This window comes from Muscardinus avellanarius (assembly GCF_963383645.1).
Source record: "Muscardinus avellanarius genome assembly, chromosome: 10".
Classification (NCBI taxonomy): domain Eukaryota; kingdom Metazoa; phylum Chordata; class Mammalia; order Rodentia; family Gliridae; genus Muscardinus; species Muscardinus avellanarius.
Window position 1 is genome coordinate 66,043,984 of NC_137796.1, and position 137,419 is coordinate 66,181,402.

Below are 137,419 nucleotides of genomic sequence, written 5' to 3' on the forward strand. Positions count from 1 at the left end.
ATGCCCAGTAAGAAATTTTTTATCTCATGGACACCTAACACATATAACTGATTTGATTCTCTTATTCTTTTGGCTACCAGGAAGCTCAGAGGCAACCTTGCATTCTGACCATTAAAAAAATGTGTGTATTTATGTCTACACAGCTTTTTTTTACCCCATTATGATATATAAATACAATGCACCAATAAAAAAATTTTTAAAAATACATGGAAATACTTTGTGCCCCATTTTCCATTCAACCTGCTGTTCAGAGAGCTCCCTTGCCAAATGTCAGAAGCCATTGTCTGTCCTCCCAAATCCTGCCTGGAATTAGATTAGAGAAAAGCTAAGGAAGCAATCACTTCCCTGGAAACAAACTGGGGAGCTGCATTTTTTTTTAAAGCATGCGCCACTACCCTCAGCTTAGAGTGATTCTGAAATTGGAGCCATCTGGATCTTACATTCCTAAATGTTTCAATATATATCTCCTAACATTGACCTTCCTGTATAACCCAGTGTCATAATTCCACCTGAAAATATACATAAATATAAAATGCATATATATATGTGTATATATATATATATGTATAATTTGTGGGGGGGGGTACTGGGGATGGGGAAGCTGGATTTATTCAAAGAATAAGATTGGCTTTCCCTGAATAACTGTCCTTTCTCCTAGTCTCTGGAGATTTCTTTTTCTTTTCTTGTATTCAGGATTGAAGCCAGGGGCATTCTACCTCTGAGCTACACCCTCAGCCCTGTTTTTTTTTTTTTTTCTTTTGAAACAGGGTCTCACTACATTGCACAGGGCTTTGTGAAGTTGCTGGGGCTGGCTACAAACCTGCGATCCTCCTGTCTCAGCCTCCCAATTACTTGGGTTTACAGGCGTGCGCCACCATGCCCAGCTGTCTCTGGAGATTTCAGCCGGAGATTCTAGTGTCAGCTTTGTTTCCTGGATGAGAATAGTGGTTCGGGGAGTAAGGCCTGGGTTTACATCTGTTCTGGGTCCACAGCTTTCAGTGGAAGAAGAAGACCTCAGGGGACAGGGAATGGGTGGACGATGGAAGGAAGGAAGGAAGGCTGGACAGAAGACAGGGTGTAAGGGAGGAAGGGATGCAAAACTGAGTATGAGCTGAACATGGTGATACATGCCTTGTAACCCCAGTACTTGGGAGGCTGAGACAGGAGGATCACAGATTCACGATCAGCCTCAGCAAAGGAACAAGACTCAGCAACCTAGTTAGGCCATTTCAAAACAAACAATATAAAGGGGCCAGGGCGGATGCGGGGTGTGTGTGTGTGTGTGTGTGTGTGTGTGTGTGTGTGTGTGTGCGTGTGTGATAGAGCATTAATGAGTTCAACCCACAGAATCAAAACAAAGCAAACAAACAAAAAAACCCCACCTGGGTATGAAAACTGATGTGTATCCTGAGCAAGGGAGTGGACAATTTCTGAATAAGTAAAGGAGTCCTCATTGACTCCTCGCAGCAAACACAGTAAATGTTATTAAAATCGTGATTTTTTTTCCAGACGAGGAAACCAAGGCAGGGGGAGGTGAGTGAATAGATGAATGTGGAGAGGATGAGTGCTGGATGAGGCCCATCCCACCCACCTGGCAGGTGGGCGGTGCGGGCCATATTAGCACTGTCCCACGTGCTCCCCCTCCTGCAGAAGAAGATCCTTCTGGGGCCCCAGCCCCTGCCCCCCTTTAAGGCGCATGGGGTCAGGCCGCCAGAGCTGCTGAGTATTTATTTGGCCCGGGGAGCAGTGCACAAACCAAGCTATATGGGGAGAGGGGCGTTAGGAGCTAAGGAAACATACCAGGAAGGCTGATTGTCAAAGCAGAGGGTGGGACCTGGGGCAGGGGAGGCTGGACCACTCTCCCTCTCGCAGGGTTCCTGGGGCTTCTGGAGATGCTTGTGGGGTGGGGGAGCATGTTAGGAAGTTGTCTTGGGGGAGCGTGAGGAGGGATGAATGGATGAGATGGCTGGGCCATAGGGAGAGGCTGGAGGTAAGGGGCCTAAAGTAAGACTGGGTTGGGGTTTGGCCAGGCTCAGGAATCCGGGGTCAGGTGCCAGAAACCAGGCTCAGCCAGGGCTGGGGATCAGGGCACAGGTAGCAGCCTCACTCGGTCAGGGGGCCGCAGCGAGTGCCACTGGGCGATGGGCCGCCGGGGGTTGGCGAGCATGTCCGCCCAGTGCCGAAGGCCAGCCCCGCCCGTTGCCGTGCCCACTGCCACCCTTCCAATGGCCTCGTTCTTCCCCAGCTTGTCATAGTCCAGCACCGTCAGCTCCACCTGGACCTTCTGGGGTGGATGAGAAGAAAGAGGATACAGGAGGGTGAGTGAAGGAGGCACAGGAGGGGCTCGGGGCTCAGCTATCACTGCTAAAGACATCTTCTCCCTGTGCCCACAGTGAAGAGCCTTGCTAGAGGAGCTGGGGACCAAGAGGAGTGGCAGGTGGAAGGGATGGAGCCCTGGGGCAACAGATGCTCTAGAGTCTACTATTCCCTTCAAACAAAGTTGGTTTTTTTTTTTTTTTTTTTTTTTGCCGGTCTGGGGATGGAACCCAGAGGCATTTGACCTCAGAGCTATACCCCCTGCCCTATTTTTTATTCTTTATTTGAAACAGGGTCTCACTAAATTGCAGAGAGCCCCATTAAGTAGCTGAGACTGTCCGCAAAATGCAATCCTCCAGTCTCAGCCTCCTAAATGTTGGGTGTTTCTTTTGTTTTGTTTTTTGGTACTGGGAATTGAACCCAGGGACCTTCTACCTCCAAGCTACACTCTCAGCCCTACTTTTTTCTTTCTTTTTTCTTTTTTTTTCTTTCTTTCTTTTTTTTTCTTTTTATTTTTTTGCAGTACCGGGGATGGAACCCAGGGGCATTCTACCTCCGAGTTACGTCCCCCCTAGCCCTATTTTTTATTTTTATTTTGAAATAGGGTCTCACTGAGTTGCAAAGTGCCTCACTAGGTAGCTGAAGCTGTCTGTGAACCAGGATCCTCTGGTCTCAGTCTCCCAAATGCTGGGATTACAAGCATGCACCACCACGCCCAGGTGTGTGTGTGTGTGTGTGTGTGTGTGTGTGTGTGTGTGTGTGTGTGCTGAGGATTGAACCCAGGGGCATTCTACCTTCGAGCTACACCCCCAGCCCTATTTTTTATTCTTTATTTTGAAACAGGATCTCACTGAGTTGCAAAGGGCCTCACTAAGTAGCTGAGGCTGTTGAAGAACCAAGATCCTTCCATCTCAGCCTCCCAAATGCTGGGATTACAAGCGTGCGCCACCATGCCAGGCTCAGTCCTATTTTTATTTTTTATTTTTGAAATAGGGTTTGTGGAGGGCCTAAGTATCTGAGGCTGGCCACGCACCTGCAATCCTCTTGTCTCAGCCTCCCAAGTACTGGGATTACAAGCATATGCCACCACACCCGGCTCCAAACACCAATTTCTAAGGGGATAAGCCCTCAGGTTTCTGGTGACTCTTTGCAAAGGGGTCATCAGGAGCCTCCTTAGGGTGCAGCCTCCAGACAGGCAAACTTTAAGACTGTGACAGGCTCACAGGGGTTAGCTCCCAAGTCTTGGGATTACAGGCACGTGCCACCATATCCGTCTTAAATTTCTTTTTCTTAGTAATAGTTTTCCTGGGAATGGGAGAAGTGAATATTCTGAGTTTGCTAGGGGTGCGGGGCCTTGTTTATGGGAGAGGATGTCCAAGTTCAATTACTTTCTTAAGTGGGCTGCACCTCCTGATCCTCACAAGGAGAAAACTGAAATCGAGAAAGATTTCAGATCCTCCAGGGCCTGGATCCTAGGGCATGCTAAATCTCTCCCTTCCTCTGGCAGCAGGGACTACAGAGTCCGGGCCCTTGGGGAAGGACTTCCAGCAGAGGTAACCGGCAGGTCTCAGCTCACCTGGACTTGGTCACAGGGCACCTCGAAGCTGAAGGCCTCATTATAATAGGGATTCAGAGTGTTCTTCTTGATGGTGGTTTTCTTCTTCCGAACCTTTTTGCCGCCCTGAAGCAGGTGGACCTTGACATAGGGATCTGGGGAGAGGGAGGAGGAGTCTTAGAGACACCACTGCTGTGTTCAAGGATTTCCAGGAATGAGGACCCTTCTTTGGACCACCGTACAGATACCCATGCACCCCATGGGGTTTACTCGCTGCCAAATCAAGTCTTTATCCTCTCATGGCATCCTGGGCTCCATCTCCCCCGACAGACCCTCAGGACCCCGAATCTGCAAGGCCCCTAGCCCCCTCCTCCATGCCTCTGCACACTATTTCTGTGCTTCCCGCTACCTGATAGTCCTCCTACGTCCATCTTCTTCAGGTTTTTAGCTTCCAAGACGATGACGGTGAGCTTCCCAGCCGTGGGGACATACCGGAGAGAGAAGCAGATGTCCCCTAGTTTCTCCTGCTAAAAGGAGGAGAGGGACCCATCGCCAGAGTCCCAGCTCCACATCCATTCTTTCCCACTTTTCCTCCCCCATGCCTAGTGGGATGGCACAGAGTAAAGCTCCCAGGTGTCAGTGCTTCTAGGATCAAGTCTCAGAAGGCTGCAGCCCCAGGTGCCTGAGGGGGCATGGCCGCACCAGCTCACCTCTTCCTTTGGAGCTGCCTGCAGCTCCTTCCAGGCCTGCACCGGCCGGCCCAAGTCCACGGAGCTCATGGGAACCCGCACCTCCCCGATGGCATCATTGCGGGAGAAGCGGTCGAAGTCATACACTGCCATGACCAGCACTCTGCCCCCCAGCTCCACATAGGGAACCTGGGTCAGTGGAGTCACCAGGAGGACACAAGGTGGAGAAAGGAAACCCAGAGAGAGACAGAGAGGCAGAGAGAGAGACAGAGAGAAAGTAGGTTGCAGTGGGAATGGTGAGGGGGATATTGGTTTTGGTACTGGGGATTGAATCCAGGGGCATTCTACCTCCGAGCCACACCCCCACCTCTTTTATTTGTTTATTTATTTATTTGTACTGGGAATTGAACCAGGGGTTTTCTCTCTCTGAGCTACACCCCCAGCTCATTTATTTATTTACTTATTTTATTTTCTCTTTTGCAGTACTGGGGATTGAACCCAGGGGCACTCTACCTCCGAGCTACATCCCCCAGCCCTGTTTTTTTATTCTTTATTTTGAAACAGGGTCTCATTAAGTTGTGGAGGGCCTCACTAAGTAGCTGAGGCTGGTCGTGAACCTGTGATCCTCCGGTCTCAGTCTCCCATGTACTGGGATTACAAGTGTGTACAGCTTTATTTATTGAATTGCTTATTTATTTGTTTGTTGGGAACAAGGTCTCACTAAATTGCGGAAACTGGCCTCACCTCCCGAGTACTGGGGTAATAGGCAGGGGCCACTGTGCTGGGCTAGAGGAAGTACAGAGCTTCACAGGAACACAATCACAGGTCTGTGGAGCCCCAAAAGGAGGACCCAAGGTCCAAACAACAACCCAGCTGCCTCCAGGCCTGTGGCTGCCTCCAGAAAAAGCTAAATGGGTGCCCCCCCACATTCCAGGAACTGGGGACAGGCTGTGGAGCGGGGTCACAGAAGCACACCTTGAAAGCAAAGGTCTCCCCAAAGTGTGGGTTCAGTGTCTGCCGATGCACTTTGGTCTCATGTCGCCTCCGCTTGTCCGGCAGCAGGTAGACCCGCACGTAGGGGTCCGAGGAACCTCCCAGGTCCAAGGCTGCCAATCCTTCAGCTTGCAGGACGCCCACGAGCAGCTGCAGGTGCCAGGCACAGTAGAGGGGACTCTAAGCCTTCCTTCTGGGGCCTCCTGTGGGAAGGGGCTGAGATCCTCCCCTCTGAAGCATCCTCCTCCTCCACACCCACCTGTCCGCTCTGGAAGTCATAATCCAGTGAGTACTGCAGTCGTCCTAGCTCATGCTTCTCTGCTATCTGCTGCCCTGGTCTGGGTGGTGCTGGCTCCAGCTCCTCCACTTCTGGCTGCACCTTAGGGAGCCAGGGGCAAGGGCAGGTGAAGTCTTCCCTTGGTAGCGGTATCCTCCAGGATCAGAAGCCACAGGAGGCTTACAGATCCCCAGGGCTATCCTGATTGCTTCTTGGCTAAGCAGATTCTGTGCTCAATTAGTAATGTCTGTCATGGGCAGAAACATAGTCTCCTCTGACCCTGTAGGCTGTCAGGGACTTTCTCCATGATACTGGAATGCCCTATTCTGCTTTGCATGTGACACATACCACCCGGGATTGTGAGTGTCTGACTCCCCCACCAGGCTGGAAAGTTCTTGTGAACAGCGACTAGATCTGATCCATCTCCAGGTCCCCAGAGTCCAGTTGAGAGCTAGACACACAGGGAAGATGGGTGGATACCGCAGGTTTAGGAGGGAAGGGAGAGGGACAGAGACTGGCTGGGATGCTGAGAGGAGCAGGGGTGTGCGTGGTTAGGGCGGAGGGGCTGGGCCAGGCCACACCTTGTCTATGTAACTCCGGCCCAGCTCTTTTACTTCCTGAAGGTAGACCTGGGCCTGGGCCTGGCTCTTCTTCCCAGTGCGTCTCCAACAGCGCTTCCGGTATAGGCAGAAACAGCAGCTGAAGATGATGAGGCCTGAGACCAGCCCGATGGTGGCCAGGGCCCAGGGGGGCACTGTAGAGGGGCAGAGACAACATGCAGTGGCAACCACCCAGCAAGCTGGCTGAATCAGCCAGACTCCATATGGAAGTATATGTGATCCAGGCCCCATTTTCCTTCCAGCTATTTCCATTCCATTTTGTTCCCGTGATTTCCTCCCAACTGATCTCACCTATAAAGGTAGCTGACCCCTTTACCTAGACTGACACCACCCAGATTTGCTTGCTTTCTAGTCCCACCTCCTTTTCCAACTCATTCTAACTTCTCCTCAAGCCCTGATGCTTTTAGAAGAAGCCTCGAGCGGGGCATGGTGACACCCGCCTGGAAGGCTGAGACAGGAGGATGGCAGGTTAGAGACTAGCCTCAGCATCTGAGCGGGACCCTCAGTAACCTAGCAAGATCCTGTTTCAAAATAAAAAGACCAGGGGTGTAGCTCAGAGGTAGAATGCCCCTGGGCTCAATCCCAAGAAGAAGAAGGACAAGGAGAAGCAGCAGCCTTGAATCTTTCCAGGCCTCAGTTTCCCTATCTGTAACATAATGGAGAATTGGATCTTCCCACTCACCAATCTAAGATCTTATTACATGCCACACACCTTGCTTGATCAGCTTCTAGTTTTTCTTGCAAACCCGCTAGTCACCCATCCCCAGGACCAGATTTACAATCCCAGCCAGATGTTCCCAGTCCCACCCCGGGGAGTCCTGGGAGACTTTCCATTCTCTCTGGCCCAGGGTCTTCTCACCTGAGCTCTGGCTTATACGGCTGGAGTCTGGAGGTTCTTCTGGCACGACAGGCCCTGGAGTCAGGGGCTCTGGGAACATGGCGGCTGAATCCTACGATCCTTGCTGCAGAAGCACCCAAGTGCCCTTGCCCCCCACTCCCACCCCAGGCATCCATTGAGTCCTTCGCACCACAAAGAACTCCCGCCATCGTGGCTGTCTGTGCATGCTGGGAATTGTAGTCCCGGTCTCCCCCGCGACGAAGGGCGGGCCTTGGAGGACCTAGTTCCATTCCTCCAAGGCACCCAGAGGCACCCCGCCGACTTCTGCCCTTCTTCGCCCCTCCCCAGGGCCTGAACCGGATGTGAGTGATCGCTGGCGTGGGAACCAGCGCACCGCGTTGCCCAGAGCAACGGCCTGGCTCCGGCTCGGGTGTGGTGGGAACAACACTGGCTACCCGGCAACGGCCGGTTGCCAGGGCAACGGGCGGGGCTGACGCACGGAAGCCGAGTCCCGGCGGGGTACGCCAGTTCCTGACGCGGTTGGTTTCTGGGACCCGGGACCAGGATTGCCGGCCCGGCAAGAGTGCCGAGAGGTGCCCAGTGGTCTGTGCGCCCACAGTGGCTCCTCCCGCTGCATCTGGCCTTCCCCCTGCCCCGGTGCCTCTGCTAGACCCCGGGTCCCTCTCGGCCTGTGGGTGTCTCCCGCGCATGCCAAGCTCTGTCTTCACACCTGTTCTCACGATTCACTGGTCTCTTGGTACCCCCAGATAGAAGATTCGCAGTGCGTCTTCCCGGCCCCCTCTCCCTGTGTCTCCTGCCCTCTGCCTGTTGTGTAGCCTGTTGTGTAGCCTGTTGTGTAGCCTGTTGTGTATCCTATCTCCCGGGATCACCTCCTCCTCTGCTCCCCCCTCCACACACACCCGTTCTTTGTCTCCACACCTGTCTTAAATCCCAGCCTCCCTGTTTCAGGCTCCAACCTCCCATTCTCCAAATGATCCTTTCCGGGCTTCCTTCCACCCACCGCCCACCCGACCCCTCCCACAATCCCTCTAGGGACGGGACTGAGGATGAGGCTCAGAAAAGGGTCTCAGCAGATCCTACCTGCTGGGCGGCTGGACCTGCCTTCCCTGTTGGCACTGAGGCGCCCCTGGCCAGGACCCCGCCCAGCACGTGGGCGAGCGGCGCTGTCCCGGGTGCTGATCGCAGGGCTCGGCGGGCGGGGGCGCGGCTGAGCAGAGCCGGCCCTGCGCGGCAGTGTGTGAGTGTGCCTGCCTGTTCCTTTGCTCCTGGGAAGCGAGAACGCCCCGCCCCTCGGCCCGCCCCACCCGGGGAACTATGATGGCGCTCACAGATGTTGATTCTGGTGTCCCAGAGTTTTCTGCCTTCTGGCCCAGCCTTCTAACACTCCTACGGTTCCCAGATCTCACAATACACACATACGTACACACACAAACAGTCCACAGCTTAGAGCACTGGATGCCTGGACCTGGGATCCTAGATCCCAAGAAAACCCACTCTGGAGACCCAAGTGTTCAGATATCCAGACCCTTTTGGAAAGTTGGCACCAAAGTCCCCAACCCACTGGCCACTAAACATCACCTTCCTCTAAACCAAGTTGAGGAGGCGAGTCCCCACACTCTGGGCTCCAGCCAACCACATCCACGCTACTCAGATCTTGGACACAGGTCTGGGTTTCTCGGCTTTTCTGAGAGACTCAATGACCCAATCTTACTTTCAGGTGCAAAATTATGGATCCAAGTTGGGCGTGGTGGTGGCCCATGCTTTTAATCCTAGCATTTGGGAGGCTGAGAGCAGAGGATCACCATTTGCGGACAGCCTCAGCTATTTAGTGAGGCCCTTTGCAACTCAGTGAGACCCTGTTTCAAAATACAGAATAAAAATAGGGCAGAGGGTGTAGCTCAGAGGTCAACTGTCCCTGGGTTCCATCCCCAGACCCGAAAAAAAAAAAAGGATCCATTGAGGCCCCCCCCCAAGGAAATCTGCTCAGCACCTAATATCAGGAGCCCACCCTCACTCCCATGCTTATATTAATTTCTGGACCCAGAAACCCACTGGAACAATATCTGGGAAGAATAAGTGTTTTAATAAAACATAGAATAGAAGGAAAATATATGCAGACAGTGGAGTGCCGGGAGATCTCAGGCAGAGGGATTTCTCTGGCCCCAGATCACAGAAGACTGATTTTTTTATTTTATTGATGCATTGTAGCCATATATCTTAATGGGGTACAAGATGGGAGAGGCACACATGCACACATCGCTCATTTAGCCCTTCCCCAATTCCCACCCCATTCCCTCCCCCCACCCTCCTCCTCATGTTTGGCTTAGTGATTGGCTTTGATATGCTTGTGAATGTGTCTCATGTACATTAGGGCATTTACACCCCCCCCCCATACACACACACTGATTTGGTTTCTGAAGTAAAAACGGTAGGATTCTGCTTGCCCTTGCCCCTTAGGTCTTTGGAAGTACAGGCTCTGATTCCTTTCTTCCCCAGAATCCAGGTTCTAGCCTGTTTCTTGAGATTCTGCACCCCAGGGCCACAGCCTCCTCCTCCATCTAGAAAATCTAAGCCTGTGAGGGGGTACATGCTTGTAATCTCAGATACTTGGGAGGCTGAGACAGGAGGATAGCAAATTTGAGGCCAGCCTAGACAATTTAGTGAGACTCTGACTCAAAATAAAGTAAAAGGGCTGGAGTGTAGCTCAGTGGTAGAGGGTGCCTATTTGCCTATATGAGGCCCTAAATTTAATCCCCAGCACCCAGAAAAATAAAAATAAAAATGGGAGTCAGGTGTGGTGGCACACACTTGTAATCCCAGTATTTTGGAGGCTGAGACAGGAGGATCACAGGTTTGTGGCCAGCCTCAGCTACTTACTTAGAGAAGCCCTCTGCAACTTAGTGAGACCCTGTTTCAAAATAAAGAATAGAAAAATGGGACTAGGGGTGTATCTTGGAGGTAAAATGCCCTTGAGTTCAATCCCCAGTTCCGCAAAATCAAAACTAAAAATAAAAACTAGGAAATCCACCGACCATCCTTCTCCTCCTAAAAGAAACCAGGAATCTAAGTCCTGACTCCCATAGGACTCATCAGGTGAAACCCAGCAAACTCCTCTACTCTTGGAAACCAGGAGTGGGGGTCCTGAGCCCCTCTGCCCTCACAAGGGTCCAGGAATACAGGCTCTAGTGGGGATTCAGAACTTGAGCGTAAGCTGGGCATCATGGCACATGCTTGTGATCCCAGCATTCAGAAGGCTGAGACAGAGCCAGGCATGGTGGCACAGGCTTGTAATCCCAGTGCTTGGGAGGCTGAGACAGGAGGATCGCACAGGTTTGAAACCAGCCTCAGCTACTTAGTGAGACCCTGTTTCCAAATAAAGTATAAAAAATAGGGCTGGGAGTGTAGCCTGGAGGTAGAAAGCCCTTGGGTTCCACCCCCTAGTACCACACACACAGACACACACAGACTGAGACAGGAAGATAGTGGTTCAAGGACAGCTTCAGCTACATAGTGAGGCCCTCTGCAATTCAGTGAGACCCTGTTTCAAAAAAAAAAAAAGAATTAAAAATAGGGCTGTGGGTGCAACTTGGAGGTAGAATGCCCCTAGGTTCCATCCCCAGTAACACACACACCAGAATTTGAGTGTAGGTGGGCTACTGGCTCCAGACCCCTGAACCTTACACCTCTAGATCGTAGTAGGCCATATTGTCGTAGGTGAGATCTGCCACACTCTCATAGGCAAAATCTATCACAGTCTCATAGGTGAGGTCTGCCACACTCTCATAGATGGGCTCCTCCTGGGTTGGTGCTGAGGCTGACTGTTGGAGGAACCGCAGGATGCACTGGTGCAGGAATACATACTGGGCCTGGGGAGGGGGCAAGGAGCATGAGGGATGCTTCCCCCAGGGCCTCACACCGCCCCGCCCGCCCCGAGCCCCTCAGTAGCCCCATCACCTCTGTCTGCACCATCAGTGGCCGGCTCCCTCTCATCCTCCTCACGAAGTTGAAGGGCCCCACGACTCCTTCACTCTGCAGCTGCCGGAGCAGGACATCCAGGGCGATGAAGGTGCCGGTGCGGCCCACGCCAGCACTAGGCAGGAGCGAGGCAAGGGTCAGGCCGTGGAAGGGGAGGGAAGTGGGGAGTCGGGGCTGGCTGGAGGGGTGTGTTTTTGGAACAGCCAGCGATCAAGGTGTGTGACAAGATACAGCTGAAGTGGGAATTGCTGAATTAAGTATAAAGTACAAATAATGACTGTCCTAGAATTCTTTCTGTTAGGCTCCAGTCCAGCTGCCAGTGCTGGAGAACCCTTTGCACTCCTTCTAAGCCGACGCAGTAGGCTCTATTAGCACGCAGGTGTGTGCGTACGTGTGTGTTACTGAAGATTGAACCCCAGGGCATTCTACCTCTGAGCTAGACTCCAGCCCTGTTTTATTATTATCATTATTATTTTGTACTGAGGATTGAATCCAGGGGCATTCTGCCTCAGAGCTATGCCCCCAGCTCTTTTGATTTATTTTGAAACGGGATCTACTAAGTTATTAAGGGCCTTATTAAGTTGCTGAGGCTGATCTTGAACCTGCAATTCTGAGCCTTCCAAATACTGGGATTATAAGCATGCGCCACCACACCCAGCTTTTTCTTTTTCTTCTTTCTTTCTTTCTTCTTTCTTTCTTTCTTTCTTTCTTTCTTTCTTTCTTTCTTTCTTTCTTTCTTTTTTGGTACTAAGAGTTAAACCCAGGCCTTCCTCATCTTGAGGTGGCTCACATTCTCTCTTGAATGTGTATTTTCTCCCCTTTCCCCAAATAAACCTCTGTCCATGTCTCTGACCGACACATGCTGAAATTCTTTTCTGTCACGTTAGCCAAGGACCTTGAGGATCCTGAGTTCCTGAACTGAGGGCTCACCCCAACATCTTTAGTGACCACGACAGGACAACAGGTCAGAGACACTAATTTTGGATATCAAAGAGTAATTGTTCTACAACCAGCAAACCCTGGCCTTCCTATGTTTTTTAAATCAGTTAGGAAGAGACTTTCGATCCTGGCTAGGCAGGGACAATGACCCTTATAAGCTTGAAGCAGCTATAGAAGTCGAACCTTCGACCTTCTGCACCCCTTAGGATTAAGGGATCAAAGTCTCAGGGGGGCCGGGGCGTAGTGGTGCAGCAGCTGGGCGTGGCGGCGCACGCTTGTAATCCCCGCACTTGAGAGGTGGAGACAGGAGGATCACGCAGGTTTGAACTCAGCCTTGCTGGCTTAAGAGACCCTGTTTCCAAATAAAAATATAATTTAGGTCTGGGAGTGTAGCCCAGAGGTAGAAGGGTTTCCGGGAACCTCAGTACCACCAAAAGATAAAAAAAAGTCTCAGGGGGGAAATTCTGTAGGATAGAAGAAATAAGTAGCTAAATAGAAGGCAGGAAGGAAAAGTAAAACATACCTTTTTTTTTTTTGGTGGTACTGGGGTTCCTGGAAGCCCTTCTACCTCCGGGCTACACTCCCAGACCTATTTTTACATTTTTATTTGGAAACAGGGTCTCCTAAGCCAGCACGTGCGGCTGGCTTCGAACCTGTGCGATCCTCCTGTCTCTGCCTCCCAAGCGCGGGGATTACAAGCGTGCACCACCACGCCCGGCAAAATGTAACTTTAATATAAGAACCTGGAGCTGAAGTGCTTCAGTCTCTAGTCCACAAACCAGCTCTCCTTCCCAGGCCTAACTCTCCCAGATTCCTGGGAAACCTATAGATCCTACAGTTAGCTAAAAGAAGCTGTAATTGCCCCATGCATTAATAACAAGACAGATACAGTATTTTCAGAAACCTATAATTAGGACACTCAAGCTTATCTGTTAATCAGCTAATGAGGCCCCCAATCAGCCTGAAGACCCTAAGGCTGACCAGACCACTGGACCACCAGGAAGTGCCTCGGGCCTACTGGACTGAGATCATCCACCCTGCAGCTGACCGGGCTATCAGAACACCATAAACTGCCTTGGGGACTACCAGACTGAAATCATCCTCACACCTCCTCTAGCCCACCCCTCATGAAAGTGCCCTATAGGAGGAGAACCCTGAACTCCCCAATATGCCTTCCTCATCTTGAGGTAGCCCACATTCTCTCCTGAATGTGTATTTCCTCCCCTTTCCCAAAATAAACCTCTGTCCATGTCTCTGAAAAAAAAAAAAAAAGAATTAAACCCAGAGGCATTCTACCTCTGAGTTATGTCCCTGGTCCTTTTTATTTTTATATTTATTTATTTATTTGTTTATTTATTTATTTATTGCGGGTCTGGGGGTGGAACCCAGGGGCATTCGACCTCCGAGCTACACTTCCTACCCTAGTTTTTATTCTTTATTTTGAAACAGGGTCTCACTGAGTTGCAGAGGGCCTCACTAAGTAGCTGAAGCTGTCCGTGATCCCGGATCCTCCGGTCTCAGCCTCCTGAATGCTGGGATTACAAGTGTGTGCCACCACGCCCAGCTCTCAGCCTTACTTTTTCATTCTTAATTTTTTTTTTTTTTTTTGGCACTGGAGGCTGAACCCAGGGGCATTCTACCTCTGACCTAGACCTCCAGCCTGATTTATTATTATTATTTTTTAATTTTGAAATAGGGTCTCACTAAATTGCAGAGGGCCTCACTAAGTAGCTGAGGCTGGCTGCAAACCCTGATCCTCCTGTCTCAGCCTCCCAAGTACTAGGATTACAAGTGTGTGCCACCAGGCCTGGCTTATTATTTTTGAAATAGGGTCTCCCTAAGTTGCTGAGGCTGGCTGCAAACCTGCGATACCCCTGTCTCAGCCTCCAAAGTACTGGGATTACAAGCATGAGCAAAGCACACCCAGCTCTTTTTTTTTAATTTTAAAAAATTTATTTTTTAGGTACCGGGAATGGAACCCAGGGGCATTTTACCTTCCAGCTACACCTCCAGCCCTATTTTTATTCTTTACTTTGAAACAGGGTCTCACTGAGTTGCAAAGGGCCTCACTAAGTAGCTGAGGCTGTCTTCGACCCATAATCCTCCTCTTTCAGTTTCCCAAATGCTGGGATTACAAGCATGCACCACCAGGCCTGGATTAATTTGTGTGTGTGTGTGTATGGGGGGTACTGGGGATGAAATTCAGGGGCATTCTACTCCTGAGCTACACCCCCACTCCCATTAATTTTTATTCTTTACTTTGAAACAAAGTCTCACTGAGTTGCACAAGGCTTCACTAAGTAGTAGCTGAGGCTGTTGGCAAACCATGATCCTCCTATCTCAGCTTCTCAAATGTTGGGATTACAAGCGTGCGCCACCACGCCCGGCTTCCCCTGCTCTTTTGAATCTGTTTTTTTTAGCCAGGCGTGGTGGCGCACGTTTGTAATCCAAGCGCTTGGGAGGCTGAGACAGGAGGATCGCACAGGTTCGAAGCCAGCCTCAGCTACTTAGTGAGGCTCTCAGCAACTTAGTGAGACCCTGTCTCCAAATAAAGTATAAAATAGGTCTGGGAGTATAGCCCGGAGGTAGAAATTCTCCTGGGTTCCACCTTCAGTACCACCAAAATAAATAAATAAATAAATAAATAAATAAATAAATAAATCTGCTTTCTAGCTGGAAGTGGTGGTGCATGCTTGTAATCCCAGTATTTTGGAGGCTAAGACAGGAAGATCACAGGTTTGTGGCTAGCCTCAGCAACATGAGGCCCACTGCAACCAAATGAGACCCTGTTTCAAAGTAATAAAATAAAATAGGGTTGGAGGTGTAACTTTTTTTTTTTTTTTTTGGTGGTACTGGGGTTCCTGGAAGTCCTTCTGCCTCCGGGCTACACTCCCAGACCTATTTTATACTTTTTTATTTTTGGAAATGGTCTCTTAAGCCAACGTGGCTGGCTTTGAACTTGTGCGATCCTCCTGTCTCCGCCTCCCAAGCATGGGGATTACAAGCGTGCACCACCACGCCTGGCATTGGAGGTGTAACTCTGAGGTAGAATGTCCCTGGGTTCCATTCCCAATGATATACATATTAAATAAATAAATAAATAAATAAATAAATAAATAAATGTCTGCTTTCTAGCCCTTCTTGATCTCCTGCAGTCCCTCTTCTGCTTCCTTCTTTTCTACCTTTTCTAAGTTCCTGGGGATCCATCTAACACCATCTTGTGAATTGAGGGAGGGGTTCCAAGGGAGAGGGATTGCGGCCATCCTCACCTGCAATGCACAATGGGTGGTCCTCCCTCCGTGTTCTGGTCCAGCCACTTGCGGAGCATCCTCCAGAAAGCCAGGAAAGGGTCTGGAGAGCGGGGTACGCCAATGTCCGTCCAGGCCAGGTAGTGGAACTGACGCACAGATAGGGTCTCCTGCTCCTCCATCTGGAAGGAGGGAGGGTTGGGAGGAGAGTGCACAGGATCTAGGGATGCGGCTCCTGGACCCCAAGGGAGACCCCGAGTGGGGGTGGAGGGACTCACGTGGAGGAGCTGCAGGTCCCTCACTGCCCAGTGCTCCATCGTCTCCTCTTTCACCAAGGTCACATACAGGTCCCCGTGCATGCGGGGATGAGCGTCCAGAGGCCAATAATGCTCACACTTCACCTGGGGAGGATGCGGGTACTTGAAGATCAGGAGGTGGCTGGGTTGGTGGGACATGCCTATAATATCAGTACTCAGGAGGATGAGACAGGAGGGTTGCAGGTTGGAGGACATTCTTGGGAATTTAGCAAGACCCTCAGCAACCTAGTGAGACCCTTTTCCAAAATTAAAAAAAAAAATAGAATAGGACTGGGGGTGTGGCTCAAAGGTAGAATGCCCCTGAGTTCAATCCCAAGTACTGGAAAGAGAGAAGGAGGAAGGGAGGGAGGGAGGGAGGGAGGGAGGGAGGGAGGGAGGGAGGGAGAGAGAGAGAGAGAGAGAGAGAGAGAGAGAGAAGAGAAAGAGAATAGAAAAAGGAAAAAAATCAGGAGTCCCTTCTTCTGTGGCTCTTCTGTTCAAGATGGGGTGAACCCCTTTCCTGGCAACGAAGCAGGACCATGGCCAGCAAGGATACATTCACACATCAGGAGGACCTCTGCATGCCAGGGCCAGTGGGATCAGCTCAACTCACTCCCATAGTTTGAATGTGTCACCCTAAAACTTCAAGTGTTGGAAACATCATACCTAATCATATGTTACCCCCCACACACAGCCCTTTTTATTTTTACTTTGAAAAAGGGTCTCACTACAGCCTCACTAATTAGCTGAAACAGGCCACCAACATGTCTCAGCCTCCCAAATACTGGGATTACATACAAATGTGCGTTACCAGGCCCAGCTCCATTCATTTATTTATTTATTTATTTATTTATTTATTTATTTATTTGCAGTACTGGGGATGAAACTCAAGGGAATCCTACCTCTGAGCTACACCCCCAGTCATAGTTTTTATTCTTTATTTTGAAACAGGGTCTCACTGAGTTGCAAAGGGCCTCACTAAGTAGCTGAGGCTGTTCGCAAACCATGACCCTCCTGTCTCGGCCTCCCAAATGCTGGGATTACAAGTGTGCATCACCAAACCCAGCTTCCCATTTTTAAAATTTTTGAAACAGGGTCTCACTAAGTTGCTGAGGTGGGCCTTGGACCCGCAATCCTCCTATCTCAGCCTCTCATCCCCTAGGATTACAGGCATGTGCCATCACACCTGGCTATGTTAGTGCTACTTAGAGTTGGAGCCTCTGGGAGGTTACTATGATTGTGTGAGGGTGGGGTGTCACAGTCACATTTATGACCTTATGAGAAGAGGAAGAGCCGGGCATGGCGGCACACACTCTTGTAATCCCAGTACTTGGGAGGCTGAGACAGGAGGATCCAGATTTGTGGCGAGCCCCAGCTACTTAGTGAGACCCTGTTTCAAAATAAAGAATAAAAAATAGGGAAGGGGGTGTAGCTCAGAAGTAGAATGGCCCTGGGTTCCATTCCCAGTATGGCAAGAGAGAGAGAGAGAGAGAGAGAGAGAGAGAGAGAGAGAGAGAGAGAGAGAGGAAGAGAAAGAGACCCAAGCTCACACACTTGCTGTGTTACCAATATGATGCCATCCACCATGTCCTGACTCAGAGAAAAGGCCCCCACATGAGGCCAGTTTCTGGTTCTTAGACTTCCCAGCCTGCAGGACTGTGAGCAAAATAAATCTCTATTCTTTCTTTCCTTCTTTTTTCCCCCAGTACTGGGGATGGAACACAGGGGCATTCTAAGCTCTGAGCTACACCCCAGCCCTAATTTTTGTTTTTGTTTTTGTTTTTGTTTTGTTTTGTTTTGTTTTGTTTTGTGTGCAGGTCTGGGGATGGAACCCAGGGGCATTCGACCTCAGAGCTACACCACCTGCACTATTTTTTATTATTTTTATTTTGAAACCAGGTCTCACTGAGTTGCAGAGGGCCTCACTAAGTAGCTGAGGCTGTCCGCAAACTGTGATCCTCTGGTCTCAGCCTCCTGAATGCTGGGATTACAAGCGTGCACCACCACGCCTGGCCAGCCCTATTTTTTCTCTATTTTTTCTCACCAGTGAGCAGCCTCGGGTGGAGGGGAGGGGTCTATGTTAAAGATGTGGGGTCATATCAGAGGAGTCTGAGAGGTGGTGGGGGTCTGCATTGGGCCCAGGCAGGACTGTGGTTGGGCTCAGGGGTCAGCACCAGCACAGAGGTCTCCTCTCACCCGGCCAGACTCCACGCAGTTAGTCAGCATGACCAGGGTGCGGCTCTGCTGCTCCCACACCAGGCGCCAGAAGTCACCCACCGTCTGGGGCAGGGGACCCTGGGCTGCAATGAACTCCTGGGAGCTCCAGAGACCCTGGTGAGGAAAGCAGGTACATGAGGGCCTCACCAGACGCTCCCCTCCAGATTTCACCCCTGCAGGCTCACCGAGCATCCCACCAGCCCCGACCCCGGCCTTACAGGCACAAAGCTGGCATTGATATAGTCAGAGCCTGGCTCCTCGTGCAGGGGCTGCAGGGGCACCCGCGACCAGTCATCTGGGAAAAGAGCCCAGCATTAGCGGTGCAGAGAGAGTGGAGAGATGCAGGCAGACCAGAGAGGCTGAGCCAAGCCCAGGCCCAGGGACAGAGGCCACACCCACACAGCCACAGGCCCTGGGAGCTCTGTAGGGACTGAGAGCAGCGCAGCCTCAGCTGAGGAAGAGACCAGCAAGGCTCCAGGCGGAGGAGCTCTGAGAGCAGGGGTGGAAGACAAAAGCAGCCGAAATCCAAGACTCACAGGGTAGCACGTTTCTGTAGCGGTTCTTGGCCATGTTCTCAGGAGCTAAAGCCACCGTCTGAGACTGTCCGTATCCCTCCAGGGACAGTTGCTAGGGCAGAGGCAGAGGGAGTGCGTGCTGTTGGGTTTCCTCCATTTTCCCCAATAATATTCTTTGGCGTTCCCCCTTCCCTCTCCACCATCTCCTTCGGTTTGGGGTGTGTAGGGCTGAGCTCACCCCCTTCTGCCCTCAACTCACCTGGTACTCCTCTGCAAACCCATAGTTGCCGTCTTTCGCATTTTCCCTGACATGGTTAGCAAAGTTTGGAGCCGAGATGTCCCCTGGAAAGCTGTGGTGGGAAGAAAAGGAGAAAAAATTTAGCCTCCTATAATTCTGGAGTCTTGAGATAAAAGAAAAGGTGATTTTGCTAGGCGTGGCGGCGCACTCCTGTAATACCAGCATGTGGGAAGCTGAGACGGGAGGATCGCAGTTTGCAGCCAGCCTCAGCTACTTAGTGAGGCGCTTTGCAACTCAGTGAGACCCTGTTTCAAAACAAAAAATAAAAAATAGAGCTGTTAGTATCACTCGGACATAGAATGGCCCTGGGTTCCATCCCAGTACCGCAAAAGAAAGGAAGGGAGGGAGGGAGAGAGGGAGGGAGGGAGGAAGGGAGGAAGGAAGGAAGGAAGGAAGGAAGGAACCCTCCCTGGAGTTGTTCCTGAGTCCTCTGGGAATTTCATCCCACCCACCATTCTCTTACCCAGGTATGTTGTTTAAATTCTAAAATATTTCTAGAATCTGACTTCCTGGTGTAAACTTGACTGGATTATTACAAATTTCTTCCTGGGTCTCACTGGATCTCACTACTTGTGTCTCTCTGTGTGTGTTTGTGTGTTACTAAGGATTGAACCCAGGGGCATTCTACCTCTGAGTCCCACCTTCAGCCCTATTTTTTTCTTTATTTTGAAACAGGGTCTCACTCAGTTGCAGAGGGTCTCACTAAGTATCCGAGCCTGGTGTGTAACCTGCAATCCTCCTGTCTCAGCCTCCCACGTACTGGGACTACAGGCCACGCCACCATGCCTGCTCTGCTTTTGCTTCTTAGACATGTTGGATTCTGTCACAGTCTATTCAAACCCTCCCCAAACTCCCTTTTCAGAAAGAATCCCAAAGCCCTTACTTTCATCTGCAAGGCTTTACCTGGTCTAGGCCTTCCTGACACCTCTCTGAACTCATTTCCTAACCCCTCCTCCCAATCCCTGTGCAGGCTCAGAGAGGCACAGCGTCCCAACACCCAGCTACAGAGGCCACTGCTTCAGGCCTCCCGCGTGCTGGTCCCTCTGCCTGAGTGATTTCCCCAGAGTGGTGGCCCTTCCTTCCTTCCTTCCTTCCTTCCTTCCTTCCTTCCTTCCTTCCTTCTTTCCCTTCTTCCCTCCAACCTCTCCCTCTCTCCCTCCTTTCTGTATTCATATGAGTATTTTTTCTTTGGTACTGGGTTTCATTTGGGATTAAACCCAGAGGTTTCTACTCCTGAGCTACACCTCCAATCCTATTTTTTTTATTTCAAAAAGGTTCTCACTAAGTTGGTGAGGGTCTTGCTGCCTTTCTTGGGCTGTCCTTGAAACTGCAATCCTCCTGTCTCAGTCTCCCAAGTACCGGGACTGCAGGCATACACCGCCACACCCGGCTCAGCAAACACCCCTTGACTTGAGCTGACAGTGACCCTCTCAGATGCCCCCACCCAGCCCTCTACTCACCTGAACACCAGGTCCTTGGGCGCTGCCTTCGTCTGGTTCCTATTCCTGGGGAAAGGACATTGGGGTGTAAGGCTCAGAGCACCAGGCTGGAACCAGGGCTCCCCACCTCTCCTTGTCTGGCCCCACCCTCCAGGTGGTCAGTCCTGCAGGGAGTCTCACCTCTTCTTCAGGGAGAAAATCAGCAGGGCCACCAGGATGAGGAGCAGGAGGACACCCATAACAGCTCCGGCAATGACCCCTGGGAAAAGCCATTGGGAGCCCCTAGATCCCCGGTCTTGTTGAGCATGTCCCGTCTCTGTCCCCACCTCATGGTGCTCAGAGCCCACAGTGAAGATGCTAGGCAGCGAACAGGAAGGACGACCTTCCCAGCTAAGGCCCAGCCCACCAGCCACTTTCCCTCCCATGGCCTCAGGATCTGACCCTATGCATCTTTTTTTTCTCCCTCTCTCTTTCCTTCCTTCCTTCCTTTAAACTTTTTTTATTCTAAGGAACCCATAGAGCAACCCCAGCCCTTTTTATTTATTTTTAAATTTTGAAACAGGGCCTCACTAACTTGCTGAGACTCACCCCAACCCTGCAATCTTCCTGTCTCAGCCTCCCAGGTACCAATATGTCATTTCTCCTCCTCTTCCTCCTCCTCCTCCTCCTCTTCCTCCTCCTCCTCCTTTTCCTCCTTCTCCTCCTCCACTTCCTCCTTCTGTTCTTCTTCTTCATGAGGATTGAACTCAGGAGCATTCTCCTGAGTTCCCTCCAAGTCTTTTTTATTTTTTATTTTGAAACAAGTTCTCACTGAGTTGCTGAGGCTGGTCTCCAACCTGTGATCCTCCTGTCTCAGCCTCCTAAGTACTAGGATAACAGGTATGTGCCAGGACACCCAGTACAATGCAACATTTTTTTCTTTTTTTCTTTTTCCTTTGGTACTGAGGATTGAAAACAGTGGTATTCTGCCTCTGAGCTACATCCCAACCTATTTTATTTATTATTTTGAAACAAGTGCTTACTAAGCTGCAGAGAGCCTCACTAAGCAGCTGAGGCTGAGTTGAACCTGTGATCCTCCTGTCTCAGCCTCCCAAACTCTGGGATTATAAATGTGCGTCACTACGCCCGGCTGCAAGCATCATTTTCTAAGATGATCTGGTAGCTCTACTCAGTGTCACCCCATTACTTGGCTCACACAGTGGTCCTCACAAGGACAGTGTTGCCTCCTAGAGGACACTGCACTAAGTTTGGAGATGTTTTAATACCTTTTTTTTTTTTTTTTTGAACTAGAGATTGAACCCAGGAGTGTTTTATCTCTGAGCTACATCCACCAGCCTCATTCATTCATTCATTCATTTTTGTGGTACTGGATATTGAACCCAGGGGCATTCTACCTCCAAGCTACATCCCCAGCCATATTTTTATTCTTTTTTTTTTCGTCTGTGTGTGTGGTACCGGAGTTCCTGGAAACCCTTCTACTTCCAGGCTACACTCCCAGACCTATTTTTATACTTTTTTACTTGGAAACAGGGTCTCTTAAGCCCAGTGTGGCTGGCTTCGAACCTGCGCGATCCTCCTGTCTCCGCCTCCCAAGCACGGATATTAAAAGTGTGCACCACCATGACAGGCTATTTTTATTCTTTCTTTGAAACAGAGTCTCACTAGTTGCGGAGGGCCTTACTAAGTAGCTGGGGCTGGCTGAGAACATGCCATCCTCCTGTCTCAGCCTCCCAAGTACTGGGATTACAAGTGTGTGCCGCCTTGCCTGGCCCCTATTTTATTTTGAAACAGGCTTTCACTAAGTTGCTGGGGGTCTCACTAAATTGCTGATTTCAAACCTGTGATCCTGCACTAGGCGTGGTGGCGCACGCTTGTAATCCCCGCCCTTGGGAGGCGGAGACAGGAGGATCTCACAAGCTTCGAACCTGTTTCCAAATAAAAATAATATAAAATAGGCCTGAGAGTGTAGCCCGGAGGTAGAAGGGCTTCCAGAAACCCCAGTACCACAAACAAAACAAAACAAACAAACCTGTGATCCTCCTGTCTCAGCCTCCCAAGTCCTGAGATTATAGGCATATACCACAATGCCTAGCTGATTTCATTTGTAATGAAATGGCCAGGACAGACAAATCTAGACTCGAGATAGAAAGTAGATTAGAAATAGAAATCTACAGAGATGGAAATTACAAGTTGTCTAGGGCAGACAGTAGAGAATGGAGAATTAAGGATAACTAAGGAAACGCCGAGTGTGGTAGTGCACGCTTGTAATCCCTGGGCTTGGGAGGCAGACAGGAGGATCACACAGGTTCAAAGCCAATCTCAATGGCTTAAGAGATCCTGTGTGGAGCCCGGAGGTAGAAGGGTTCCATCCCCAGTACCACCAAAAAAAAAAAAAAAAAAAAAAAAAAAAACTAAAAGAGTGAATTTTCTTTTCTTTCTCAGGTAATGAAAATGTTCTAAGATAGATCATGATAGCTGGGCATGATGGTGCAGGCCTGTAATCCCAGTACTTAGGAGGCTGAAACAGGAGGATTGTAGACTTGATGACAGCCTCAGCAAGTAGTGAGACTCCCATTAACCTAGTGAGAACCTGTTTCAAATAAAAAATTAAATTAAATAAGATGGTCTGGGAGTGTAGCTCAGAAGTAGAATGCCCCTGGCTCAATAGCTCAGTACCCAGTTACACACACACGTGCGCGCGTGCGCACACACACACACAACTAAATTTTAAAACAAGGGCTGAGTATGTAGCTCAGCAGTAAAATGCCCCTGAGTTCAATCCCCAATAACAAAAAGAAAAAAAAAAAAGAGGGGGAGACGAGGGAAGGAAAAGAGGAAAAGAGGAAGGAAGGAAAGAAACAGGAAAAATAGAAAAATGGAAGACAGAAGAAAGAAAAGAAGAAAGGAAGGAGAAATCAAGAGGCAAAAGACAAGGAGCCCAGGGCCTCCCTCTCCACACAGTCTGGTGGGTCACCTCCTCTCTGCACATGGTCCCACTCGCCTGCACTCTCCGTGTGGCAGGTCACAGAGGCAGGCTGGGCCTTCAATCCATTGCAAACAGTTGTGACGGTGGCTGGGTAGGACCCAGCAGGCCCCAGTCCAGACACAGACACGCCCTTCCCACAGGAAGAACTGTCCTGGGAGCTCCGCTGCCCTCCCACCTCCATCTCAAAGGCCTCATAGCCCCCGGAGGGGCAGGACCAGGTCAGGAGGACCCCGTAGCCTGCTGAGATGCTGACACAGGAGATGATGGAGGCAGAGTCTGGAGCTGGTAAAGGGAACAAAAGAAGTCAGCAAGAACCACCCATGGCGGCTTTCACTCCCAAACCCACCTTGTCATGTTGGTTCTCTGAAAACTGGCCCATAGCTTCCCCCTAGACTCAAAAACTCATCTTCTCTCATTGTCTTTCTTCTCAAATGGACACATTCTCAAATATCATGAGGCCTTGAACTCTGCATTGCTGCAGCTTATGACCTCTTGACCCCATGGCATGATGGGATCTGTAGCCCTCTCACCTCTCCCGGCCCTAGAGGATGATCCATGCCCAACCCACCAAGTAGAGGGAGGAGGGACATCTCACCTGTGGACGCTGTAAGGATCTGTGTGGAACTGGATACATCATTCATCTCTGCCCACACGCTGAAGTTATATAAAGTGCCAGGTTCAAGGGCCCCCACGATGTACCACGTCTCACTGGTCTTGTCTGTTGAGTTGGCCCAGCCTCCTGTGGGGTCTTCCTCGCTCTGGCCATGTTCCTCACTGGCCCACTGGACCCAGTAGGTGTAGAGCTGAGAGTGGGGGTCTGCAGGGGCCTCCCAGCTCAGGGTGACAAAGTTGTTGGTTTGATTTTCCTTCTTTAGCTGTCTGACCTCACTGGGAGCTGAGAAGGGAGGACAGAGCCCTAAGGGAGTGGGTCCTCAAGGAACAGCCTCCCTGGGCTGCTCACCTCCCTCTGTAGCTAAGCTGAACTGTGCCACTTACTATGACTCTATGTCTGAGGAGGGTGGCCCACAGCAAAAGCCTAGAAGTCAAGTCCTGGGGAGAATCTAGACTCCTCCTGTATCCTGGTTACAGACCTGGGTCTCACCCATCACCTTCCTGTTCCCCACAAATAGACCCAAATCCCCTCAAACTACAATTCCCATGAGGCCTTGGACCCTCTACATTGCTACAGCTTATGACCTCTTGACCCCATGGCATGATGGGATCTGTAGCCCTCTCACCTCTCCAGGCCCTAGAGATCTGACCCATGTCCAACCCACCAAGTAGAGGGAGGAGGGACATCTCACCTGTGGACGCTGTAAGGATCTGTGTGGAGCTGGATACATCATTCATCTCTGCCCACACGCTGAAGTTATATAAAGTGCCAGGTTCAAGGGCCCCCACGATGTACCACGTCTCACTGGTACTGCCTGTCGAGTTGGCCCAGCCTCCTGTGGGGTCTTCCTCGCTCTGGCCATGTTCCTCGCTGTCCCTCTGGACCCAGTAGGTGTAGAGCTGAGAGTGGGGGTCTGCAGGGGCCTCCCAGCTGAGGGTGACAGAGTTGTTGGTTTGATTTTCCTTCTTTAGCTGTCTGACCTCACTGGGAGCTGAGAAGGGAGGACAGAGCCCTAAGGGAGTGGGTCCTCAAGGAACAGCCTCCCTGGGCTGCTCACCTCCCTCTGTAGCCAGCTGAACTGTGCCAGTTACCATGACTCTATGTCTGAGGGGGGTGGCCCACAGCAAAAAGCCTAGGGGCCAAGTCCTGGGGGAAGCTGTACACACCCTGTATCCTGGTTACAGACCTGGGTCTCACCCATCAACATCCTGTTCCCCACAGATGGACCCAAATCCCCTCAAACTACAATTCCCATGGGGCCTTGGACTCTGCATTGCTGCAGCTTATGGAATCCCCCGGGATGGTGGGATTGGAGGTCCACTCACCTCTCATGGCCCTCAAAATCGGACCCTCTCTAACTGCTTCTCCTATGGCCATCCAGGGGCAGGTCCTTTCTCACTCCTAGACATTCCAAGATTTTAGAGAATTCTGCCAACTTTAGTCATCTTAGGCCATAGGGCCAAGAATTAAAGGCTCCCAAGTTGCACTCAACAAGTGTGAACCAAATCTCTGGTGGGTGATTTTGTTTTTGTTTTTGTAGCACTAGGGATTGAACTCACAGGAATTATACCTCTGATCTACGTCTCCAGCCCTATTTTATTTTTTATTTTGAACAAAACTGAGATCCTAGCCGGGCGTGGTGGCGCACGCTTGTAATCCCCGCACTTGGGAGGCTGAGACAGGAGGATCGCATGGGTTCGAAGCCAGCCTTAGCTACTTAGTGAGGCTTTTAGCAACTTAGTGAGACCCTGTTTCCAAATAAAATATTTAAAAAAAGGTCTGGGAGTATAGCCTGGAGGTAGAAAGCCTCTGGGTTCCACCCCCAGTACCACACACACACACACACACACACACACACACACACACACACACAAAACTGAGACCCTGACATCTCAGTCTCCCAAGTGCTGGGATGGCAGGTGGGTACCACCACATCCGGCTTCTGGAGAAATTTTCCTTCTCTTCATACTTGAGACTCACTATGGGTCCCCTGAGAGGGGAGATCCCACAGCAATTCATGGAAACACTTGACCAATCCAGGAAGGCTCCAGGAAGCAGATATTTAATCTGATCTTGAAGAATACACCCAAGCAGAGTGTGATAGCATATGCCTGTGATCCCAGCACTTGAGAGGCTGAGACAAGAAGATTGGAGGTTCAAGGCCAGCCTCCACAATTTAGCAAGACCCTGTTTCAAAATCAAATATAGGCCGGGCGTGGTGGGGCACGCTTGTAATCCCCACGCTTGGGAGGCGGAGACAGGAGGATCGCGCAGGTTCGAAGCCAGCCACACTGGCATAAGAGACCCTGTTTCAAAAATATAAAATAGGTCTGGGAGTGTAGCCCGGAGGAAGAAGGGCTTCCAGGAACCCCAGTACCACCAAAAAAAAAAAAAATCAAATATAGGCCAGGTGTGCTGGCACAGGCTTATAATCTCAGTGTTTGGGAGGCTGAGACAGGAGGGTCCCAGGTCAAGGCCAGTCTTGGCAACTTAGGGAGGTTCTCAGCAACATAGTGAGATCCTGTGTCCAATAAGAATTTAAATCAGGCTGCGGTATAGTTTAGAATTAGAATGCCTCTGGGTTTACTACTCAGTACCAAAAGAAAGTAAAAATAAAAAATAGAAACACCTGGAGGTATAGATCAAAGGTAAAGATTCCCTGTGTTCAACCCCCAACACCAAGCACACATAAAAAAGTAAAAATAAAAAATATAAAGACCTAGAGTTATATCGTGAAGGGAGAATTCCCCCAGGCTCAATCCTCGGTACTACAAAAAAAGGTGGAGGAGGAAAAGGAAGAAGAAGAGAAGGAGGGGAAAAAAGAAGGAAGAAGCCGGGCGTGGTGGCGCACGCTTGTAATCCCCGCGCTTGGGAGGCAAAGACAGGAGGATCGCGCAGGTTCGAAGCCAGCCGTGCGCGTTGGCTTAGGAGACCCTGTTTCTAAACAAAAATGTAAAAATAGGTCTGGGAGTGTAGCCCGGAGGTAGAAGGGCTTCCAGGAACCCCAGTACCACCAAAAAAAAAAAAAAAAAAAGGAAGGAAGAAGAGCAAGAGGAGGAGAATAAAAAAGGAGAAAAGGGAGGAGGAGGGAGGAAAAGGAGAAAGAGGAGGGAAGGGCAGGTAGAAAGGAGGCCAAAGAGGGCCCCACTCACCTGTGGCAGCGCTCAGAGTCTCTGGGGAGCTGTGAACCCCATTCTTCTCCACCCACACCCAAAAGTCATACAAGGATCCTGGCTTCAGTCCATCCACAGTGATGCTGGTGTCTGCCGTGCTTAGGGTCTCATTTTTCCCATCCCCTGTGTACTGGACCCAGTAGGTGAGGGTCTGTGCGTCTGCGTCCTGGGGGGCCTCCCAGCGCAGGGTGATGGAGCTGGTGTTCTGAGCTTCCACTCTCAGGTTTGTGACTGGGTTGGGAGCTGAAAATAGGGTCAGGAGGGGAAATCAGTTACAGATTCTGCTGTATTCTTCCCCTTTTTTTTCTTTTTTTTTTGTTGCAGTAATAAGGATGGAACCCAGAGGTATTTTACCTCCAAGCTACACCCCCAACCCTATATTTGAACTCTTATTTTGTATCAGGGTCTCACTGAGTGACAAGGGGCCTCACTAAATGGCTAACGCTGTCCTTCAACCTGAGATCCTCCTGTCTCAGATTCCAAACGCTGGAATTACAAGTGTGCTCCCCGGCGCCCAGCTTTACATCTTTTGTTTTTTACATTTTTTCTTGGTACTGAAGGTAGAACCCAGAGGCATTTTTATCTCCAAGAAGCGCCCCAGCCCTATTTTATTTTTATTGGAAACAATGTCTCACTAGGTTGATGACAGTCTCACCCATTGGTTGCTGAGGATGTTAGCCTTCTGTGTCAGCCTCCCGAGTACTGGGGTTACAAGCACGTGCCACCTCACTCAGCCCTGATCTTTTTTATTTAGAAACAGCGTCTCAGCCAGGTATGGTGGCACAGAAGTGTACTTGATTTGGGAGGCTGAGACAGGTGGATCACAGGTTAAAGGACAGACTCAGCAACTTAGCGAGGCCCTCGACACCTTAGCGAAACCCTGATTCAAAACAATAAAATGAAAATAGGACCTGGAGAATGTTATGCTAAGTGAGATTATGTGAGAATACCACTGCCAATCTCCAACCAAGTATGGAGGGGGCCGTGGGAGAACTCACCAAGTGCTGCGTGCACATAGAACCCTTCACTCTGCACCAATTACTGCTTGAGACGACAGTGCACCAATAAATTACACGTGTGTGTGTGTGTGGTGAGGGTAGAACCCAGGGGCTTTTCTCCCTCCAGGCTATACTCCCACACTTATTTTATACTTTATTTGGAAACAGGGTCTCACTAAGCTGCTGAGAGCCTCACTAAGTAGCTGCGGCTGGCTTCGAACCTGTGCATCCTCCATCTCAGCTTCCCAAGTGCTGGGATCACAAGCGTGTGCCACCACGCCTGGCTTAAAAGTAGATTTTTTAAAAAGAGAGAGAAGCTGGGCGTGGTGGCACATGCTTGTAATCCCAGCATTTGGGAGGCTGAGACAGGAGGATCGCACAGGTTCAAAGCCAGCCGCAGCTACTTAGTGAGGCCCTTTGCAACTTAGTGAGACCCTGTTTCAAAATAAAGAATAAAAAATAGGGCTGGAGGTATAGCTCAGAGAAACAATGCCCCTTGGACCATCCCCAGTACTGAATAAGTAAATAAATAAATAAGTAAATAAATAAATAAGTAAATAAATAAATATCTAAAAAAAGAGAGAGACAGAGGTATAGAGAATGTGCTGGTATTTTAGGACACAGAAGTATAACACAGTCAATCCAGGAAGGCTCCAGAAAGCAGATAGTTCATCTGATTTTGAAGAATACACCCAAGCAGAGTATGGTAGCATATGCCTGTAATCTCAAACTTGGGATGCTGAGACAGTAAGATCGCAAGTTCAAGGCCAGCCTCCACAACTTAGACCCTGTTTCAAAATAAGAATAGGCCTGGTATGCTGGCACATCCTTATAATCTCAGTACTTGGGAGGCTGAAACAGGAGGATCGCAGGTTCAAAGCCAGTGTTGGCAACTTAGTGAGGCTCTCAGCGACTTAGTGAGACCCTGTTTACAAATAAAAACCAAAATCAAGCTGGGTGTAGTTTAGAAGTAGAATGCCTCTGGGTTCAATACTCAGCATGAAAAATAAAGTCAAAATGAAAAACAAAATTGCCTGGAGGCATAGATTAAAAGTCTAGTGTCCTGGGTTTAATCTCTAGTACTAAACACACATAAAAGAGAGTAGAAATAAAAAATAAAAAGAATTAGGTTATAGTTTCAGGGTAGAATGCCTTCAGGCTCAATCTTTAGTACCACAAAAAAGAGGTAGAGGAGGGAAAGGAAGAGGAGGAGGAGATGAGAAGGAAGAAGAAGGAGAATGAGGAAGAGGAGGATGGAGAAAAGGAAGAGGAAAAGACAGATAGGAGGGAGGACAACGAGGGCCCCACTCACCTGTGGCAGCGCTCAGAGTCTCTGGGGAGCTGTGAACCCCATTCTTCTCCACCCACACCCAAAAGTCATACAAGGATCCTGGCTTCAGTCCATCCACAGTGATGCTGGTGTCTGCCGTGCTTAGGGTCTCATTTTTCCCATCCCCTGTGTACTGGACCCAGTAGGTGAGGGTCTGTGCGTCTGCGTCCTGGGGGGCCTCCCAGCGCAGGGTGATGGAGCTGGTGTTCTGAGCTTCCACTCTCAGGTTTGTGACTGGGTTGGGGGCTAAAAGTAGGGTCAGGAGGAGAAATCAGTTACAGATTCTACTGTTGATATACTTTTTTTTCTTTTTTTCTTTTTTTTTTTTTTTTTCAGTAATAAGGATGGAACCCAGAGGTATTCTAAAACCAAGCTACACCCCCAGCTCTATATTTTAACTCTTTATTTGAAGCAGGGTCTCACTGCGTGGCAAGGGGCCTCACTAAGTAGCTGACGCTGTCCTTCAACCTGAGATCTTCCTGTCTCAGATTTTCAAACCCTGGGATTACAAGCATGGGCCCCGACGTCCAGCCTTACATCTTTTGGTTTTTTTTACTTTTTTTTTTTTTTGTTACTGAAGAGATTGAACCCCAGAGGCATTTTTATCTCCAAGAAGCGCCCCAGCCCTATTTTATTTTTATTGGAAACAATGTCTCACTAGGTTGATGACAGTCTCACTCATTGGTTGCTGAGGATGTTAGCCTTCTGTGTCAGCCTCCCGAGTACTGGGGTTACAAGCGCGTGCCACCTCACTCAGCCCTGATCTTTTTTATTTAGAAACAGCGTCTCAGCCAGGTATGGTGGCACAGAAGTGTACTTGATTTGGGAGGCTGAGACAGGTGGATCACAGGTTAAAGGACAGACTCAGCAACTTAGGAGGCCCTCGACAACTTAGTGAGACCCCGATTCAAAACAATAAAATGAAAATAGGACCTGGAGAATGTTATGCTAAGTGAGATTATGTGAGAATATCACTGCCAATCTCCAACCAATATGGAGGTGGCTGTGGGGAGCTTGCCAAGTGCTGTGTGAATATATATGGTTCACTGTGTACTAATTACTGCCTGTGACAACAGTGCACCAATAAAATAATACATATTTTTTTACAGTACTGGTGATGGGACCCAGAAGCATTCTACCTTCGAGCTCCACCCCCAGCCCTACTATTTATTCTTTATTTTGAAACAGGGTCTCACAAAGTTGCAGAGGACCTCACTAAGTGCTTATGCTGGCCGCAAACCCAGATCCTCCCTTCTCAGCCTCCCAAGCACTGGGATTACAAGCATGGGCCACCAAGCCCTACTATAAAAGTAGATTTTTTTTTGTGTGTGTGTGGTACTGGGGGTGGAACCCAGAGGCTTTCTACCTCCAGGCTATACTCCTGGACCTTTTTTATACATTATTTGGAAACAGGGTCTCACTACGTTGCTGAGAGCCTCACTAAGTAGCTGAGGCTGGCCTCGAACCTGTGCAATCCTCCTGTCTCAGCCTTGCAAGCGCGGGGATTACAAGTGTGCACCACCACGCCCGGCTAAAAAGTAGATTTTTAAATAAAAAGAGTGTGGGAGAGGAAGAGGAAGAGAAAATATTCTGGGATTTAAGGACACAGAAGTATAATTCAGAGCAGAGCCAATCCAGGAAGGCTTCAGAAAGCAAATATTTAATCAATCTGACCTTGAAGAATACACCCAAGCAGAGTACGGTGGCACATGCCTGTAATCTCAACACTTTGGAGGCTGAGACAGGAAGATTGGAAGATCAAGGCCAGCCTCCACAATGTAGCACGATCATGTTTCATAGTAAAATAGAGGTCAGGTGTGGTGGCACACGCTTATAATCCCAGTACTTGGAAGACTGAGACAGGAGGACCCCAGGTTCAAAGCCAGCCTTGGCAACCTAGTAGGCTCTCAGCAGCATAGTAAGAGGCTGTTTTCAATAAGAAATAAAATCAAGCTGGGGTGCAGCTTAGAAGTAAAATGTCTCAGCCAGGCATGTTGGCACACACCTGTAATCCCAGTACTTGGGAGGCTGAGACAGGAGGATCGTGTGTGCAGGTTCTAAGCCAGCTTCAGATACTTAGTGAGGCTCTCAGAAACATAGTGAGGCCCTGTTTCCAAATAAAATATATAATTGGTCTGGAAGTGTAGCTCAGCTCAGAGGTAGAAAGCCCCTTGGGTCCATCCCTAGTACCACGAAGAAAAGAAAAAAAAAAGAAGTAAATTGTCTTGAGTTTCAATCCTCAGTAACAAAAATGTAAAAAAAAAATATATATATAGAAAGGCCTGGAGGTGTAGATCAAAGGCATTATCCCTGCATTCAATCCCCAGTAACACACACACACACACACACACACACACACAAATGTAAAAATATAAAGGCCTGATCCAGGTGTGATGGCCCACACTTGTAATCCCAGTACTTGGGAGGCTGAGACAGGAGGATCACAGGTTTGAGGACAGCCTCAGCACCTATAAGATTCTCATCAACCTAGTGAGACCTTGTTTCAATTTAAAATATAAGACCGGTGTGATGGCGCACACTTGTACTCCCAGCATTCAGGAGGCTGAGACCAGGGGATCGCAGTTCACAGACAGCCTCAGCTACTTAGTGAGGCCCTCTGTAACTCAGTGAGACCGTGTTTCAAAATAAAGAATAAAAAGTATGGTAGGAGGCATAGCTCAGAGGTCAAATGCCCCTAGATTCCATTCCCAGGCCCGAAAAAAAAAATTTTTTTTTTTAAATAAGGGCTGGGGTAGGTGTAGTACAGAGGTAGAATACCCCTGTGCTCAATCCCCAGTACCATAAAAACAAACAAACAAACAAACAAACAAACAAAAATAAAATATAAATATCTGGGCTGTAGCTTTGAAGTAGAATGTACCCAGGTTCAATCCTCATTATCATGAGGAGGAGGGAAGAGGAGAAAAGAGGAAGGAGGAGGAGGAAGGAAGAAGGTAGAAGGAGGAGGAGGAAAAGGAAGAGTAAGAGGGAAGGGCGGGTAGGGGAGGACAATGAGGGCCCCGCTCACCTGTGGCAGCGCTCAGAGTCTCTGGGGAGCTGTGAACCCCATTCTTCTCCACCCACACCCAAAAGTCATACAAGGATCCTGGCTTCAGTCCATCCACAGTGACGCTGGTGTCTGCCGTGCTTAGGGTCTCATTGATCCCATCCCCTGTGCACTGGACCCAGTAGGTGAGGTTCTGTGAGTTTGCGTCCAGGGGGGCCTCCCAGCGCAGGGTGATGGAGCTGGTGTTCTGAGCTTCCGCTCTCAGGTTTGTGACTGGGTTGGGGGCTGAAAATAGGGTCAGGAGGAGAAATCAGTTGTAGTTTCTGGTGCCCATATTTTCCAGCCTTCCTCAACCCCAGGACCTGGCAGGTGGAGGTAGGGCTATTCAAGCCTATGTTTGCAATACAGCAGCACAGTTCCATGCAACTGTTGAGCTCAGCTCCTATAACGTGTATTTCCAATTCAGAAGAGAGTGAGATACCCACTGAGGGTGAAGCATCGGTGTGAGATTAAGGGTGCCGAGCCTCATGGATCCTCTGATATGGGCTGAAGCTGAAGATGACCCTGTTTTTTTCTGTTAAGCTACATAAAACATCTCATGTTGGTTGATTTCGCTTGCATCTTTTTTCCCGTTATTTTGATGTGGCTCATAGATAATGTGCGCTGGTACTGGGAAATGACTTCAAACTGTATTTGAAAATAGCTTTAGTATTAATTTCCAAAATATAGACAGCAGACAGGCTAATTCCCCAAAGATGTGGGAGGATGGCACAGGCCTTCAAAGAGGGCAGATACCATGAGATCCCTGACTTCGATAATCAAGTAACACATTTTGGGGTCTTAAAGATTTGAGCTTACACCTACAGGAAGAAGACATTTGGTCAGATGGGATGTAAGATAGTGAGCCCTCACATCAAAAGGCTTGCCCCAGAGAAGGGCAGATCTAGTCAGGTCAGGAGGACTATTGGTTAAGCAAAGATGGGAGGTAAAATACTTTATAAAAACTGTTCTATATCCAAAAACTTCAGTGACTTATTTTCAAGCCACTCCACTATCACCTCTCTCTCTCTCTCTCTCTCCCTCTCTCTCTCTCTCTCTCCCTCCCTCTCTCTCTCCTATCTCTCTCTCTTCCTCTCTCTCTCTCTCTCTCTCTCCCTCTCTCTCTCTCTCTCTGTTTCTCTCTCTCTCTCTCTCTCTCTCTCTCTCTCTCTCTCTCTCGGATGTAGTGCTTTAATGGTCTGTCCCTTATTTCTGCCTTTGTAATAATAAAATCACTTAAGCTTACAGCAGAAGAGTTTTGGCTATTCTTTTCTAAAATAACTAAGAACAAGAACCCACGGCTACATCTCACACCGTAACCTAATGGAAATGTACATATGTGGCTTCCATTATATTTCTGTTAGATCACAGAACCTACCACATTCTCCAATAAGTTTTCCACATTTCCACCTTCCTTTAATAAAGAGAGAAAACAGTGTCTGCCTCTCACCTACTGTGACATTGAGAGTCTCCCTGAGCTGTACTGCCTCCATCTTTCTCTACCCACACAAAAAAATTTATATGAATATCCAGGATCAAGACCATCAACTATGACCCGGTGCCTGTTGTGGTGTGTGTGTGTGTGTGTGTGTGTGTGTGTGTGTGTGTGTGTGCGCGAGCACACATGATGTTGGGGATTGAACCAGGGGCAATCAACCTATAAGCTACAACCCCAGCCTGATTTTATTTTTTTCTTTGGAAACAGGATCTTGCTAGGTTGCTGAGAGCCTTACTAAGTTGCTGAGGCTGATTTGAACCTGTGATGCTCCTGTCTCCTCCTCCCATGTACTGAGATTTCAGGCTAGTTCTCATTTTCCCCACCATCTGCAGCCCCCTGGACCCAGTAGGCAAAGTTCTGTGCATCTGGGCCCCTGGGGACCGCCTAACACAGGGTGATGGAGCTGCTGGTCTGAGCAATCACTCTGAGGCTTATCACTGAGAATTGGATGGAAGGCCCTGTGTAAACACAGAATAGATCATTATTGTCCCTCTCACTACCCTGACCTCTTGTCTAAGTCCAGGAACAACCCCTGTTCATAGGCCCTCCCAAGGACAGCCAAAGCCTCCCTGATTGAGGTCCCATCCTGTGTGGACACGAGTGCAGGGGAATCACTTACCAGCTGTGCTGGGCCCTATCCAGCTGCACAGGATCTGCAGAGAGCCAGGGAAGCAGCAATTAGACCCAGCCACCCCTGCCGGGACCCAGGTGAGAGACTGCAGGGCCAGTGGGGAGCTCAGTAAACTCCCTCTCTCCTCCCACCCCCATGAGTCACCTTTCTTTATTTTTTATCTTTTCTTTCTTTCTTTCTTTCTTTCTTTCTTTCTTTCTTTCTTTCTTTCTTTCATACTGGGTCTACACCCCCAGCCCTATCTTTTTTTTTTTTTTTTGGTACTGGGGTTCTTGGAAGCCCTTCTACTGCTGGGCTACACTCCCAGACCTCCAGAAAAAATTTTTTGTAAAAAATACAAAAAATTTTATATTTTTAAATTTGGAAACAGGGTCTCTTAAGCCAGCGAGGCTGACTCCAAACCAGCGTGATCCAGGTTCGAAGCCAGCCAAGCTGGCTTAAGAAACCCTGTTTCCAAAAATAAAATATAAAATAGGTCTGGGAGTGTAGCCCGGAGGTAGAAGGGCTTCCAGGAACCCCAGTACCACCAAAAGAAAAACAACAACAACAACAACAAAAAAACTAACCAGTGCGATCCTCCTGTCTCCACCTCCCAAACGCGGGGATTACAAGCGTGTGCCACCACACCTGGCCCCAGCCCTATCTTTTTATTCTTTATTTTGAAACAGGGTCTCACTGAGTTGCAAAGGGCCTCACTAAGTAACCGAGGCTGTCCTCGAACCACAATTCTCCTGTCTCAGTCTCCCAAATGCAGGAATGACAAGCCTGTGTCATCATGCCTGGCTCATGAGTCACTTTTCTGACAGAGAAGTGCAGGAGTAAATTTTTAAGAGGTTACCCCGACATCCTTGTTTTTCAGGCAGGGTGAAGATATACTACGGCAGGGCGGGGCTCCACAGACATGGAGCTGAGGTTAGTTCTACCATAGGTCAGGAGATAAACCCAATGGTTTCACTTTCTAGAAAATACAGCCTTGGAAGACTGGGGGCAGGGAAGCGATCAACTAACTAGGGAGATAAAGAAGAAGGGACACTGGAATCTGGAGACCACACAGCACGGTCTGAGGGAGGAGGGCTGGGCCTGGACCCCTGTGTCTGAGCGAGGGAGGGGCTGGGCCTGGACCCCTGGGTCTGAGCGAGGGAGGGGCTGGGCCTGGACCCCTGGGTCTGAGTGAGGGAGGGGCTGGGCCTGGACCCCTGGGTCTGAGGGAGGAGGGCTGGACCCTGTGGTCTGAGGAGCAGCAGCCTGATCTTGGGTCCGTCTTAGCCCATCTGTGCTTCTTCTAGGCCAGCGTCCATGGTCCCTGCAGTCTGGATTTCTCCCCAGTTTTCTGGTCCTGGAAGCCTCCTTCACCAGGTGGTAGTCAGCCCCTGTTTCCTCTCCTCCTGGCTCAGGGGCCCAGCTCCCTGGCCCTCCAAAAGTGGGGCTGACCTGTGCCTCCCTTGGGACCCGCCTCTTCCTGGGTAGTGAGGACTTACCAGTAGCAGCAAGCTGCCCCAGGCCCCACGGCCCCCGTCAGCCCTGGCCATTTGTTCACACACGGGAAGGACACAGGAGTCCCAGGCTTGCTCTTCCACCTGCTGGACTTTCAACTTGAGAATTTCCCCTTTCCCAGCCCATTGGTGAGGCCAGAGACTGGGCAGGGAGGGAGGAGGAGGAAGCAGAGGCCAGAGCACAGGAGCTCAGCTCTCTGCCCTGCCCTGTGTCACACCTCCTACCTCACCTCTGCTCTGGGCCTGACTCAGGACACTCCTGGCCTCTCTCCCACCCCGCCTGGAGCCCTGAGCCCCCAGGTCAGCACACTGGGTCCCACGAAATCTCCCCTTCCACACAGCTGCAGTAACCGTAATAGGCACTGCTTCTGGCTGTCCTACAGATGCACCAAGCAGAACCCCGGGCTCAGGGCAGAGAGAGCTGAGAGGAAGATTGATTCCCAGTGGGAAGTGGGGTGCACCTGTAATCCCAGTATGTGGGAGGCTGAAATAGGAAGATCATAGGTTCACTGCCAGCCTCAGCAACTTAGACCCTGTTTCAAAAAATTAATTAATTAAAATAGGGCTGGTGTAGCTCAGAGACAGAATGACCCTGAATTCAATCCCCAGTGCTATAAACAATATTTTGCAGTTCTGTGGATTGAACACAGAAGCTTGTGCATGCTAGGCACATCATGAACATTTTGTGTGAGGAAGGGGGGGAGAATACTGAGAACGGAATGGAAGCCCTGGGCATTCTACCTCCAAACTATGCCCTCAGCACTATTTTAATTGTGTGTGTGTGTGTGTGTGTGTGTGTGTGTGTGTGTGTGTGTGTGTGTTACTGGGTATTGAACCTGGGCATTTTACCTCCAAGCTATACTCCAGCTCTATTTTCTTTTTATTTTGAAACAGGGTCTCACTAGGTTGATGAGAGTCTCACTACTTGCTGAGACTGTCCTTGAATCTGCAGTCTTCCTGACCCAGACTCCCAAGTACTGGGATGAGGGTTACCATACCCAGCTTGAATATTTTTTAAGTGTATAGTTTGGTGACATTAACGATAGTCACATTGTTGTGTAATCATTACCAACATCCATCTCCAGAACTTTCTCATCTTGTAAAACTGAAACACCCTGCACCCATTAAACAATAGCCCCCTCTTCTCCCTGCCTTCCAACTCCTGGCCACCACCATTTGTCTGTCTCTATGACTTTTCGTTTGTTTGTTTCTCTAATTTTTGACTATTCTAGGTACCTGGCACAAGTGTCAATCATCTAATATTCGCCTTTATATCATGGGTTTATTTCATTTCATATGATGTCCTCAGGGTTCATCCATGTTATGGCTTGTGTCATAATTCTGGCCTTGTCGTAAACCTATGTTACATCAATAGATGTTTGGGTTACTTCCCTCTGTAGGCTACTGTAAATACTCTGAAAACAGGGTGCATCAACAGCCTTTCTGGCCCGAGCCTGGGTGGAATGACTTTCTGGTGCCTGGAAAGAATCCTGCCAGGCTTTCACCTGAGTCTCCTGGATGAGGTGCACCTCACAAGTCAGAGCCTTCTGCTGAACACTGGGGCAGGGGGGGTATCAAGGGAGTCAGAGGACAGGAAAGGGACACATGGGACGGCACCTGTCTGGACACTCTATCTCCCAGATGTGCACATCCCATGGGGGGCAAACGCCCCTGCCCTCTTTTTAGCCAAGGGACAGCCAGTAACCAGGTTCTGCTGACTGAACCCCACGTGCACTCCTGTACAAAGTCCAGTGTGGTAGAGTTGTGTCAGCAGATGCCTTGGAATTAGGGGGCAGAGGTCCTCAAGCTGCATCAGCCCCAGCCAGGCAGCTGAAGGCCTTTCTATAGAACCACTGACCTCTGCTCCTGATCCTTCAAGCCAATATCCCCCGACCACCATGTCCTTCCTTGACCTCCTCATCCCACAGAAGAGCAGTGTGGGCCCCTGAGAAGCTGATGCCAACTAGGGGCAATTTCTGCAGAAAACCCCAGGATATCTGAAAGTTCACAGACCATTTGAAGGCCACTCTTATACCCCCCAGGTCTGCACACTACAGGTAAAGACCCAAAGAGTCAGCCCCAAAGATCACCGTGATCATGACTTCTCTCAAAGGTAAGAGAATTCCTTTATAGTAGAGCCAACTAGCAGACATCCCCTGAACTAGGTTCAGGGTTAACATCAGTCAGGAGCTGGGCGTGGTGGCGCACGCTTGTAATCCCGGTACTTGGGAGGCTGAGACAGGAGGATGGCGCAGGTTCGAAGCCAGCCTCAGCTACTTAGTGAGGCTCTCAGCAACTTAGTGAGACCTTGTTTCCAAATAAAATATAAAATAGGTCTGGGAGTACAGCCTGGAGGTAGAAAGCCCCTGGGTTCCATCTCCAGTATCACAAAAAATAATTTTAAAAAAAGCTAATATGGGATTTGTTAAAAAAAAAAAAAGCTACTAAGTAACAGGTCAGACTGAGAGCGCCTGTCTCCTGTGTGGTGATTCCCTGAAAGTTCTTGCCAAAAGTGCAGAGCTGGGGCTGGGGTGCAACTCAGTAGCAGAATGCTGACCTAGCATTCATGAAGCCCTAGGTTCAACCCCCAGCACTTCAAAGTCATTATTATTGTTTTAAAGATTCAGAAAACGGGGCCGGGATGTAGCTCAGTGGCAAAGTGCCTGCTTTGCAGGTGTGGTGCTCTGGGTTCGATCCCCGGTTCCAAAAAAGACAAAAAAAGAACCCCTTTAAATATTCAGAAAATTTTATTTTAATTCTACTTCTGAGCTGCACCTTCAGCCCCCCCCCTTTTTTTTTCAAACTCCTTATTTTAAAAGCAGAGCTGAATCATATCATCATATCATGAAGAAAACATCCAGGTCCAGGCTCAGGGATGCTCTGTAATAGCAGAGACTGGGAGGTTTCAAAACTGTCAGCATGTTGTTGGAAACTGTGGTGCACGCCTGTAATCTCAGTACTTGGGAGACTGAGACAGGAGGATCTTGGGTTCAAGGCCATTCTCAATAACTTAGCAAGGCCAGCCACAGCTATTTATTTATTTATGTGTGTGGTACTGGGGATAGAACATTCTACCTCTGAGCTACATCTCCAGCTCTATTTTTTCTTTATTTCAAAACAGGTTCTCACTAAACTGCAGAGGGCCTCACTAAGTAGCCGAGGCTGGCTGTGAACCCATGATCTTCCTGTTTGAACCTGAAATGTTACATCCCTGCAGAGGGCAGCGGCAGGAGGTCCCTGTTGAAGGAGATTCATGCTGAGTATCACCAGATAAGTTAGTGTCTCCCACAGAGTCTTAAAGTGGCTCAGGAATGGGAGGGAGGGGAAAATAGTAGAAAAGAGGGGAGAGGGGAAAAGGGAAAAAATAAGTATGTTTACATTTGTATGTTGTAATATTGGGAACTATTACGGGGCACCTGTTGGGCTCTGGAACTGTAACGGTGAGATGTAGCCACACGTTCTTATTCTGAGCTATTTGTAGAAAAGAACAGCTCAAACTCTATTACTGTAAGCTTAAGCGATTTTATTATTACAAAGACGGAAAGATAAAAACAGATAGTACACCCCAAAAGGGGGGAGTGTAGGTGAGTGACTTGAAAATAAATCACTAAAGTCTTTTGGATACAGAACAGTTTTATACCAAGTCTTCTGACCCAACTCCTGTCGCCACCCAAACCTCTGCCCGGGGCCACAGCCACTGGCACCGGCCGGCACCAACCCACTCCGCGCTTTGGCACTAGGTAAGCTCCCTCTTCCCTTGGTCAGCGTGTTCCGGCTTTCTGCCTCCAGACTTGGGTCCTACCGGTCCTTTGGGACCCAATACCAAGCGCTTGGGGACCCTTGTCTTCCAGTCCACTGGGACCACTTGTTCGTTAAGATCCCGGTGATGGCTGGGTCTTTGATTCGAGCACCCCCGTTCTCAGACGTTGAACAGGATTATCGGGGACGCCTGTGTCCTGTTGTTCATTCTTGCCTGCAGACCATTTATGGGGAGCCAAACCTCCAAAATAGATTCCCAGTCCCCACTGGCTCGTCTTCTCACTAATCTCCAAACTCTGGTTTGGTGGGGGAGTTATGCCCAGAATGGTCAGTTTTCCATGGCACGAAACTCTGGCCTAATTACGAGATAGATAATGGGCCGCGGTGGCCTGACCGTGGCAGATTAGATTTTAAGATCTTGACTGATCTCAACAACTTCTGTAAGTGGTCTGGTGAATGGTTGGAAGTCCTTTATATACAGGCTTTTTTTTTTTTTTTTTAATGTGTCCCGACTTTCCCTTCCCACCCTCCCACACCATTCTATTGCCCAAGTCAAGCTGGCTGGGGATTCCCGCCAGTTGCAGTTGCCATTTTGGTCTCCACGTAGCAGCGTACAGATGCCACCTGGTGGTCTTTCTGGGTTACAGGCTAACAGGCACAGTTGCCATTTTGTGATGACACGTGGATGCCAGAGTCTGACCCGGCTGGGTTGCAGGCTCCATTTCCTAGGACCTTGATCCAAAGGATCTCTCCTCACCCCGGTCGGCATCCTATTCCAGGACAGCCTCCCACTCTAACCCACTCCTTTCCTCCCTGCCGTGCTCCCTTAAGGGGCCAACCCTTACCTCCCCCTCACCTTCCCCTGTAGGACCAGGGACCCCCTTCTCTCTTGGCCCCGCTCCATGAGGTGGCCGGTGTTCTATGTCCCTTTGTCCGCGTCCATGTTCCTTTTTCCCTCCCTAATCTTGCTCAATAAAAAAAAAAAAAAAAAAAAAACCAGACCACCTACTTTTTTTGTTTTTGTTTTTGGTGGTACTGGGGTTCCTGGAAGCCCTTCTACTTCCAGGCTACACTCCCAGACCTATTTTTATATTTTTATTTGGAAACAGGGTCTCCTAAGCCAGCATGCGGGGCTGGCTTCGAACCTGCACTATCCTCCTGTCTCTGCCTCCCAAGCGCGGGGATTACAAGCGTGCGCCACCACGCCTGGCCAGACCACCTAGTTTTATTAAAGAATTCCAACACATCATACCAGCATATGCTCTAACATGGCGGGATCTTCATGTTATTTTAACTTCCGCCTTAACTCCATATGAATGTGATCATATTGTATAGGCTGCCTGGGAATGGGCCCACCAGGCTCATTTAACCAGCCCAGCACTCTCTACAGAAGCAGCTGCAGTTCCTTCTGAGGATCCCCACTGGGATTATTAGCCAGCACCTAACAGTAGGGGTGAGGGAATAAGAAAAAGAGAGACCATATGATACTATGCCTTCTTGATGGCATAGAGGATGCTTCCCATAAAGTGGTTAATTATGATCAACTTAAGGAAATCACCCAGGGTCCAGATGAAAACCCACATGTTTTTCTTAGTCGGTTACAGGAGGTTTTTACCTTCTATACCCGCTTAGATCCATCTTCTGAGGCAGGATGTGTGGTACTGGCAACTTATTTTATTGGGCAATCAGCCCCTGATATTCCCCCCAAAATTAAGAAATGCTGGGGACGGTCCTCAAACTCCTACCTGAGATTTGGTGAACATAGCATTTAAAGTTTATAATTCCAGAGAAAAACAGGCGGAGGTGGAGTGTACACTCTGACTTCACCAGAAAGTAAATTTGCGAGCCCGAGCCCTGATAGCTGCCCTGCCACCAGTGGAGGAAGCTCAGCCCTTGGAGCAATGAGCGCCACCTAGGGGTGGATAACAGCAATGACAACTACCTCCAGGAGCCTGTTTTTAAATATGGACTCAAGCCGGGTGTGGTAGCACACGCTTGTAATCCCCGCACTTGGGAGGTGGAGACAGGAGGATTGCGCAGGTTCAAAGCCAGCCTTGCTGGCTTAAGAGACCCTGTTTCCGAATAAAATATATATTAAAAAAATAGGTCTGGGAGTGTTACCTGGAGGTAGAAGAGTTTCCAGGAACCCCAGTACCACCAAAAAATAAATAAATACATAAATAAATATGGACTCAATGGTCACTGGACCCATAGCTCCTCTCAGCCGTGTCCACCAACCAGTCCATGTCCGGCGTGTGGCCATGAGGGACATTGGAAAAGTGAGTGCCCTTAGAAAAGCAGTGGGTCTCAGGTGCCTCAACACAGGGGAATCACCCTTCCAGACCAGGCCCCGCCATTAGCCCTACTCAACCTGGCAGAAGACTGACACTTCCCTGACTCGGCCACCCACATTACTCAAGCTGAGCCCAGGGTAACTCTCCAGGTAGCGGGTAAGCCAATCTCCTTGATTGATACAGATGCTGCCCATTCTATTCTCCCCTCTTTCTCAGGCCCCAGTTTTCCTTCCCAAATCTTGGTTCAGGAAATTGATGGCAAGCCCTCTTTCCCATGTACTACAGGTCCCCTTTGGTGCCATTTGGAAAATTTTATGGTTGCCCATCCATTCCTGATTATCCCATCATGTTCTACCCCCCTTTTAGGTAGAGACTTTTAACCAAAATTGGGACTGAACTTTCACTTAATTCCCCACAGCTACCATTGCCCCTACTTTTTTTTTTTTTTGGTGGTACTGGGGTTCCTGGAAACCCTTCTACCTGTGGGCTACACTCCCAGACACACACACACACACACACACACACACACACACACACACACACATATTTTTAATTTGGAAACAGGGTCTCTTAAGCCACCAAGGCTGTCTTCGAACCTGCTCAATCCTGTCTCCGCTTCCCAAATGGGGGGATTACAAGCATGCATCACCACGTCTGGTGCTTCTCCTAATATACTTTTAATGGCTGTTGCTACAGACGATGACCAGGTAGCCAAACCTCCCCTCGCTATAGATTTGGTTGACCCTATAGTATGGAACACCACTACCCCAGTTGTGGCAACCCACCACACCCCAGTTAGGATTGTCCTCCGTGACCCCACTATTTTCCCTGCCCTCTTCCAGTTTCCCATATCTCTCCTTCACCGCTGTGGGCTTAAACCCATTATTTCTCATCTCCTGGCCCAGGGATTGCTCGTTCCTATCAATTCCTCTTATAATACCCCCACTCTCCCAGTTAAAAAGCCTAATGGGACTTAACATTTAGTCCAGAATCTCTGTTTAATTAATGAAGTGGTGGTCCCAATCCACCCAGTTGTTCCTAATCCTTATACCCTCTTATCTCAGATTCTCCCCAATACCACTCATTTTTTCATTATCGATTTGAAGGACGTCTTTTACACAATTCCTCTGCATCCTGAGTCATATCTCCTTTTTGCCTTTACTTGGGAGGAACCTGATACCCAGGTTGCTCAACAATTAACTTGGATCGTCCTCCCCCAGGGTTTTTGAGATAGCCCACCCCTCTTTGAACAGGCTTTATCACAGAACCTCCTCCAGTGCTCCTTGGAGCCTAGTTCTCTGTTACAATATGCAGATGCTCTTTTACTTTGTAGTGTCCAGATGGCACACTGTCCTTCTTAATTTTCTTGGAAGCAGGGGTTACATGGTGGCAGCGCATAAAGCCTAGTTATCAGTGCCTGAGGTGCGGTATCTAGGCCTACATCTCACCCCAAACACTTGAAGACTAACTGTTGACTGGGTCAAGGCCTTACGAAAGACTTGCAGTCGTCAACCTCAGCTGATCAAATCCAGTCTTTCTCGGGTTTTGTAGGATTTTTCCAGCATTGGATCCCCAACTTTGCCATTTTAGCTAAGCCACTACATGAGGCAATCAAGGAAACCCCGGTTGACCCCCTCACTTCACCCTCAGTTATTCACCGAGCCTTCCTGGCTCTCCAGGAAGCCCTCCTTAAATCCCCTCCCCTAGAACTCCCCAATCCCACTAAGGCCTTCTTGCTATATACTGATGAGAGGCAAGGGATAGCCACAGGAGTGCTCACTCAACCCCTGGGACCAACCCAGGTGCCAGTGGTCTACTTATCAAAACAGCTTGACCCCACCACTCGTGGGTGGCCACCTTGCCTTAGGGCTCTGGCGGCAACAGCCACGCTCACAAAAGAGGCTCTCAAAATGTGTCTCTGGCTGCCCCTGCAGATTTTTCCCCCCACATAGGCTCCAGGATTTGCTCTCTCCTCAAGCACTCCCTCTTCTGTCACCTTCTCACATCCAGGAACTTTATTTGTTGTTCATGGAAAATCCGGATATTAAACTATCTCACTCTCCAGCCCTGAACCCGGCCACTCTTTTACCAGTGGGCCAGGGTTCAGGCCCTGATTTGTATTCACCTAATGATTTTCACTCTTGTGTAGATATGACTGAAGCCTTAGCTAAACTCGGACGGACCTTCAGGATACCCCCCCCCCTTCTTAATCCAGATGTTATTTATTTTGTTGATGGCAGTTCTGTTCCTGATGCCAGAGTTAAGAGAAGAGCAGCCTACGCAATAGTTACCTTAACTCAGTTCAAGGTACCACCCTTGCCAAGTGATAGTTAAACTGAGATTTGAGGACTTGGGGAAACATATCTGTGCAGGGCGCCGGTGCTTTGAACCTGCCCCAGTGAGGATTCAGAAGAGAAAATACAGCCGCAGGTGAGGAAACCAGTTGAAATTATGGAATCACAATATATAGTAACTAATCTTACTTTTTTGGGACATAGGGTTACCTGGGTTTTGAAATTCTCAGGGCTACAATCAAGCCTGTCCCAGCCAAGCAGCATAAGCTGGTCATCTCACATTCAGACCTGATCAAACCCCAACTCTATCGCTTGCTGGCCACATGAGCTGAGGCAGGAATTTCCCCTCCCATAACTTCAGATTGCCCCAGTCCTTCAGGCCTCCTGTGAAGCCCTGGAGAGGGGGCTTACAAAGGGACCACCACAGAGGGAAGAAATGCCTGCCTGAAGCTGGGTGTGGTAGCCCATGCTTGTAATTACAGCATTTGGGAGGCTGAGACAGGAGGATAGAGATTTGCAGCCAGCCTCAGCTACTTAATGAGGCTGTTTGCAACTCAGTGAGACCTGTTTCAAAATAAAGAATAAGAAATAGGGCTAGGGGTGTATCTCAGAGGTAGAATGCCCCTGGGTTCCATCCCCTATACCCCCCCCACACACACACACACAAGGAATGCCTGCCTGAGACGCTGCCTGGCAAGCAAAGATAGGGTGGCCTCCTACAAGGTCCAAGTAAAGGAGGCGGTCTGGGGCCTCTGGGGATGTGGAGGAAGAGGGCTCACCTGAACAGCAGGATCAGGGCCCCCAGAGGGAAGGAAGCTCCAGGAGGGTCCAAGGCATAGGTGATGCAAAAGGAAGGGGGCCACCAAAGCCTGATCCCTTCCTCCTGAGTTGGTAAAGGCCTCGAACCAAAGCAGAGCCTCAGGGAAGTGGGACACTACCCTGGGTGGAAGACAGTGTCACACATACCACCAGGACCTCTGCAGGGAAGAAAGTGGCCATATCTCCCCAGCAATCACCTGTGATGCCTCAGGCGCGGGAAGGGAGCTTTCCCCACCTCCCCTCCCTCTTCCACCAGAGCCCTGCTGGGGAGGGACTGAGTACTGTCCCATTCCACAGAAAGAAAACTGAGACACAAAGGGACTGAGATCAGAACTCAGGACAGACCGATTCTATTGTTCCTCCAGTCAGATCTGGGCCTCATCAAGCGCCCTGCCCTTCCAGTCCCCGGTGTCCCATCTTCACCCCCAGCCACGCTTTCCTATCCAGGGTCCTCTCTGCTGTCACCAGTAACCAAACTATAAGGGTTTTAGCATGGGGAGAAGGGAGGGGGCTCCAGGAGAAGTGGGTTTGCCACCAGAGTAGGAGGCTGCTTGCAAGGAGATGAGCATTAGACCACCATCAGGAGACTAGGAGGGAGAAGGCCTGGGAGGGAGGCTCCTCTGTGGCTAATCCTGTCCCAAGTGGGCCTAGTGGGGAGTAGATCAAAGCGTCCAGAACCAGAAAGAACCCCGGGAACATGAAGTAGATCTGGGTCTGAACACAGGATCATTGAAAGCAGCAATCAGGATGTCTTGAAGGGATCACGGAGTTGCGAAGGGGGCCGGTATGTGTGGGGGTGACATGACCAGGAGCTAAGACACAGTACACGGTCTATGAGAGCCCCCACACTCTGGGCTCCAGCCAAACACGTCCACACTACTCAGATCTCAGACACAAGCCTGGTGCTCTAGGCTTCTCTGAGAGACTTAATTATCCAATCCAACTACCTGGTGCAAAATTATGGATCCCTAGAGTTTCCTCCTCACCCCAAAGACAATCTGTTCAGCACCTAATATCAGGAGCCCACTCCCACTCAAACACTTTTAGGTTAATTTCTGGACCCAGAAAACCACTGGAGCAATGTCTGGAAAGAAAAAGTGATTTGATAAAACATGAATAGGAGGAAAATATATGCAGACAGTGGGTGCAGGGAGATCCCAGGCAGTGGGATTCCTCTGACCCTAGGTCACAGAAGACTGATTTGGATTCTTTTTTATTTTATCAGTGCATTTTAATAATACACCCTCATGGGGTACAAGATGGTAGAGGCTTACATGCACACATCACTCATTTAGCCCTTCCCCAATTCCCACCCGATCCCCTCCCCCCACCCTCCTCCTCATGTTTGCTTAGTGATTGACTTTGATATGTTTGTGAATGTGTGTCATGTACATTAGGGAATTTCCCTCTTAATTGGGTTCTGAAGTAAAAACAGGGCAGTATCCTGCCTGTCCATGCCGCTTAGGTCTTTCGAATTATAGACTCTGATTCTTTTTTCCCCCAGAATCCAGGTTCTAGCCTGTTTCCTTAAGACCCTGCACCCCTAGGAAATCTAAGCCTGTGAGGGGGCACTTGCCTGTAATTTCAGATACTTGGGAGGCTGAGACAGAAGGATAGCAAGTTTGAGGCCAGCCTAGACAATTTAGCGAGACCCTGACTCGAAATAAAGTAAAAGGGCTGGGGATGTAGCTCAGTGGTAGAGAATGCCTACTTTCTTATGTGAGGTCCTAAATTCAATCCCAACTACCTAGAAAAATAAAAACTAGGACTTGGGAGGCTGAGACAGGAAGATCGCAGGTTCGTGGCCAGCCTCAGCTACTTACTTAGTGAGGCCCTCTGTAACTTAGTGAGACCCTGTTTCAAAATAAAGAATTCAAAAAAATGAAACTGGGGGGTGTAGCTTGGAGGTAAAATGCCCTTGAGTTCAATCCCCATTTCCACAAAAAATCAAAACTAAAAATAAAACTAGGAAATCCACCTACCATCCTTCTTCTTCTTGAAGAAACCAGGGATCTAAGTCCTGACTCCCATAGGACTCATGAGTTAAGACCCAGCAAACTCCTCTCCCCTCAGAAACCAGGAGTTGGGGTCCTGAGCCCCTCTGCTTTCACAAGGGTCCAGGAATACAGGCTCCAGTGTAGATTCAAAACTTGAGTGTAGGTGGGCTGCAGGCTCCGGCACCCTGAAACTTAGACCTCCAGATCGTGGGCATGGATGGCAGCCACATTCTCATAGATGAGATCTGCCACACTGTCATAGATGGGCTCCTCCTGGGTCGGTGCTGAGGCTGACTGTTGGAGGAACCGCAGGATGCACTGGTGCAGGAATACATACTGGGCCTGGGGAGGGGGCAAGGAGCATGAGGGATGCTTCCCCCAGGGCCTCACACCGCCCCGCCCACCCCGAGCCCCTCAGCAGCCCCATCACCTCTGTCTGCACCATCAGTGGCCGGCTCTCTCTCATCCTCCTCACGAAGTTAAAGGGCCCCACGACTCCTTCACTCTGCAGCTGCCGGAGCAGGACATCCAGGGCGATGAAGGTGCCGGTGCGGCCCACGCCAGCGCTAGGCAGGAGCGAGGCAAGGGTCAGGCCGTGGAAGGGGAGGGAAGTGGGGAGTCGGGGCTGGCTGGAGGGGTGTGTTTTTGGAACAGCCAGCGATCAAGGTCTGTGATCAGGTCTGTGATCGCAGAAATAAGTACAAGTGCCAACTATGACTCTTGTTCTTTCCAGCTGTTAGGCTCCATTCCAGCTGCCAGAAGGCCCTTTGCACTCCTTCCAGGCCTAGACAGTAGTCTCCATTAGCAGGCAGGGGTGTGTGTGTGTGTGTGTGTGTGTGTGTGTGTGTGTGTGTGAATGAAGATTCAGTATCAGGGCATTCTACCTCTGAGTTAAACCCTAGTACTATTACTATTATTATTTATTTATCTACTTGTTTATTTATTTATTTTGGTTCTGAGGATTAAATCCAGGGGCATTCTGCCTCAGAGCTATATCCCTAGCACTTTTAATTTTTTTATTCTGAAATATAGTCTACTAAGTTATTAATGGTCCTATTAAGTTGCTGAGGCTGGCCTTGAATCCTTGATCCTCCTATTTCAGCCCTCCAAATACTGGGATTATAAAATCTAGGTGCCATCACACCTAGATTTTTCTTTTTCTCTTTCTTTCTTTCTTTCTTTCTTTCTTTTTTTTTTTTTTTTTTTTTGGTGGTACTGAGGGTGGAACCCAAGGGCTTTCTACCTCTGGGCTATACTCCCAGACCTATTTTATATTTTATTTGGAAACAGGGTCTCACTAAGTTGCTGAGAGCCTCACTAAGTAGCTGAGGCTGGCTTCAGACCTGTGCGATCCTCCTGTCTCCGCCTCCCAAGCATGGGGATTACAAGCGTGCGCCACCATGCCCGGCTTTTATTTTTATTTTTAAACAGGGCATTGCTTCATTGCTGAGTGTATTGCTAACTTGCTGAAACTAGCTTTGAACCTGTAATTCTCCTGTCTCAGCATTCCAAGTACTTGAATTACAAATATGTACCATCACACTCAGCTCCCCTCCTCCTCCTCCTCCTCCTCCTCCTCCTCCTCCTCTTCTTCCTCCTCCTCCTTCTTCTCCTCCTCCTCCTCTTCTTCCTCCTCCTTCTCCTCCTACTCTTCTTCCTCCTCCTTCTTCTCCTCCTCCTCCTCTTCTTCCTCCTCCTCCTCCTCCTCTTCTTCCTCCTCCTTCTCCTCCTCCTCCTCCTCCTCCTCTCCTTCTTCTTCTTTTTCATACTGAGCAATGAACCCAGGAGTACTCTTATCTCTAAGCTAGATCCCCAGACCTTTTTTGATTTATTTGTTCAAAACAGGGTCTTTCCCATTAAGATGTTTGACTACAATGTACCAATAAAAAAAAATTTAAAACTCACCTAGAATATATCTATAAAAAAAAAAACACAGGGTCTTTCTAAATTGCTGAGACTGGCTTAAACCTGTAATTCTCCTGTCTCTGTTCCCAAATACTGGGATTATAGGTAGGTGCCAACATGCCCAGCTTCACCCTTTTAAAATCTGCTTTCTAGTTGGGCATGGTGGAGCATGCTTGTAATCCCAGCACTGAGGAGGATCACAGGTGTGTGGGCAGTCTCTGCAAAATGAGGCCCTCTGAGCCGGGCGTGGTGGCGCACGCTTGTAATCCCCGCGCTTGGGAGGCGGAGACAGGAGGATCACGCAGGTTCCAAGCCAGCCACACTGGCTTTAGAGACCCTGTTTTAAAAAAATGTGTGTGTGTGTGTGTGTGTGTGTGTGTGTGTGTGTGTGTGTGTGTGTGAACCCCAGTACCACCACCAAAAAAAAAAAAAATGAGGCCCTCTGCAACTTGGTGAGACCCTGTTTCAAAGTAATAAAATAAAATAGGACTGAGGTATAACTCAGAGGTAGAATGCCCCCCAATGATGCACAAAATAAATAAATAAACAAATAAAGTCTGCTTTCTAGCCCTTCTTGATCGCCTGCAGTCATTCTTCCACTTCCTTCTTTTCTACCTTTTCTAAGTTCCTGGGGACCCATCTAACACCATTTTGTGAATTCAGGGAAGGGTCCCAAGGGAGAGGGATTGCAGCTATCCTCACCTGCAATGCACAATGGGTGGTCCTCCCTCCATGGTCTGGTCCAGCCAATTGCGGAGCATCCTCCAGAAAGCCAGTAAAGGGTTTGGAGAGTGGGGGGCCCCGTGGTCCGGCCAGGCCAGGTAGTGGAACTGACGCACAGATAGGGTCTCCTGCTCCTTCATCTGGAAGGAGGGAGGGTTGGGAGGAGAGTGCACAGGATCTAGGGATGCGGCTTTTGGACCCTAAGGGAGACCCTGAGTGGGGGTGGAGGGACTCACGTGGAGGAGCTGCAGGTCCCTCACTGCCCAGTGCTCCATCGCCTCCTCTTTCACCAGGGTCACGTGCAGGTCCCCGTGTGTGCAGGGATGAGCGTCCAGAGGCCAATAATGCTCACACTTCACCTGGGGAGGATGCGGGTACTTGAAGATCAGGAAGTGGCTGGGTTGGTGGGACATGCCTATAATATCAGTACTCAGGAGGATGAGACAGGAGGGTTGCAGGTTGGAGAACATCCTTAGAAACTTAGCAAGACTCTTAGCAACTTAGTGAGACCCTGTTTCAAAAAAAAAAAAAAAAGCCAGGCATGGTGGCAGCACACTTGTAATCTTAGTACTTAGAAGGCTGAGACAGGAGGATCACAGGTTAATAGCCAGCCTCAGCTACTTAGTGAGGCCCTTAACAACTTAGTAAGACCCTGTTTCAAAATAAAGAATAAAAACTAGGGCAGGGGATGTAGCTCATGGTAGAATGTCCCCAGGTTCCCAATTGTCAGCACCAAAATTAATTAATTAGTTAAGTAGGGCTGGGGTAGAGATCAGAGGTACAATGTCCCTGGGTTCAATTTCAAACACATGTATATGTATACGTAACCCAATCTTTGGTATTCAGTCATTGCAACAGAAAATGGACCAAGACACCCCACGAAGAGACCAGTGGGCAGCCTTAGTGGAGGGGAGGGGTCCATGTTGAAGATGTGGAGTCATATCAGAGGAATCTGAGAGGTGGTGGGGGTCTGCATTGGGCCCAGGCAGGACTGTGGTTGGGCTCAGGGGTTAGCACCAGCACAGAGGTCTCCTCTCACCCGGCCAGACTCCACACAGCTAGTCAGCATGACCAGGGTGCGGCTCTGCTGCTCCCACACCAGGCGCCAGAAGTCACCCACCGTCTGGGGCAGGGGACCCTGGGCTGCAATGAACTCCTGGGAGCTCCAGAGACCCTGGTGAGGAAAGCAGGTACATGAGGGCCTCACCAGACGCTCCCCTCCAGATTTCACCCCTACACGCCCACCGAGCATCCCACCAGCCCCGACCCCGGCCTTACAGGCACAAAGCTGGCATTGATGTAGTCAGAGCCTGGCTCCTCATACAGGGGCTGCAGGGGCACCCGCGACCAGTCATCTGGGAAAAGAGCCCAGCATTAGCGGTGCAGAGAGAGTGGAGAGATGCAGGCAGACCAGAGAGGCTGAGCCAAGCCCAGGCCCAGGGACAGAGGCCACACCCACACAGCCACAGGCCCTGGGAGCTCTGTAGGGACTGAGAGCAGCGCAGCCTCAGCTGAGGAAGAGACCAGCAAGGCTCCAGGCGGAGGAGCTCTGAGAGCAGGGGTGGAAGACAAAAGCAGCCGAAATCCAAAACTCACAGGGTAGCACGTTTCTGTAGCGGTTCTTGGCCATGTTCTCAGGAGCTAAAGCCACCATCTGAGACTGTCCGTATCCCTCCAGGGACAGTTGCTAGGGCAGAGGCAGAGGGAGTGCGCGCTGTTGGGTTTTCTCCACCTTTCCCAAAATAATCTCCAGAGCTCCCCTCTCCTCTCCACCATCTCCTTCGGTTTCCCTTATACCCTGGGTTCTGTGACACCCACAAATAAAGAAGAGGGGTGCTACCCACCCTGTGGGGATTTTAAGATTTAGGGAGGCTAGAGGCAGGCAGAAAAGCAGGTGACAGGGGAAACAGGCCAAAGGGGCAGATGGAGAAGTCACGGAAAGATCGCTCACATACCCATCATTGTTTTAAGATTTCAACGCATACTTAACAAGATATGCATTGCTGCTTTAGCTTAATCCTAAAGGGTGTAGGAAGGTCTGGAGTGGGTTTGGGGTGTGTAGGGCTGAGCTCACCCACTCCTGCCCTCGACTCACCTGGTACTCCTCTGCAAACCCATAGTTGCTGTCTTTCGCATTTTCCCTGACATGGTTAGCAAAGTTTCGGGCCGGGATGTCTTCTGGAAAGCTGTGGCGGGAAGAAAAGGAGAAAAAAATTATCCTCCTATAATTCTGTGCTCTTGAGATAGAAAAGATGATTTTGACCCAGCAATGGCACTTCTAGGCACCTGGCCCAAGAAATGAAAGCAAGGACTGGGCACAGTGGTGACGTCTGTAGTCCCAGTTCATGGGAGGCTGAGACAGGAGGGTCAAGGTCTGCCTCAGCAACTTAGCAAGACCCTCGGCAGCTTAATAAGACCCTCAACAATTTAGCTGACACTGTTTTATTTTATTTTATTTTATTTTTTATTTTATTTTATTTTTTGGTGGTACTGGGGTTCCAGGAAACCCTTCTACCTCTGGGCTACACTCCCAGACCTATTTTTATATTTTTATTTGGAAATAGGGTCTCTTAAGCCAGTGAGGCTGGTTTCGAACCTGCGTGATCCTCCTGTCTCCGCCTCCCAAGCGCGGGGGTTACAAGCGTGCGCCACCACGCCCGGCCTAGCTGGCACTGTTTTAAAATCAAAAATAAAAATAAATTGGGCTGGGGTTAACTCAGAGGTAAAATGCCCCTTGCTCAATCTCTAGTACCATAGGAGAGGAAGGAAGGAAGGAAGGAAGGAAGGAAGGAAGGAAGGAAGGAAGGAAGGAAGGAAGGAAGGGAGGGGAAGGAAAGAGGGAAGGAGAAAGGGAGGAAGAAGAAGGGATATTTGTCTACCCATGATCATGTTAGTATTATTCACAATAGCCCAAGGTAAAAGCAACCCAAGCGTCTACTGGTAGATGAATGGCTTCTATCCACACAATGGAATATTATCTGGCCTTGAAAAGGAAAGGGAACAAGCTGGGCGCGGTGGCACAGGCTTGTTATCACAGTACTTGGGAGGCTGACAGGAGGATCATGCAGGTTTCGAAGCCAGCCTCAGCTACTTAGTGAGGCTCTCAGCAACTTAGTGAGACCCTGTTTTCAAATAAAATATAAAATAGGTCAGGGGTATAGCCAGGAGGTAGAGGCCCCTGGGTTCCATCCTCAGTACCATAAAAAATAAAATAAAATAAAGGGAATCCAGGCATGGTGGGCCATGCTTGAAATCCCAGAACTTGGTAGGCTGAGATCAGAGGATAGCAGGTTTGCTCTCAGAGGCCACTGTCCCCTGGTACTGGGAATGGAATTCAGGGCTTTCTACCTCTGGGCTACACTCCCAGATCTATATTTTATATTTTATTTGGAAACAGGGTCTAAGCTGCTGAGAGCCTCACTAGGTAGCTGAGGCTGGCTTTGAACCTGCAGATCCTCCTGTCTCAGCCTCCCAAGTACTGGGATTACAAGCCTGTGCCACCACACCTGGCTTGTCTTTTATTTTGAAGCAGGATCTGAGTTGCTGAGGGCTTCGGTAAATTGCTGGGACTAACCTCAAGCCTGCAATCCTCCTGTCTCAGCCTCCAGACTACAGGCCGCGCCACCATGCCTGCTCTGCCTTTGCTTCTTAGACATGTTGGATTCTGTCACAGTCTATTCAAACCCTCCCCAAACTCCCTTTTCAGAAAGGATCCCAAAGCCCTTACTTTCATCTGCAAGGCTTTACCTGGTCTAGGCCTTCCTGACACCTCTCTGAACTCATTTCCTAACCCCTCCTCCCAATCCCTGTGCAGGCTCAGAGAGGCACAGCGTCCCAACACCCAGCTACAGAGGCCGCTGCTTCAGGCCTCCCGCGTGCTGGTCCCTCTGCCTGAGTGATTTCCCCAGAGTGGTGGCCCTTCCTTCCTTCCTTCCTTCCTTCCTTCCTTCCTTCCTTCCTTCCTTCCTTCCTTCTTTCCCTTCTTCCCTCCAACCTCTCCCTCTCTCCCTCCTTTCTGTATTCATATGAGTATTTTTTCTTTGGTACTGGGTTTCATTTGGGATTAAACCCAGAGGTTTCTACTTCTGAGCTACACCTCCAATCCTATTTTTTTTTATTTCAAAAAGGTTCTCACTAAGTTGGTGAGGGTCTTGCTGCCTTTCTTGGGCTGTCCTTGAAACTGCAATCCTCCTGTCTCAGTCTCCCAAGTACCGGGATTGCAGGCATACACCGCCACACCCGGCTCAGCAAACACCCCTTGACTTGAGCTGACAGTGACCCTCTCAGATGCCCCCACCCAGCCCTCTACTCACCTGAACACCAGGTCCTTGGGCGCTGCCTTCGTCTGGTTCCTATTCCTGGGGAAAGGACATTGGGGTGTAAGGCTCAGAGCACCAGGCTGGAACCAGGGCTCCTCGCCTCTCCTTGTCTGGCCCCACCCTCCAGGTGGTCAGTCCTGCAGGGAGTCTCACCTCTTCTTCAGGAAGAAAATCAGCAGGGCCACCAGGATGAGGAACAGGAGGACGCCCATAACAGCTCCGGCAATGACCCCTGGGAAAAGCCATCGGGAGCCCCTAGATCCCCGGTCTTGACAGCCCTCTCCCCTGTCTGTCTCCACCTCACGGTGCTCAGAACCCACAGTGAAGATGTGAAGGCAGCGAACAGGAAGGACGACCTCCTTCCCTCCCATGTCCTCAGGTCCTGACCCAAAGCATCTTTTATATCTCTTTCCTACCTTCCTTCCTTTTTACTTTTTTCTATTCTAAGGAACCCAGAGAGCAATCCCAGCCCTTTTTATTATTTATTTTTAAATTTTGAAACAGGGACTCACTAACTTGCTGAGACTCACCCCAACCCTGCAATCTTCCTGTCTCAGCTTCCCAGGTACTGATTTCAAACCTGTGATCCTCCTGTCTCAGCCTGCCAAGTCCTGAAATTATAGGTATGTACCACAATGCTTTGCTGATTTCATTTTTAATGAAATAGCCAGGACAGAAAAATCTAGACTCAAGATAGAAAGTAGATTAGAAATAAAAATCTACTGAGATAGAAATTACAAGTTGTCTAGGGCAGGCAGTAGAGAATGGAGAATTAAAGATAACTAAGGGAGTGAGTTTTCTTTCTCAGGTAATGAAAATGTTCTAAGATAGATAATGATAGCTGGGCATGGTGGTGCAGGCCTGTAATCCCAGTACTTAGGGGGCTGAGACAGGAGGATTGTAGATATATTTGATGATAGCCTCAGCAAGTAGTGAGACTCCCATCAACCTAGTGAGACCCTGTTTGAAATAAAAAATTAAATTAAATTAAATTAAATAAGATGGTCTGGAGGTGTAGCTCAGAGGTAGAATGCCCCTGGGTTCAATGCCGTTACACACACACACACACACACACACACACACACACACACACACACCTACCTAAATAAAAAATAAAAAGGGCTGAGTATGTAGCTCAGTAGTAGAATGCCCCTGAGTTCAATCGCCAGTACCAAAAAGAAAAAAAGGGGGGGAAACAGGAGAGGGAGGAAGAGAGGGGGAAGGAAGGAAGGAAGGAAGGAAGGAAGGAAGGAAGGAAGGAAGGAAGGAGAAATCAAGAGGCAAAAGACCAAGGAACCCAGGGCCTCCCTCTCCACAGTCTGGTGGGTCACCTCCTCTCTGCACTGGGTCCCGCTCACCTGCACTCTCCGTGTGGCAGGTCACAGACGCAGGCTGGGCCTTCAATCCATTGCAAACAGTTGTGACAGTGGCTGGGTAGGACCCAGCAGGCCCCAGTCCAGACACAGACACGCCCTTCCCACAGGAAGAACTGTCCTGGGAGCTCCGCTGCCCTCCCACCTCCATCTCAAAGGCCTCATAGCCCCCGGAGGGGCAGGACCAGGTCAGGAGGACCCCGTAGCCTGCTGAGATGCTGACACAGGAGATGATGGAGGCAGAGTCTGGAGCTGGTAAAGGGAACAAAAGAAGTCAGCAAGAACCACCCATGGCGGCTTTCACTCCCAAACCCACCTTGTCATGTTGGTTCTCTGAAAACTGGCCCATAGCTTCCCCCTAGACTCAAAAACTCATCTTCTCTCATTGTCTTTCTTCTCAAATGGACACATTCTCAGATATCATGAGGCCTTGAACTCTGCATTGCTGCAGCTTATGACCTCTTGACCCCATGGCATGATGGGATCTGTAGCCCTCTCACCTCTCCCGGCCCTAGAGGATGATCCATGCCCAACCCACCAAGTAGAGGGAGGAGGACATCTCACCTGTGGACGCTGTAAGGATCTGTGTGGAACTGGATACATCATTCATCTCTGCCCACACGCTGAAGTTATATAAAGTGCCAGGTTCAAGGGCCCCCACGATGTACCACGTCTCACTGGTCTTGTCTGTTGAGTTGGCCCAGCCTCCTGTGGGGTCTTCCTCGCTCTGGCCATGTTCCTCACTGGCCCACTGGACCCAGTAGGTGTAGAGCTGAGAGTGGGGGTCTGCAGGGGCCTCCCACCTCAGGGTGACAGAGTTGTTGGTTTGATTTTCCTTCTTTAGCTGTCTGACCTCACTGGGAGCTGAGAAGGGAGGACAGAGCCCTAAGGGAGTGGGTCCTCAAGGAACAACCTCCCTGGGCTGCTCACCTCCCTCTGTAGCTAAGCTGAACTGTGCCACTTACTATGACTCTATGTCTGAGGAGGGTGGCCCACAGCAAAAGCCTAGAAGTCAAGTCCTGGGGAGAATCTAGACTCCTCCTGTATCCTGGTTACAGACCTGGGTCTCACCCATCACCTTCCTCTTCCCCACAAATAGACCCAAATCCCCTCAAACTATAATTCCCATGAGGCCTTGGACCCTCTACATTGCTACAGCTTATGACCTCTTGACCCCATGGCATGATGGGATCTGTAGCCCTCTCACCTCTCCAGGCCCTAGAGATCTGACCCATGTCCAACCCACCAAGTAGAGGGAGGAGGACATCTCACCTGTGGACGCTGTAAGGATCTGTGTGGAGCTGGATACATCATTCATCTCTGCCCACACGCTGAAGTTATATAAAGTGCCAGGTTCAAGGGCCCCCACGATGTACCACGTCTCATTGGTCTTGTCTGTTGAGTTGGCCCAGCCTCCTGTGGGGTCTTCCTCGCTCTGGCCATGTTCCTCACTGGCCCACTGGACCCAGTAGGTGTAGAGCTGAGAGTGGGGGTCTGCAGGGGCCTCCCACCTCAGGGTGACAGAGTTGTTGGTTTGATTTTCCTTCTTTAGCTGTCTGACCTCACTGGGAGCTGAGAAGGGAGGACAGAGCCCTAAGGGAGTGGGTCCTCAAGGAACAACCTCCCTGGGCTGCTCACCTCCCTCTGTAGCTAAGCTGAACTGTGCCACTTACTATGACTCTATGTCTGAGGAGGGTGGCCCACAGCAAAAGCCTAGAAGTCAAGTCCTGGGGAGAATCTAGACTCCTCCTGTATCCTGGTTACAGACCTGGGTCTCACCCATCACCTTCCTGTTCCCCACAAATAGACCCAAATCCCCTCAAACTATAATTCCCATGAGGCCTTGGACCCTCTACATTGCTACAGCTTATGACCCCTTGACCCCATGGCATGATGGGATCTGTAGTCCTCTCACCTCTCCAGGCCCTAGAGATCTGACCCATGTCCAACCCACCAAGTAGAGGGAGGAGGACATCTCACCTGTGGACGCTGTAAGGATCTGTGTGGAGCTGGATACATCATTCATCTCTGCCCACACGCTGAAGTTATATAAAGTGCCAGGTTCAAGGGCCCCCACGATGTACCACGTCTCATTGGTCTTGTCTGTTGAGTTGGCCCAGCCTCCTGTGGGGTCTTCCTCGCTCTGGCCATGTTCCTCACTGGCCCACTGAACCCAGTAGGTGTAGAGCTGAGAGTGGGGGTCTGCAGGGGCCTCCCACCTCAGGGTGACAGAGTTGTTGGTTTGATTTTCCTTCTTTAGCTGTCTGACCTCACTGGGAGCTGAGAAGGGAGGACAGAGCCCTAAGGGAGTGGGTCCTCAAGGAACAGCCTCCCTGGGCTGCTCACCTCCCTCTGTAGCTAAGCTGAACTGTGCCACTTACTATGACTCTATGTCTGAGGAGGGTGGCCCACAGCAAAAGCCTAGAAGTCAAGTCCTGGGGAGAATCTAGACTCCTCCTGTATCCTGGTTACAGACCTGGGTCTCACCCATCACCTTCCTGTTCCCCACAAATAGACCCAAATCCCCTCAAACTACAATTCCCATGAGGCCTTGGACCCTCTACATTGCTACAGCTTATGACCTCTTGACCCCATGGCATGATGGGATCTGTAGCCCTCTCACCTCTCCAGGCCCTAGAGATCTGACCCATGTCCAACCCACCAAGTAGAGGGAGGAGGGACATCTCACCTGTGGACGCTGTAAGGATCTGTGTGGAGCTGGATACATCATTCATCTCTGCCCACACACTGAAGTTATATAAAGTGCCAGGTTCAAGGGCCCCCACGATGTACCACGTCTCACTGGTACTGCCTGTCGAGTTGGCCCAGCCTCCTGTGGGGTCTTCCTCCCTCTGGCCATGTTCCTCACTGTCCCTCTGGACCCAGTAGGTGTAGAGCTGAGAGTGGGGGTCTGCAGGGGCCTCCCAGCTCAGGGTGACAGAGTTGTTGGTTTGATTTTCCTTCTTTAGCTGTCTGACCTCACTGGGAGCTGGGAAGGGAGGACAGAGCCCTAAGGGAGTGGGTCCTCAAGGAACAGCCTCCCTGGGCTGCTCACCTCCCTCTGTAGCCAGCTGAACTGTGCCAGTTACCATGACTCTATGTCTGAGGGGGGTGGCCCACAGCAAAAAGCCTAGGGGCCAAGTCCTGGGGGAAGCTGTACACACCCTGTATCCTGGTTACAGACCTGGGTCTCACCCATCAACTTCCTGTTCCCCACAGATGGACCCAAATCCCCTCAAACTACAATTCCCATGAGGCCTTGGACTCTGCATTGCTGCAGCTTATGGAATCCCCCGGGATGGTGGGATTGGAGGTCCACTCACCTCTCATGGCCCTCAAAATCGGACCCTCTCTAACTGCTTCTCCTATGGCCATCCAGGGGCAGGTCCTTTCTCACTCCTAGACATTCCAAGATTTTAGAGAATTCTGCCAACTTTAGTCATCTTAGGCCATAGGGCCAAGAATTAAAGGCTCCCAAGTTTCACTCAACAAGTGTGAACCAAATCTCTGGTGGGTGATTTTGTTTTTGTTTTTGTAGCACTAGGGATTGAACTCACAGGAATTATACCTCTGATCTACGTCTCCAGCCCTATTTTATTTCTTATTTTGAACAAAACTGAGATCCTAGCCGGGCGTGGTGGCGCACGCTTGTAATCCCCGCACTTGGGAGGCTGAGACAGGAGGATCGCACGGGTTCGAAGCCAGCCTTAGCTACTTAGTGAGGCTTTTAGCAACTTAGTGAGACCCTGTTTCCAAATAAAATATTTAAAAAAAGGTCTGGGAGTATAGCCTGGAGGTAGAAAGCCTCTGGGTTCCACCCCCAGTACCACACACACACACACACACACACACACACACACACACACAAAACTGAGACCCTGACATCTCAGTCTCCCAAGTGCTGGGATGGCAGGTGGGTACCACCACATCCGGCTTCTGGAGAAATTTTCCTTCTCTTCATACTTGAGACTCACTATGGGTCCCCTGAGAGGGGAGATCCCACAGCAATTCATGGAAACACTTGACCAATCCAGGAAGGCTCCAGGAAGCAGATATTTAATCTGATCTTGAAGAATACACCCAAGCAGAGTGTGATAGCATATGCCTGTGATCCCAGCACTTGAGAGGCTGAGACAAGAAGATTGGAGGTTCAAGGCCAGCCTCCACAATTTAGCAAGACCCTGTTTCAAAATCAAATATAGGCCGGGCGTGGTGGCGCACGCTTGTAATCCCCGCGCTTGGGAGGCGGAGACAGGAGGATCGCGCAGGTTCGAAGCCAGCCGCACTGGCATAAGAGACCCTGTTTCAAAAATATAAAATAGGTCTGGGAGTGTAGCCCGGAGGAAGAAGGGCTTCCAGGAACCCCAGTACCACCAAAAAAAAAAAAAAAATCAAATATAGGCCAGGTGTGCTGGCACAGGCTTATAATCTCAGTGTTTGGGAGGCTGAGACAGGAGGGTCCCAGGTCAAGGCCAGTCTTGGCAACTTAGGGAGGTTCTCAGCAACATAGTGAGATCCTGTGTCCAATAAGAATTTAAATCAGGCTGCGGTATAGTTTAGAATTAGAATGCCTCTGGGTTTACTACTCAGTACCAAAAGAAAGTAAAAATAAAAAATAGAAACACCTGGAGGTATAGATCAAAGGTAAAGATTCCCTGTGTTCAACCCCCAACACCAAGCACACATAAAAAAGTAAAAATAAAAAATATAAAGACCTAGAGTTATATCGTGAAGGGAGAATTCCCCCAGGCTCAATCCTCGGTACTACAAAAAAAGGTGGAGGAGGAAAAGGAAGAAGAAGAGAAGGAGGGGAAAAAAGAAGGAAGAAGCCGGGCGTGGTGGCGCACGCTTGTAATCCCCGCGCTTGGGAGGCAAAGACAGGAGGATCGCGCAGGTTCGAAGCCAGCCGTGCGCGTTGGCTTAGGAGACCCTGTTTCTAAACAAAAATGTAAAAATAGGTCTGGGAGTGTAGCCCGGAGGTAGAAGGGCTTCCAGGAACCCCAGTACCACCAAAAAAAAAAAAAAAAAAAGGGAAGGAAGAAGAGCAAGAGGAGGAGAATAAAAAAGGAGAAAAGGGAGGAGGAGGGAGGAAAAGGAGAAAGAGGAGGGAAGGGCAGGTAGAAAGGAGGCCAAAGAGGGCCCCACTCACCTGTGGCAGCGCTCAGAGTCTCTGGGGAGCTGTGAACCCCATTCTTCTCCACCCACACCCAAAAGTCATACAAGGATCCTGGCTTCAGTCCATCCACAGTGATGCTGGTGTCTGCCGTGCTTAGGGTCTCATTTTTCCCATCCCCTGTGTACTGGACCCAGTAGGTGAGGGTCTGTGCGTCTGCGTCCTGGGGGGCCTCCCAGCGCAGGGTGATGGAGCTGGTGTTCTGAGCTTCTGCTCTCAGGTTTGTGACTGGGTTGGGGGCTGAAAATAGGGTCAGGAGGAGAAATCAGTTACAGATTCTGCTGTTGATATTCTACCTTTTTTTTCTTTTTTTTTTTTTTTTTTGCAGTAATAAGGATGGAACCCAGAGGTATTTTACCTCCAAGCTACACCCCTAGCCCTATATTTTAACTCTTATTTTGTATCAGGGTCTCACTGAGTGACAAGGGGCCTCACTAAGTAGCTGACACTGTCCTTCAACCTGAGATCCTCCTGTCTCAGATTCCAAACGCTGGAATTACAAGTGTGCTCCCCGGCGCCCAGCTTTACATCTTTTGTTTTTTACATTTTTTCTTGGTACTGAAGGTAGAACCCAGAGGCATTTTTATCTCCAAGAAGCGCCCCAGCCCTATTTTATTTTTATTGGAAACAATGTCTCACTAGGTTGATGACAGTCTCACCCATTGGTTGCTGAGGATGTTAGCCTTCTGTGTCAGCCTCCCGAGTACTGGGGTTACAAGCGCGTGCCACCTCACTCATCCCTGATCTTTTTTATTTAGAAACAGCATCTCAGCTGGGTATGGTGGCACAGAAGTGTACTTGATTTGGGAGGCTGAGACAGGTGGATCACAGGTTAAAGGACAGACTCAGCAACTTAGCGAGGCCCTCGACACCTTAGCGAAACCCTGATTCAAAACAATAAAATGAAAATAGGACCTGGAGAATGTTATGCTAAGTGAGATTATGTGAGAATACCACTGCCAATCTCCAACCAAGTATGGAGGGGGCCGTGGGAGAACTCACCAAGTGCTGCGTGCACATAGAACCCTTCACTCTGCACCAATTACTGCCTGAGACGACAGTGCACCAATAAATTACACGTGTGTGTGTGTGTGTGTGTGTGTGTGTGTGTGTGTGGTGAGGGTAGAACCCAGGGGCTTTTCTCCCTCCAGGCTATACTCCCACACTTATTTTATACTTTATTTGGAAACAGGGTCTCACTAAGCTGCTGAGAGCCTCACTAAGTAGCTGAGGCTGGCTTCGAACCTGTGCATCCTCCATCTCAGCTTCCCAAGTGCTGGGATCACAAGCGTGTGCCACCACGCCTGGCTTAAAAGTAGATTTTTTAAAAAGAGAGAGAAGCTGGGCATGGTGGCACATGCTTGTAATCCCAGCATTTGGGAGGCTGAGACAGGAGGATCGCACAGGTTCAAAGCCAGCCGCAGCTACTTAGTGAGGCCCTTTGCAACTTAGTGAGACCCTGTTTCAAAATAAAGAATAAAAAATAGGGCTGGAGGTATAGCTCAGAGAAACAATGCCCCTTGGACCATCCCCAGTACTGAATAAGTAAATAAATAAATAAGTAAATAAATAAATAAGCAAACAAATAAATAAATATCTAAAAAAAAAGAGAGACAGAGGTATAGAGAATGTGCTGGTATTTTAGGACACAGAAGTATAACACAGTCAATCCAGGAAGGCTCCAGAAAGCAGATAGTTCATCTGATTTTGAAGAATACACCCAAGCAGAGTATGGTAGCATATGCCTGTAATCTCACACTTGGGAGGCTGAGACAGAAAGATCGCAAGTTCAAGGCCAGCCTCCACAACTTAGACCCTGTTTCAAAATAAGAATAGGCCTGGTATGCTGGCACATCCTTATAATCTCAGTACTTGGGAGGCTGAAACAGGAGGATCGCAGGTTCAAAGCCAGTGTTGGCAACTTAGTGAGGCTCTCAGCGACTTAGTGAGACCCTGTTTACAAATAAAAACCAAAATCAAGCTGGGTGTAGTTTAGAAGTAGAATGCCTCTGGGTTCAATACTCAGCATGAAAAATAAAGTCAAAATGAAAAACAAAATTGCCTGGAGGCATAGATTAAAAGTCTAGTGTCCTTGGTTCAATCTCTAGTACTAAACACACATAAAAAAGAGTAGAAATAAAAAATAAAAAGAATTAGGTTATAGTTTCAGTGTAGAATGCCTTCAGGCTCAATCTTTAGTACCACAAAAAAGAGGTAGAGGAGGGAAAGGAAGAGGAGGAGGAGATGAGAAGGAAGAAGAAGGAGAATGAGGAAGAGGAGGATGGAGAAAAGGAAGAGGAAAAGACAGATAGGAGGGAGGACAACGAGGGCCCCACTCACCTGTGGCAGCGCTCAGAGTCTCTGGGGAGCTGTGAACCCCATTCTTCTCCACCCACACCCAAAAGTCATACAAGGATCCTGGCTTCAGTCCATCCACAGTGATGCTGGTGTCTGCCGTGCTTAGGGTCTCATTTTTCCCATCCCCTGTGTACTGGACCCAGTAGGTGAGGGTCTGTGCGTCTGCGTCCTGGGGGGCCTTCCAGCGCAGGGTGATGGAGCTGGTGTTCTGAGCCTCCACTCTCAGGTTTGTGACTGGGTTGGGGGCTAAAAGTAGGGTCAGGAGGAGAAATCAGTTACAGATTCTACTGTTGATATACTTTTTTTTCGTTTTTTCTTTTTTTTTTTGCAGTAATAAGGATGGAACCCAGAGGTATTTTACCTCCAAGCTACACCCCGAGCTCTCTATTTTAACTCTTTATTTGAAGCAGGGTCTCACTGCGTGGCAAGGGGCCTCACTAAGTAGCTGACGCTGTCCTTCAACCTGAGATCTTCCTGTCTCAGATTTTCAAACCCTGGGATTACAAGCATGGGCCCCGACGTCCAGCCTTACATCTTTTGGTTTTTTTATATATTTTTTTTTGTTACTGAAGAGATTGAACCCCAGAGGCATTTTTATCTCCAAGAAGCGCCCCAGCCCTATTTTATTTTTATTGGAAACAATGTCTCACTAGGTTGATGACAGTCTCACTCATTGGTTGCTGAGGATGTTAGCCTTCTGTGTCAGCCTCCCGAGTACTGGGGTTACAAGCGCATGCCACCTCACTCAGCCCTGATCTTTTTTATTTAGAAACAGCGTCTCAGCCAGGTATGGTGGCACAGAAGTGTACTTGATTTGGGAGGCTGAGACAGGTGGATCACAGGTTAAAGGACAGACTCAGCAACTTAGGAGGCCCTCGACAACTTAGTGAGACCCCGATTCAAAACAATAAAATGAAAATAGGACCTGGAGAATGTTATGCTAAGTGAGATTATGTGAGAATACCACTGCCAATCTCCAACCAATATGGAGGTGGCTGTGGGGAGCTTGCCAAGTGCTGTGTGAATATATATGGTTCACTGTGTACTAATTACTGCCTGTGACAACAGTGCACCAATAAAATAATACATATTTTTTTACAGTACTGGTGATGGGACCCAGAAGCATTCTACCTTCGAGCTCCACCCCCAGCCCTATTATTTATTCTTTATTTTTAAACAGGGTCTCACAAAGTTGCAGAGGACCTCACTAAGTGCTTATGCTGGCCGCAAACCCAGATCCTCCCTTCTCAGCCTCCCAAGCACTGGGATTACAAGCATGGGCCACCAAGCCCTACTATAAAAGTAGATTTTTTTTGTGTGTGTGTGGTACTGGGGGTGGAACCCAGAGGCTTTCTACCTCCAGGCTATACTCCTGGACCTTTTTTATACATTATTTGGAAACAGGGTCTCACTACATTGCTGAGAGCCTCACTAAGTAGCTGAGGCTGGCCTCGAACCTGTGCAATCCTCCTGTCTCAGCCTTGCAAGCGCGGGGATTACAAGTGTGCACCACCACGCCCGGCTAAAAAGTAGATTTTTAAATAAAAAGAGTGTGGGAGAGGAAGAGGAAGAGAAAATATGCTGGGATTTAAGGACACAGAAGTATAATTCAGAGCAGAGCCAATCCAGGAAGGCTTCAGAAAGCAAATATTTAATCAATCTGACCTTGAAGAATACACCCAAGCAGAGTACGGTGGCACATGCCTGTAATCTCAACACTTTGGAGGCTGAGACAGGAAGATTGGAAGATCAAGGCCAGCCTCCACAACATAGCACGATCATGTTTCATAGTAAAATAGAGGTCAGGTGTGGTGGCACACGCTTATAATCCCAGTACTTAGAAGACTGAGACAGGAGGACCCCAGGTTCAAAGCCAGCCTTGGCAACCTAGTAGGCTCTCAGCAGCATAGTAAGAGGCTGTTTTCAATAAGAAATAAAATCAAGCTGGGGTGCAGCTTAGAAGTAAAATGTCTCAGCCAGGCATGTTGGCACACACCTGTAATCCCAGTACTTGGGAGGCTGAGACAGGAGGATCGTGTGTGCAGATTCTAAGCCAGCTTCAGATACTTAGTGAGGCTCTCAGAAACATAGTGAGGCCCTGTTTCCAAATAAAATATATAATTGGTCTGGAAGTGTAGCTCAGCCCAGAGGTAGAAAGCCCCTTGGGTCCATCCCTAGTACCACGAAGAAAAGAAAAAAAAAAGAAGTAAATTGTCTTGAGTTTCAATCCTCAGTAACAAAAATGTAAAAAAAAATATATATATAGAAAGGCCTGGAGGTGTAGATCAAAGGCATTATCCCTGCATTCAATCCCCAGTAACACACACACACACACACACACACACACACACACACACAAACACACACACACACACACACACACACACACAAATGTAAAAATATAAAGGCCTGATCCAGGTGTGATGGCCCACACTTGTAATCCCAGTACTTGGGAGGCTGAGACAGGAGGATCACAGGTTTGAGGACAGCCTCAGCACCTATAAGATTCTCATCAACCTAGTGAGACCCTGTTTCAATTTAAAATATAAGACCGGTGTGATGGCGCACACTTGTACTCCCAGCATTCAGGAGGCTGAGACCAGGGGATCGCAGTTCACAGACAGCCTCAGCTACTTAGTGAGGGCCTCTGTAACTCAGTGAGACCGTGTTTCAAAATAAAGAATAAAAAGTATGGCAGGAGGCATAGCTCAGAGGTCAAATGCCCCTAGATTCCATTCCCAGGCCCGAAAAAAAAAAAATTTTTTTTTAAATAAGGGCTGGGGTAGGTGTAGTACAGAGGTAGAATACCCCTGTGCTCAATCCCCAGTACCATAAAAACAAACAAACAAACAAACAAAAATAAAATATAAAGATCTGGGCTATAGCTTTGAAGTAGAATGTACCCAGGTTCAATCCTCATTATCATGAGGAGGAGGGAAGAGGAGAAAAGAGGAAGGAGGAGGAGGAAGGAAGAAGGTAGAAGGAGGAGGAGAAAAGGAAGAGTAAGAGGGAAGGGCGGGTAGGGGGAGGACAATGAGGGCCCCGCTCACCTGTGGCAGCGCTCAGAGTCTCTGGGGAGCTGTGAACCCCATTCTTCTCCACCCACACCCAAAAGTCATACAAGGATCCTGGCTTCAGTCCATCCACAGTGACGCTGGTGTCTGCCGTGCTTAGGGTCTCATTGATCCCATCCCCTGTGCACTGGACCCAGTAGGTGAGGTTCTGTGAGTTTGCGTCCAGGGGGGCCTCCCAGCGCAGGGTGATGGAGCTGGTGTTCTGAGCTTCTGCTCTCAGGTTTCTGACTGGGTTGGGGTCTGAAAATAGGGTCAGGAGGAGAAATCAGTTGTAGTTTCTGGTGCCCATATTTTCCAGCCTTCCTCAACCCCAGGACCTGGCAGGTGGAGGTAGGGCGGCTCAGGCCTGTGTTTGCAATACAGCAGCACAGTTCCATGTGACTGTTGACCTCCTATAACGTGTATTTCCAATTGAGATGAGAGTGAGATACCCACTGTGTGTGTGTGTGTGTGTGTGTGTGTGTGTGTGTGTGTGTGTGTGGTGTTGGGGATTGAACTAGGGGCCTTCTACCTATAAACTACAGCCCCAGCCTGCTTTTATTTTGTTATTCAAAACAGGCTCTTGCTAGGTTGCTGAGAGCCTTACTAAGTTGCTGAGGCTGGCTATGAACCTGTGATGCTCCTGTCTCCGCCTCCCAAGTACTGAGATTTCAGGCTAGTTCTCATTTCCCCCACCATCTTTAGCCCACTGGACCCAATAGGTGAGGTTCTGTGTGTTTGGTCCCCTAGGGACCGCTTAGCACAGGGTGATGGAGCTGCTGGTCTGAGCAATCACTCTGAGTTTTCTCCTTGACAACTGGATTGAGGGCCCAGTGTAAACACAGAATAGATCATCACCGTCCCTCCCACCACCCTGACCTCTTGTCTGAGTCCATGAACAACCATGTTCATAGGCCCTCCCAAGGACAGCCAAAGCCTCCCTGATTGAGGTCCCATCCTGTGTGGACGTGAGTGCAGGGGAATCACTTACCAGCTGTGCTGGGCCCTATCCAGCTGCACAGGATCTGCAGAGAGCCAGGGAAGTGGCGATTAGACCCAGCCACACCTGCCAGGACCCAGGTGAGACTGCAGGGCCAGTGGGGAGCTCAGTAAACTCCCTCTCTCCTCCCATCCATGAGTCACCTTTCTGAGAAGTGCAGGGGTAAATTGTTTCGAGGTCACCCCGACATCCTTGTTTTCCAGGCAGGGTGGAGATATACTACGGCAGGGCGGGGCCCCACGGACACCGAGCTGAGGTTGGTTCTACCATAGGTCAGGAGATAAACCCAATGGTTTCACTTTCTCGAAAATACAGCCTTGGAAGACTGGGGGCAGGGAAGCGATCAACAAACCAGGGAGACATAGAAGGGAAACTGGAATCTGGAGACCACACAGCACGGTCTGAGGGAGGAGGGCTGGGCCTGGACCCCTGGGTCTGAGGGAGGGAGGGGCTGGGCCTGGACCCCTGGGTCTGAGAGAGTAGGGCTGGTGTCTGGACCCGGTGTCTGAGCGAGGGAGGGGCTGGGCCTGGACCCCTGGGTCTGAGGGAGGAGGGCTGGACCCTGGGGTCTGAGGAGCAGCAGCCTGATCTTGGGTCCGTCTTAGCACAGCTGTGCTTCTTCTAGGCCAGCGTCCATGGTCCCTGCAGTCTGGATTTCTCCCGTCTTCCTGGCGCTGGAAGCCTCCTTCGCCAGGCGGTAGCCAACCCGTTTCCTCACCTCCCAGCTCAGGGGCCCAGCTCCCTGGCCCTCCAAAAGTGGGGCTGACCTGTGCCTCCCTTGGGACCCGCCTCTTCCTGGGTAGTGAGGACTTACCAGTAGCAGCAAGCTGCCCCAGGCCCCACGGCCCCCGCCAGCCCTGGCCATGTGTCCAGACACGGGAAGGACACAGGAGTCCCAGGCTTGCTCTTCCACCTGCTGGACTTTCAACTTGAGAATTTCCCCTTTCCCAGCCCATTGGTGAGGCCAGAGACTGGGCAGGGAGGGAGGAGGAGGAAGCAGAGGCCAGAGCACAGGAGCTCACAGGAGCTCAGCAATCAGCCCTGCCCTGTGTCACACCTCCTACCTTACCTCTGCTCTGGGCCTGACTCAGGACACTCCTGGTCTCTCTCCCACCCTGCCTGGAGCCCTGAGCCCCCAGGTCAGCACACTGGGTCCCACGAAATCTCCCCTTCCACACAGCTGCAGTAACCGTAATAGGCACTGCTTCTGGCTGTCCTACAGATGCACCAAGCAGAACCCCGGGCTCAGGACAGAGAGAGCTGAGAGGAAGATTGATTCCCAGTGGGAAGTGGGGTGCACCTGTAATCCCAGTACTTGGGATGCTGAGACAGGAAGATCGCAAGTTCACTGCCAGCCTCAGCAACTTGGTAAGATCCCATTTCAAAATAAAAAATAAATCCAGGCGTGGTAGCATATACTTATAATCCCAGTACTTGAGAGGCTGAGACAGGAACATCACAGGTTTTAGGACAGCCTCAGCAAGTAGGGAGACTTTCATCAAACTAGTGAGACCCCGTATCAAAACCAACATAAAGCCGCGCGTGGTGGCGCACACTTGTAATCCCAGTACTTGGGAGTCTGAGACAGGAGGATCGTGCAGGTTCAAAGCCAGCCTCAGCTACTTAGTGAGGCTCTCAGAACCTTAGTGAGACCCTGTTTCCAAATAAAATATTTAAAAAATAGGTCTGGGAGTATATCCCGGAGATAGAAAGCCCCTGAGTTCCACCCAGTACCACCACCACCCCAAAAAAACCCCATAAAAGTAGGGTCGGAGGTGTAGCTCAGAGGTAAAATGCCACTGGGCTCAATCCCTAGTACCACCAAAAAGAGAAAAAGAAAATAAAAAATAAAAAATTCTGGGTCGTATAGGTCAGAGGTAGAATACCCCTGAGTTTATTCCCTCCCAGTAACAATAAACAAACAAACAAACTTTATCTTCTCTCAGGAGATGCCAGTGCATGGAGATCAGCCTGGGATTTCTTTTTTTTTTTTTTTTTTTTTTTTTCTTGGCGGGTCTGGGGATGGAACCCAGGGGCATTTGACCTCCAAGCTACACCCCCTCCCCTATTTTTTTTTTATTCTTTATTTTGAAACAGGGTCTCACTAAATTGCGGAGGGCCTCACTAAGTAGCTGAGGCTGTCCACGAACCGCGATCCTCCGGTCTCAGCCTCCCAAATGCTGGGGTCACAAGCGTGCGCCACCACGCCCGGCAGCCTGGGATTTCTTATGTCCGTCCAGCAGGCTCTTCTGTCTGGTACAGGCTTTGGCCCCTTTCTCTCTCCTTGCTCCCACAAGCCCAGATAAGCTGAGGGAGAGGTGGGCTCCACCTTTGGGCCTTTGCACCTGTCTTCTCTCCAACCAGGTACATCTCCCACTGTATTCCACTATCTCATTTCTCTTCCCTGAATTTAGTTCAGAAATCACCCACGTTGGTTAGCTGGTTTCTTAGCTCCTCATTGGGATCTCAGTGTTTGAAACCCTGTTTCAAAATAAAAATCAAGGTGCGTGGGGGCACACCTTTGTAATTCCAGTACTTGGGAGGCTGATACAGGAAGATCATGGGTTCACGACCACCCTCGGCTACATAAGTGAGGCCCTCCACAATATAGTGAGATCTTGTTTCAAAAATAAAGAATAAAAAATAGGGCTGGGAGTGTAGCTCAGAGTAGAATGCCCCTGCCAGCCTCAGCTACTTAGTGAGACCCTGTTTCCAAATAAAATATAAAAGAGGTCTGAGAGTATAGCCCGGAGGTAGAAAGCCTCTGGGTTCCACCCCTAGTACCACCACCAAAAAAAAAAAAAAAAGTAAGTAAATAAACAAGTAAGTAAATAAGTAAAAAATAAAAAAGGGAGCCAGGTGTGGTGGCACACGCTTGTAATCCCAGTACTTGGGAGGCTGAGACAAGAGGACTGCAGGTTCAAGGACAACCTTGACAATGTAGCAAGACTCTCAATAACCCAGTGAGATCCTGTTTCAGACTAAGAAATAAAATAGGGATGGGGCTGTGGCTCAGAGGTAGAATCCCCTGTATTCAATCCCCAGTATCACACAAACAATAAAATAAAATAAAAATAAAAATAAAAATAAAAAGGGTTGGCGGCCAGTCACAACAACTTATTGAGGACCTCTGAAAATTAGTGAGACCCTGTTTCAAAATAAAAAATAAAGGCCGGGCGTGGTGGCGCACGCTTGTAATCCCCGCGCTTGGGAGGCAGAGACAGGAGGATCGCGCAGGTTTGAAGCCAGCCGCGCTGGCATAAGAGACCCTGTTTCAGAAATATAAAATAGGTCTGGGAGTGTAGCCCGGAGGTAGAAGGTCTTCCAGGAACCCCAGTACCACCAAAAAAATAAATAAAAATAAAAAATAAAAAATAAAAAATAAGTAGGTCAGAGGTAGAATGCCCCCAGATTCCATCCCAGTACAAAAAAAAAAAAAGGAATTAAAAAGGGTTGGGGGCACTTAGATGTAGAATGCCCCTGGGTTCAATCCCTAGCACGTAAAACAAATACTACCTACTGTGTATGTGTGTGTGTATGCGGGTGTGTGTGTGTGTGTATGTGTATGTGTGTTACTTGGGATTGAACTCAGGGGCATTATATCTTGTAGCTACACTCCAACCCTATTTTTATTCTTTATTTTGAAACAGGGTTGCTAAATTACTGAGGGCCTTGATAAATTGCTGAGGCTGGCTTCAGACCTGTGATCCTCCTGTCTCAGCCTCCCAAGTACTGGGATCACAAGCGTGTGCCACCACGCTTGGCAATACTACCTAAATTCTGACCAGTTCCAAACCATAACTATGGCTCTGACTTGACTAAAGGGCCACCCATTTGTGATCTCAGCAGAGACGGACGGACGAGGTGGATTATTTCTAGAGTTCTTCATTACTGTGCATCTAAACTTTTACAGGATACTGGTTGACCTGGAAACCTTTTATTAATTACTATTAATACTCTCTTACTTGTCCTAGAAGGTCGTTTGGTAAATTACACATGTAGCATTAATAAAACTAAAATGAAAAAGAGGAAAAATTTTTATCTACCCGAAAAAGTTGTGGCGAGTTATATGGAAGCAGTATGTGTGTATCTGTTTTATTGCCATTGTTTATTGCTGTGTAATCCATGGTGGCCTCGGCAATAATAAACATTATGACCTCCCAGGTTCTCAGTGCCAGGAATCCAGAGGTGGCCTGGCTGTTTTGGCCCAAACTTCCTTCTACGGCTGCTGTCAAGATGTGGGCTGGGGCCAGGCGTGGTGGCCCCCACCTGTAATCCCAGGAGCTGGAAGTCTGAGACAGGAGGATCACAGGCTCGAGGCCAGTCTCAGGCACGCAGAGACACCCTCAGCAACTTACTGAGACCCTGTTGGTTGGGGCTGCACTCAGCTCCAGCTTCCACCAGGGCTGGCAGAGCTCCCACCATGGTTACAGCATGGTTACATGGCTCTCGGCTTCAGGATCACTGGGGACCATCTTAGATGGAGTCAGTTACCAGGACGTGTCGGGGCAGAGCAGTCATTCAGTATTCGCTTGCATTCTTTACCACGTTCTGTAATACCAGCCCCCATTTGTCAAGTGATGTTCAAAGGGGAAGGAAGGAGAGGGAACTAAGTCTTACTGCAGGACTCCTGGAGGCTTTCTGATCAGTGACACTGTCCCCAAGTCAGAGGAAAAAGCAGAACCCAGCGGGGATGTGACCTGAGGATTCATTTTCTCCTCCAGAGTTGGACTTTGCTCTCCCCTCACACACACCCCGGTGAAGTGTGGGTTCACTGATCTTCATACTATACCCCCAGGGCATTCCTGAATACTGTAATTGGAAAAACAGAAGTCTTTCCGGGTGTGGTGGCGCACGCTTGTAATCCCCGCGCTTGGGAGGCTGAGACAGGAGGATCGCGCAGGTTCAAAGCCAGCCTCCGATACTGAGTGAGGCTCTCAGCAACTTAGAGAGATCCTGTTTTCAATAAAATATAAAATAGGTCTGGGAGTGTAGCCCAGAGGTAGAAAACTTCTGAGTTCCATCCCCAGTACCACACACCAAAAAAAAAAAAAGGCAGGAATTTTATTTTTTTTCCTTACATCTTTGTCCGATATAAATTTTCACATAAGCACTTTTTATTATTTTCTTTATTGTGTGTATGTGTGTGTGGTACCAGGAATTTAACCCAAGGCATTTTACCACATCTATCAAGCTATACCCCAGCCCTTTTTATATTTTTAGGTTGTTTTATGTTTTTGGTGTGTGTGTGTATGTGTGTGTGTGTGTGTGTGTGTGCGTGTGCGCGCGTGCACACACACGCATGCTAGGGATTGAAACCAGGGGCATTCTACCTCAGAGCTACACCACAAGCGCTATTTTTTTTATTCTTTATTTTGAAACAGGATCTCACTAAGTTGTAGAGGGCCTCACGATGTAGCTGAGGCTGGCCATGAAACTGTGATCCTCCTGTCTCAGCCTCCCAAGTACTGGGATTACAAGCGTGCACCACCATACCTGGCTGGCATTCGACCTTTGAGCTACACCTCCAGACCAATATTATTTTTTATTTGTTAACAGGGTCTTGCTAGGTTGCTGAGAGCCTCACTAAACTGCTCAGGCTGGCCACAACAAACCTGTGCTCCTCCTGTCTCAGCCTCCAAGGACTGAAATTATAAGGTGTGCACCATCATACCTGACATCATTTTTTTGTTGTTTTGTTTTTTGTTTTGGTACTGGGGATGAAACCCAGGGCCTTCTACCTTCAAGCTACCTCCCCCCCCAATTTTTTTAATAGTGTCTTGCTGAGTTCCTGAGAGCCTAAGTTGTTGTGACTGGCTTCAAACCTGTGAGTCTCCTGTCTTATCAGATTCCCAACTACTGGATTACAAGCATGTACCACCACACCTGGAATATTTTTTTATTTTTTCATGGTACTGGGAATGGAACCCAGTGGCTTTCTACCTTGAGGCTACACTCCCAGACCTATTTTATATTTTATTTGGAAGCAAGGTCTCACTAAGTTGCTGAGAGCCTAAGTAGCTGATGTTGGCTTTGAACCTGTGCAATCCTCCTGTCTCAACCTCCCAAGTACTGGGATTACAAACGTGCACCACCATGCTCGGCTGATATTTTTTCTTTTGAAACAGAAAAACTTGGTAACTGAGAGTCTCACTAAGTTGCTGAGGCTAGTCTTGAACCTGCAATCCTCCTGTCTTGTCCTCCTAAGTACTAGGATGACAGGCGTGTGCCACTACGCCTGGCTACATAAGCACTTGTTATAGTCATAAAACATATGTTGTTTAAATAGACATCCCATTGTAGGTTCATAATTCAATTCTCAGTGGTGTGTGTGTGTTTGTGTGTGTGTGATGGTACTGAGCATTGAGCCCAGGGGTATTCTACTGCTGAGCTACATGCCCACCCCTTTTTTTCATATTTATTTTTTCTCACAATTTTTTTTATATGCACATAGAGTTTTGAAATTTGGTATATGCCCATTTTTAATAAAATTAAATATCAGTAGTTCCATAGGTAAAGACTTAAAGAAGATTTATTTTTATTACTCCTGTAACCGTTGGTTACATAATTATTATGAATGCCCACCACTTTTTTGTTTTTTATTTTGAAGCAGAGTTTCTCTCAGCCCTTTTTTTTTTTTTTTTCTGGTACTGGGGATAGAACCCAGGGGCATTCTGCCTCCAAACGACACCCCCAGTCTTATTTTTTATTCTTTATTTTGAAACCAGGTCTCACTGAGTTGCAAAGGGCCTAAGTAGTAGCTGAGGCTGTCCGTGAACCGCGATCCTCCTGTCTCAGCCTCCCAAATGCTGGGATTACAAATGTGCGCCACCACAACCAGCTCTCTCAGCCCCTCTTAACCAGCCTGATAAGAAGCATGGAAAACATGGTACTTGTACGTGTTCATTGTACAATGAACATTTCTGTCTGGTGAGGAGGGACCCAACTTCAGTGGCCACAAGGAGGCACCACAGCGCATTGGCCTGTGTTCCCTGGGAGCAGAGCCTGAGAGTTCTCAGAAGCTCTGGGTTTTGGAGGACTTGCTTTTAGGAGAAAGGGTGTGAGGGAAAGGACATGGGGGAGGAGCTAAGTGAGGATGTGACCTCCAAGGATCCCATCATCCAAGCCCTGGACCCTGTACCCCATATCTTGGGTATGGCTTCCCCCAGGGTCTCAGAATCTCCTGGATAGGACATTTTTCTGTTTGATCAAGGGCAGTTCTGAGTCGGGCGCCATGGCCCACAGCTATAATCCCAGTACTTGGGAAGCTGAGGCAGGAAGATTGCAAGTTCAAACCCAGGCTCAGCAACTTAGTGAGGTTCACATCAATTAGCAAGACCTTGTTTCAAAATAAAAATATAAGCTGGGCGTGGTGGCACACGCTTGTAATCCCAGCATTTGGGAAGCTGAGACAGGAGGATTGTGGTTTACAGACAGCCTCAGCTACTTAGGGAGGCCCTTTGCAATTCAGTGAGACCCTGTTTCAAAACAAAGAATAAAAAATAGGACTAGGCATGGTGGCGCACGCTTGTAATCCCAGTGCTTGGGAGGCTGAGACAGGAAGATCACACAGGTTCAAAGCCAGCCTCAGCTACTTAATGAGGCTCTCAGTAACTTAGTGAGACCCTGTTTCCAAATAAAATATAAAATAGGTCTGGGAGTATAGCCCCTGGGTTCCCCCCCTAATAGCCCCACACACACGCGTGCTCACACACACACACACACACACACACACGAATAAAAAATAGGGCTGGGGGTGTAGCTTGGAGGTAGAATGCCCCTGGGTTCCATCTCCAGTACTGAAAAAAAATCAAAATAAAAATATAAAGTCAGAAGCCATGTATCATGTTGCACACTTTTAATTCCAGTACTTGGGAAGATGAGACAAGGGGGTCACAGGCTCAAATCCAGACTCAACAACTTAGCAAGACCCTATTTCAAAATAAAATAGAACTGGAGGCCAGGTGTGGTGGTGCATGCTTGTAATTCCAGCAATCAGGAGGCTTAGACCCAAGGATTGCATCTCGCAGGCAGCCTCAGCTACTTAGCAAGGCCCTGGCAACTCAGTGAGATCCTATTTCAAAAATAAAAAGACTAGGCCGGGCATGATGGCTTATGTTTGCAATCCCTGCGCTTGGGAGGCGGAGACAGGAGGATCATGCAGGTTCAAAGCCAGCCTCACTTAAGAGACCCTGTTTCCAAATAGAAATATAAAAAAATAGGTCTGGGAGTACAGCCCGGAGGTAGAAGGATTTCCAGAAACCCCAGTACCACCAAAAATAAATAAATAAATAAATAAATAGACTAAAAACTAGAGCTGGGGATGTAGCTCAGAGATACAATGCCCCTGGGGTTCCATCCCCAGTACTGCAAAAATAAATAAATAAATAAATAAATAAATAAATAAATAAATAAAAATAAAATAGGCTGAAGGGTGTAGCTTGGAGGTATAATGCCCCTGGGTTCAGTTCTCAGCACCACTAAATAAAGCTGAGCATAGTGGTATAGTTCCACTACTTGGAAGGCTAAGACAGAAGGATAGCAGATTTGAGGCCAGCCTTAGCAATTTAGTGGACTCTTAGCAACCTAGTAAGACTCTGTTTCAAAACAAAAAATAAGAGCCGGGCATGGTGGCGCACGCTTGTAATCCCAGCATTTGGGAGGCTGAGACAGGAGGATCACGGTTCGAGGACAGCCTCAGCTACTACTTAGTGAGGTCCTTTGCAACTCAGTGAGACCCTGTTTCAAAATAAAGAACAAAAGCCGGGCGTGGTGGCGCACGCTTGTAATTCCTGCGCTTGGGAGGCAGAGGCAGGAGGATCGAGGCCAGCCGCGCTGGTTTAAGAGACCCTGTTTCAAAAATACAGAAAATAGGTCTGGGAGTGTAGCCCAGAGGTAGAAGGGCTTCCAGGAACCCCAGTACCACCAAAAAAAAAATATATATATATATATATATATATATATATATATATATAAATATAAATATATATATATATATAAATAAAGAACAAAAAAGCCAGGCGTGGTGGTGCACGCTTTTAATCCCCGCGCTTGGGAGGCGGAGACAGGAGGATCACACAGGTTCAAAGCCAGCCTCAGCTACTTAGTGAGGCTCTCAGCAACTTAGTAAAACCTTGTTTCCAAATAAAATAGAAAATAAGTCTGGGAGTATAACCTGGAGGTAGAAAGCCCCTGGGTTCCACCCCTAGTACCACACACAAAAAAAGAATAAAAAATAGGGTTGGGGGTATATCTTGGATGTAGAATCATCCCCAGTACTGCTAAATAAATAAATAAATAAATACTGGGGGAGCCATGCATGGTGCCCATGCTTGTAATCCCAGAATTTGGGAGGCTGAGACAGGAGGATTGTGGTTCATGGAAAGCCTTAGCTACTAAGTGAGGCCTTTTGCAACTCAGTGAGACCCTGTTTCAAAATAAAGAATAAAAAATAGGACTGGAGGTGTAGCTCAGAGGTAAAATGCCCTTGGGTTCCATCTTCAGTACAGCAGAAAAAAAAAAAAAAAGGACTGGGGTTAGAGTTCAGAGGTAGAATGACCCTGGGTTCAATGTTCAATCCCTAGTACACACACACACACACACACACACACACACACACACACACGTATATATATATATTTGGACATGGTGGCACATGCCTGTAATCCAGTACTTGGGAGGCTGAGACAGGGGGATTGCAGCAAGTAGTGAGATTCTCATCAACCTAGTGAGACCCTGATTCAAAATAAAACTAAGGTTGGAGTGTAGCTCAGAGGTAGAATACCCTTGGGTTCAATCTCCAGTAACACCCCCACACACACACACACACATATACACACACACACATACCCACACACAATTCTTTCAGGAATGGGGAATCTCTGGGCAGTTAACACTCCAACGAGCTGGGCAGGTGTTTCGTGTCTGTAAAAAAGCTGTGTGGGCAGCAACACATTACCCTGACAGCCTCACACCGGTTATCAACTCTGAGCCCGTTCTCAGACGTGGAAGCCCCTTCAAAGTAGAGGATGTAGTTCTTCAGGAAGGGCTCACTGTTACTCAGCAAATCCAGACTGTAAACCTTTCTCTTAGTTTTCCTAGGGACCAATCTCCAAGGTGACAGGGGGAGGAAAGAAAAAAATAGAATTACCGGCCCCTGGTTCTGAATCAATAATACTTTCTAAGGATACACAAAATCGTTATGGAGTAAGGTAAGGTGACACATACCTGCAATCCAAGTACTTGGGAGGCTGAGACAGGAGGATTGCAGGTTTGAGATCAGACTCAGCAGCTTAGTGAGACCCTGTTTCAAAATAAGAAAATAGGCCAAGCATTGTGGTGCATACTTCTGATTACAAGCATAATCTTAGGAAGTTGAGGCAGGAGGCTTGAAGGATCGAGGACAGCCTCCGCAAGTAGTGAGGCTTTCATCAACCTCGTGAGACCCTGTTTCAAAACAAAAATAAAGTAGGGTTGGGGGTGTGACTTGGAGGTAGAATGTCTCCGGGCTCAATCCCCAGTACCACAAAAAGAATAAATAAACAATAAAACAGAGCTGGGCATGTAGCTCAGATGTAGAACTCCCTCTTACAGTGGATCTTTGGCTGACTGGTGCTTAGAGATGTCAGGTAACAAATGAAGAACACAGTAGGTTGTGTGGTCCTGTTCATTTTGTTTTTTTGTTTCTTTGCTTGTTTTTGTTGGGTTTTTGTTGTTGTTGTTGTTTTGTTTGGTGGTGCTGAGGTTCCTGGAAGCCCTTCTACCTCCGGGCTACACTCCCAGACCTATTTTATATTTTTGAAACAGGGTCTCTTACGCCAGAGCGGCTGGCTTCGAACCTGCGCGATCCTCCTGTCTCCGCCTCCCGAGCGCGGGGATTACAAGCGTGCGCCACCATGCCCGGCTCATTTTGTTTTTTGGTACTAAGAATCCAACCTAAAGGGAGCCTCCTCCTGGTAGGCTAACCAAAATATGCTTGAAGAATGATTTTCCTTTGTCTGTTGGAGGACGCATGCATTCACAAGTGTGATAGGAAGGATGCTGCAGTCTTTGATCCTGGGCGCGAGGATGACCAGCCCATGCCTGGAGGCTGCTGCCCTCTGATTTGGTATCTCAATGGCTTTGCAGGCATTCTAACCATCTCAGCCCTCCATCTGACACAATGCTCCCTGGGCATCCAGGGAAGAATCTGGGGATCAGAGTGTAAGCAAGGAAGTGGCTGTCCCTGGCGACCCAGCATGAAGACTGCCCAGCCTTTTCTCCTTCTCAGTCACATCTGAGACTTGATCCCAGCAGCAGAGTCCCCCAGAGCTGTCCTTGGTACTGATACAGCTCTAGAGCCAGGTTCTAGGATAGCTGGCATTGCTCCTGAAAGAAAAGCCCAGCCAAACCCATCAAGCTACTTGGGAGGCTGAGGCAGGAGATTTGCAGGTTTGAGGCCAGCCTGGACAACTTGGTGAGATTCTGTTTCAAACTAAAAAGGGTTGAAGCAGAGCACGGTGCCACAAAAACAGCTTTAGCAACTTAGAAAGGGCCTAATACCCTGGATCAAAATAAAAAATAAAAGGGGCTAGAAATATAGATCAGACATAGAATGCCCCCCAGTTCAATCCTCAGTTCAAAAAAATAAGCGTGGTGGCACATGCTTGTAATCCCTGCGCTTGGGAGGCTGAGACAGGAGGATCGCGCAGGTTCGAAGCTAGCCTCAGCTACTTAGTGAGGCTCTCAGCAACTTAGTGAGACCCTGTTTCCAAATAAAATATAAAAAATAGGGCTGGGAGTATAGCTTGAAGGTAAAAAGCCTCTGGGTTCCACCCCCAGTACCACAAAAAAAATTAATTAAAAATAAAAAATAAAACAAATAAAACAAATGAACCAGGCCTGGTGATTCAGGTCAGTAATCTGAGTACTCATAAAAGATAAAACAGAGTTGGAGGCTTAGCCCAGAGATAGAATGCCCCTGGGTTCCATCCCCAGTGCCAAAAAATGAAACAAACTAAAATACAAATTATACTTTGGATCTTAAATGTCCCCCAAAAAGTCCATGTGTTAAAGGCTTGGTCATAAGGGTGGTACTGTTGGGAGTTGGCAGAGCCTTTGAGAGATGGGACCTAGTATGAAGTTTTTAGGTCACTGGGGGAATGTCCTTGAAAGGCATTGTGGGATCTGCTCCTGTCTATTTTTCTTCGAAGACATTAGTTTTTGCTCTGCTAAACCAAGCCCACCATGCTGTGCTGCCTGCCACAGGCCTGAAAGCAACAGGAACCCCAATCATGAACTGGAACCTCCAAATTATTTTGTGAGCCCAAATAAGCCTGTTCTCTTTATAAGTTGATTATCTCAGGTTATAGTGATGGAAAGCTGACCGATACAGATGGCTACAATCAAAATGACAGATAACAAGAAGTGTGAACAGAGCCGGGTGTAGTGGCGCACGCTTGTAATCCCAGCATTCGCTTGTAATCCCGGCATTCGCTTGTAATCCCGGCATTCGGGAGGCTGAGATTGGAGGATCTCGGTTCGCGGACAGCCTCAGCTACTTAGTGAGGCCCTCTGCAACTCAGTGAGACCCTGTTTCAAAATAAAGAATAAATAATAGGGCTGGGGGTGTAGCTCGGAGGGCAAATGCCTCTGGGTTCCACCTGCAAAAAAAAAAAAAAAAGAAGTGTGAACAGGAGGTGGAGAAACTGGAACCCTCATACTGTTGATGGGAATGGACACTTGTTCAGCCGCTTTGAAAAACAGTCTGGGAATTCCTCCATAGGGTAAACAGAGGGCTCACATGACACAGAAAAACTCCTAAGTATATACTCAAGAGAAATAAAAAAAAATGTCTTCTCATAAGAATCCCGTGCCAGGACTCACAGCAGCATTATCCCTAACAACCACACAGTGCAAACAATTCAAAGGTTCCTCACCTGACAAGCGGATAAACAAAATGTGGTACTTTCACACCAGCTGGATTGTCACACAAAAACCCCAAATGAATCTCAACCTCGTGTCACAAAAATTAGCCTAAAAAAGATCATAGAGCTAAATATAAAAGCTGCATATGGCTTCTAGGAGAACACATGTGAAGATATGTTCATAATCTTGGAATAGGCAAAGATTTCTTAGGCAAGACACAAAAAGCACCAATCCTAAGAGAAAAAAAGTCAATTCTACCAACTTGAAAGTTATACTAAGCCAGGTGTGATGGTGCACGCGTGTAGTCCCAGCATTTGGGAGGTTGAGACAAGAGGATTGCAGTTTGAGGACAGCCTCAGCTATTTAGTGAGAACCTCTGCAACTCAGTGAGACCCTGTTTCAAAATAAAGAATAAAAGCCAGGCATGGTAGCACACACTTATAATCCCAGCATTTGGGAGGCTGAGACAGGAGGATCAAGGTTTGCAGACAGCATCAGCTACTTAGTGAGGTCCTTTGCAAATTAGTGAGACCCTGTTTCAAAGAAAAGAATAAAAAATAGGGGCCAGACTTGGTGGCACATGCTTCTAATCCCACTTGGGAGGCAGAGACAGGAGGATCAGGCAGGTTCGAAGCCAGCCTCGCTGGCTTAAGAAACCCTGTTTCCAAATTTTAAAAATATATAAAAAATAGGTCTGGAAGTGTAGTCCAGAGGTAGAAGGGTTTCCAGGAACCCCAGTACCATCAGAAAAAAAAAATAGGGCAGGGGGTGTAGCTCGGAGGTAGAATGCCCCTGGGTTCCATACCCAGACCTGCAAAAAAAAGAAAAAGAATGAAAAATAGGAGCTGGGCGTGGTGGCACATGCTTGTAATCCCAGCATTTGGGAGACTGAGACAAGAGGATCGCAGTTTGAGGACAGCCTCAGCTACTTAGTGAGGCCCTCCGCAACTTAGTGAGACCCTGTTTCAAAATAAAGAATAAAAAATTGGGCTCGGAGGTCAAATGCCTCTGGGTTCAATCCCCAGATCTGCAGAAAGAAAGAAAGAAAGAAAGAAAGAAAGAAAGAAAGAAAGAAAGAAAGAAAGAAAGAAAGAAAGAAGGAGGGAGGGAGGGAAAAGTAGGGCTGGGGGACATAGCTCTAAGGTAGAAAGCCCAGTACCACACACACACACAAAAAGAGAAAGTTATATTGATCAGCTGGGCATGGTGGTGCATACCTGTAATTCCAGTACTTGGGAGGCTAAAATAGGATTGAAGGTTTGAAGAAAAACACAGCAATTTAGCAAGACCCTCAGCAACTTAGTGAGACCCTGTGTCAAAAATAAAAAAATAAAAATAAAAAGGGTTGGTGCTTTAGCCCAGAGGTAGAATACCTCTGAGTTCAATCTCCAGTACCTAAAAAAATAAAAAAGACAAAACTACACCAATTTTTTTTTTTTTTGGATCCTGGGGATAGAACCCAGGGGCACTCTACCTCCAAGCTACACCCCCAGCCCTATTTTTTGTTTGTTTGTTTTTTAAATTAATGCTTCATGTATCTTTTTATTCTTGTGTGTCACCCCTAGAGATCTCTGCACCATGGCAGGGTTGTTTGTTTGTTTGTTTGTTTGTTTGTTGCAGTACTAGGGATGGAACCCGGGGGCATTCTATCTCTGAGCTACACTCCCAGCCCTATTTTTAACTCTTTATTTTGAAAGAGTCCCATCGAGTTGCAAAGAGCCTCACTGAGTAGCTGAGGCTGTCTGCAAACTGCCTGTACTTCATCCTCCTGTCTCAGCTTCCGGAATGCTGGGATTACAGTCTTGCACCACCACCATGCCCAGCACCACAGCAATTTTTTTTATCTCTTGTGCATGTGTGTGGTACTGGAGATTGAACCTTCTGGGATACAACCTGTAAGAGTACTGGGAATGGCCTAGGAAGATTTGAGAAAGCTATGATTAATAATATATTTCAAAAAATGGATGAGGGGCAAATCCGTGCAAGGACTTGGTTTCTGCCTAAAAGCAGGCAACTATTCCAATGTATATTAACCTAGCTAAAGGTGATTAACAAGTCCATAGGAGAAGAGAACTAGCCTTTTCTCTATCTAAAGACAGATCTTAAGAGAGAACTAGGCCTTTATCTAAAGACAGATCTACATGATGATCTAGGGAGGATGGAGCAGGGTTTGACCTTGCCCTTCATGAAAGACACCTTGCCACACCTTGCTGGGGGAGGTACCTTACAGGGACGTTCACTACGTCAGGATTACGTGAACAAGATGGAGGTCATGGGTATAAAAGGCCGAGTCCACGTGTAAGCCTTTTCGTGTATTCATTTTTGAGTCACCCCTCCATGCCATCTTGGGATGGGGCTGTATTTCTATTTTCTGTATTTCTATCTTTCTAATAAACTTCTTTAAATCTTCAGCAACTGTCCGAGATATGCATATTTATTCTTATCTTAGGACAAGAACCCGCGGGTTTTTTTGTTTTTGGTCATTTTGGGGTTTGTTGTTATGGGTTGGGGGAAAGTGTGTCTGCGACCCTAGCAGGGGTCCCCGGGAAACAGTTTTCCAAACCATATTCTCCCAATCCGTAACACAACCCTAGTCCTTTTTATTATTATTTTTTAAACAGGGTCTCACTAAATTACCATGCACTAATCTCAATCCTGCTGTCTTCCAGTCTGAGCTTTCCAAGTACTGAGATCACACAGTAGGCTTGTGTCACTGCATCTGGCCCTCTCACCTTTTTAAAAGACCTATGAGCCCAGTGTGGTGGCGCACGCTTGTAATCCCAGCACTTGGGAGGCTGAGGCAGGAGGATCGCACAGGTTCGAAGCCAGCCTCAGGTACTTAGTGAGGCTATCAGCAACTTAGTGAGACCCTGTTTCCAAATAAAGTATAAAATAGGTCTGGGGGGTATAGCCCGGAGGTAGCAAAGCCCCTGGGTTCTGTTACGGTTTTGAGAGAAGATGTTACAGTTTGGGAAACTGTTCCCAGGGACCCCTGTTAGGCTCCCACACACAATTTCCCTCAAAACACACACACACACACACACACACACACACAAAAAGATAAAAAGCGTGGGTTCTTGTCCTGAGCTAAGGATAAATATGCAATAGCCTGGACTTTTGAAGATTTACAATAGTTTATTAAAAAGACAGAAATACAGAAGACAGTTACAGCCTCATGTTGGTAACATGAGGGGGTGCTTCGAACGAAATCACCAAAGTACAAAACACGCAACAGACTTTTTATAGACATGACCTTCATCATGTTTCACATAATTCTGACATAGTAAAAACTCCCTGTAAAGCTCCTCCCCTTACTTGCCAAGGTGTCTCCTTTCATGAAGGTCGACCCCTCCTCCTACTCAAAACTAGATCATCCAACTATTATGTAGATCTGTCTTTAGAAAGAGGAAGTCCTAGCTCCCCTCTCCTATCAACTTGCTAATTACTTTTAGCTAAGTCAATTTAAGTTTCAATAGTTGTTTGCTTCCTGACGGAAACCGAAACCGAGTCTTTCCCCAGGTCTGCCATTTTTACACAATTATTTTTAAAATATATCTATTAATAATCAGAGCTTTCTCAAATCTTCCTAGGCCATTCCCAATACTAGTACAGGTTCTACTCCCAGTACTACAAAGAAAAAAAGAGACCTGTGATAACATGGGGCCTGCCCAGATAATTCAGGACAATCTATCCATCTGTCTTCAGGCCAGCTGATTAGCAACCTTGATTCCAATAGCAACCTTTAACCACCTTAGCCACAGTAGGAAATGTATTCACAGGTTCTAGAGACCAGGACTGGGACATTTTGAGGGCTGTCCTGCCTACTGCAGATGTCAAAGCCATATGTAGGCCATGTGTGGTGGCGCACGCTTATAATCCCAGTACTCAGGAGGCTGAGACAGGGGGATCTCAGGTTTGCAGCCAGCCTCAGCTACTTAGTGAGACCATGCTTCAAAATAAAAAATAAAAAACAAGGCTGAGGGTGTAGCTCACAGGTAGAATGTCCCCGGGTTCAATCCCTAGTACCTCAAAAAAAAAAAAAAAAAAAAAAAAAAGTCAGACAGGCGTGGTGGTGCACGTTTGTAATCCCAGAGTTTGGGAGGCTGACAGGAGGATCACACAGGTTTGAAGCCAGCCTCAGCTACTTAGTGAGGCTCTCAGCAACTTAGTTGAGACCCTGTTTCCAAATAAAGTATAAATAGGTCTGGGAGTATAGCCTGGAGGTAGAAAAGCCCCTGGATTCCACCCCCAGTACCACCAAAAATTTTTCAAAAAGTCATATGTAAAGCTGGGCACAGTGACATATACCTAAGAAGGTTCAAGGACAGCCCCGGCAAATTAACGAGGTCCCTCAACAACTTAGCCTGACCCTGTTTCAAAATAAAAAATAAGGCCAGGTGTGGTGGCACACCCTTGTAATCCTAGTACTTGCAATCCTAGTACTTGCAAGGCTGAGCAGGAGGATCCAAGTTTGTGGCCAACCTCAGCTACATAGTGAGGCCCTTTGGAACTTAGTGAGACCTTGTTTCAAAATAAAGAATAAAAAATAGGGCTGGGGGTGTAGCTCAGAGGTAGAATGCCTTTGGGTTCAATACCCAGTACCAAAACCAGAAAAAAATAGTGCTGGGAGTATAGCTTATCCCCTGGGTTCAATCTCCCAGAACACACACACACACACAGCTGTATGCAGCCCTGGTGGCTAAGGAAGAACATTCCTCAACCAAAGTTCAGGGCCAAAGGGATCCAACTAAAGAATCCAGGACTTCTTGCACATGTGCAAACATACACACAATAGATGGGCGCACAATAGATGGGCGGCCCCTCTCACCTCAGATACACTAGGTCATCCTGACACCCCCTCCCATCCTTCTCCCTCATGGAGAAGGTGTAGCGTCCCAGGCCGTAGCATCTCCATCCTGAGTCACAGTCTGAGGTGCCTGTGCTCCTGCTGATCACACCTGTCTATGCGCTGGGCCCTGCTGGAGTAGAGCAAGGCATCCGGGCCCTCAGGGGCTCCCAGCTCAGGGTGATGGAGATGGTAGCCTGAGCCTCTGTGTTCAGCATTCTCACCAGGTTGGGGCTGAGAAATAGGGAGGAGGATCTGGTAAGCACGTGGAAGGAAACCCATGTCTCTTTCCAGACATCCAGCAGAGTGAGGATGTTGGGGTCTCTCCTGAGCTGTCATGACTTCTGCACTGGTCCAGAGAGTCTGGGGAGAGTCCACATGGGGAATCAGGCCCAGAGGTAGTCTGGACCACAGGACCCACCAAGACTGATGGCTGCCTGCTGACATGCCTGCCTCCTCATCCCAGACAGCTACTCCAGGCTGAACAGAGGAGAAGGACCTGGTGTTCTGCTGCTTTCTCCGGGTCATGGTCCCACCAGGGCTGGAAGCAGAGTGAAAGAGACCAGCCCAGCTCCCTAAGGAGTTCTGCATTTGAGGAATGCCAGTCACGAGTCAGCACAGTGGTGAGGCCACATTCGGGGGGTACAATGGGATGCTGAGAACTGTAGCAATGTCTAGTCCATCAGGAAACCCTCTGCCCAGAACCCAAAGCCTAGAACAAAACACTCCGACACAAGGACCAGGCCCCAGCCTTCCTCCCTCTGACCCAATAGTCCCTCAGACCCTGTGGTATAGGCCCTGGCCCTCCATCCTCTAGCTAAGGGTCCAGGCCCAGCCTTCCACTCTCTGACCAGGGGACCAGACCCCACCCCTCCTTCCGCGCACCCAGGGGTCTAGGTCTAAACTCTCTTCCCTGAGACCCAGACCTCTGAGTCTCCCGCCCTTCTTCCTCCAAACATAGGCTCCCCAGCCCCTTCCCATGCCCCTGAGGCCAGCTAGTGGCTTTGGTGAGCACTCCCCCACAGCACCAGGGCCTAGGGCCTCCATGTCTGCAAGGCCCGGAAGCCCCTGGAATTGGCACTGATGCAACACTCCCTCTACTGCGCTCTGCTCGGTTTCCTCTTTCACAGCCTCCTGGTGAGGTCTGAGGGAGGAAGGGCTGGAGACTAAGAGGAAGTGGAGGTTTCAGATGAGAGCCTCCTTTTTTTCCTTCTTCTTGAAAGGTTTGAGCAGCTGCCCCGCAGGGGGCGGGGCCCGGAAGCTAGGAGGCAGAGCTTCCTGGTTCCCAGAGGAGGCCACGCCCCTCGATTTAAGGGAGCCTCGGCGACCTGAGAGAAAGAAGAAGCCCCATAGAGACAGAGAGGCGCGCTCTCCCCCACTAGCCCCTCCCCCCCGCTCCCCCCGCGGGACCGCGGGGGCTGGCGGCCGACTCCCTAGGCATCCATACCACCTATAATGGATTTCCGCGTGTATCTGTGCACCAATGGGACCCGCCGCATCTTTATTTATTAATCACTTCTCTCCTTATTGTGGTACGGGGGATTGAACCTAGAGGTATTCCACTTCTGAGCCACATCCCCAGCCCTTTTAATTTTTGGTTTTAAAATAGGATCTCACGAAGGCCTCAAACCTATGATCATCCTGTCTCAGTTTCTCAAGTACTGGGATTACAGGCATGCGGCTCCTTCGGAGTTTTCTTACCCCGTCTGCTCCTTCATGGAAATCCCTCTGCGTCCATCCCGTCCTCCAACTCCTGACTCTGATCTCCACTCTCCTTCCCAGTCCTATTTCACCCAGACTCAACGTCCCCCCCTCAGACCTCTGAACCCTCACAGCTCTAAGAGCTCTCGGCTCCCATCCCCTCTGCTCTAAGAGCCCTGGCACGTCTCCTCTGCTGTGAGCATCTCTACCAGCACACTGTGGACGGAGAAGTCAGTCTGGTCTTTGGGAGCAGCTCCAGCCCCATCATGAGCTCAGATATAGAATCTGAGGCCTGGGAGGGGGTAGGGACTGGCCAAGGTCACACAGATGACAAGGGTCACACCTGGGTCCCTTATGCTATCCCCACTCACTCATTACCTATCCCCTCCCACAAGGTCCCTCATCTTTGAGCCCCTGTACCTCCTCTGATCCTGCCTGACTCTAGTGGGCTTGTGTCCCCCTAGATGTGGCCTTCTCAGCCTCTATTCTGGACAGTCTTCTCCTATAACGAGGGCCCTGCAGGATCCCATCAGGCACCAGGCCTGCTTCTCTGGAACCCATTTGCTGTTATGGTTTGTGATCGTCCCTCCCCGACGCCCTTCCAAAAATGACAGTGCCCTTGCCGGTTCAACACCCACTTTACTTAGACAATGAAAAAAGAGACTGGGGTGAGGTGGATGGGACGGCTGCCTGGGAACACTGAAGCAGACAGGAGGCTGGGGAAAAGAGTGAGGGTGTGTTCAAGGGACCTGGAACTTAGAACCAAAGGAAGGAGGTGCAAACCCACTGGCAGATTCAGGATTCCTCAAACCGTCCACAAATGTCTTGAGATGGCCGGCACCTGTAGACAGGTGTCTAAAGCTTTGCTATGGGGGTGTTGTCAGGCTGGGTCAGTCCCTGTGGGAGGGAGGAAGTGGACCCTGGCCTGTATGTCTGGCTCCTCATCAGTGGGTCTTGAGCTCTAGGCTCCTGAAGGCCGACAGGGTGATAAGGACCTGTGCTGTGTAGTAAGTGGTCATGGTCACCAGACGGGCATAGGGCAAGGTCTGAACAAAGGTGTCCCAAGCCAGAATGCCATTAGAGACGGCAATGAGCAGAGCGCCCCAGCCAGCACTCCCGCCCTGGGCCAGGCCGCGCCACAGCATGGCGCTCAGGATCACCCCATAGATCCCCACAGGCAGTCCCAGGTCCGGCTCGAGGTGCAGGAGCAGAATGCTGTAGTACAGGGCAAAGCCTGGGATGGTGAGCAGCAGCCAGCCCAGCCGCAGGGGAAAGAAGCCGAAGGCACACAAGTAGAGGAAGTTTGCAGCAGCAAAGGCAGCCATGCCTGCGGGAGAGAGGGGTGGGGTGCCCAGAGGGTTCTCCTGCCTCGCCCACCACCAGCCCTGAGGAAAGGATGGTCCCTGAGCAGCAGCTTCCGCTATCTGTAAGTTCCCCAACTGCCCCCACCTTGGATGTGCTTTGGTTTTAGCAGAAGTGGGACACCCTGCACCGTGCCCTTGCTCTGCAAGGGTCCACCAACTGCCTGTCATGCTCTGGGAGCCCCACACCCTCGGCCTCCCAACTACTCTGCTCGTCACCTGGGCAAACTTGCGTAGAGGCACTCACAGACCTTTGCGCTAGATCTGCTCCAACAAGCACAACCAGCACCTCCTTCTAGACTTTTCCTGACCACCTCAGCAAAGTCTTCCTTGACCACCCTACACAACACTGCAATAGCCCCCTCATTTCTCCCCATGCCATTCCCAGACTTCCAACCCTAATTTCCCAACTGCACCCCTTGCTGGATCCAAGCTACCAATCACTGCTGCATCCTGGGCACCCCCCCCCCTTTTTTTTTTTTTTTTGATGGTACTGGGATTCCTGGAAACCCTTCTACTCTGGGCTATACTCCCAGACCTATTTTTATACTTTTTATTTGGAAACAGGGTCTCTTAAGCCAGCGTGGCTGGCTTCGAACCTGCACGATCCTCCTGTCTATGCCTCCGAAGCACAGGGATTACAAGTGTGCGCCACTACAACCAGCTCCCTTTTTTTTAAAAAAATATTGAGGATTGCTGAGTGTGTTGATGCATGCTTGTAATCTTAGCATTTGGGCGGCTGAGATAGGAGGATCACGGATCACAGCGGGCAGCCTCAGCTACTTAGTGTGGCCCTTTGCAACTCAGTGAGACCCTGTTTCAAAATAATGAATAAAAGCCGGGCGTGGTGGCGCGTGCTTGCAATCCCAGAATTTGAGAGGCTGAGACAGGAGGATCCAGGTTCACAGACAGCCTCAGCTATTTAGTGAGGCCTTTGCAACTCAGTGAGACCCTGTTTCAAAATAAAGAATAAAAAAGCAGGGCTGGCAGTGTAGTTTGGAGATAGAATGCCCCTGGGTTCCATCCCCAGTACCAAAAATAAATAAATAAATAAATAAATAAATAAATAAATAGGGCTGGGGGTGTAGCTCAGTGGTAGAATGCCCCTGGGTTCAATCCCCAGTACTGCAATACATACATACATACATACATACATACATACTACATACATACATATCGGGAGCTGGGCGTGGTGGCACACACTTGTAATCCCAGCATTTGGGAGGCTCACACAGGAGGATCCAAGTTTGCAGACAGCCTCAGCTACTGAGGTCCTTTGCTACTCAGTGAGACCTTGTTTCAAAATAAAAAAATAGAGCTGGGGGTGTAGCTCAAAGGTAGAATGCTCCTGGGTTCCATTCCCAATATTGAAAAATAAATAAAATAAAATAAAATAAATACTGGGGATTGAACTCAAGGACATTCTACCTCCAAGCTATACTCCCAGCCCTTTTTTTATTTTGAAATAGGGTCTTGCCAAGTTGCTGAAGGTCTAGCTAAGTTCCTAGAGCTGACCTTAAACCTGCAATCCTATGTCTCAGCCCCCAACTACTGGGATTACAGGCATGTGATACCATACCTGGAACTTTTGAACATGGCCTCACTTGGGGCAGGTGCTCTGGGGAGCCTCTCCTCTCTGTTCCCCAGGCTCCTCTGTGAAGGTCCTAGATATACTGTCAGAAGGTTCCTACTCACCATAGAGAAAGGTCTCTGGCCAGACAAGGCAAGTATCCCCCACGGCCGAGCACAGCAGGCCTCCCTGGAGGAGCCAGGTGTAGCCCCCACCAGAGGACACGGCCCACAGGAACACCACCAGGCAGAACACAGGCAGGCTCTTGACCAGGGCGCTGACCCAGGATGGTTGGTCCTCAGGGATCCAGAGAAGGAAGTAGATGGAGCAGGTGAGGATGAAGGGGCCCAGCCACCTGCGAACCTGTCGGTCCTTCAAGAGGGCAAGCCACTCAGCACAACATGCCTGGCTTCCCAGCTTCTCACCCACCCCATCACCACCTGGTACTCCAAGCTGTACCACCTGGGCCTATTCAGAGACCAAGATCTTCAGCCTCCTTTTTAACCTGGTCTCCCACTCCACTCCCCCACCTCAAATATCAGAACCCCTGCCTCCAAGGAGGTCAGAAGGCTTGGAGCAACTCCAGGGCCCAGCCCCAGCCCACACCACCACAGGCTCTCACTTGGACTAGAAGAGTCTTCAGAGGCAATCCATTTTTCCCAGGGTCCATGTTGGCCCGGGGCACCCCAATGACCTATATCTGGGAGCTGGTAGATTCAGGGATGGAGATCTTTGGTTACATGTTAACCTGAAGAGTGTCTTGTGGACTCTGGCACTGATAACAGGGACTAGGGAGATGCTGCCCCCACCCCAAGGGTGGCCTTACCTGGTACCCACTGATAAGGTACCCCTAGGAAACCAAAGGTCCCTCCAGCCCCAAGAGTCCCTGCGTAGCCCACAGGCTGTGACTGCCTGCCTGCCCGCCTTGCCTGCCCGGGTGAGGCTCACAGTCTCTCCCATTGTCCTGTACCCAGCCAATGAGAAGGACAGTACAGGATTCCAATGGAGTGGGAGGTGGGTCCCCAGGACCAATCAGAAGGGGCAGCACAAGATTCCAATGGATTAGGTGAGTCCCCTGGACCAACCCTAGAGGGAAGGGAATGAGACTCCTTCCTCTACTCTCTGCCTGGGACAGAGCAGTCTCACCACAAACACAGGCTGAATGACAATCACAGTGAGGATGCTTTGTGCTGGGTCCACATGCTCCTATCACGAAAAGGTTGCCCAGGACAATTCTTTCCTACTGTGTGCAGTGCTCTTATACTTCAGCCTTCCTGTTTGGTGATAGGGCTCAGTCATGGGGGGCTTTTGTGTTTTGCTAGATGCCCACACCCACCCACAAGACAGATCTTTGCTTCCCACCAGGGAATGTGTGCAGGCGTTCCAGCCTGGAGCTCCCTCTCCACACCTGCCAGCAGGAATCTGGAGCCTCCAAGGCCTGCAGGGCTCCAACTTCCCCACTAGTCCTCAGCTGCGGAGGAAGGGCAGATAAGGCTAGGAGCCCTGCTCAGTCCCCAGTCCACACTCAGCCTGCATGAGCAGGACAGGGTATGTGGGGCTATGGGATGGGTGGACTGAGGGGGATCAGGGAGGGACACGAGGGAATGAGAGTGACAGCCCAATAGGACCAGGTCCCTTCCTCCTAGAAGTCCCTGCCTTTTCTGAATGTAATTCACCTCCATACACGGGAAGGCCCTGGCCTCAGAGGCGGAGCTGCTCTTTCCAGGCCCTGTGCAGCAGTCTCGCCCCACCCTGGGTCCCAGAACACAACATCTGACCAGCAAGAATCGTAAACTGTCTTCCTTTATTTATATTTGCAATATGAAATAGAAGCTCCGCAGGAACACACACACACTCACGCCAGCCTGGGGGAAGGAGCTGGGACAAGGCCACATGGCAGCAGGACTGGGACCCCCAGGCCCTTGGGCACAGGGGGTCCAGCCAACCCGAATCAGGGCCCCTGGGGATGTTGCCAGGGAGGCCCTGCTCCCAGGAACAGGTGCCCGGGTGAAAGTGCAGGGCCTGGATGAAGGCACAGTGCCATCTGGGCCCTTGACTCCTTCCCGGCTTCCCCCCCAAGGTGGACCTGAGCTGAAAGGCTGGATGTAGGTGTCAGACTAGGGCTGGAAGGGCGCAAAGGCAGCGGCCTCAGAACCCCAGCGCCAGCCAGCCCTCAACAGGACAGGCAGGAAGGTTGTGCTTCGGAACCACTGGCCAATGCGGCGTCCTGGCTTCCTTTCTCTCCTTCCTCAATATATATATAATATATAATATATGTCTCTCTCTCTCTTTCTCTTTCTTTCTATGTGACTCTCTATTTTTATTCTAGGAGACAAAGCTCCGTAATTTCTTTTCTCAGTGCAAATGGGGGTGGGTAGGGGCCTGTTTCCCTGGCACCAGCCTCCTGGGAGTCCAGACAATGGGAGGGACAGGGTGATAGGATCTGGGGGATGTCATGGGACCCACCCTGCCCATGGGGTCCATGGGGAGGACGGATCATCTGGCCACCACCACCACCAGACAGCTACCTGGAAACAGAGAAGATGCCACGTGAGGAACCAGTAGCCCTGTCTTGCCCACCACCCGCTGCCCCAGGCTGTGGCCACACTCACTGGGAGCTGGGGGAGATGGGCCCTCCAGGGGCAGAGCCGTTGGGCATCAGAGGCTCAAGGGCCTGGGCACTGTCAGGGGACAGAAGGGACTGGTGGTCACTTCCTGCCCCACCAGTCCCACCCCACCTCATCCCCCAAGGAGGCCGTCCCACTACTCACCACTGGCTTTGGGGAAGCCCCGAGGGGTCTGGGCTCTTTTCCCCCTCCATGGTCTGTGGGGGCTGGGCCCCAGAGGCTGGGATAGAGGTAGAGGGGTCTCTGGTTGCACTGCAGGCAAGATCAGTGTGGCTGTCAGTGGGCTACCTCACTTGTCACCTGCAGATGCTCTCACACCCTAGCAAGCCTGAGACTGCCTGTCGCTACTAGGAGTCTTAGGTAAGGGTAGGGACCACACATCCAGTAGATGCCTGAATGCCAGATACCTGAGATATCTGTGGTGATAACAGGGCATGGTGGGCCACACTGCCTGGGGACAGAGTGGTGAGCAATGTCCCATCACACTTCATGTCCTGGGGCTGTGGGATGTGCCTATGTGAGTGCCCTCTTTCCAATCCTCACTCTCACCCAGAAGCCCTGCTCCACCCTGGGGCTTCACAGGCCACAACTAGAACATGTATTTACTTAACCAAGAAACAGCACAGGGGCACAAGGTGAGGCCCAGCAGCAAGAGTGGCTCAGGGAAATGACAGCCCTGTACCCACCTGAGCAGGGAGGAAAGGGTTTCCCACCCCACATGTCCCAAATGGGAGCCCTCCAATCACCTGTCCAAGGAGCTGGGGGTGGAGCACATCCCGTGCAAGGTGGCCTGGAGGTCCTTGACACTAACCAAGGCCTGGCAAGGGGCTGTGGAAAGAGGAGAGAGGCCGGTCTCTGCTGCCATCTCCCAGCAAGCTCCAACCGAGCCAGGTAACCCCAGGTGTGCGACCATGAGGCAGCACCCAGGGCCCTGGGTGGGCAGGGTACAGGGAGGCTCACCAGAGGTCTCCGCTACTTTGCTGCCATCTGTGGCTTCCTGAGGTGCTGAGGGGAACTTGGGGTCCTGAGACCTGGGAGGGGAGAGAAGAGCCCAAGGTCATAGCTGGGGTCAGTGCCTAAGGCTAAGAGGACCATGACCTGGGGATACCTCCTGGCTTGGTTGCCAGAGCCATGCCCACCTGTCCCACCTGTGCCTACCTGAGCTGCAGGGCATCAAGGGCCGGAGGACTGGCCAGGCTCTGGGTGGGGGACACATCCAGGGGTCCCACAGAGGCTGGGGGCCCAGAGAGCAGCTCCTCATTCCCAGAGACTTGGGTATCCATAGGCACTGAGTCGAAGGTGGCTGTCCAGCTTGGGCCTGGGGCAGAAATAGGGGAGTACAGAGATAGGGTGAGCTTACAGAAGGCAGATACCCCGTGTGCACATAGCCACAAGCCACCCAATACTTACTGGGTGGTTGGGGGCCAGGTCTGGAGCAGGAGGGGGGAACGACTCCTACTCGGGCTGCCTGGCCTTCACCCTCCTCCTCGTCTTCCTCCTCATCTTCCTCCTCCTCGTCCTCGCTGTCTGTGCTGCCTCCACTCCTGCCCCAGACATCACCTCATTAGGTGGCTGTGCAGGGACAACCTGTTCCCCCTACCGCAGCCCAGGGCCCCAAGGCAGACAGATGATGACAAAGAGGTCGTGTCGAGAAGAATTTGGGGAGATTCAAGGAGCCCAGGGGTATGTATGAAGATACCAGGAGAGGCCAGTGGGCAAGGGAGTCCTGGGTCACAGGGCAAGAACCTACAAGTACTGAACAACAGCCAAGACAGTCATCCCTATCATATACTCCACGGCAGGATGGACCCTCAAAAAAACGCACTGAGACTCAGCCACAGCCACAAAGGAAGACAGACAAGCTCTCTGAGTCACCTCTGGCTGCCCAGTGCCATCCACTCCACACAGGCCTTCTCACTCTCCAGAAGAGGAGGGAGGACTTACTTTATTCTCTCCTCCTACTAGAAACTCCAGGAAGCAGAGATAGTTGGCTTTTGCCACTGCCATATCCTCAGCCCTGAGAAAAGTATGGCACCAAGAACTGCTCCAAAAGTATTAGCTGAATGTTAACTAACATACAACTCTCAACAGCCTATATTTGGAAGGCAGAGACAGGAGGATTCTCAGGTTCGTAGTCAGCCCCAGCTACTTAGTCAGGACCCCTGCAACCGAGTGAGACCTTGTTTCAAAATAAAGAATTAAAAATAGGGCTGGGGATGTAGCTCTGAGGTAGAATGTCCCTGCAGTACTGCAATAAATAACTAAATAATAAAAATGTCTTTAAAAGGCTGGGGGTGTAGTTCAGAGTTAGGATACCTGTGGGGGTCAAATCCCTAGTACCAATCAATAAACAAACAAAACACTCAAGTGAAGACTGAAGGAACCCTCTCAACCTGAAAAAGGCCTCTACAAGACCTATGACAACAGCAGACTTTATGATGAACAGCTGAATACTTATGACCAGGGGATGCCTGTTCTCAACACTCCTGCCCAACAGTGTGCTGGATCAACAGGCATCTATTGGAAAGGAAGGAATAAAACTACCTCTATCAACAAATGACATACATCTCTATATTTAAAATACTAAGGAATCCACTAAAACTATTAGCACTAATAAGAGTTCATCAAGGTTGCTGGAGATAAGGTCAATATACAAAACTTCATTGTATTTCCATACACCTAGGACAATCACAAAATGATTTCAAGAAAACTCCACTTACAATAGCATCAGAGGAAAAAAGTAATGCAAACCTTATACTCTTAAGAACTATAAAACATTGTTGGAAGAAATCAAAGACCCAAATAAACAGATAATATTTCATGTTTCTGAATCTGAAAATATGATGCTATTAAAATAACAATTCTAGCCAGGCATGGTGGCACATGCTTATAATCTCAGCATTTGAGAGGCTAAGACAGGAGGATCACAGTTTGCAGATAGCCTCAGCTACTTAGTGAGACCCTTTGCAACTCAGTGAAACCCTGTTTCAACTTAAAGAATAAGCCGGGGGTGATGGCACACGCTTGTAATCCCCGTGCTTGGGAGGTGGAGACAGGAGGATCGTGCAGGTTTGAAGCCAGCCATGCTGGCTTAAGAGACCCTGTTTCAGCTGGGCGTGGTGGCACACGCTTGTAATCCCCGTGCTTGGGAGGCTGAGACAGGAGGATCACACAGGTTCAAAGCCAGTCTCAGCAACTTAGTGAGACCCTGTTTCCAAATAAAATATAAAATAGGTCTGGGAGTATAGCCCGGAGGTAGAAAGCCTCTGGGTTCCACCCCCAGTACCACCAAAAAAAGAGACCCTGTTTCCAAATAAAAAAGCATAAAATAGGTCTGGTAGTGTGGCCCAGAGGTAGAAAGAAGGGTTCCATCCTCAGTACTACCAAAAATAAATAAATAGTAAAAAATAGGGCTGGAGGTGTAGCTCGAAGGTAGAATGCCCCTGGGTTCCATCCCCTGCACCAAAAAAAAAAAAAAAAAAAAAAAAGGTAGCCAGGAGTGGTGGCACAGTGCACTCCTATAATCCCAGTATTTGGGAAAGCTGTGACAGAGTGATTGCAGGTTTGAGCAACTTAGTGAGACTGTTTCAAAAATAAAAAAGCAGCCGGGAGTGATGGCGCATGCTTGTAATCCCCGCGCTTGAGAGGCAGAGACAGGAGGATGGTGCAGGTTCGAAGCCAGCCTCTCTGGCTTAAGAGACCCTGGAACCCCAGTACCACCACCCCAAAAAAAAAAAAAAAAAAGCCAGGCGTGCTGGCACACGCTTGTGATCCCTGTACTTGGGAGGCTGAGACAGGAGGATCACACGGGTTCAAAGCCAGCCTCAGCTAGTTAGTGAGGCTTTCAGCTACTTAATGAGGCTTTCAGCAACTTAGTGAGACCCTGTTTCCAAATAAAATATATATTTTTTTAAAAAAAGGTCGCCGGGCATGGTAGCGCACGCTTGTAATCCCCGCGCTTGGGAGGCAGAGACAGGAGGATCACCCAGGTTCTAAGACTGCCGCACGCGCTGGCTTAGGAGACCCTGCTTCTAATTAAAAATATAAAATAGGTATGGGAGTGTAGCCCAGAGGTAGAAGGGCTTCCACGAACCCCAGTACCACAAAAAAAAAAAAAAAAAGAGGTCTGGAAGTATAGCCTGGAGGTAGAAAGCCTCTGGGTGCCACCCCCAGTACCACCAAAAACAAAAATAAAAAAGCGTCAATACTATCCTATCTGACTGTCCTACAGAGTCAATGAAATCTTTATCAGAACCTCAGGTGGCTTCTTTGTTAAAAATAACAAGCTAAGCCGGGCGTGGTGGCGCACGCTTGTAATCCCCGCGCTTGGGAGGCAGAGACAGGAGGATCGAGCAGGTTCGAAGCCAGCCGTGCGCGCTGGCTTAGGAGACCCTGTTTCTAAATAAAAATGTAAAAATAGGTCTAGGAGTGTAGCCTGGAGGTAGAAGGGCTTCCAGGAACCCCAGTACCACCAAAAAAAATAAAAATAACAAAAAAAAAAAATAACAAGCTAGCTAGGTGTGGTGGTGCATGCTTGTAATCCCAGCATTTGGGAGGCTGAGACAGGAGGACCGCAGTTTGTGGCCAGCCTCAGCTACTTAGTGAGGCTTCTGCAACTCAGTGAGACCCTGTTTCAAAATAAAGAATAAAGCTGGGCATGGTGGCCCACGCTTGTAATCTCAGAATTCAGGAAGCTGAAACTAGAGGATTGTGGTTCGCAGACAGCCTCAGCTACTTAGTGAGGCCCTCCACAACTTAGTGAGACCCTGTTTCATAATAACAAATAAAACTGGGCATGGTGGTGCACACTTGTAATCCCAGCATTCAGGAGGCTGAGACTAGAGGATTGTGGTTCACGGACAGCCTCAGCTACTTAGTGAGGCCCTCGACAACTCAGTGAGACCCTGTCTCAAATTAAAGAATAAAAAATAGGGCGGAAGCTATAGCACAGAGGTCAAATGCCCCTGGGTTCCATCCCCAGACCTGCAAAAAATTAAAAAATAAAAATAAAAATTAGGGCTGGGTATAGGTATAGCTCGGAGCTAGAATGCCCCTGGGTTTTGTTCCTAGTACCTCAAAAAATAAGAAAGAAAATGACAAGCTGATTCTAAAATTCAGAGTTCGTTTGATCAAGATTGTGAAAACTATCTTGAAAAAGAAATGGGTTGGAAGACTCTTATTTTCCAATTTTAAAACCTCCTACAGCCAAGCATGGTAGCACACACCTGTAATCCCAGTACTTGGGAGTCTGAGACAGAAGGATCACAGATTCTAGACCAGCCTTGGCAACTTAGTGAGACTCTCAAGCAACCTAGTGAGGCCCTGTTTCAAAACAAAAAAATTATGAGGCTCTCAGTAACTTACTGAGACCCTGTTTCCAAATAAAAAGTAAAATAGGTCTGGGGGTATGACCTAGAGGTAAAATGCCCCTTAGTTTCATCTCCTGTACCACACATACACATAAAAAAATATAATAAAATAACATAAAATAAAAAAGCCGAGTGTGGTGGCACACGCTTGTAATCCCAGCACTTCGGAGGCTGATATAGGAGGATCACACAGGTTAGAAGCCAGCCTCAGCTACTTAGTGGGACTCTCAGAAAACTTAGTGAGACCCTGTTTCCAAATAAAATACAAAATAAGTCTAGGAGTATACCCCGGAGGTAGAAAAAAGCCCCTGGGTTCCACCCCAGTACCACAAAAAAACTTAAAAAAAAAAAAAATGCTCCCAGGTTCAATCCCCAGTATCAAAAAAGAAAAACTCAACAAAAACCCTCCTACAAAACTAAAGCAATCCAGCCAGGCATGATGATACATGCCTACAATCCTAGTACTTGGGATGTTGAGACAGGAAGATCACAGGTTTGAGGGCAGCCTCAGCAGGTAGTAAGATGTCTTCTCATGAACCTAGTGAGACCCTGTTTGCAAATAAGAAATAAAATCAGGCTGGGGATGTAGCTCAAAGGTAAAATGCCTCTGGATTCAATCCCTAGTACCCCCCCCCCAAAAAAAGCTGGAGCAATCAAGACAGTGTGATACTGGCATCAATACATACATACAGAGCAATAGAACAAAACAGAGATGGCAGAAATAAGGTACAGTCAAATGATGCAATACAACTAGCTCAAAATGAATAAAAAACCTCAAAATGCAATAGCCGGCACTAAAACTCTTAAAAGAAAATACATGAGTAAATCATGAAGCTGAATATGAGAACACCTGAGAGGCTGTTTGCAGCCTCATGATGGCAAACATTATAGCAGGTCCAACGGACCAGCCACTGCAGAACCAGCAAACCGATCAAGCCTAGTCACACAGTGGCACATCCACCACATGGCAACATGAGTGAAGTGTTGGGCAAAAGAGGTCAGACCTGAAAGGAGATACAAGCTGAGCATGCCCTATCTGAAAATCTAAAATAAAAAATGTTTCAAAATTCAAAATATTTCTGGCGCCGAGCATTTCAGATAAGGGATAATCAACCTGTATTGTAGGATTATATAAAGTAGAAAAAGCTGATCTGTGAGAGATGTCACGCAGTGGCCAGCAGAGGGCACAATGGAAACTGGGATGGTCTTAACTCCTTGATCTGAATGCTAATAAAGGGGTCTGTACTCTAGGGATTTGCACTTGTCTGTATGCATGTTATATGTTAGAAAGTTAAACCAAAATACTCTAATCTCCAAATCAAGAAACTGGGCAAAAACTTGGAGTTGTGGGCCATAACAGTAAATATACCTGGCCTGAATTGTCATCATCTTTCAGTTTCCTGGAATTAGAGAGAAGGGAAGCTGCTGAGGACCATCTTACACTCTTCATGGGGAAACATGGGCATGGGCACTCACTTGGGGGAACAAATTCCAGTGATGGGGAGACCTCACTTGCTTTCCCAGGTTGTCTTTTTCTTTCTGTAGTTTGACACATTTGAATTCAAAGTACCCCAACTAATGCACGTACCAAATACACTGTCCTGATTTTTCTCACTTGCGTCAGTTAGTCTGGCATGCTTGCAGACCCCTAGGTCCTACCAGGCAATGGGAGCTTACAAGAGGAGAAGCTGGAGGGGGACTCACCGGACACCAGGGGTCTGGCCAAAGCGGACTGCCCTCATCAGCTGACTGCCCTGCCAGGCACCAAACTCTCCATCGGATTCCCCTGAGCCCTGGCCCTCATCTTCCTCCTCCTCGTCATCAAACTGCTGGATGCGGTCCTTGTAGCATATCTCAAGCAGGTTGGCATTGGGCTACAAGTACAGGGTAGGAAGATGGGTTGTCATGCCCACGGTCCCCTCGCACCCTGTACCTGCCACAACCCAGGTTGGGCAACACTCACATTCTCATCATCAGCATTGAGGGAGAAGGTGATATTGGCTGTCTTGTCAAAAGGTGCGCTAGAAGAGAAAGTGGAGATGCAATGAGATGGTACACAGGATAGGAACCGCATAAGATGAGACCACATCCACATTTCTCCAACTCACTCAACACACAGCTGTCTACAGACAATCAAGGAGCAGCTATGGTAGCAATCCATTTTCCACATTCATCAGCTATGTGCCAGGACCTGTTTACCTGGCTGCAAATGGGCTCAGAAGCCCGGTTTAAAGGGCAGCTGTGGACATTATTGTGAAATAGAATGACACCCGAGAGGCAGTCAGCCCTTCTCCATCTGCTCCCCCACGATCTGACTGCAGGGAGCCTCACTGGTAGCAGTATTCCTCCACTTTCCACTGTGTCACTGTGGACTTAAGTCTTCTCTCACCCTCTATTGTTCACTGTGCTCCAGAGATGGTGACCTATTCTTTGTCCCCAGCATGGAAAATGCTTGTGCCTCACCCCATGGCCTTCAGCATGGGGAGGGAGATCGTGGACTGGGATTCAGTTTAATAGGAGGCAAACAAATCACACCGAGAAGTAGTGGCTGCAGGAGGCAGGACAGTGCCTGACCTCACAAAGACGCACACCCAGGCATAGCTCATGCAGCAACACTTACTTAACACTTTCTTCCTGCTCCCCAAACTCCTCATCATTAAAGCCGAAGTGGTCAATGAAGGCAGACGTCATACGTTGCATCTGGAAGTCCATAAAGGCCTGCAGGAGCCCAGAGGTTGGTGCTGGAGGGGAGCTGAGCAGAAAGAATCCCCTAACTCCCCACCCTAACACAGCCCCAGGCCCACCTGCTGCAGCACAGCCTCCTCAGGGAAGTTGAACTCCTTGAGTCGGTCATCCTCATCATCGCTAGAGGAGTGCAGGTGGTGGGTATTCACCTAGGAACAGGGTGAGGGGTTGGGGATTAGGGCATGCTACAGCTCCCAAAGGTGGGACAGCTACAGGGGAGAGGACTAGACCAAGACCAAGAGGGAGTGAAGCACAACAGCCCCTGCCAGGGACACTGGGCCTCACCAGATCCACAGTGTTTCTCTTGTTGGTCTCCGCCAGAGGTCCCGACACAAATGCCTCCCATCTCTCCTGCTGCTCGCCTGGCATCTCTACAAACATGGGGAGGGGAAAAAGGGTGTGAGGCATTTACTTGATCTCCAATACCCTTCCACTTGATCCAGTATCCCTGGGCAGCCGCAAACCTCACCCTTTAGCAGCTGCCCCAGCTGCTCAGCATTAGGCCCCTGCTCTGCATTCTGCACCAGGGCGTTGGCCACCCGTGTCAGATGGCCCATGTAGCCTTTCCTTGGACCACCACCAGACCTAGGCGAGAGCAGAGGACACAGCTGGATGGGAGGCTAGACACCAGGGTTGCCCAAGCTCCTGCCCATGTTCCCCCTGCCCCATTCCCCCTGCCCAAAGGCAGCAGACACTCACTGAACGCGGTCATTCTCCTCCCAGGATGCCAGGATTCGCTCCACCAGGCGGCAGTGCTGCAGCAGCTGTGGGGGAGCAGGGCAATGTTGGCCTGGGAGCACCGCACACTGAGGGAGCTCAACAATCGGGGTGAGGGGGTCCTTACTCAGCACGTGTACTTTACCAGGCCTCAGATTTGTGCACAGACAAGGTCAGGACAGAGACTGGGCTTTAGCCCAGCCTCAGTCTCCTTAGCTCGCCATCAATCTGGCTTTCTATAAGAACATGTGGTGTGTGCATGCATAGGTGTAGACATACACCAGGCCTCAGCCCCTCACCTGCTCATAGGCCTGACCCCAGCATCTTCACCCCCACTGTCTGCAGTACTCCCAGCATTCATGCCTCTTTGCATGTCACCATTACTTCCCACACCCAGCCTGAGGATGCCCAGTAAACAGGTGGAAAAAGGGGCAAGGTTTTCCAGAGAAGGAAGCAAGGAACCTGAGCTCACATGTTTCACGGCAGGGTTCTGGACAGGTGTCTCAGAGCTGCTATCAGGAGGGGCCCCCGAGCTCAGCATGGCACTCACACACACTTCCACTTGAGCGTGCAGGAAATTGTTGAAGACGTAGTGGAAGAAGAGGTCCTGGGGGTTGGAGGAGCACAGATTGACACCAGAGATACCCAGCCCTTGGCCCCTACTTCCCTGGCCCCCCACGCTTCTAGCCCTTGTACCAGCATGGTGTTGGGCACGTCCAGCACCAGGAGCTCCTCCATCAGGGCAGCATCGTTGGCACTAAGGGCACTGGCCAGGAGCTTAACCACATGTAATCGTGTGTTACCCAGTGGTGGGGCCAAGTTGCCCCATGTCATCTGCAGTGACTCTAGCTGTAGATACAAGAGAGGCTCAGTTCCTGAGTGCCACCTTCCCAGCCACCCCATCTCAAGGCCACACTGACCGCTGTGTCCCTCACCTGGGGAGGCTCAAGGAGGAGCTGGTGGAAGCGGCTGAGTTGTGGGCGCAAGGCATGCAGGGCACCCATGCTAGATACTGTGTTATCCAGGGCCCCCTGGGCCAGGAGCTCCAGTTGCCCATCCACACTGCTGAAGAAGTTGTTCATGGTCACAGAGTCAGACCTACAGCAGGGTAGGACCAAGGGCAGAGTGAGCCAGACAGTCCTGTGCACAGTGCACAAGAATGTGTTTGAGGAACACCACTGGAAAAGGAGCCAGCAGCTGTGCCCTGAGGGGCTGCTTATCTGCAGCCCTTTGGACAGGGCAGGGAAGAAGGCTAGTCCAGATGGAAAAGAAGCCCAGCCAGTGTCCACAGTCCACTGGACACAAGTGAGGATATGTGGGGTGAGGTACAGAGCACAAAAGGTGAAATGGGAACTGCAAGGTGGCCTCAGGGCTGGATCCTGGAGTCAAGGAGCCATTGGCAACACCTCCAACCACCTGCTTTGAGCACTTCTCAATGGAACAAGACAATTCATCTCTCAGCACCTTACTGACTGGTGCTGGGAACTTAACCAGCCATCAAGTAACAAGGTGTAAGTGCAGAGGAGTAGCATGGTGGACACCAAGACCTTTCTCTGAAGCTCTGAGGAATTGCAGAGCCATGCAAACAGGGGCAGCATGCTGTTATCTGGCCAGCACCTCTCACCTTGGCCTCCTGGGCTCCAGCAAGGTCAGCAGCACCTGGATCCCATTTACAATGACAGACTGGCTCTGCTCTCCCTCAAACATGTTGCTCAGAAGCTGCTCGATAGTCTCCTGCCTGGGGAGTAGGAGCAAGTCAAAGTGAAGGCCAGGCAGGGAATCCCCCAAGATGGCTCCCCTCCCTGGGTCTTGACACCGATTCTGCAAACCTACTTCTCCAGGGTAGCCAATAGCTGGTCAGGTTCTGGGCCATCCTGGCCTTGGATCATTAGGTCCCGGCTCAGGCGGATGATGTCACACAGGGACTGAGATGCGTTGGAATGTTGCTGGGAAAAGGGAGAGAAATAAGGACCTTCCCCACAAGCTGACTATCCAGCCCTGGCCCCTTAGGGACAAAGAAGGGTGATCACATAGACACAGGGGCATGTGCTATGAAGGACAAAGCACAGCAGCACCAAATGTTTCCAGAAAGGAGATGTCCATATACACACATATGCACAGGTAGCACCACCCACAATCAGGTGATGAATGAAAAACAAAGCTTGGTCTATCCAAGCCACAGAGTAGTACTCAGCTATGAGATGGGAATGAGACCCTGATCCATGCTGCAATGAGAGGATGAGCCTTTTGTTTGTTTTCAATACTATGATGGAACCCAAGGCCTCGTGCATGAGCTCTACCTCTGAGCCAAACCACCAAGCCCAGTACGAACCTTGAAAACACTGTGCCAGGGGAAAGAAGCCAGACACAGATTATCACATGACATATGACTCCACCTATACAAGATGTACAAGACAGGCAAATCCAGAGACAGAATGGGTCTAGTCCCATGGGCAGAGGAGCAGAAAAATTTGGGAGGCACTGCTAATGGTCACAGAGTTTCCCTCTTTTTTAGGGTTTCTTTTTTGGAGTATGAAAATACTCTAAATTTAATGTGACAGTTAAATAATACTGTGAATATTCCAAAAACCAACTACTCTTAAGTGAGTAAGTTGTACACTATGCCATTTATATCTCAATACAGCTGATTAAAAAGGGGGAAAGCCAGGCATGGTGGCACACACTTGTAACCCCAGCACTTGGGAGGCTGAGACAGGAGGATCGCACAGGTTCAAAGCTAGCCTCAGCTACTAAGTGAGGCTCTCAGCAACTTATTATGACCCTGTTTCCAAATAAATTATAAAAAATAGGGCTGGAACCTAGCGAGTGAAGAAAGCGATAAAGGAATTCTGGTTGAAGTGTTGGAAAGATTTACTGTTTACATGGGAAAGGGGGAACTAAGGTGTTAGACCTCATAGCATATTATAAAATTTTCTCCAGGAGGCTTTAAAAATTTTAATCTGGGGGGGCACCAAGAGCACATGCATATATGTCATTGTCAACATGGCTTATGTTATGATGAAAGACTATAATGCACCAATAAAAGCACAAAAAAGAAAAGGAAAAAAAAATAGGGCTGGGGGTGTAGCCCCCAGTGCCACAAAATAAATAAATAAATAAATAAATAAATAAATAAATAAATAAATAAATAAATAGGAGGAAAAACAGTGGTGGCACATGCTTGGAATCCCAGTACTTGGGAGGCTGAGACAGGTGGATCCTGTTCCCAGAAAGCCTCAGCTACTTAAGTGAGGCTCTCTGCAACTTAGTGACACCTTGTTTCAAAAATATAGAATAAAAAATAGGGCTGGGGGTGTAGCTCAGGGTAGAATCTCCCACGTTCCTTCCTAGTACCACAAGGCAGGGGTGTGTGTGTGTGTGTGTGTGTGTGTGTGTGTGTGTGTGTGTGTGTGTGTGTGTGTGTGTGTAAGCACAAGTGGAGTGCTGAGTATAACTAACAGGTGACAGCCATGGCTCAGCCTCATACCACATTCCTCAAGGGCCCCAGCCACAACTTTGGGCCCCTTAGACATCAGAACACAGCCGACAGCCTGTGCAGGAGGCGGACATACTGGTGCTCCATGCTCCTTTCTCACACTCATCTTCTAGGGAGCATACAAGGTGTGGGATGTGGGCCTGAAGGAAAAGGCTGGGGGACGCCATATCACTCACATTGTCATCCTTTGATGGGTGGATCTGTTCAATCAGCCGCTGGACGATCTTCTCCTCATTGAGCCACTGAGGGCAAGAGAGCAACGGTTGCATTAGGTTCCTAACCCCCGGCCTGCCCTCAAGCCCAGTGAAGCCCTCCTCACATTGAAGACATCTTGCCGTAGCTGAGGCCGTTCCACACAGGTAAGCAGGCGCAAGAGGAGATCCATGATGGCTGAGGTGCCAATGTGCCGCAGCAGCAGGTCCACAAAGTCATCCTTCTTGCGCAGGAAGGACACAAGCTGGGGGCACAGGACTGTGTCACAACACAGGATCTGGGATCACACCCTTCGCCCCCAAGTGCAGAGGGCAAGCAGGTACCTGGTCTGTCTTGCGGTTGATGAGGATGCCCATAACCTTGCTAAAGAAGCTGGCAAGCAGTGGGTTGAGGGTACCACTGCTCTGCAGGAAACCATAGAGCCGGTTCAGGAGGGATTCGTCTGCACCCAGAGCATCATTGATTTGGGGCACATCTGAGGTCAGGATCTCACAAGCCACGCTGGGGTACCTGGGAGGTGAGCACAGGATAGTTGGGGGCTCAGAGAGGGAGTGGGAGGCCCCGGCATCACCCTTTCACCCAGCCATGGGCCATGTCATCCAAGAAAGGGAATCAAAGGGGAAACAGGTCCTCTTTGCCTTCCATGCCCTCCCCAGACCTCCCTTAGAACCTGTTGGGGTCCCTATCACCCACAGCAATGACTAACTTAAATCAGGTCCTGAAGCTCCTGCATTTTCTGATATTAACCCACTTACCATTAACTCCTGTCTCTCCTGATGACTTCACACCTAGCCCCACCCACTGCCCCAGCTCAGGCCAACTCTCTCCTGGGTCACCATCTGGGCTCACCTCTCACACTCTACCCCCAACCTGAGTAACCTTTCTAAACCTTCCTCATCTCCTAGACCCCCTTCCTTGGGCATGCACAAGGTGCCCAACAGCCCCAGGACAAGAGTCGCTCTGCCCAGGGTGCCACCCAAGACCCTTCTGGGACCATAGCCTGCTCTAGGTCTAAACTGTAAACTGTAAAGGGCCTCAGAAGTGCCTCCCTCTCCCCGCCCTAGAAAGCAGTCTCCTTGTGACAGAAACCTCAAAGACTAGAAGGGCACAGGTGTCAAGATGGAGGCCACCTCACTATCACCTGCCCTGCTGTCAGAGACTAGTCCACAGCCCACTGGATGCAGGAGTGAGGTTAGACAGACGCCCTGAACACAGCCAGAGCAGGAGGAAGTGAAGATACCGAGTGAGGTGGGTTAACCTCTGAAACAGGAGGACACAAGGGTACACAAGGGACACTGCTAGGCCCACCAGAGGTGCCACCAGCTGCTGCAGAGGAACCACCAGGCCCTGAGCTCTACAGTTGGCATGGCACTGTGAATCCCTACTACAACAGGCAAACTGAGAAGCAGCCCTAGACCCCATCTGTCTGGTTCAAGGTGTTCAGGACAGAAAATGCAGATCAAGGCAGAGGGTGGCACCAGTGAACTGACAGAACAGACAGTAAGGGTGCAGACACTGGGAGGATCATGCAAAGCCCAGGAAGGGCAGTGGGATGAGACACAAAGCCTGTGTCCCTGACAGGGCCTGCCATTTGGTCCTGCCTCCCCTCTGGCCAGCCTCCTTCCTCCACACACAGGAAAGGGGACACGAGGGATGCCTCCTCCACCTGCAGAGCTCTGCAGGCCATACACTATGCTGGCTGCCCAGACATGTGGGTGGACAGATGTAGCTGCTGCCCTCTCAAGCTCATAGTCCTAAAGGGAAAGTAACAGAATCACAGGTGAAAAAGACTCTGGTGTGGGACTGAAGTTTTTTGTTTTGTTTTGTTTTGTTTTGTTTTTTTGCGGTACTGGGGATGGAACCCAGGGGTATTCTACCTCTGAGCTACACCCCCAGCCCTATTTTTTATTCTTTATTTTGAAACAAGTTCTCACTGAATTGCAAAGGACCTCACTAAGTAGCTGAGGCTGGCCGCAAACCCAGATCCCCCTGTTTTAGCCCCCTAAATGCTGGGATTACAAGCATGCACCACCAAGCCTGGCTTTGGAAATGGCATTTGTGTTAAACCACACCAAGAAGTCGGGTGTCCCCAGTGAGTGAGCCAAGGTCAACCTTGGTAGGACCTTGCTACTCAGTGAAAGTGAAAAGGCATCTTTCCCCATTGCAACTTAAGTGAGTCTCCAGAAAATTATGCTGGGAAAAAGCCAATCCCCAAAGGTTAACTAATAGGCGATAGTTTGTCACTTGAAAATTGTTATGAAATCTATCAATTGTGCTAAGGGGCGTAGCTTAGTGGCAAAGTACCTGCCTACTACATGCAAGGCTCTGGATTCATCCCCAGCACCAATGCCACCCCCCCCCAAAAAAATTGCATAAACAGAGACAGATTAGTGGTTGCCAAGGGTCAATGACGGGTGGGAGGTGGGTGTGGTTATAAGTGGACACACAAAGTCCTTGTGGTGACACAAGTTCAGGATGTGGTACAGATACACAGGCCTAGGAAGTTGATAAACCTACACTTGCACACACACAAGTGAGTACAAAGAAACCAGGAACCTCATGTCAGCAGGTGACAGGACTGTATCTTGTCATGATCTCACCTGTGACACCCACTATAGCTATACAAAATATCATCATGGGGGGGGGCAGCAATAGGATCTATTATTCCTACATCTGTATTTGATTCAACAGTTAACACAATAAAAACTGTACTTGGTAAAAACACCAGGACAAAAACGTAGGGGGATGGTGATCAAATAAAATGACATTGGCAAAACTCCATCCCTTGCCAAGGCTGGGGAAGGGTGGGCAGGACTCATTTCACCAGGCCCTGCGTTTCAGGTATGTCTGGAAAATCCCATCCTATGAAGCTTATAAAGAACACAACTGTACAGCAGTCTGCAGTGGGGAAGCAGTGCGACCCAGTCCTCCCTGACTCAGTTCCATTTCCCCAACTCCCAACCAGTAACTCAGTAGGGTGGGGCTCACTTATAGCGCAGCCGCTCCTCGCCGCTGTCTGGAGGTTCCTGGGTGACCCAGGCCACCATAGCCTGCAGGTGTGTGGGCTGTAGCAGGAAGTCCAGCAGCTTGCGGTTCACCACCTTGCACTCCTGTAGCACATCCTCCTCATCCAGTAGCTCCGACAGGCTCAGGTCCTCCCGCTCCAGCAACGTGTCCAGGTGCGAGCTTGTGTGCAGGTCAAACTTCCAAAACATGGCGCCCTGTGGGCAAAGACACAACCTACATGTCAGACACATCTGGGAGCCCCTGATGGATAACAGGCCAGCTATGATGGCCAAGCACCCCACTCAGGTCTTCCCTTCCCAGGGCCCAGATCCAATCCCAGTGCCCCCTCAGGTCAAGCCTAACCCCCAAGGCTGCCCAGCACCTCAGAATCCCAGTCACACATCTCCAGTCATCCGGCCATCTTCCCTGTGGTCCAGGGGGGTCACTTCACACCCAGGGACAACTGCCCTAGCCACCCTTAGCCCCATGCCTGGTAAAATCCTCAATGTAGACCACACAGGACAAAAAGAGGCCAGACACTGTACAGAGTGACCTCAGTTCCTTTCCTCACAAGCCTGTCCACATCTAGGTAGGGATGCCCTAGGAACATAGCTTGAACTTCTGGCTTTAGAGTCATGTCAACCTATTTGCTGAACAAATTCAAATGCCCAGCCTACAGGACATGGCTGCTACCCAGCCCAGCAAACCCCCCAAAGGCTGCTTGTGAGGTGTAGGTGGTAGCAAGGGAGAAAGGAAGTCTGTGAATCTTGAGGCTGTGGCCGTTGCCTGGACACCACCCACACAAACACACCCAGCCATCTTCTTGCCAGGCCTGGGACAAGGAGAGGAAAAGTGGCGCGGGGGGGGGGGTGTGCAGGCGGCACTGACCAGGATGAACCCGGGGCATGGAGAGTAAAGTGAACTGCCCATACCCAGCTCCTCAGCACCTGTGGCACAGGTAACTACTGGCAATGAGGGCAACACACAGGGGGCACCAACCAGAGGCCACACAGCACTGATGAGCCACTAACCTACACTAATGCACTGTTCCTCCCAAGAACCCACAAGGGTCCTGATTCCCATTAGAGCAGATCCAGCCTATGCTCATAGTTACTGTTCAACAACATGCACCATGTATATGACATCCAAATTACAACAGTCCCCAGGGAAGCTGTCATCACCCCACCACGCAGGATGGGAGGGACCAAAGCTGGGGTAAGCTGATGGTTTCCCAGGACTCCACAGGCCATCTGGAAAGCATCTACCACAGGCAGGTAGTGACCACAGTTCCTGCTCCTTACCTGTCTCTTCAGAGCTTCACAACCACCAAGGTAGAGACCACCTCCCCAGAGCAGGCTCCAGGCTCCCTATCTCAGGGGTGTCTCCTATAACCTCTCGCTTCCCCAAGAAAGCCCCTACATTATGTGGTAGCCCCTGACACTGAGCTGAACATAAAGAAAACCTTAAAGGATCTTTATTTTTATTTTATTTTTTTGGTGATACTGGGGGTAGAACCCAGGGGCTTTCTACCTTTGGGCTATTACTCCCAGACCTATTTTATATTTTATTTGGAAACAGGGTCTAAGTTGCTGAGAACCTAAGTAGCAGAGGCTGGCTTTGAACCTGCGCAATCCTCCTGTCTCAGCCTCCTAAGTGCGGGGGATTACAAGCGTGTGCCACCACAGCCGACTTAAAGGATCTTTAAAGATGTAGGCAGCTGGCTGTGGTGACACACAACTGTAATCCCAGTACTTGGGAGCCTGAAACAGGAGGACCACAAGTTTGAGGACAGCCTCAGCAATTTAGGAATACCTTGTTTCAAAACAAAAACATAAGCCAGGCATGGTGGCGCACACTTGTAATCCCAACACTTAGGAGGCTGATGCAAGAGGATCATGGTTTGCAGAGGACCTAAGTAGCTGAGGCTGTCAGCAAACTGCAATCCTCCCATCTCAGCCTCCCAAATGCTGGGATTACAAGCATGTGCAACCACGCCTGGCCCTGCCAACCACCTTTCTGAAGCCATTACTTCAACCAACTCATAACTACCCTACAAGGAAGGAACTGCTGGCCCTGTTTTATAGGTGAAGATACTGAAGCACACCAAGGCAATTGCCCAAGCCCAGATCTGAGGGCTGGTGAACAGTGAAGCCAACACTCAGGCCTAAAGGTGAATTTTCAGAGCAGAGCAGCTTTGTGCCAGCAAAGGCCTTACGGAACTGAAAAGTGAGTTCAAGCTGGCTGGCTCCAGCATTTGCCCTGCCTTGGGGACAGTTGGCCACAGCATCTCTGACCTGGCTCTCTCCACAAGGAGCTTTTCATTTCCAGGCCAACCTTCCTGGCCCTCAGGGGTCTTGGCAGGACACTAAGCTCTGAGTCCACCTTATACCAGCACATTGCACTTACTCAACAGGCACCTTCTAGACTGAGGGTGCAAGGCCATGGTCCTCATGCCCTTCATGGCCCAGTTGTGGCAGCACAGCTCACTCCCTGCCCAGCTTCAGGACATAGCCACTCAGACAGCTCGGCTCTCCTTCAACCTGGCATCACCAGAAATCTGGGGGCTTAACAGGGCTGCCCCATCCAGATCTCAGGTACTGCAACCCTCCGCTCACTTCTCTCCCTGCATGGCCACCATTCCAAACTCCCTGAGGTCCCTGGTTGCTCTCCACCTCACCCTCCACTAGCAGCCAGCCAAAAGGAGCTTGCTGGAGTGACAGGTCCTTAATGGCTTTCCACTGCTCTCAGACACCACCTTGAAACCTGCCCTAGCCCTTTAGCCTCTCTCAAGACACCTCCATACTAGCTCTGGTCATAGTGGCCACCTTTCTGCTTCCAGAACATGTTAAGCTTGGGTCTACCTCAATGATCCTGTCCCAATAATGGGTTTCATCTTATCTTTTGGGTCTCTTGCAAATAGTGCTACTCACAGAGGGGCCTTCCCCAACCAGACCAGCATAACTAGCCCCCAGTCCCACCTCATCCACCATTCTGTGATGGGCATTGAACCACACACTTACTGCTGTCTGGAAGCACCTCTACCACACAGTAATGATATACTTGGAGTGCACACAGGTCAACTTTAAGGATGTTCCCTCCAAATACTCCCTCCCTAGGTTACCAAGAACACCTGGGGGGGCAGCACCTAGCATGGAACATGGCAGTCTAGCAGTAACTGCTCACAAGTATTTGCTCAAAAACACATCAATCTCGAAACCATGTTGCACAAGGCTCCCATCCCTCTGGGGCAGGAGATTGCTGTACCTGTCAGGAAATCGATAAAGTCAACTCATTCCACCCCCTGGCCCTGTTCCAACCACATTTGGTGTGGAGACTGCCCAGGAAGGCTGGGGAGGGGCAGCTTGCCCTCTGCAGATGCAGTGCTGGGTGCATTTCTTCCCACATATGAAGTGAGGATGAAAGCACCCTGCTTCACAGGAAATATAGGCCAGGCCCAGTAAACTCCCTACTCTGCCCAGATGCCAGACCTCCTCAGGAGATCCTTCCCTATTTTCTATCCCACTTGATGATAAGGAATGCAAAAGGCCAACCAAGCACTTGTCATAGATGAGAAAACTAAGGCCCAGCAAAGATGACTCACCAACCCTAAGCACAGTGACTGCGGAGGTGGGGCGAGGATGAATTTCCTGACCAGGCATGCCTGGAACCAGAATAATTTCAAGGGGCAACTGCCAAATTAATCACAACTCTACTAATTTCCAGCCAAAGCCATTTGGTGGTAAGGAATGAAAAGTTCAACGTGGTGAACACACAGCCTCTTTCTACATGGGAGACTGTTTCATACAGCAGCAAGAATAGGCAGGTCAGGAAGTGGGTAAGTCAAGAGAAGGAAGCCAGGAACAAAGAGCCTCAGGTTGTAGAGTCCCATTTATATGAAATGTTCAAAACAAATTTGCGCGCGCGTGTGTGTGTGTGTGTGTGTGTGTGTGTGTGTGTTTTATTGGGGACTGAACCCAGAATCATTCTACCTCTATGCTATACCCCAGCCCTATTTTATTTTTATAGTTTGTTTGTTTTGTGGTACTGGGGATGGAACCCAGGGGCTTTCTACCTCTGGCCTACACTCCTAGACCTATTTTATTTTATTTTTGCAGGTCTGGAGATGGAACCCGGGGGCATTTGACCTCTAAGCTACACCCCCTGCCCTATTTTTTATTCTTTACTTTGAAACAAGGTCCCACTAAGTTGCAGAGCACATCACTAAGTAGCAGAAGCTGTCCTCAAACTGCAATCAGGTCTCAGCCTCCCGAATGCTAGGATTACAAGAGTGAGCCACCACGCCCAGCTCTAGACCTATTTTATATTTTAATTGGAAACAGGGTCTCACTTAAGTAGCTGGGGCTGCCTTCGAACCTGCACAATCCTCCTATCTGAGCCTCCCAAGTACTGGGATTACAAGCGTGGGCTACCACACCCAGCTCAATAAAAACTATTTACAAGGAAACAAGAGCTGCCCACAGCTACCATATTGAGACAAGGCTCAAGACTAGTGCTATATCCCAGCCAGTCTACAGCTGAAAGGGGACCAGCTGGCCTGGCCACCAAAATTCTGCTCTAGGGAACTCACCCAGCTTACCCTTTCTCTACCCTTGCCACCATCAGCCCTATGCTAAGGGGCAGGGCAGGAGCCGGGCCAAGCCAACATCTGTGGAGAACTGAGACACCTATACTTTTAGCACCTAGTCTCATTTCCACATCAAGATGAGGGGAAGAAACACAGAGAAATTGAGCCACTCAGTCATCAAGAGGCTGACCTAAGATTCTGCCCCTTCCAGACACCAGAAACTCTCACAGCTGAGGCTGACCCACTCACTTCTAAGGCACCTGTTAGGGGGCATAGGCCACTGCCCTCACCCTCAAAACTCCCTTTTTCTGATCTCACCACCTGCTTCAGGGAATACATTGGCTTCCCTCCCAAAGCTGGTGTCCCAGGGAACTGGCTTGACGCCTTCAGAACAAATCAGGAGGTGCCAGATGACATGAGGTATGAAATCCAGGGGATGGTGTGCGGGTCCCAAGAATCCAGGCAGCCCTTTCACCTCTCAACCTCAGGTCATTCCTCCAAAAATCAGAAGTAGCCTGAAACTGAGCAGTGGCTGATGGTCTTCAAACAGTGGTTCTCAGGTTCTCTAAAAAGAATAAAGATGAAAATGCAGGAGAGAAGAAGAAGAAGAAGAAGAAGAAGAAGAAGGAGGAGGAGGAGGAGGAGGAGGAGGAGGAGGAGGAGGAGGAGGAGGAGGAGGAGGAGGAGAAAAAAACTTTCTCCCAGCACATACTCTCATTCCACTCTCTGACTCCAACACCCATCTTTCCACTTAAACTCACTGGAAACCCTGGGAACTGGCAAAAGAGGTAGGTTTCACTATTATTCTACTGGGTGATTTTGGACCAAGCACTTGGCTTCTTTGAGCCTCATATCCTCAGCTGTGAAATGGGGGACACAATCCATCAGGAAGAACTGTTATGAAAATTAGCTGAGTTAAGGTAGTTAGTCCTGATACTACACATGCCGGGAAAGGGTGCGCTCCTTTCAGGCTGCCCCAGACACCACATCCAAACACTCTGGAGCAGGATGAATAGGAAACAGTCATCATCCCAAGGCCAACAGCACTCAAAACAGAAAAGCAGGAGACAGCTTGAGTGACTCTAGTACTTTTCCTCAAGTCAAATATTCAGGCAGGCACCACACACCCCGCCACCTCCACCCTTTGCAACTTTCAGCAACTTTAAGAAAACGGAAGTAACTACCACTGGTTTTTAGACAGTTTGAAAACCATGACTCTGGCAGCAAACGGAAGAGGGGGAAATTGTAAATGAGAAAGGAAGCCATTTAAAATGAAAACTACCTCTACTTTTCCTGCTGGCCCTACACTATTGCCTCTAGTTTCTTGTCTTGCTATGTTGTTCATAGCACGATGACATTAGCCACCTCTTTCAGGAGACTGCCAGCCCCACCCCTGCACCCTCCCTGGCTCTAACAGGACCTCATTGCACCTTTCATTTTGCCCCTCAAAACAGTTCTGCCTGCCAGGGAACCTATGGACCAGTCCTTTACCTGATAACCGCTTCCGAACCTGCCCTAGGCTCTAAGTACCTGGGAATGGAGGTCAACGGCACAGAGGCCTCTGGGGATAGCCACCTGAGCTGCCATGGAGCTCCATGGAGACTCCAGCATCAGGTCAAGCCCACTGTTCAGCTGGCTGTCCTGAGGAGAGAACCTGCTACCAGCAGCAGGACTGCTGGCACTCAGCTCCTTAAAAGGCTGGGCAATTCAGAGACCAAACCACGTCCCTCTAACTTCTCCCAGTGCAGTCAGCTCTTGTCCAAATCTGGAAAGGGGTTTCTGGCCGCAAGGACAGGGAGAGGGCAACAGCAACCTTACCACTACCAAACAGGTCCCACTGTGTCTACTGCTGGAGAAACCCACAGATGGCAAGGTAGGCAGTGGTGGTTCTCTGGGAGGACCAATTGGGGGAGGGGCCATGAGGGCAGAGACTGGGCCAACACACCGGAGATAATGAGGTGGGACTTCCCCATGGTTTGGGAAAGCTTGAGGGAGGGTCTTCTGATAAGAGGGCAAACAAGGTACCTTCCTCTCTGACCCCAGAATCACTGTGCCAGAGGGAGTGGCAATTCTGGCTCAACCCCAGAAGATGGAATAATTAGGAAAGAGAGAGTCTATCGACACTTGGCCAAGGACTAGGGAGGGGACTCACACGCCAGACTCATCTCCTGGACTCATCACTGGTATGGAGAAATAGAAGATAAACAGTAAACAAATTTGAAATAAACTTTGGAAAAACAGAGTTGACAAAGTGAATGTTACAGTGTAATTTGAGATGAAAAGGGCCTGGCTTACTGGGTGTAGTGGTGCATGCTTGTAATCCTGATACTTGGGAGGCTGAAAGAAGAGGTTCAGGGCCAGTTTCAGCAAGTAGTGATTCTCATCAGCCTAGTAAGATCCTGTTTCAAAATAAAAATAAAATAGGACTAGGGTATAGCTCAGAGGTAGAATACTCCTAGGTTCAATCCCTAGTGCCTTTAAAAAAAAAAAAAAAAAAAAAAAAAAAGGCCTCGGTTCAAATCTTTAACTCTCCAAGCTAAAATCTCTATGTGGCCTAGACCAAGGACTTAACCCCAGTGAGCCTCAGTTTCCTCACCTGGGAAAAACTTTATAGATGGGGTTATCACAAGATAGCCCTTCCTAGAGAGGGATCCATAAAACCAGCGTTCAAAGGAAAAGAACCAGTCTGTGTGGTAAAAAAGGGCTTGTCCCCACCAAGCCATGCTGGGCAACTCAGAAAAACATCTTATTCTCACCAGAGCGGACAGGCTCTCACCTGAAATCTTGCTACAAGTGTGGCCTGGCACTCAACATTGGAACCTCACCCAAATGCTCTCAGCCCAGCTGGGCTGCTCCTTCCACCTCCCTTCAGCTCTTTGAGCCTGACCTTCCCAGGTCCTTCAAACCTCCACATAACACCACTTCCTCCAAGAAGCCTCCCATGCCTGCTTCTACACCATCCTCTGGTCAGCCATTGAAAAACAGCATCTGAGCCTTAACTCTGTAACAGCATATTCTTCAGGCATCTGACTCCTCCTGGAAGATACCAATTTCCTAGGATCTACCATAAGTCCAGGCCCAGAGCTAAAGTTACTTGTTGGATTAAAGTAAACTGAACCCAGAGGGTGGAAGTGATCTGCAAAGGTCACTTGGTCGTAGATTTTTAAAAAAGAACAGAGGAGGGCAGTTGAGCAGGTTCTCCTGTAATTGGAAGAAATGGCAGATGATCCAACAAGAGCTAACCACCAAAAAGATAAAAGTAAATCAAAACATACAACATGCTGCACAGCCACTCACAAGTTGCAACAGAGGAGATAAGCCCAAATTATACATAATGCTCAAGCAATAAAGCAGGGTTTCTCCCCATCAGCACTAGGGGCATCTGGAGGCTAAATAGTTATCTGTGGTGAGGGGATTGTCCTGTGCACTGCAGTCTGTTGAGCAGCACCTCTAACTTCCACATGCACCCACTAGACGCTGGTAGCATGCCCTCCCCAGTTGTTTAATGGAAAACATCTTCAGATATTGCCAACTGTCCCCTGAAGAACAATCAGGTCCAACTAGAACCACTGCAGCATATATTTCAAACCAAATCCAAATAGCTACTGATTTTGATGCAGACCGTGCCTTGCATTTTGCACCTTGCATTTTGCTCTAGGCATTTACAAACATCATATTTAATCCCAGAATTACCCTACACAGAAAACACTTTAATTAAGATGAAAAGGGGGCATAGAGTATTTAACTTGTCCAATGTGTCCCTGGCTTGGAAAAGCTAGTTAGGACTGGAACCTACCTCTGTGTGACAAAAAGTCTTGCTTTAAACAATTAGCTCACAACCTAGCCTCATGTTACCAATCCTAAAACTTATCCTTGAATTTAGGCAAAATGATATATCATGGCCAAAAGGGTTTTAAAAAATAACAGCCAGGCAGGTATGGTGGTACACGCACCCTTATAATCAAAGGTTCAAAGCCAGCCTCAGCTACTTAGTGTGGCTCCCAGCAACTTAGTGAGACCCTGTTTCCAAATAAAATAGAAAACAGGTCTGGGAGTGTAGTTCAGAACACCCCCAGTACCACAAAAAAATAAAAAATAAATAAATAACAAAAGCTGGGGATATAGCTCACTGATAGAATGCCTGTTAGCCTGTGCAAAGCCCCGGGTTCTATCCTTAGCACTGAAATTAAATAAATAAATAAATAGTACAGAACTCTAAACAGCACATGCCAACTCCAACCACAACTCCCCCACTACAAAATGTATGTGTCAGGATACAGGGAGCATTTCCATGTCCATGTGTGCTGTGCACATTACTACATGGTATGGCGTATACAAATGTTAAGACAATCTCAAGTCCTTGCAACATTCACCTTGGCAGTGACGGTTAGAACCTCACCCTCAGGTTGGAAGCAATACCACTGTACAACTCTAAACAGTACCACACCTGAAAGACAAGGCAGCTTCCTATCCAGAAAGATCTTGCCTTTCAGGCAGGTGTTAATTGGTTAACACCTGTATCTTTGGTAGAGATGTGTGTACAAAAAAGCAACCAAGAAAGACCCTAACCAGAGGTCACATTCAAGTCCCTGGTACAAGAACCCTGGCAGAGCCATTCTGTCCTCTCCCCCTAAATACTTCTATACTCAACCTCACAGATGACGCGTGGTTTCTCCAATATTCCCACCTTGATGTATTTGCACGTGCTGTTCCTTCCACCCGGAAGGCCCTTCTTCCCACTTTCCATCTGTCAACTCCTACTCATCCTTCCTAGACAGAAAAAGCCACCCAACCGGCTAGTCTCACCAGTCTCTCCCGCTCTGTGGCCTCCTGAAGCAGCACCCTGAGTTACCTTCATCACAACACAAAGTAATTGTGACTGTCCAGTTCTGCCTTTGTCTCCCCAGGGACCCGCTCCACTTCAGAGCAGGGCCTGAACACTGACCCCTCCCGCCAGCCTCCCGACCCTGGACACAGCGGGCCTCATCTCTCAGAAGCAGGACCGTGCAGTGGCTGCTGCTGAAAATTCAGGCTCTCAAGTCCCTCCTCACACAAGGGGCCAGAGACAGCTAGGAGCAGGGGAGCCACTGCCAAGGTGATAAGGGAAAGCCCTCTACTAGTCATTCTGAACTGAAAAGTGAGAGTCAGAAGCCAACAAGTCCTAGAAGGCTGGCAGGAGTTAAAGGAGAGGCAAGAAATGGGACAGGAGTAAGAGGAAAGAAGGTACTCAAGAGGTAAACTGGCGGGGACAGGGCAGGGGCGCAGTGGCGTCCAAAGAGAGCTGGGATGGAGGGGGTAAGAAGGAAATGTGGGTCCCAGCAAGAAGAGACTAGGGAGCTGGGCTGGAGGGAAAAGGATGAGGATGAGGAAGGGCCAAGAAAAAGGACCCTGGAGACGAGTTGGGGATCTTGCGAGGTCAGATGGAAATGGATGGGCGAGGGCAGGAGAGACTTGAATCCAAGGGACTTGGTGGACTTGGGAGACTGACAGGTTTGGGAAACCCAATGAGAGAACGAGACTTGGGAGAGGATGGGATCTGGGAGGTGAGAAGTGACTGGGACCTGGAGGCGCTGAGAGGAAGGCACGGAGAGAGAGTCGGGGGTACTGAGAGGAGACAGAGACTTGGGGACGTCGCGAGGGAGATGAGACCGACGGCGGGGCGGGGCGAGGAGACCGAGGGAGGAAGCGGCGGGTGGGGAGAGGGGAACCCCGCGAGAGGCGAGGGCCGGCCAGGCCCGGCTCACCTGCACGGGGGGGCGGCGGCTCCTCGCACTCGGGGCTCATCGGGGCGCCCCCCCCCCCGCCCCGCCGCCGGCGGCTCGGCCCCGCCGCGGGCCCGGAGTTGGGGCGGGGGCGGCGGGGCTCGCGCAGGCGCTGGGCCGGGGCTGGCGCCGCGCACGCGCCCTCGGTCGAGGCGCCGCCGAGCGCGAGGGTCCGCACGGGGGGCGCGGCGGTCGCGAGGCCCGCGAGGCGCCTCCGCGGGCAGGGCCGCAGGTCGCCCCGAGCTGCTCCGCCGGGACGGAGTCGGCGGGACGGCAAAGCGTCCTCCTCCGTAGCCCGCGCGGGCCGCAGAGATGCGCGGCGGCCGGCCGGAGCCGATGCCCTCCTCAACCGCCGGCTTCCCCGAAGACGCTGGGTCTTCAGGCCCGAAGTCCACCTCAGGGCCTCCGACGCCCGGCTCGCTCCGCCACTATCCCACAATGCCCCGCGCGCCGGGAGCCACGGAAGCCCCGCCCTCCCGCCGCCGCAGCGGGGCGCGGGGACGCAGTGCGCGTGCGCGCTGCCTGCCCCGGGCGCCCCGCCCCCGCCCCCATCTAAACGCCGCCTGCGCGGTGCGCCTGCGCGGGTTGTTGCCAATGGTCTCTACGGATAAACCCAGACAGGCCGATACGCAGGCGCCATTGTTGCTGTAGAATCTGTATCCGCGCTCAGAATCCGTGTGAGCCTCCTGCTCCATCACTTCTCTCCCGGCTCGCCCCCTTTGACTTCCGTTGCAGTTCTCCTGCCATCCCAGTGGGACCCACGGTCTGGGTCCCCCGACGTCAAATGCTTTTGTTCCATCGGTGCGGTCTGGATGCCTGGGGCTGACAGTCCCCCCTCCGGACTTGGCCCAGCCGTCCTTACTGTTAATGCCAAAGCCAGTTAATGCACGAAGCCTCTTCTAATTACGTCAACTGGAAGGCCCTCCTAGACCTCGTATTCTTTAAGGCCCACTTGGCTCAGAGCCTCAGTCTCCGCAACTTTCATAACCCCTTCCTGCCCACTTCAGAGGCCTACGGTTAGAATGAGTAAGTTCACGGATGGAAAACAGCTTTACTTTTACTTTTTAAGCTTCAGATTGCTTTTTGTTGTTGTTTGGTACTGGGTGAGGGTTGAACCTTGGGGCATTCTACCTCCAAGCTACAACCCCAGCCCCTTTTTTGTTGTTTTATTTTTAAAGTGTTTCTTGCTAGGTTGCTGAGAGTCTCACTAAATTGCTGAGGCTGGCCTCAAACCCTCAATGCTCCCATCTCAGCCTCCTAAATACTAGGATTACAGGAGTACAGCACCATGCCCAGCTCTACAGCTTTTTTTTTTTTTGGTGGTACTGGGGTTCTTGGAAGCCCTTCTACCTCCGGGCTACACTCCCAGACCTATTTTATACTTTTTTATTTGGAAACAGGGTCTCTTAAGCCAGCACGGCTGGCTTCGAACCTGCATGATCCTCCTGTCTCCACCTCCCAAGCATGGGGATTACAAACCTGCGCCATGATGCCCAGCAGCTCTGCAGCTTTTAATTTCAAATGTTTAAGTATATTGCTCTGTCCTAGCTATTCTGTTTTTCAATGCCAGTTATGTGGTCCAGCATGATGGTGCACACCTGTAAACCCAGTATTTGGGAGGCCAAAACAGGAGGATCACAGGTTCAAGGCCAACTTCAGCAATTTACCAACCCCCCCCACACACACACACACACAACTTAGACCCTGTTTCAAAATAAGAAATGAAAAGGTCTGTGGCTGTAGATAAGAGGTAGAAGCCACTGGGTTCAACCCCTACTACCAAAAAAAAAAAAAAGCCAGTTATACATTTGCCCTCCACATCTGTTAACTCCTCTAATGCCTTTAATCTTTGTCATTTCGACCTGCATTCACTGATTAATACCTGTAATTTAAGCAGGGCGTGGTGGCGCACACTTGTAATCCCCTCGCTTGGGAGGTGGAGACAGGAGGATCGCCAAGTTCGAAGCCAGCCTCGCTGGCTTAAGAGACCCTGTTTCCAAATAAAAAAATATATATAAAAAAATAGGTCTGGGAGTGTAGCCCAGAGATAGGAGGGTTTCCAGGAACCCCAGTACCACAAAAAAAAAAAAAAACCTATAATTTGATTTTTTAGCCATTTCTCTTCTCTGGTCTCTGCTAGAAATAGCTAATGTATGTTAGACATGGTATTGTTTGGTCCTTGTCTATCAACAAGTTAGTGCTGCATGACAGACCACCTCAATGGCATATACCATGTCCATAGTTTGGAACCGCCCAAGTAAAGATTGGAAAGACTGGTTCTGCTCTCATGTTGGGACACCATCTCATAACAAGAGGCAGGTCCACAGGAGACCAAGCCCAACTGTGTTAGTATGTTTTAAGTCTGATTGCCTCACATCTGCTGCTGTCCACTCGTCAAAGAAAGTCATGTGCTCAAACCCACCATCAAGGGGCAGGTATACAAGTTCCACTCAGCACCAGGAGGTAGAAACATGCCCTTATCTCATGGAGGCCCAGTTGGTAGGAGGGAATATTAACCATACAATCTAGTTTACCACAGCCTGCAATTTGTTTCCTCAGTGGACTCAGGTTCCTGATGTTATATAGCTTGAAGCAATTGTGAGCCTATTAGGGTTCTCCACAGAAATAGAACCAACATGATAATTTGTCAATATATAGAAAGTGATTTATTATGAGTGATTGGTCCACATGATTATGGAAGCTGGAATGAAGTCCAGGAATGCTGGTGATACAGTTCCAGTCCAGGCCTGAAGGCCAGAGAATCAGAGGAGCCAAAAGCATAAGCCCCAATCTGAGTCCAAAGGCCCAAGTACCAGGAATACTGATGTCCAAGAGCAGAAGGTTGTATCTGCCCTTTTTCCACCTTTTTATTCTCTTTGGGCCCTCAACAGGTTATATGATGCTCACCAACATCGATTTACTGATCTCTTCCAGAAATATCTTCACAGATACATCTAGAAATAATATTTAACAAGTTAACTGGGCATCCCATAGCCCAGTCATATTGACACCTAAAATGAACAATCATAGACATTTCCTCCTGTGTGTGTGTGTGTTATGTTACTAAACCCAGGTCCCCTGAGCTAAACTCCTAGGTCTATTTCACTTTTTATTTTGAAACAGCTCGCTAAATTGCTGAGGACCTTGCCAAGTTGTTGAGGCTGGCCTTGAACCTGTATTCCTCATGGTTGCCTCCCAAGCACTGAAATCACAGGTGTGGGCCACCATACCTGGCTTGTTCCTTGTTTTCTGTATTATCTTTTGCCCAGCATTTGGTTTCCTCATTTTCCTGTACAATACAATGGCATAGTTTTAACACAGATTCAGCAACCAAAGGGCAGAAAGATGGTCATAGTCAAACATGAAATGGATTCTGAGATACAAGGAAGACAGTCCTCAAGAATCCTGGAAGCTAGCTGGGTGTGGTGGCTTGCACGTATAATCCCAGCATTTGGGAGGCTGAGACAGAAGGATTGTGGTTTGAGGATAGCCTCAGCTACTTAGTGAGGCCCTTTGCAACTCAGTGAGACCCTGTTTCAAAATAAAGAATAAAAAATAGGGCTGGTACCGGGCGTGGTGGCGCATGCTTGTAATCCCCGCGCTTGGGAGGCTGAGACAGGAGGATCGCACAGGTTCGAAGCCAGCCTCAGCTACTTGGTGAGGCTCTCAGCAACTTAGTGAGACCATATTTCCAAATAAAATAGAAAATAGGTCTGGGAGTACAGCCCGGAGGTAGAAAGCCTCTGGGTTCCACCCCCAGTACCACCAAAAAAAAAAAAAAAAAAGAGGAAAAAAAAAATAGGGCTGGGGAATTTGCTCGGAGGTAGAATGCCCTGGGTTCCAACCTCATCACAAATCAGACAGATAATGCTCTTGTTGGTACTGAAGTGCACAGTGGGAACATTAATTTCCCCACCATTCACATTTCCACATGAAAGTAAACTTCTACTAGTGTCTCTCTTACCACTTCCATGAGACAAGGAGGAACAATTCACCCCATCTGATGGGCATCATTGGTCAACCCTTCAGCTCTCCTTCCATGTTGAACCAGTCTGGCCACAGCGTGTCTGTGCTCTGACCTACTCCCTGCCACCTACGAGGAAGCCTATGCTTGCTGGCTCCTCCAACCAGGAAGAAGGTCAGTGTAGGGGCAAAGGAGCATGCATGATTTTGGTATTAGCCCAAGTTTGAATCCTGACTACTAGATTAAACATCCAGAGCTCAGCTGACTTTGTGTGTGTATGTGGTGGGGGGGAGTTGCTGGTGATTGAACCCAAGAGCATTCTTACCTCTGAGCTACACCCTAGCTCTATTTCACTTTTTACATGGAAACATGATCTCACTAAATCACTGAGGCTGGCTTCAAACCTGCAATCCACCTGTGTCAGCCTCCCAAGTACTGGAATTACAGGTGTCCACTACCAAGCTGGGCTTTTTCATCTCTCTCGAACACGAGCATCAGTCAAAACTCTAGGGTGCAAATGACAACTTCCTTTAAACAAACAGGAAAGGAATTGGTTGAAGGGGATGGGGCAGTCCTCAAATCTCCAAAAGGCTCCTGAGTCTGGCTTGGTGCTTTGCAGTCAGAACAAAGCCCACACACAAGCCTGCTCATAGAGCATGGCAGCGCCTATCACCAGCACCCAGCTTGGACACTATGGCCAGAACCTCTGCCTGCCCCCTCTAGAAGCCAGGTGCATTTGCTGCCAGCCTAGCCAGCAGACACTATGAGCAGGCCTCCTCCATCATTAGCTCCTGCAACCAGACTTCCTGGTAGGTTCTAATTGGTGGGGCCAAAATCATAGGACTATCCTACTGCAAGGATGCTGGGAAAGAAAATGGCTTTTACCTTAGGACCTCTAACCAAACTTAGGAGCACTCAGGGCTGCTTGGTGGCCAAAATGGACAGATGTTGCCAGCATTCTCTCTCAAGAGAGGCTGAAAGAAGAAAGGCAAAAACGACTCTGTGGATGGTAAAGAGCAAGAGCAACACTTTTATTATTCCTCTGGTGGCTCCCCAGTACACCTAAGCTCATGCCTCTCCCGCCCTCCCCCACACACCTTCCAGAGGAGGTGACACAGGTAACAGTGAATGGGAAGGAGGGGAAGAGCAGGGCAGACATGAGAAGGGGGTGAGAGAGAGCACAGGAGGTGGGGGCCGAGGAGCCAGCCCCTTTCTTGGAGTCCTCTCCAGCGGGCTGCCCGGAGACGTGCTGGCATGCCCCAGGCCCAGGTACCCATGAGGCCCTGCGGTCCCTTGGGAGAGTGCATCGTGGAAGGGAGGGAGGCGGGAGGCCTGGGGTCCCCATGGAGAGAGGGCAAGAAGCCACCCAGTTTCACCGATCCATGCTGTCATCCGTCGGGCTGGAGAAACAGGTCTGTAACAGCTTTTCACAGAACTCCAGCTCCTCCTGGATTGGGGACAAGAGGGGAGTTCTGAGCAGAGACCAGGCCCTGCCTCCGGCATGCTCAGCATAGGAGCAAATCTTCTTCACTCCCAGCTCTCTGTCACTTGTTTTTGTAGCCAAGAAACCACCCAGGCTTCTTGGACCACTGCTCAGATCCAGGATCTCTTTCCTTTCTCGCCAGTTTCTGAACCACTAAGAACCTGGGTCCCCTCCAGTGATCTATCCTTATGCCCCTTAGGACCATCCCAACTCCCCAGAGTGGTTCATTCCATCACTCCCTTCAACCCTTCCACAGAAACAAACCCCAGAAACCAGGAAAGCACACACAAACCAGCAAAAACACATAAATACAAAGGACCTGCATATTTAATGCTTAAAGGGCTTTAAGAAAGCTGGGTGAGATGGTACACACCTGTTATCCCAGTATTTGGGAGGCTGAGACAGGAAGATCACAAGCTCGCAACCAGCCTCAGCAACTTAGTGAAGCCTTGTTTCAAAATAAAGAGTAAAAAAAAAGCCAGGCATGGCCACAAGGCGCACGCTTGTGATCCCAGCATTTGGGATGCTAAGACCGGAGGAACGCGGATCATGGACAACCTCAGCTACTTAGTGAGGCCCTCCGCAACTCAGTGAGACCCTGTTTCAAAATAAAGAATAAAAAACTGGGCAGAGGGCGTAGCTCAGAGGGCAAATGCCCCTGGGTTCCATCCCAGACCCGCAAAATAAATAAAATAAAAAATAAGGCCGATGGTATAGTGTGGAGGTAGAATGCCCCTAGGATCTATCCCCAGTATCACATACACATACATACACACACAAGGCTGGGGGTCGAGGTAGAATACCCCTGGGTTCAATCCTCAACATACACACACACAAAATTTTAAGAAACCAGGTATAGGGAACTGGGCATAGTGGTGCACACTTATAATTCCAGTACTTGGGAGGTTAAGACAAGAGGATCACAGTTTTGTAGCCAGCCTCAAGTACTTAGTGAGGCCCTCCACAACTTAGTGAGAGCTTGTTTCAAAATAAAGAATAAAAGTAGGGCTTGTACCTCGGAGGTAGAATGCCCCTGGGTTCAATCTCCAGTACCAAAAAAAAAAAAAAACCAGTAGTGTACTTGGTGGCGGAGGGCAAGGGGTTGAGGGGATTAGACAGGAGGATCACAGCTTTGCAGCCAGCCTCAGCAACTCAGCAAGACCCTTAGAAACTTAAAGAGACCCTATATCAAAAGGCTAGGATGTAGCAGAAGTAGAATGCCCCTGGGTTCAATCCCTAATACCAAAATAAAAAGAAATATCTAATTCAACATCCTTCCTTCTCTCTGTCCCCCATGTACCGACACAGCATGGGGACGGGGGGCCTGCAACACATGCCTGCTGAATGGGTGAGGAGAAAAACACAGAAATGGAAACAGGAGAAAATTACAGCTTGGGCCCCAAGCCAGAGGACACCCTGCCCCACCAGCCTGGCATACCTGGTACTCTTCGTGTTGCTGCAGCAGCTGGCAGCGGTGGCGGAGAAGCTCCTCCAGGCCCAGCTCTGGCTCCCGGCACTCACGCACACCTTGGGGGAAGTCTGTCACCAGGCTACAGGGGACATGGAAGCAGCTGTTAGGAATCGCTCCCTCCCTCCCCCAGGTCAGGGCCCTGGCTCAAAATGCCTGCTACTTCTGCTCCCTTGGGAGCCTCGGCACATCGCTACACTCGGCCTCGGCTCCTCCATCTAATATGGTCACCAAAGGATTATGCTGAGACTTGTACAAAACAAGGTGCCTGGGGTGGAGCTGACTCTCAGACCCTGCTCACTCCAATGGTTCATTTCTTAAACACTAATCTGCTCATAAAATCAGGCTGGGAACGAGGAACTCCCCTCTCCTGGCAGGCTGTGTAAATGGTACCTGTGAGGAGACTGAGCCTCTGTGACTCCTGATCCTCTCTGGCCTCACACTCCTCGTCCCTCACAGGGGAGGTTCTGAGCCCTAGGTCCTGGGGGAAGGAGACTGGAGGGCAGGTGCCTAAGCTACTCCAGATGTGGGGAACCCCAGCCCCAGACCCATCCTCTCAGAACCCCAGCACACCTGCACAGGGCTCCGAGCACATGCTCATGGAAGGGGCTGTGTTCTGTCCGCACGAGGGCCACCAGCTGCTGGACCATCCCCATAGAGCACAGGGTTCCTGGGGAAGGGCAGTGCAGTTAGAGGGGTAGGCCATACCCCCCCACGCCCCACACACATGCGCATCCCAGCATGCCTGCTCCCCTCACGGAGCCGCCTCACCTTTGTGTTCTGGGTGGCCCACCAGCAGGTTCTGTAGCAAGAACGCCGACTTGACCTTGAGCTTCTGCACTTGCTGCTGCATGGCCCGCATCAGCACAGAGAAGCCATCCAGGCGAAGGAACTGCAGCAGCCCAGCCTCCTGCTCCCGGACAAGGCCTGGGGAGCAAGCAAGGTCTTGAGGTTACAGTCATTACCACCACCACAGCCACTGCCCACCGCCATCGTCATCATCACCAACACATTCACTACCACCATGGTCACCCATCACCACAACCATCACCGTCACTCCTATCATCAAGACCATCATCACCATCACTTTCACCAAAACATCACCACCATCATTACTACTGCCACAATCATCACCACCGTCACCATTACCACCACCATCATCACCAGCATCAATCACCACTAACACCAACATCATCATTGCCACCACCATCAGCACAATCACCACCACCACTACCACCATGGTCACCATCACTACAACCACCATTATCACAACCATCACCATCACCGCTGTCCTGCGGGAGCAGGACCACCATCATCACCACCACTGTCATCACCATCACCACCAACAACAACAACAAGTGCCATCACCACCATCATCTTCATCAATTTCCATGGGCCCGTGCTATGTATACCATTGGCTTATGAAATGTGCCCATGAACAACCACGCCCTTTAACCCTGGACTTCTTCACCTGGATGCGGTGAACTTTGAGGCTGTGCCATTCAGCGCTGTGGGAGCTGCCCTGTATATTAGAGAATGTTTCCCAGAATCCTGGGCTTCCACCCACCAGAAACCAGGAGCCCTGACCCTTACATATGACAACTGACAATGTCTGCAGACACTGGCCAAGTGTTCCCTGGAGGACACCACTGCTCTTTGAGAACTGCCATTTACTCGCCCTTAGCCTTTATCTTTTACCTGTTACCACCTTCACTCCCTAGTCCCCTCCCACCACTCCTGCTGCATTCACTGCCACTCTATGTGACAGCAGGCTGCTTCTGCTTCAAGTAAAAGCCAAGGTGGTAGCCAGGCGTGGTCGCACACGCTTATAATCCCAGTACTCGAGTGGCTGAGACAGGAGGATTGCTGGTTCGTGGTCAGCCTTAGCTACTTAGTGAGACCTCGTAACTTAGTGAGACCCTGTTTCAAAATAAAGAATAAAAAGTAAGGCTGGGGGTGTAGCTCAGAGGTAGAATGTACCTGGGTTCCATCCCCAGTACCTCACACACACACACACACAAAAAAAAAAAAAAAAAAAACAACAATGTGGTCACCACCAACCACTCTTCTTCCCTAAAAAAAACTGTGTTTATTCAGCACTCAAAAGAAATGAGCTGTCAAACCACAAAAGACAGGGAAAGACCTTATCCCACGTCTTACTAAGAAAACAATCTGAAGGGCTCTATACCGCAGAGCTCCAGCTATATGACACTCTAGAAAAACCACAACTATGGAGACAGGAAGCAGATCAGTGGTATGAAAGACCAACAGAACACAGAGAGTTTAGGGCACTCAAACTACTCTGTATACTATTCTGGAGGTTATATGATACTAGACTGCACGCACGCAGGAGCCCTCACATGAACCATGGACTGGGCGCGGTGACAGGCCTGTGCAGGCTCACCAACTGTCACACAGACACTGTTCTGCAGGGATGCTGATAATGAAGAAAACAGGTAAAACAGGAACTTTCTGTACCTTCCACTCATTTTTGCTGGGAACTACTCTAAAGAAATTAAACTGTAGCCAGGCATGGTGGTGCACGCTTGTCATCCCAGCACTTGGGAGGCTAAGACAGGAAGATTACAGGTTCAAGGACAACCTCAGCTACTTAGTGAGGCCTCTGCAACTTAATGAGACCCTGTTTCAAAATACAGAATAAAGCCGGGCGTGGTGGCACACGCTTGTAATCCCCACGCTTGGGAGGTGGAGACTGGAGGATCGCACAGTTTCGAAGCCAGCATCGCTGGTTTAAGAGATCCTGTTTCCAAATAAAATATATAAAAATAGGTCTGGGAGTATAGCCCAGAGGTAGAAGGATTCCATCTCCAGTACCACCAAAAAAAAGAAAGAAAGAAAAGAAAAGAAAGAAAGAGAATAAAAGATAAAGCTAGGGACGTAGAAAGAAAGAAAAAGAAAGAAAGAAACAGAATAAAAAATAAAGCTAGAAACGTAGCTCAGAGGTAGCATGCCCTTGGGTTCAACCCCCAGTACTGCAAAAAAAAATAATTAAATCATAGCCTAGCACGGTAGCTCATGCCTGTGATACCAGTAGTTAGAAGGCTGAGACAGAGGATCATAGTTCAAGGCCGGCATGCGGAATTTGGTAAGACCCTGTTTCAAAATAAAGAATATAAAAATAAGTAAGCAAGTTGTGGTGTTACACCTGTAAGACAAGAAGATCACAGGTTCGTGGCCAGTCTTAGAAACTTGTGAGGCCCTCTGCAACTTAGTGAGACTCTGTTTCAAAATAAAGAATAAAAAATATTACTGGGGTGTAGCTCAGAGGTAGAATATGCCTGGATTCAATCCCCACTACTGCAAAAATTAAAATAAAACAAGGCTGGGGGTGTAGCCTAGAGGTAGAATGCCCCTGGATTCAATCTCCAGTACCATACACAAACCAAAAAATAGTCAAAAAGAGGGAAACCAAAGAAATATGTGTGACTACTACTCCTTTGCAACACCCTCCCCCACTCGAGGCCATCACACAATCACACACAAGCTACCATCTGACCCCCTCTGTGGCTTTCTGAAACCCTTTCTCTATGGAAACAAAGAGTCACTCACAATTGAAGTGGCTGAGGGCAAGTAAGTCCATGCCCTCCCAGGAAGGGCAGCAAGCACAGTAATATCACAGCCCCAGGCAGCAGGAGGAACTCCCATGACGGAGCCCTGCAAGTGGCTGGTAGCAGAGAGCTTACCAAAGTGTAGCCATAGTGGGGTGTGCAGGGGTACACTTACTCTCCTAGCACTTGGAAGGCTGCGACAGGAGGATCACGGGTTCACAGCCAGCCTCAGGAACTTAGCAAGACTCTTCCCAACTTAGTGAGACCCTGTTTCAAAATAAAAAGTACCCAGGCGTGGTGATGCATGCATGCAATCCCAGCATTTGAGAGGCCAAGACCGGAGAATCCAAGTTCCCAGCCAGCCTCAGCTACTTAGTGAGGTCCTTTGTAACTCAGAGAGACCCTGTTTCAAAATATAAAATAGGGCTAGGGGTATAGCTTGGAGGTAGAATGCCCCTGGGTTCCATCCCCAGTACTGCAAGAAAGAAGAAAGGAAGGAAGGAAGGAAGGAAGGGAGGGAGGGAAGGAGGGAGGGAGGGAGGGAGGGAGGGAGGGAGGGAGGAAGAAAGAAAGAAAGAAAGAAAGAAAGAAAGAAAGAAAGAAAGAAAGAAAGAAAGAAAGAAAGAAAGAAAGAAAGAAAAGAAGGAAGGAAGGAAGAGCGGGCCAAAAGCTGGGAGTGGTGGTGCATGCTTGTAATCCCAGTACTTGGGAGGCTGAGACAAGAAGATCACAGGTTCGCAGCCAGCCTCAGCTACTTAGTGAGACCCTCTACAACTTAGTGAGACTCTGTTTCAAAATAAAGAATAAAAGCCAGGCGTGGTGGTGCATGCATATAATCCCAGCATTCGGGAGGCAGAGACCAAATGATCGCGGTTCGAAGCCAGCCTCAGCTACTTAGTGAGGCTCTGAGCAACTTAGTGAGACCCTGTTTCCAAATAAAGTATAAAATAGGTCTGGGAGTATAGCCCGGAGGTAGAAAGCCTCTGGGTTCCACCTCCAGTACCACCAAAAAAATAAAAAATAAAAAAATAAAAAAATAAAACAGGGCTAAGTGGTGTAACTCAGAGGTTAAATGCCCCTGGGTTCAATCCCCAGTACCAAACACACAAAAAAAACCTGTAGCCATGTAGCCACATGATGACATATCCTAAAACCACCAAAGTCCTGACACCATTGAATTGTACACTTTAAAATGGGCAGGTGAGCTAGACATGGTGGCGCACACTTGTAATCCCAGTACTTAGAAGGCAGAGACAGAAGGATCACAGGTTCTCAACCAGCTTCAACTACTTAAAGAGGCCTTCCACAACTTAGTGAGACCCTGTTTCAAAATAAATAAAAAATGGGGCTCGGGGTATAGTTTGGAGGTAGAATGCCCTGGGCCCTGGGTTCTATCCCCAGTACCACAAAGTAAATAAATAAATAAATAAATAAATAAATAAATAAATAAAATGGGTAGGTGAGCTGGGCATAGTGGTTCACACTTGTAAATCCTAGTACTTGAGCGGCTGAGACAGGAAGATCTAAGGTTCGTGGCTAGCCTTAGCTACTTAGTGAGGCCCTCCACAACTTAGTAAGACCCTGTTCCAAAATAAATAAAAAATAGGGCTGGAGCAGGGCGTGGTGGTGTACCCTCGTAATCCTAGAATTTAGGAGGCTGAGACAGGAGGATCACGGTTCGTGGACAGCCTCAGCTACTACTTAGTGAGGCCCCTTGAAACTCAGTGAGACCCTGTTTCAAAATAAAGAATAAAAAATAGGGCTAGGGATATAGTTTGGAGACAGAATGCCCGTGGATTCCATACCCAGTACCGGAAAAAAAAAAAAAAAAAATAGGGCTGGGGTTGTAGCTCAGGTAGAAAGTCCCTGGGTTCAATACTCAGTGCCACAAATAAAATAAATAAGTAAACAAAGAAACAAATAAATAAATGGGTAAGCGAATCCTGGCATGGAGGCACACTCCTATAATCCAAGTGCTTGGGAGGCTGAGACAGAAGGATTACAGGTTCAAGGCCAGCCTCAACAGTAGTGAGACTCTCATCAATATCAAGACCCTGTTTCAAAATAAAAAGTTAAATAGGGCAGGAGGTGTAGCTTGGAGGTAGAATGCCCTTGGGTTCAACTCTCAGTACCAAAAAACAAATAAAAAAATGGGTAGGTGAGCTGGGTGTGGTGGCACATGCCTGTCATCCCAGTACTTGAGAGGCTGAGACAAGAGGATCACAGGTTTGAGGGCAGCCTCTGCAACTTAGCAAGGCCCTTAGCAACTTAGTGAGACCCAAAATAAGAACATAAAATAGGGATAGGGGTGTAGCTGGATGATAGAATGCCTCTGGGTTCAATCCCCACTACCACAAAAAAATAAATAAGATTGTAGGTGAATTTTATTTCCAAAAACAAACTGCAGTACAGCTCCAGTAGCTTGTGCCTGGCATCTCAGATGACTTTCTCCTGAGAAGCTGCCCTGCTGTGAGGACGCTTAGAGTGGCCAAGGCTTCTTGCCAACAGCATCATATCCTTGCCTGCCAAGAGGAGGCATTAGCCGGGCACTGTGGCTCACGCTTGTAATCCCAGTATTTGGGAGGCTGAGACCGGAGGATCACAATTCACAGACAGCCTCAGCTACTTAGTGAGGCCCTCTGCAACGCAGTGAGACCCGGTTTCAAAATAAAGAATAAAAATTAGGGCAGGGGGTGTATCTCAGAGGTCGAATGACCCTGGGTTCCATCCCCAGACCCGCAAATAAATAAATAAATAAACAAACAAACAAACAACAAAAGCAAAAAACAGCCAGGTGTGGTGGCCCATGCCTGTATAATCCCAGTACTTGTAAGGCTAAGAAAAGAGGGCCATAGGCTTAAAGCTAGCCTCAGCAACTAAGCAAGGCCTTTAGCAATTTAATAAGACCCTGCTTCCAAATAAAAAATCAAATAGGACTGGGGTGCAGCTCAGAGGTAAAATGCCTCTGGATTCAATCCCCAGCACTACAAAATAATAATAATAATAATTGATAGCTATGAGAAGAACACTCTACCAGTCCTTCCCCACCCTGCTGGGGCCCTGGCAGCTCTGGGCATCATGTCCTCCCCTCCGTCCCTGTGGCTCAGCGGCCCTGTGTCTCTCCGCCCACCCACATCCCTAGTTTGGGCCATGACTTTCCACATGCTGTCTCCAGCGTGACTCTTCCTCTCCCCTGGCTAGAATGCTCCTTCCCAGCAGGCTGCTCCTACCCAAATCCTCCCTGCTCCTCTCCCCAGCCTCTGCGCCTCAGCACCATCTGCCCATCACGGGGACGGGCCACGTGGAGACCAGCATTCAGAATGGGGGTGTGGAGACTTCTTCCCCACACCCCATTTCAGTGACCATGCAAGGCTGCCGGAGTTAAACAACTGACCCAGAACAGACAAACGAGGAGCCATCACCTGACTCAGCAGGTCCACTCCCAGGTGCCTGCCCTGGTGAAATGAAAACCTGTGTCCACACACAGACTTGTATGCCCGTGTTCATAGCAACACAGCAGCCAAGAGACTGAAACAATCCAGACGTCCAGCAGCAGATGGATGGATAAACAAATGGGCTGTATCCACTGGGGAATGTCATTCAGCCATAGAAAGGAATGAAGCTCTGACGCACACTACAACACGGACAAACTGCAAGCTCCGTGAAAGAATCCAGACACCAAAGGCCACACATATTGTCTGTTTAGACAAAATGTCTGGGAGAGGCAGATCCTTAAAGACAGAAAAGCAGACCAGTTGACGCAGGGGCCAGGGGGAGCTAGAGACGGAGAAGAACTGCTTAATGCACACAGGGTCTGATTTGGGGGCTGGTGAAAATTTTCTAGAAATAGGATGGGTGAGGCACAATCTTATAAATACACTAAAAAAAACTAAGTTGTATGCTCTAAAAGGATTAATTTATGGCCTGTGAAATTATATATATATATAATTTCACAGGCCATAAATTATATATATATATGATTTTATATATATATATATATATATATATATAATCAATAAAGCTGCTAAAAAGAAAAAGCCAGCCCAGCATGGTGGCGCATGCTTGTAATCCCAACATTTGGAAGGCTGAGACCAGAGGATCGCAGTTCACGGACAGCCTCAGCTATTTAGTGAGGCCCTCTGCAACTTAGTGAGACCCTGTTTCAAAATAAATAATACAGCCAGGTGTGGTGGTGCACACTTGTAATCCCAGTACTTGGGAGGCTGAGACAGGAGGATCGTGTAGGTTCGAAGTCAGCCTCAGCTACTTAGTGAGGCTCTCAGCAGCTTAGTAATACCCTGTTTCCAAATAAAATATAAAAGAGGTCTGAGAGTGTAGCCCAGAGGTAGAAAGCCCCTAGGTTTCATTCCCAGTACCACACACAAAAAAAGAAAAAAGAATAGAATATAGGATGGGAGGTGTAGCTCAGAGGTTGAATGCCCTTGGGTTCTATCCCCAGACCCCAGACCCGCAAAAAAAAAAAAAAAAAAAAAAAGGTCAGGCATAGTGGTACGTGTCTATAATACGAGTACTTGAAAGACTAAGCTGGAAGGACAGCAGGTTTGAGGCCAGCCTTAGAAACTGAACGAGACTCCCAGCAACCTACTGAGACCCTGTTTCAAAACAAAATGATTTTTAAAAAGGGATAGGGGTGTAGCTTGGAGGCAGAATGCCCCTGGATTCAATCCCCAGTACCATGGGGGAAAAAGCTGGGTGTTAGTCAGGCATGGTGAGGCACACCTGTAATTCCAGTACTTGGGAGACTGAGACAGGAGGATCCCAGGTTCACGGCCAACCTCAGAAACTTAGCGAGGAGACCCTCCACAACTTAGCGAGACCCTGTTTCAAAATAAAGGGCTTTAGCTGTTAGCTCAGAGATAAATACCGCTGGGTTCAATCCCCAGTACCACACATATAAAATAAAGGTGACAACAGCACCCCTGGGCCTCCCTGGCCAGGTCCCGCCTCCATGTGGAGGGGACACTGACTGTCATCCCTACCTCTGGGCACATGTGTGAGGACTGAGCAAACGATACCCAGCACAGAGCAAGCAGCAACCTGCAGAGCCTGGTTTTCAACCCATGTCTCCCAGGGGGCAGGGTGGCCTCCTATACAGGGGTCAGAGAAGCACAACCCTGACCGAGTCTGTCAACACTGCCGTTTCCTATGAAACTGAGTACAAAAATAGTCCCTACTTCACAGGCTCAGAGGATAAAAGGCAGAGCCGTGGTGTTCCTGCCTCAGCGATTTCACAGTGTTGGCTGTCACACTGGAGGATGCTGTTCTCTGTAGTGGGCAGGGGCCAGGGACACGACTTAGCATCTCACACCATTGAATGAACTGACCCCAGGGGTGGACAGAGCTGGACTGAGCTTTGACAAGTACCAGGTACTCAAACTGGACCACATAGCATCACCAGTCACCACTGTGCCTGCATCCTTGGCCTTGGCTCTGATGCACAGGGAGGTCAGACAAGCTCAATGCGCTCATCCCAATGTTCAGCACAGAGCCCCAACAAGCATGAGGAATACAGTAATGAAGGAGGAACCCCTCCCTTTGCCCCAGTTGGTCCACAGAACTCCAACAGTGGATAACACTGGCCCAAGCCTCCCCGCCCCAAGCACCCTGGGCTCTCAGGACACTCACAGGAAATGGCGAAGAGGGCCTTGACGCGTACCGTGTCGCAGGCATCCCGGTCAAGCAGCCGCAGCAGCTTCCGCAAGGCACCAAGGCCCAGCACCTGCTCCTGGATGGCCGCCACATTCTGGCTACACGTGCCAATGAGCTGCGCAGCCCTCCACCGCAGCCCTGCAGCCCCCGCCTCCAGGTACCGGCCCACCAGCAGATGCATGCCGGACAGCTGGCAGAAATCTGTGCCGCAGAAAGGAGAGGGTAGAAGCGGGAAGTCAGAGACTGAACTGTGCACCCCCCCCCAACCCCCAGTCCACAGACTGATGTCCTCAGAACATGACTGTATTTGGAAATATAGGTTGGGGGGAATGCTGACGGGGGAAGGTTCTAATTTTGGGGTAATGACAAAGTTCTGGAAATAGAGATAATAATGGTACAATGCTGTGAACATACTAAATGTCATGGAACTATACATGTGATAACAGTTAATTCTACGCTATGTGAATCTGCCTCAATAAATAATAATTATTGCTGGGCATGGTGGCATAGGTCTATAATCCCAATACTTGAGAGGCTGAGACAGGAGGACCACAGGTTTGAGGACAGCCTCAGCAACTTAGCAAGACCCTCAGCAACTCAGCGAGATTCTGTCTCCAAATAAAAAGTAAAAAAAGTCTGGGGGTGCAGCCCAGAGGTAGAACGCTCCTGGGTTCCATCCCCAGTACCACAAACACACAAAGGGCTGAGGTCAAAGACAGAACACCCCTGAGTTCAATCCCCAGTACCAAAAAGAAAATTAATAATAGCTATGTTATTATTAGTGGGGTAAACAACCACATGAACAAATGCTCCCAGGAGCTCATCTTCATCAGTTTCATGCATCTTTATGGAAAAAAAAAAAAGAAAAACCAAGCCGGGTATGGTGGCACGTACCTGTAATCCCAGTACTTGGGAGGCTGAAACAGGAGGATCAATGGCTCAAGGACAGTCTCAGCAACTTAGCCAGACTCTCACTGTTCTCAAACAACAACAACAAAAGGGCTGGGGGTGTAGCTCAAAGGTAGTATGTCCCTGCTGGGTTCAATCCCCAGGATCAAAAAATCCAAGATGGTGGTGCACACCTGTAATCTCAGCTACTCATGAGACTGAGGCTGCAGGGTGGCAGGTTCAGGTTCAGAGCCAGCCTGAGCAACTTAGACATTATCTCAAATTTTTTTTTTTTTTTTTTTTGGCAGTACTGGGGCTGGAACCCAGGGACATTCTACCTTGGAGCTACACCCCCAGCACTATTTTTTAGTCTTTTTTTTTTTTTTTTTTTTTTGTGGTACTGGGGTTCCTGGAAGCCCTTCTACTTCCGGGCTACACTCCCAGACCTATTTTATATTTTGAAGCAGGGTCTCTTAAGCCAGCACAGCTGGCTTCGAACCTGCGCGATCCTCCTGTCTCCACCTCCCAAGCGCGGGGATTACAGGCGTGCGCCACCACGCCCGGCACAGTATTTTATTTTTGAAACAGGGTCTCACTGAGTTGCAAAGGGCCTCACTAAGTAGTTGAGGCTGTCTGAGAACCTCGATCCACCAGGCTCAGCCTCCCAATGGCTGGGATGTAGCTCAGTGGTACAGCATTTGCCTGGCATGAATGAGGCCCTGGGTTCCATCTGCAGTACCACCAAAGGGGAAAAAAAAAGAGAGAAATAGGTGTGTGTGTGTGTGTGTGTGTGTGTGTGTGTGTGTGTGTGTGTGTGTGACATATGCACAGAGAGGGGCAGGCCCAAGAGGAAATGGAATCTCTGGCTTTACTTCTCTCATGGTTACTTCTCTCATGGTTAGTATAGAGGTATGAAAGTTACTGCTGCTGTGATTGGAGAGTTATCCCCCAGCAGCTGCTCAATAAGCATTTCCTTATTAAGAAAAAAAAAAAAAAATGAAGGGGGAAAGTCACCAAAGCCATTCTGTGTAACCAGGCACAGTGGTACACACTGTAATATCAGGATTTGGGAGGCTGAGACAGGAGAATCATAGATTCAAGGTCAGCCTCACAACTTAGTAAGGCTCTCAGCAACTTAGTAAGGCTCTGTTTCAAAATAAAGAGGGCTGGGGGCTGGCGTGGTGGCGCACACACTTTTTTTTTAAGATTTAAAGAAGTTTATTAAAAGATAGAAATACAGATAGGTACAGCTCCATACCAGACTGGCATGGAGAGGTGACTCGAATGAATACACCCGGTGCACACACTTTTAATCCCAGTACTTGGGAGACTGAGACAGGAAGATTGCAGGTTCAAAGCCAGCCTCAGCAAATTGGCAAGGCTCTCAGCAACCTAGTGAGACCCTGTTTCCAAATAGGAAATAAAATCAGGCCAGGAATGTAGCTTGGAGGTAGAATGGCACTGGGTTCAATCTCCAGAACCCAAAATACAGGAGGGGGACTAGAGTTGTATCTCAGGTAGAATGCCCCTAGGTTCAACACCAAGTATAAATAAATAAATAAATAAATAAATAAATAAAGCAAGCCATCCTGTTGGGAAGGGAACCCTCTGCTGAGGTTAAGTCTGGGAAACACTGTGCGTCTTCAATGCAGCACACTCAGAGCACTCAATGTGCTCACGGGTACCACAGAGCTCCAAAAGAGGAAGCCTTCCCGAACTTCATCCTGCCCCTGTCCAAAGTGAAGACACCCTGACGTCCCTGCCCTGCACATTTGCTTTGTGTCTGGAGCTGGGCAGACTGAGTCCCATGTGGCTCTTACCTTGCCTCCCATCCTCACCAGCCTGTGGACACAGGAGGTAACCAAGGATTCCAAGCTCAGCGTCACCAAGCAGCAGAGCCAAGATGACCATACCACCCTCCAAGGGAAGCAGGGTCTTGCCCAGTAACCTAACTCTCTGCTCAAACCTAGGAGCTCTGCTGCATTCAGAATAAGACCCACAGTGTGCATGTTGGTCCTGGAGGCCCTGCATGCCCCAATGTTATTTCCTACCCCTGGACTCTCACTTGCCTTTCTGCCAGTCCTGAACACAAGCTAGGCACGTTCTCACATCGGGCCCTTTGCACTGGCTGGAATGCTTTTGTGGGGGAGGGGTACTGGGGATCAAACCCAGGGGCACTCTACCTCCAAGCTACACCCCCAGCCCTTTTTATTTTTATGTGTGTGTGTGTGTGGTGCTGGGGATTGAACCTAGGGGCATTCTACCTCTCTGAGCTACATCCCCAGACCTATTAATAGTTTTAATTTTGAAAAAATTGCCAGCCTGGCAGGGTGGCACACGTTTGTAATCCCCGCGCTTGGGAGGCTGAGATAGGAGGATCGCATAGGTTCGAAGCCAGCCTC

The 137,419-nt window shown here is 49.3% G+C and overlaps 6 protein-coding genes across 7 annotated transcripts in view; all 6 read right to left on the reverse strand.

Moving 5' to 3' along the window:
* Nucleotides 1-2,083: 2,083 nt before the first annotated feature.
* Nucleotides 2,084-7,388, reverse strand: SYT5 (synaptotagmin 5; the record flags this gene model as incomplete). The annotated part of the gene is made up of 8 exons (XM_080704527.1): nt 2,084-2,284; nt 3,893-4,026; nt 4,281-4,398; nt 4,582-4,749; nt 5,536-5,703; nt 5,813-5,932; nt 6,412-6,584; nt 7,310-7,388. The coding sequence occupies 8 exons, from the start codon at nt 7,386-7,388 to the stop codon at nt 2,084-2,086; spliced, it is 1,161 nt and encodes a 386-aa protein (XP_080560653.1).
* Nucleotides 7,389-10,986: 3,598 nt separating this feature from the next.
* On the reverse strand, nt 10,987-42,009 carry PTPRH (protein tyrosine phosphatase receptor type H; the record flags this gene model as incomplete). Its single annotated transcript, XM_080703747.1, has 19 exons — nt 10,987-11,175; nt 11,264-11,399; nt 15,493-15,653; nt 15,750-15,872; nt 17,964-18,098; nt 18,203-18,279; nt 18,521-18,611; nt 18,759-18,849; nt 20,258-20,302; nt 20,417-20,495; nt 23,238-23,504; nt 23,818-24,117; nt 24,527-24,826; nt 26,988-27,251; nt 29,319-29,582; nt 32,365-32,628; nt 34,500-34,533; nt 37,510-37,561; nt 42,002-42,009. 19 exons carry the CDS (start codon nt 42,007-42,009, stop codon nt 10,987-10,989), a joined length of 2,880 nt encoding a protein of 959 aa, XP_080559873.1.
* Nucleotides 42,010-47,359: 5,350 nt separating this feature from the next.
* Nucleotides 47,360-67,261, reverse strand: LOC308268635 (receptor-type tyrosine-protein phosphatase H-like; the record flags this gene model as incomplete). The annotated part of the gene is made up of 19 exons (XM_080703748.1): nt 47,360-47,509; nt 47,598-47,733; nt 49,775-49,935; nt 50,032-50,154; nt 50,835-50,969; nt 51,074-51,150; nt 51,392-51,482; nt 51,891-51,981; nt 54,109-54,153; nt 54,268-54,346; nt 55,473-55,739; nt 56,760-57,059; nt 57,468-57,767; nt 58,177-58,476; nt 60,637-60,900; nt 63,001-63,264; nt 66,069-66,332; nt 67,063-67,157; nt 67,254-67,261. 19 exons carry the CDS (start codon nt 67,259-67,261, stop codon nt 47,360-47,362), a joined length of 3,150 nt encoding a protein of 1,049 aa, XP_080559874.1.
* A 20,207-nt stretch (nt 67,262-87,468) lies between these two features.
* TMEM86B (transmembrane protein 86B) lies at nt 87,469-90,125 on the reverse strand (the record flags this gene model as incomplete). Its single annotated transcript, XM_080703749.1, has 3 exons — nt 87,469-87,851; nt 89,581-89,827; nt 90,078-90,125. The coding sequence occupies 3 exons, from the start codon at nt 90,123-90,125 to the stop codon at nt 87,469-87,471; spliced, it is 678 nt and encodes a 225-aa protein (XP_080559875.1).
* A 1,938-nt stretch (nt 90,126-92,063) lies between these two features.
* On the reverse strand, nt 92,064-116,960 carry PPP6R1 (protein phosphatase 6 regulatory subunit 1; the record flags this gene model as incomplete). Its single annotated transcript, XM_080704518.1, has 23 exons — nt 92,064-92,136; nt 92,227-92,334; nt 92,829-92,910; nt 93,043-93,113; nt 93,241-93,400; nt 93,493-93,626; nt 99,156-99,325; nt 99,415-99,472; nt 100,072-100,169; nt 100,256-100,345; nt 100,482-100,567; nt 100,666-100,781; nt 100,896-100,960; nt 101,386-101,520; nt 101,610-101,762; nt 101,849-102,011; nt 102,538-102,651; nt 102,747-102,859; nt 104,586-104,651; nt 104,729-104,866; nt 104,946-105,132; nt 107,611-107,843; nt 116,901-116,960. The coding sequence occupies 23 exons, from the start codon at nt 116,958-116,960 to the stop codon at nt 92,064-92,066; spliced, it is 2,673 nt and encodes an 890-aa protein (XP_080560644.1).
* Nucleotides 116,961-123,311: 6,351 nt separating this feature from the next.
* HSPBP1 (HSPA (Hsp70) binding protein 1) overlaps nt 123,312-137,419 on the reverse strand; it is a gene marked incomplete at both ends in the record, with an annotated part of 19,372 nt that continues 5,264 nt past the window's right edge. For both annotated transcript variants that reach the window (XM_080704526.1, XM_080704525.1), the window contains 5 exons: nt 123,312-123,386; nt 124,861-124,972; nt 125,464-125,560; nt 125,662-125,817; nt 134,106-134,330. In XM_080704526.1, coding sequence (XP_080560652.1) covers nt 123,312-123,386; nt 124,861-124,972; nt 125,464-125,560; nt 125,662-125,817; nt 134,106-134,330 — 665 coding nt within the window. The remainder of the gene's footprint in view (nt 123,387-124,860; nt 124,973-125,463; nt 125,561-125,661; nt 125,818-134,105; nt 134,331-137,419) is intronic.